A 140,996-nucleotide genomic window follows, 5' to 3' on the forward strand; every position below is an offset into this window, starting at 1 on the left:
AGTTCCCACGGCAGGTGCAAGCGTTTGCTGTAGGCAGAATGGTAGGGAACAACTTGAAGACTGTAAATTGTGGCTCATCGCGTACATGAGTGGATACGTGGAGGATGCTCGAGCTAAGAGTTTTTAATTCCTGGAAAACAATTCCTTGCACAATGTCAAGTGGGAGAGGAAACCACCGGAGAGGTCATAATTAGGTAATAGGACACACATATGCATCAGGCTTCGGGATAAGCCACTGGAGGCATCCAGGGGCGAAGGGGCACCAGGCTGAAGGGCAAGTGGCTATCTGAGACCAAAAAGAGTCTGATTATTTGATGAACTGCACCAGCCTGGAGGCAGAAACACCCCTGGCTAAACCAGCTCAAGGTTAGCAACAAGGTTCAGCAACTCAAGGTTTAGTTAGGAGTGATCCCACCTTGGGCAGGGGGCTAGACTAGATGACGGCATAAGGTCCCTTCCAGCCCTGCTTTCCTGCAAACCCTGGAAGATAGATCTGCCTGCTTTGGAGACTGGCGACATAACCTTCTGTCTTGACACAGCCTCCGTGAAGCACTGCAGAGCATAGCGCATTTATTCACACGTGGGGGGCATCTTGCTTTTAGGTCCAACAGCATCCTCTAGCTTGCCTGCGCTAAGCCACCGCCTGACTGCCCAGGAGGAGGGGAAGCTGCATCAGCGTCCAATGTGTTGGGCGCGCCAGGGAGATGGTCATGTTGTCTGTTCATACTGGGGGACTTCCACGCAGCCAGGATAGGCTTGTGGCCGGGAGGCAGCTGGAAGGGAGGGAAAGTGTGTTGCCATCACATGCGTGGTGGGACTGGAGAAAAGCCTCTTGCAACCAAGTGGGAGAGAAGAGGTAAAAAATGCAGAGGTCCCAAATGGTGACTCCTCATCTGTGGCTAGGGCCAGACCTCTTACCTGCATCTCCCTGCATCCGTTCCCTTAAGCAGCTGCCTGAGCTGGTCCAAAGCAGGGGAACTCACTGCCGGTCTCTGGGAGAGATGGGATAAGCAAAGCACCGGCTCAGACCTGCTCCCCCAGCCCTTTGCTCAGGTGCCGTCTGCTTTGCAAACCCCTCCTCTGGCTCACCCTCCTCCGCTGCATCAGATCCAGGCCCCTCATAAGTCACCTTCGATGCAATCCCAGAAGATATTGCAAAGACACGGCCTGTGGCTGGAGCCAACCTACAGAGCATCCAGCCTGCAGAGCCCCCCAGAAAGCTGGCAGCAGGACGCCTCAATGAATGCCACCACCACTCTGAGCCCGGAGCCGGTGGAGCTGGGAATTTGCTGGCGAGACATTCGGTGGCTGTTGCAGCAATTTGTGCTCCCGTCACCAAATTTCCAGCCATGGGGGCAAAGGACATGGCTCCAACACTCTGTATCCAGCAAGGTGCCAGCCTAGTCCTTCCTTAACACACCCCTGCCAGCACGCCCACCCGTGCAGTCACCTGCCCCTCTCGGGTACCCACGTCCGAGTCCAGCCCCACCGGGATGCTAGCTCAGTCCAGAGGGATGCACCAGGACATCCCCTCACCCACCCCAAACCTTTCGGAGTAATTCATCTCCCTTCTTCTCACCCAAGTCTCCCTGCAAGACCCCCGCCACCAAGCTCCCAAGTAACGAGCCGTCTATAGACTCACAGCTGCAGCCCGGGAGAGCCCTTCTGCGTATTTATCCGGCCCTTGGATCAAGCAGAGCTGTTTCTTCTGTATTGTGGGGGGAAACAGCCTATTTTATCTGGAGGGCGGGGTGTCAGAAGCATGCTCATGGACTTGGGGCTGCTGTGGGGGGACCGGGGCGGGTGACAGTGGAGGGAAGAGGTGTTTCTAGCCCCAACCGTGTGCGGAGCAGCCAGGCTGTCTGGGGCCTCAGCAGCCGGCAGATGTTTCAGGCAGTTCTTGGCAGGAGGGAGCTCCCGGGTGGGTGGACGAGGAACATCTGCGAGGGCACAGAGAGCCCCGCTCGAGGAGGGGCCGCTCGTCTCGCAGGGGTGTGTGTAAAATCCAGCTGCAGCCTCCCAGCCCTCGGCTTGCACGCCTGACCCCCACTACAGAAAGGATGCGGGCGCGTTGGAGAGAGTGCAGCAGAGAGCAATGAAAATGGTTGGGGGGCTGGGGGATGTGACTTCTGAGGACAGACTGAGGGTGCTGGGCTTGTTTAGTCTGGATTAGAGAAGACCAAGGGGGGATTGAATAGCAGCCTTCAGCTCCCCGCAGGGGGGCTGCAAAGAGGACGGAGCTGGGCTGTTCTCGGTGGGGGCAGACGACAGCACAAGGAGCAATGGGCTCAAGCTGCAGCAAGGGAAGTTGAGCGTGGATATTAGGAAAAACTCTCTCATTAGGAGAGGGGTGAAGCATAGGAACAGGATCCCCAGAGAGGTGGTGGAGTCTCTATCCTTGCAGGTCTTTAAGGCCCTGGCTGGGATGATGGAGTTGGGGCTGGTCCTGCTTGGAGCAGGGGGTCGGACTAGATGTGACCTCCGGAGGTCCCTTCCCACCCTCGTTTTCTATGATTTTAAGCACACTGTCCTCTCAAGATGGGTATAGCCCCCACTTCATTTCTCATCCTCGGAGGCATCGCCTCAACCATCTCCTTGATAGAAACAGCATTCAGCCACCAGCAGCACACGGCCTTCCCGGCCAGCAGCATCCGATAACAAATCAGCCCGGCTGGACTCAGCGTCTGTGTCTAGAGAGGGGAGAGACCGGCTCCTTTGAACCTGGGTCTAGCAACCCAACATGGGCAGATTGCCATTTCCCATATGCCGGTCCTAACCCAACGGGCGTCACTCCCGATTTACGGGGGTAGTGGAAGCCCAGTCTACGCTGGAGATTGGCCTCACATAGAGGCACTTGTGTCCCACTCCGGGGGCAACGAGGATGATCAGGGCATGGAAAGGTTTTCCGTGCAAGGAGAGATGAAATGGGGTAGTGAAGTTCCCGGTTTAAGAGTACAGTCCATGCAATCGCAAGTGGTGTGGGGAAAGCAAAGCTGGATTTACTATTTACTCCCTCTCCCCACTGTGGGATTAGGGGACGTGCGATAAGGACATTAAGAAGCCAGCTTAAAACAGATGCAAGGACGTTTTTCTTGGCACAACCTGTGACTGGCTCATTGCCACAGGACGCCGTGGAGGCTGACCATTTCGCTCGGTCTGAAAGGGGACTGGACAAACGCATCGAGGCGACGATCACCCGACACCAACTTTGCAAGGCTGGCCAACGCCAGACTCCCGAAGCAAGTTTTATTCTCCCAGCTCAGCCGAGGCACACGCTTAAGAGGAGGCCAGAGAAAGCATTTCAAGGACGTCCTCAAGGCTGGCTTGAAAACATGCAACACTGATGTCAACTCATGGGGGAAGATCACCTAGGGCTGCCCCAAACGGAGGAAGGGTCTGCCGCGAGGATTTCGGTACTTTGAAACCTCACGATGACAACGGGAGAATGAACAGTGGGAGCGGCAGGAACGGCGGGCCACAGACCGAACCCCGAGCCCAGCGCCGCCCGCCCGGCACAGAAACGTGTGCCCAGGCTGCAACGGAGTCGGTCGATCCTGCATCGGCCTCATCGGGCATCTTTGGACTCGCAGGTGAGACGATCACGGAAGACAATCATCCTCGACTGCAAGGGATTGCCGATGGCCAAGTGCGCGGAGGACAGGTCCGTCAGCGGGTGCGATGTGTTAGGGCTCCCCAGGCCTTGGTGAAAAACACTCTTTTTTTATCTTTCATCATACACTGGGTGGTTTTTTTTTGCAGAGTCCGATGTGGAAGGCAAAGTTGAATCAGTCCAAACGCTCACCGGACAGATCCCTGGCTCCAAGTCGGTCACCAGCGTGCGCCCAAACAGCCGACTTGCTCCGAGGGGACAGGGGAGGAAGATAATCGCCCAGGGCTTGACACAGCCTCCTTGATACACCGCACCCGCCATGGGAGCTACCATATAAATAGCATTGCTACCACCACTTGCATTGCAAAGGCAGGTAGAAGGCGCGACTGAAATCAGAGGCACTTGTGCTAGGTGTTGTACCCATCCCACACCCTTCAGCAGTGCCTCCATCTGCAAGGGGTTGCACTTCGCCTGTGCAAGTCGCTCTTCTGCAGCACCTCCCCGCGCGGGGGCTCGCGCTGCACTAGGGTTGCCTTTGTAGGCCAAGCCAAAGAGCAGCCCTCTTCGCGCAGAATACGTATGTCCACACGACCAGCATGGACATATTTAAAACGCCCTTTCTCATGTTGTACCCTCTCCGAGATCCGAACAGCAGGTTTAAATCTGTCGAGGATGACCCCAATAGCAAAGCGGAGAAATGCAAAGTGCTGCATCTAGGGAGGAAAAATGTCCAGCACACCTACAGCCTAGGAAATGACCTGCTGGGTGGCACGGAAGTGGAAAGGGATCTTGGAGTCCTAGTGGACTCCAAGATGAACATGAGTCGGCAGTGTGACGAAACCATCAGAAAAGCCAATGGCACTTTATCGTGCATCAGCAGATGCATGACAAATAGGTCCAAGGAGGTGATACTTCCCCTCTATCGGGCGCTGGTCAGACCGCAGCTGGAGTACTGCGTGCAATTCTGGGCGCCGCACTTCAAGAAGGATGCGGATAACCTGGAGAGGGTCCAGAGAAGGGCCACTCGTATGGTTAGGGGCCTGCGGGCCAGGCCCTACGAGGAGAGACTAGAGGAACTGGACCTTTTCAGCCTCCGCAAGAGAAGGTTGAGAGGCGACCTGGTGGCTGCCTATAAGTTCGTCAGCGGGGCACAGAAGGGAATTGGTGAGTATTTATTTACCAAGGCCCCCCCGGGGGTTACAAGAAATAATGGCCACAAGCTAGAAGAGAGCAGATTTAGACTGGATATTAGGAGGAACTTCTTCACAGTTCGAGTGGCCAAGGTCTGGAACGGGCTCCCAAGGGAGGTGGTGCTCTCCCCTACCCTGGGGGTCTTCAAGCGAAGGCTGGATGAGTATCTAGCTGGGGTAATGTAGGCCCAGCACTCTTTCCTGCTTATGCAGGGGGTCGGACTCGATGATCTGTTGAGGTCCCTTCCGACCCTAGCATCTATGAATCTATGAATCTATGAAAGCGGCCGCGTCAGGACATCCTTCTTCCATTTGCAATGCCCCCTCGTAGCATCGGGCCTCCACGGGTGGCCCGAGAGGCGATGACCACGCTCAGGTTGCTGTAAGGTCCAGCCGCCTCCTCCCTGAAAGGCCTCTTTGCCTCCCTGAGTCTGTGCTCCCTCCCGGCTGCCCCCTGCATGACTGCCCATCCCGTGCTACCCGCCGGTGAGGCAGCCGCTCACCCAGGCTTTAATTAAGAGCTGGCAGACAGCCGGCATCAATAGGCCTGTCACCCTAACGACGCAAGGACAACTCTGTGCTTTGCGGCTGGCGGGCCTGCGATGAAGAAGCCGCTTAAGCATCTATTGCTGATACCCACGGCCACAGCACGGCTCTCGGTCCCCCTCTGCCGTGTCCCTGCCGTGGTCGCAGCCCGCTCCAGGCTCCGAGTGAGCCCCCTTCTCTGCTAATTAGTGCTCAATCAAAGCAATGCAGAGACACTTCAACTCATTTAGGAGAGGCCAGGTTCCCCCCCACACCCCCCCCTCGCTCCAGCTGCCTGGAAAAGCAAAGTTGACATAAAGCTCAGCAAAATTGATCAATCCCCCGTTCAGATTTGCTACCGTTTTCAAGAGTCAGCTCTAGGCTGTGATTGCAGTCAAGGGGCTTTGGGACTCCCGGGTCCTTTCCAGCACTGTCACGAATGCTCAGCGTAACTTTAAACAGCCGTAGTCTCCGTGCCTCCAGTAGCCCATGCACGGACCCCGGTGCCGAGCAAACTCCCAGGCAGGCTACGGGAGTGAGGCCTGTCTCCAGAGGGTCTCGAGCATCTTTCACCAGAAACGTTTTGCGAGGTGACGTACGCTTCCTTTCTCCTTCCCCCTTCCTTCCCAACAGAAGAGGAAGAAAAACAGCACCCGCTTTTGCATCGTTCCCCGGCTTTTCCTGCCTTTCGGGGTCGTTTCAGGCAGGAGACAAAGCTCGTCGCAGTCAGCGAGCACCGTGAAGAAACCCCGGTGACAAATCCTGGGATGGGCGCTCTCTTCCCGCGTGGAGAAACCCTGCACGGCGCCCAGACTGCGCACGAAGTGGCATCTCCATCGATTCAGCCGCGTGGAAAATGTAGCAGGGAGCGGAGATTAAAACCAATGGATTGAACAGATCCCCCGTGGAAACCGGGACGCACGCAGCAGCCCAGTACAGACCCTGGGCACACACTGCTGCGTTGCAAAACCCATCCCACCCCCCACGAGCAGGCACTAGTATCCCCATCCCAACACTCGCGCCAATGCACACCCACCTGGGACCGTCCAGAGCCAGCGCTTGCCGCCTCCGCTCATCAAACCAGGTTGACCGCGAATGCCAGCCACGACTCAGCCTTCGTGCCCCGGTACTTTCGGTGCCAGCCGTGACGGGCGCTCCCCTGTTCAGGCAGCGCCGGGAAAGGCCACGCAGAAGGGATGAGAGCAAATCCCAGTCGTATCTCCCGGGCTTCTCCCAGGAGAGAGCTGCTGCGGGGGGCGCAGGGGCTCACGCTGGAGGCTGGCGCCAGGCAGAAGCGGAGCACACGGTGATTGCAGCAGAGAGCTCGGCGAGCAGCAGCAGGAGGGCTTGTCCTGGCTGTTCAGAGTCCCGGCGTTTCGGCTCCATCCATGCACTTGCTAATCCAGCCCAGACGTCAGGGGCAGGGGGGTGGGCCTTGCCTGCTCTCAGCGGATGGGCCGAGATGCTCCAGGAGCTGGGCAGATCCGGACGATGCACCCCCCGCGGCGGGGCTCCAGGGCCTGCTTTATGTTACAGAGGAGGTGTTTAGGCAAGAGGCTGGCCCAGCGCACGTGAAACCAGATGATCCGACATGTGTGAGCATTGCACTTACTCCACAACACCATGCTGCTGGGTGCAACCGTTTCCTTTCCGGGGCTTTAATGCACGTTTCCTGGCTCTGACTGCCCACAGATTTATTTAATAACCGCTGGTTTTATACCACCCTCCCCATGAGAAGAGAAGATGCATTACTGGGCCTTTGAAAATAGTGGAAACAAATCAGGGCTCATGACTGAGCCCACGTGGAGCGATCCTGTAGTGCTGAGCTGAGAGGGAAACAACAGAATTTAACCTCCTGGCTGGACCTCAGTCTTTCTTTGGGATGCTGTGACATGGGAATAGTTATTACTAGGCCCTTTGCGAGGCAGGGGTTGTAGCAGCTGTGTATGGGAGGAGGAGGGATGCTCATCTCTGCCAAACGCTGAAACAAGGACTATTTGTTCCCCCCTCCCCATGTGTCATATTGCATCAAGAATAAAAGCGCTGTAATATTGTTCCCACTCTGCCTTTCAGAGAGTGAGTTTAATCACTGCTGCCTCTGCTAGGTTGGAGATCCCTTTATCCACCCAGCTTTCCAGACCCTCTGGTGTCCACAGAACAGTTGCCTGGTATTTTCAAGGCAAAAAATAAAGACATCTGAAGCAACGCCCGTTTTCAGGTGGAGAACTGCTCAGCTGAAAACATCGGCGTAACATCCGCTTGCCCAGGTCACGTGCTCGGGATCCAAGAGCGTCAATCAGGCTGTACCACATTTGAACACGCGTGCAACCGGGTATCAAAACTGCCCAAGCGAACCCTGAAATGTTCATGGGATATCTAGGTGAGGAAACGTGACCCAAAACAAGAGGAACCCCCCACACCAAAAGCCAAACCTTTGCTTGGATGAGAAATGATGTAAACTTTTCCGGCACCGCTTTTAAAACATAGTGGGCGCGTCCACGTGAGAAGCAACCCGTGCGGCGCTGGGCCTGTGCGGTACCGGGGTTGCTGTGCCCTCATTTAGTACTTGCTGAAGCAGTCAATCGCTGCACTTGCTTAAGCGAGTACTAAACGACCGTGCAGTAGCAACCGCGCAGCTGGGCGCACGTGTAGACATGCGCAGTAAGAAGTGGAGCACCTAACAGTAACCTGGACCTTTTTATGCATTTGCTCAGTAAGTGTAAATATTATATGAATGTTTAACCTAAAGAATGCAATTCCCCTCGGAGTAGAGTTATTGCACCAAATTTGACCGGTGAAATTCAATCAGATCCAGACCCTCTGCTGCAGGGTGAATTTTGGTCCTGCTTTTGTGGCAAGCTGAATACATTTTGAACTTGGAGGTCACTCCTGCCACCTCCTGAGTGTAGTTTGAATGAGCTTAGTAAGCAGGACCCCTTGTCCTGGACCAAAGGCCAGTTGAGCTACATGAAGCACCAGCACAAAACACACACAGAGCACAAAACACCCCAGAGGTCTTCAAACAAAGAGCCATTTCCTTTTTCTAGGCCTTCTTTATGCAGTTTCATTGTGTGCCTGTATCTCAAGCTCTCCTCCTCTTCCACCATGCACCAGTTTTCAGGGGAGAGGTTGACAGGCACCAGCTACGGAGCCTGGCCCCTCTAGGGCTGGCTCTAGCAGCTCAAGCTTTCAGCTCAGGACGTCCCAGTTCAATCCCTCCTACTCTGGCTGAGAAGGTGGTTGTCTGCTCATACCTTGACCTTGGCTGCAGCTATGATGGGGGCTGATGCTGGAGCAGCACCCAGCAGACCTCTCCACGCTGACACCCTCGTATCCCCTGATCTAGCCGCGGGTCGCTTGAAACCCAGCCCAGCATGCAAGCCCTTCCCATAAGCAGTTCCTTGCATTTGCCAGCTCCGCGTTTCTAACTGTTAGTCTCGCTCCACACTAACCTGGCTTTGGGAAAGCCTTCGAACTTTCTCCCGCCTAGATAACATTGCGTCCCTCTGCAAAGTCTGTCGCCTCTTCCACTCCCGGCTCTCCCAGACCCACGCTAGGTGCTGTTGCGGGTGGCCGGACATCCTGGCAGCACTGAGCAAAGCCTATTTGGGGGGCAGATAGGCAACACGTTGCACGTAGAAGTTTCCGCATATTTTTCAAGGGGGAACGTAATCCAGGATTTCAAGGGCTTTCCTCTGTAGTAGGATCTGCGCCCTTTGTGTCTGCTCCGCTTTGACCATGTAGTGAATGTGAATTTATCTCACAGTAAAGCGCTGGGACTTGACACCCAGAGAAGGGGTTTTCTCCAGGCTGAAAGGCCCTGAATCCCGCCTGGAAATGAGGCTAGAGAACGAGGCGGGGTTCAGAGGATGTCCCCTGGGTGAGTCCCCTTCTCCAGGCAAGGAGAGGGACATCTGCATCCCTCTTGTATCTGGCTCCTGCAGAGAAAAGAGGGAGAAAGACCCCACGCCAGCCCTCCACACCGAGGAGGGAAAGAAGGAAGAAAGATTTGAACCAGAGGGATCCAAGTTTGGGCCCTTCTGAAGAAGGAGCTAAGGAAAAGGAGATGTACAGCAGTCCAGAAAGAACAGAGCAGGGCCAAGATGAGAAGTACGACGGGATACCAAGAACGAGCTGCGAAGAGGTGTGGGCAGGGTCTAATGCATATTGGTCTCCAGCATGCACCTTGTTGCACTGACAATGTGGAGTCGTTGCATTTCCAGGCGTGGATTGCACCGATGCACCAAGACTTGAGACAGGCACGTGCAGCCGAGGGCTGCGGATCGTTTCCGCGCTGCCCGAGCGTTCGCGCCAAAGCAAGGAAACCGCCCCAATGCTCCACCCCATCTGGGCCAGAGCTCAGTGGAAGACCCTGCCGTGGGCTCCTGAGGGCTGATCTTTCTTTGGTCATCCTAAAGCCCTGGTCGGGGGGTGGAAGGAGCTATACCCAGCACATTACGGCAGTCCTCCCCTTGCACTGAAACACGCAGCATAGGAATTACAGGGACTTCTCCAGGAGCTCAGCCTTGCGCAGAGCTCTGCCAAAGCAGCCCCCCAAGGCCTTCCAACAGCGTCCTCAGGAGAGAAAGATCATGTCTTTACAAGGAGATTTCCCATCAGCAGCGGAAGCAGGACGTCCTCCAGGCCAAACATACTCTTCTTCTACTTATTTCATCTATTTTGGACATGTTGCACCCTTAAAACCTTGGAGGGGGAATGAGCTATGTCACTACCATGACCTTCTAGGGACCTTTTAGGGGCATGGCTTTCTGGGGGCTGGCACACAGACAAGGTGGCCAGAGGGCATCTCCTTCTGTGGCAAGACCCAAGACTTTTGGGTTCGGAGCTGAAGGAGCAAGGCCCCGAGTCTGCATGCACATGCATGTCTGGGTGATTCACACAAGTTGCATCGAAATTTGATGCTCTGCGTGAGAGAGGTCCAGGGATAGGACTGTGGCCGTATCACCGAGAGGACACTGTGGGTACATTTTGTCCCATGCACAAGGATGCCTCAGGCAGCAGCGCAGCCATTCATTAGCAAGTCACAAATGAGGTTATTTTAAATCTGATTTGAAAAGGCTGTGGTTGCCCTGAGAGCTGCTCATCAGAGCCCTGCCTGTGCTCCCAGCAGAGGCCAGTGGGAAGTTGCAAGAAGTGCCAAGGGTCCAAGGGGCAGATGACTACATTAACATCCCTGTTTCTGAGAAGTTCAGCGTTTATTCGGGCAGGCCTCATGGGACAAGGTATTGCTCATGCCAAGGGAGCAAGAGCCTGCTCAGACAGATCGATGGCCCTTCCCAGACTGGGACTTTGAGCTTATCAAGACAAACCCTGTGCCCAGATGCAGGATTTGCTGTTCCTCAGCCAATCTAGGCAGATGCCCATGTAGCCACCTCTTGAAAACTAGCAGTGTTAGTGATTTCACAAGTTTCCCCAGGCAGCCGGTACCGTCGTCCTGGAAGATTTTCTGGGAGGTTGCTCCAGATCTGCCATGCTGTTGCTGCCAACTCTCCCCTCCCAGGGTGTCCTCCGTGGCAGGACGAGCAGCTAATGCGAGGCCTGAATCTAAAGAGCAAAAGCCGACAGGAGCGTGCCACGTGGAAAGCGAGCGGGACATTTGGTCATCCGAGAGGAGTAGGGAGCAAACGCACGTGTGCTCATGCACAGAGCTACCCAGGTGCATCCCCAAGCTGAGCAAGAGATCTGAGGCTTTAGGGGAACGGGCCACGTCCGAGACATACGTGAAGCTCTTTTATGATTTGTAAATAGCGGGCATTGACCTGGGTTTTTTTCCTGACGTTTAGACCACGAACAGACCGATTTGGTTTAACAGTAGGTCGCAAGGAAGTGAATGGCACAACACTGGCAGGGGTGTGGGATAAAGGCCGGACCACCAACCCAGCAGTCTGGCTTTGGCTCCTGGGGAACAAGAGAGGCCAGCTAGACGGAAAGACGTCATTCATGGCAGCTTAGTGGAGCAATCAGATAGCACAGACATCCGCTGGCTGAAGCAGCTCGGGCCATCTAAGACTGCCAGCACGGGATGTCCAGTTGCAGGTACACGTGTAGACTCTTGGTGGCTGTGCTATGCATTGCTCCCACGTATTAAAATAACAGCATTTTGGTTTTAAGGCAGCCTGGACACTATTAACAGGGCCCCAGAGGGTCAGCACCTGGGGTTCACAAAGCACCTCCATCCATTGCAGAACTGCTCCCCAGGGGAGACGGGGGCACAAGGCCTCCCCTCCGAGAGGACACACTCAAGGCGACCAGAAAGGCAGAGGAAGTGACACTCGGCTTGTAAGCACAATGCTGTCAGACCCAGACTATGCATTGGCCTGGCTCCGTCTCTAGAGGCAAGCGATGCATTTTGGGACATGCGATGGACCATTCTGGAGCATCACACCTGGTCTTTGGCTGGGAGCAGTGAGGGACAGGTAAGCCACCCCACCCAGGCCCCCAGGGCAGAAGGCAGCAATAAGCGGAGCATTTCCTTCCCGACAAGTGGTGACTGTCACCCCTCCACTGGAGATCGGACCAGCCTGATTTCAATATGCATCGCCAGGGACCGTGCGCTAGTCCAGACTTTTTGCATATGCAAAAGTATCACCACTGCCATCCCCACAATCACTGCAGATGACTCCATCTTCAAGTTGGTTTCCTCCAGTACCCCTAAACCCGATTCCCTCTGCTTTGCACAAGCTGCTCGTCCTCCCTGCTACGCTTGCCACCACCCCTTCCTTCTCCTCCCATCACTGACTTCATCCCTGGATCTGCCGTTGCTGTCCGTCTCTTTCTTCCAGTTGCAGCGCCCCGCATTGCTGGGAGCCTCTCCAGCTGCAGCATCCAAAGGGATGAACAGGAGCCGCTTGGACCGAGCAGAATTACTAGCTGTTTCATATCCAGCAAAGCTGCTCCTACCAGGAGATTAGCAATCCAGTTAGAAGGTAGCACGTGTCACAGGTCCCTCTTCATCCGGTCTGCAGAGGCTCCCCAGCATCTCCCAACCAGCTGGTTCAAAGCATATCTACTTACACTTTCACTCCAGAGGTGTTCGGCTCAGCCCAGCAACATTGGCTAATAGGTCAACGTGCCTCCAATTGAGCGTGTGCCAAGGGCTTTCCCAGTTTGGGTTTCTTTGCAGGTGTTTTGTGCTGCACCGGCCCATTCAGCACCACGGTGGATCTCCAAGAGCCAACTATGTTGCTGGATGGTGGGGGAAAGGCTCTACTTTAGCAAGAGGAAGGGAATCTCAAGACAAGTTACCTGGCACCAAATCTTTCCCCAGGACATTACAGAGACTATATGAGCCCACGTGCAGCTGTCAGCCGTAGCTTTTGGCTACATTGGCAAGTACCTTTTCTGGTCTAGAAACACCACAGCAGCCACTCCGGTTGGGCCCCCAGCTTTACCACTGAAGCTTTGAAACTAGAGCCAAAGTTTAACTAAAATTAAATTTTGTAATTTTACTAAATTACGCTGGTAGAAGGGCAGTTTTTAGTCCTTTAGTTGTAGTTGTATTGCCCTACAACTAATAAATCAGGGGCTTCTGCTGGTGAGACCACAAGAAGTGCCACCCAGTGGTCTGCCTTGTCACGTCTTCTGTCTCTGGCAGCAGCAGGAGTGGATGCGGTAAAGAGTGAGCATTGCATTGGATATATCTAAAGTTATTCATTACTCTCCTTGCCTTTCACCATGTATTGGGGTAGAGATGCCAGAGGAAGCATCTCCAACCATTCTGTTCAAAAGCCATGAACAGATCTATCACCCGTGAATTTATCCAGGCCCTTTTTTTTGAACCTGGCTATGCTATCCGCCTCCGCTGCCTCCTGTGACAGTGAATTAACTACATGTCACGTAGAAGAAAGTAGATGTGGTATGTTTTAGTGCCTGGCAGATTTCTACCAGCTCGGCTGTGGTGTGGGGTGGACATGATTATAGATTGAGGGGGTTAATAGTAACTCATGTCAGGGAGTCCACAGTTCACCATTTGCTGGGTCAGACCGTAAGTCCATCCGGCTCAGTCTCATCAGACTGTGGCAAAGAGCAGATGCTGAAGGGAGAGTGAACGGGGTCTGCCCAAGGTTTCCCTCCCACCCACCCTTGTTTCTTTTCCATTCATTTTAAACGTACTACCTACTAGTCCCATTTTCTGACCCCTAGTTCTTGCACAGTGAGAAAATGAGACAGCTTCTGTGCAAAGGAGTAATTCTGCTGTGCTGCAGCACCTAATTGCCAGTAGCCAAGCATGGTTTATTGTGCTGATTATCACACAGCTGGATGCTTTCTTCCAGCTTGCTACTAAAAAAAAAAAAATCATCATTGTACTGGAAAGGACTGTGGAAGCTTTGTGTGAGAGGGGCCGTCTAATTCAGCTCTCCCGCTGCAAGCCTGGATGGTACCACACAGGTCAGCTAAGGCCATTGGAAAGCCTCAGTGAAATTAAGGAATGGGTCAAAAGTCTAATTACATTCTTCTGGTCATAGGAACGGGACAGAGGATATTCCCCTGTGCTTTTTAGGGGCCAGGCTTTGTATGCGGGATGGAAATAAAGCTTTTGAGAAGGAAGACCTAGCTTAGGGCTTGTATAGCATCTCTCACAGCAATTATCTCAGCCTCCACGACAAGTCCTTTGGTGCCAATTCCCTTCATATATGAAAAAGGGTGAAACACATCGTGCGCGTGAGCAAAGAATGGGCATTAAACTCGGGCGACGCGAGGTGCTTGCACAGAGCACCTGGCTTTCGGACAAGTTCGGCGTTGAGAGCCCCCCAGGATCAGACCCGTTTGCAGTGGCACAGCAATGTGCTAGCAGCACAAATTAAAATGGGGGCAAATGCCAGCGTGTGCTCAGCATGCCAGGAGCTGGAAGGGTTTGGAGGGAGTCTCGGCTCCAGACCAGAGTGGGACAGCCTGGGTTTCTTCTCTCGAAGCCAGGGGGAAGTTCCTCATATCCCCCTGCAAAAAACTTCCTTTCAATTCTTCCAAAGGAGCCCGGATGGAAGGAGGTTGGCCTGGGTCACTGGGCCAGGAAGAGGTAGGGGAGGAGGGGACCGTGAGGATGCTCCTGAGAGACGACTGCCAGCTGAGGATTTCCTCCCCTTTCCCCTAGGGCAGAGCACCGGCAACTTGGATTTCGTGGTTTGCAGGTGGTTCTCCCTGCCGTGAGAAGCTGCATGCATCCGGCCTGCCCTCGAGACTTTGTCCTCCGGCCTTGGCAGCTGGGCCAAGGTGCATCCTGGCTCCATCCCATGCAGTAGCTCGTTCCTGGGGTGCCCATGGACGTCTCCACCTCTTCTTCCCTGCAGAAAGCACAACAGTGGAGGACCTGTAATCCTGCCGCTTATATGGTCTTCTTCAGCTCCATCGGGGGCCCCCAGCACCCTTGTGTTTCTTTCTCTAAGGCTACAAAGCAGAGGCTGCATTTGTCCTAGATAACCATTTCATCCAGGGTCAAGGCACAGTCACTGAGACACCCACATGCATGAAAAATCCTAGAAAGGTTCTTGGGAGAAGAAGAACTAACAGTTTATCCCGGGACATCGGGGGGTGCACCCGAACAGTCATCCTGGGATGGCTTCATTGAATCAATGGCAGAAGAGCGCAGTGCCTTCAGCTGCTCACCCGAACCCTGCACACGCACGGATCCCAGCATATTTCTATTCTGGGGCAGGCACAGGCACAACTTGTCCAGGAGCCACTGCCATGTCTATTCCTAGCCTAAAGCCCATCTTTGTGCTCCTTTCTAGTGACTGGTTTCCATGCAGAGGGCACCCTATGCAACCGCCCTCTTCCCATTTAACACCTTACCCAAGGAAAGCCCCACCTAGGTTGCCCCCAAGGACAAAGGAGGAGAGCGAAGTCAGAACCAAGTTGCAGAGATGAGCACGCAACTGCACAGCATGACTGTAACCACTGTCCTTCCCCAGCCCATCTTCCCGGGCCCCCTTCTTGGAGGTAAGCCTCACCTATTGCATCGCGCAGAGCCCCTCTGACCTGAGCGGGGCTCTCCCCAGGGCGACCTGAGCAGCTGCGGGTCATGCAGATGCTCATGCCCATGCCCCCTGGCTAGCCCAACAGATGCAGTCAGTCCACACGACTGGGCCGGCTGATCGTAAGCTCCTGCAGGTCCTCATTTTTGGGAGGTACCCAACACTCCCTTGCTTGCTAGGAAATAAATCCCCTATTTAACCCGCAGAGGCACTTCCAGTTCCCAGCTCTGCCTGCACCGGGGTGGTGGCGTGTCATCCAGTAACCCAGCTGCATGTGTGTGTGCACATGCTGGGTGATGCAAAGCAAAAAGATTTATGCCTGCCTGAGTTTCCTGGGGGGGGTCTCATGCCCAAGTCCTGGCCAGGCCAGGCATGATGCACTGCAGTTTTTATTGCAATATATTGTTTCCCAATATGGAAAAACGTAAGTGTGGCATCATTCAAGCCACACAGCACTGTACAACTATCATGCCAACAGCAACCTGTCTGCAGACCACCCGGCATCTCTTCACTCAGCATAAACACTTCACCTATATGAACCCTTGCAAGATTCCCCGCAGGGCAGGGGGCTGGACCCGATGATCTTGCAAGGTCCCTTCCAGCCCTTTACAGTCTATGAATCTTATCCCAATCCCATTAGAGATGCAATGCCCCAAGTTCCCCCTGAGCTGTAAAAGCTGCCATTTGATCTGGTTTATTGCCCTACAGCACACGCTTTATTGCAACACTTTGGCAGATTCTGGCTTACACCAGCACAATTTAAATTCACAGCAAACTCTGTTTCTGTTTAGATGAGAGCGACTTCTTCCTACATCACTACAGCAGCAGGTATTACCTTTTGTGATAGGATCAAGGACCCTTTTGGAAAAAGGCCCTGTCTTTTTCGGCCAAGATGTGCTAATAGCTCAAACTGCCAAAAGCTAGAATAAGCCCATTTAATGTCTCCGGACCCTTTTAGGGAAGAGATTCGCTTCTCAGTTGAGAGACCAAAAACCGCTCTGACTTGCGTACGTGCTCCAGAGCCATAAATAGACAGCGTGCCCAGATGCGGCAGCTTGCATCACAGCTGGGACATGATTTCACGTGCTCAGAGTTTCACCTGGATCGTGCTATTTTGAACGCCGGCACGTAACAAGCAAGCAGACAGCCATGAAAGGAGCAGGAGCAGCCCCCCTGCTCTCCCCTGCTCTTCTGTGCAGCAGATGCATCCTTTCGGCATGTGCTATCAGTCCAGGAGGCTGGAGGGGCAAATCCGTCCACCTGACACAGCAGTTAACGGGGGTGAACAGACCCGTCAACTCAGCTGCCACTCAGGGAAGCAATGATGCCCAATACCACCAAACCTCAGGCACAGCAGCCTCTTGTCTCCTATCATCTCCATTACTAGAAGGCTTGAGGTCCATAGCAAATCATTAGGAGCAATTGGAAGAGCAGAAGTGGCAAGGGGAGCAAAACGCTGGGAAGCACTACAGCAGTGGGTAAGGAGAAGACCATGATGCCCTGTAGCCCCAATGCCTCTGGCATATTTATGTCCAAATCAGCTTAAAAAAAAATACATTGCAATCAGAGAGAGTCCAGACAAGGAGAGGCAAGTGCTTCAGGGCTCTCAGATTACTGCAGACAGGAGCGTCTTAGAAATGAGCAGAGATGGAAAGGATTTTTACTCTTTACCCTGCCTGGCAGCACTAGAGGCAGCCGTCCCAAAATATCAGTAAAACCCTCATTTTAATCAAGGTAACAGGAGGTGCCCGCTGGTGCAGTGGAGCTAGAAGTGTGTGCAGTGTGCTGGGAGGCACCGGCTCTGAGGAACGGGGACCGCTGACAATAGCCACAGTGCCAAGATACGAGTCGCCCCACGTCTGCCGACCTGAAACGGTTCGCTCTTCTTGGAGATTGACTTTTGATGGAAATAAGCTCAAAGATAACGGGCAAGTGTTGCATGGTGGCACAATCTAGTTAAGAAGCCGGTCGTCAGGATCTCAAGCAACCCGCTAGGCTCTTCCCCCATATGCTGCTGCTATGGAAGTAGGGCAAGTGCAAGCTCACACTGAAATGTGTGCACGCAAGAGGCATCTGCTAAACAGGGCTGTGTTTACCTTGAATGCCTTAAAGCAAGAAACCCACAGCAGAAGCCTCCGGTGTCTTTTCTTTTACCTACCCAGCCCTGATGGGATTTTTTTGACGTGAGGAGTGGGAGAATATGGTGAAGAGGGGGCAGATGACAGGACAAGGAGCAATGGGCTCAAGCTGCAGCAAGGGAAGTTGAGGTTGGATATTAGGAAAAACTATCTCACTAGGAGGGTGGTAAAGCACTGGGACAGGTTACCCAGAGAGGTGGTGGGATCTCCATCCTTGGAGGTTTTTAAGACCTGGGTAGACAAAGCCTTGGCTGGGATGATGTAGTTGGGGCTGGTCCTGCTTTGAGCAGGCGGTTGGACTAGATGTGACCCCCTGAGCTCCTTTTCAGCCCTCCTTTTTTATGAATCTAAGAGGTACTGCTAAGATGGTTGGCACCAGCAACATACCCAGGGATGCTGCAAGGAGAAATAGGGACGCAATAGAGCAGCGGTGACTAGGTAACACCCAACTCTCCCGAAGTCCTGCAAGATCTCCCGATGGGAAGCCCTATGCACGAAGCAGGTAGCATCCCCACCTTGCAGGGCAAAGAAGGGACTTGCCTTTGGTCACTCCAAGTGCTAGTGGCAGAGGCAGAGACAGGACCTAGCTTCCCGAGGGCTCGTTGCTCTGTCCGTCGTGCTATACTGCATCCTATCTTGACACCCTAAGTAGGACCAAAAGCAGCCAAGTTACTTTAGGAGATAGAGCGATGATGACTATCCTCCCGGCGAGCCTCAAACTCCCAGCAGACTTTTAAACTGTTCACACTTTAGGGCTGGAGCTGTCTTTCTATGTCTGCTGGTGCAATGCCTGGCACAACAGGACTCTATGCACTATCTTAAGGTGTGAAAGTATCCTGGGTGGGATTTTCAAGAGTACCCAGCATTAGCCTAACCCTGCCCCTAACAGTTGAGAGAAATATTCCCACTGACCTTAGTTGGGCCAATATGGAGATTGCTTCTGAAGGCCTGGATCTGGGGTAGGAGTGCAAGGTCTACCCCTTGAAAAGCTGCAGGAACTGGGGGTTACCATACCCCCAAGGGGCTGAGACACCCTAGATGCAGAATATGCTAAAAACACCACAACTTTCAGGCATGAGCCTGGACGTAGGGGTCTGAAACCAGAGGTAGGTGTTCAGAGATATAAGGTTCACTGGGTTTGTCTGAATCAAGACCAGGTAGGCAGGGAGCAAAACTGTACAGAAAGCCATGAAGCTCTGGCTTGGTTTTGTTTCCAAGTATAACTCACAGGCATGCAAACATCTAAGGCAGGTGCACGCCGTGGTCTTCCGCTCCGGGTTTTTCATAGCAGCTTTTAACATATTTTCCTCCTAAAATTTATTTCATTCTGCCCCGGCCCCCCAGTCTTAAACAAGGCTTAGGTGAGCCTTGAAGCACGGCTTTCACAGCACAGGACACCTGCAGAGAAACCTCATCAGTTCAGAGGAAGAAGCAGAAACATCTTTTTCCAGTCGTTTTCTGGCTTCCCTTTTCTAATCTGTGGACCAGCATGGACGAAGTCCAGGATGCCTCCCAGATGAAAGCGTGGCAGTCTGCAGGTTGGCTCGCAGGGCTTGACCTGGGCCTCTGGCACTAATAGCAGGAACTGCTATAGCCTGGGGTGGAGAGAGAAGGGTTAAGCAAGGGGTAGCAGATTCCAGGTTTGGGGCCCTTCAGTAAAAAATACATGGGGACATCCATACCACAGGCCCCTCTATAGCCTCTGGCTATGCTGCTTTGAGCTGGGAGCCCCCCAGCTGCACATATCTCATCTTATAAAGCGCCAAGTTTTTTCCCCGCTCCAGACCCACCACTAAGCCATTTCCACCCCAGTCAAACCTAAGATGCAAGCAGAGGTCAGAGCCCAGGATGTACTGCCACTAAGACAGCAGTTCCCAATCTTGGGGTCGCAATGATAAAAAATGGGGCTGCACGCTCCTGGGGAGAGAAGGCATGGGGGGGCATGTACCCCCAAATGTGCACACTGTGCAGGGGTGGGAGCGGGTTGACTGCTGCAGGCTCAGGGCTCCCTGCCCTGCTGCCGTCCCACTGGGGCTGCTGTGGCATGGGGTGGGGAGGCTCGGTGCGACTGCCAGGATCCCCAAGCCACCACGGTAAGGTGTCCACTGCCTGGCCGGGACACAAGTCTGCACCACTGCTGATGCTTGCTGGCGGGCAATGGGTGTTTCACCATGGCAGCATGGCCAGCGTGGGGCTCCCGGCAGCAGCACCGAACCTCCCACCCCTCCCACACCGGGTCCTGCCCACTGGGCCACAGAGGTCATAAACAGGGTCATGCTCCAGAACAGTTTGGGAAGCACTGTGCTAAAAGGACTGCGGGTGAATGCAGACACCCCCAACCTACTCTCCTCGGGCTTCAGTTGGGTTGCAGATGCACTGACACAGTACCCTGGTTTGTGCTTGGAAGGTTATAATTTTTCTTTTTTAAATGAGTTTTTAGATTTGAGATCTCTAGGCTTCAAAACTGCGTGGAACAGGCCAGGGGAAACCTGCAAGCCAAGCATCAGCCCTAACTAGCCAAGTCTTCCCCACCTCCTGCAAACGCACAAAGCACCTTCAAGGCTGCGGTGCTTTTTCCTCCCGCATCCCCTCCAAGCCCCAACAGTGCAGTTGGAGAGCAACTGCCAGCTGCTGCTCTAAGGCGAGTGAAAGAGCATGCTCTGCTTTAATGAAAAGCTTGCAAGGCAGACCAAAATAAAAATCCAGTGGTGTTAAATCCTCTCTTCTGCCCACAGCACCCATATCCTCCTTGCTCTGGTGAACGATGCAATGCTGGATGGTTTGTCTCAACAGGCCTTGGCCAGCAGAGCACAGAGCGAAAGCTCCCCAGACTTAGCTCGATGGTCAGACCCACAGCATGACTGTGGAAAACATCGAAGTGTCCAAGGGTTGTAAACAGCCTCTCTTCAGTATCTCTGCAATTGAGGTGGAGCTTACTGAGCAACTTGGAAGTGATAGGATGGTCAAAGGATGCTGAAAATGGATTGAAGTGTTAACCCATTGCTACACAAGGACTAATATCTAGCTGGGTGTAACCACGTGTTAGCCTGTGGTTGGATGGTCCGATGAATAACGCATGTCTAAAGACGTACCTTTCGAGGAGAGCTTTGCATTTGTGGTCCCTGGGGTTTACCCCCCTTCAGCTGGATGCACCAACAGATAGTGAACAGAGGCAACTTGGTTTGTTTGGTTTTACACACCGGTGAACCTGTAGCAGCCGGCGTGGGAGAAGTGGCAACAAGCAGGGTGCTCTCTACTCATGTGTTCATTGCTGTAGTCCACTATGCCAGGAGAACCTACAAGTTTTATTCAATTGAGGTCATTTTGGGGAAGTTTATGCCATGATCTCAGGTGCCTGAAAAAAAAAGCCCCCCCACATATGCCTAGGCTCATCCGTTTGGGTGCAGACAGCTCGGTGCAGCCCTGAACCCACATCCTGGCACAGTGCTCGGCTCTCCCGAGCCAGGAGGGCACCAAGACATTAACACACCACAGCTGCAGCCTCAGGCATGGCCGTGAGTGAGCAGGGCTTATTTCTTCAGCAGCCTCATCCAGCAAGTGCACACACACTGCCTTCAAGATCCTTTTGTGCTTATTGTAAGGAGGGGCTGACATGTGGATCAGGTTCTTCCCCCTCCGTCTGTCCAAGGCTGCTACAGCGCCGGACACCTGCTGCCTGCCCCCCGGGCACATCTGCATCTCAGCCCGGACAAAGACATCCCTCCGTAGGAAGTTCTCTCTCTCATAAGGACATCTTAAGGCTTTAAAGCTTGTTAAGTCCCTTTGGCTACCAGCCCCCCAGAGCCCAGGGGCAGGTCTGAACAACCGGATTTGCAGCTCTGGGTATTTTCATAAGCTACCGACCACCGAATGGCAAACTAGCATTGTGGAGTCGCTAGTTTGCATTACACACAGCTCGGCTCTTCTCGGATTTGGGCAGACATTGGTGCCCTCTAGCGCTGCGTACTCCGCACTATAAGAGAGGTAGCCAGCTGTCGAGTTGGAAGTCACCCAGAAGGCAAGATAGATACCTGCCTTTACAGACAAACTACACATCTATCTTTCTCAAGCTATCTTATTCTGAAGTAAGTCAAAAGGCAGGGTGGATATGCACCTTTATAGATGAACGAAACATGATTTTATATCTATATCTCACACACATGCACACGTACGTGCATATGTAGCCCAAACTTTTGTAAATCCAAGTTCACTTCATGAGATGCTGTGACAGGACAGCAAAGAGCAAAGTGAAGCAGAGCGAGCGTCTACTATACAACAGGTAGGACAGCAGGAAAGAAGAGGGAGTCTACGAGAGGTACGCAAGGAAATAACCTCCAGGAACAAAGGGGTCACAAATGCTAATCCAGGTAACGAGTATTACAGCCGGTTTAACAGTGATTGAGCTGCAAGGGTGATTTTTTTTATTTTTTAAAGGTGTCTTCTGACTCTAAGGATGTGCTGAGATCTGGGACAGATAACATTGTTAATGCTTCACTGCTGAACGTTACAGTGACTGGGGCTGGCATACACCTTCCAACCCCAGTCCAGTGGAGAAAGCCTGAAAGCAAAGAGCCTGGAACTAGTCCCCAGTGCCTTGGAAAGCAAGCTTTGGTTTGAAGGTTGTCGTCAGCTCATTCACTTTGTGTAAGGACACGAACATTAAACACCACAACCATTTTGGAGTCTTCACGTTTTGGAGGGGGTGCACGTTGGTGGCACGCAGAGGGACCTAACAGGGCTCTGCATTTTTTTAACAGATTAAGGATGGAAAGGGCCCAAGTAGTCTGGATCACAGACTGACCATAGTTTCATAGTTTGTAGAGTCGGAAGGGACCTGAGCAGATCATCTAGTCTGACCCCCTGCCATGGCAGGAAACAATACTGGGGTCAAATGACCCCAGCAAGATGTTCATCTAACCTCCTCTTAAACACCCCCAGGGTAGGAGCCTGCACCACTTCTCTTGGAAGCTGGTTCCAGACCCTAGCCGCCCTGACCGTGAAGTCACACCTCCTGATAGCTAGCCTAAACCTACCCTCTGCCAGCTTGTGACCGTTATTCGTGGTCACTCCTGGTGGTGCTCGGCGGAACAGGGATCAATGCCTGCTGGTCCCCCTGACTAGTTTATAACAGGCCACAAGATCCCCCTCAGCCTTCTCTTGTGGAGGCTGAACAGGTTCAGGTCCCACAGCCTGTCCTCATAGGGCCTGCCCTGCTGCCCCCGACCATGCGAGTGGCCTACTCGGGACCCTCTCCATGCTGTCCACATCCCTCCTGAAGTGCGGCGCCCAGAACTGGACGCAGGACTCCAGCTGCGGCCTGACCAGTGCCGCACAGAGGGGGAGGATCACCTCCTTGGACCTGCTCGAGATGCATCTGTGGATGCATGCCAAGGTGTGGCTGGCCTTCCTGACCGCGTCCCCACACTGCCGGGCCATGTTCATCTTGGAGTCAATGATGACCCCCAGATCCCTTTCCGCCTCCGTGCTGACAAGAGGGGAGTTCCCCAACCTGTAGGTGTGGTGCTGGTTGTTCCTCCTGAGGTGCATCACCTTGCACTTGTCTGTGTTGAAACCCATCCTATTCTTGTCCACCCACCCTTGTAACCTGTCGAGGTCTGATTGTAGCCTGTTGCATCCTTCCAGTGTGCCCATGTCCCCCCACATCTTAGTGTCATCAGCAAATTTGAACAGGTGCTTTTTACCCCCTCGTCCAAATTGCTGATGAAGATGTTGAACAGTGCAGGCCCGAGGACCGAGCCCTGCGGGACCCCACTGCCCACATCCTTCCAGGTTGAGAAGGGCCCATCCACCACCACCTTCTGGGTGCGGCCCTCCAGCCAGGTGACGACCCATTTGACTGTGTGGGTGTCTACACCACAGCCCCCCAGTTTCTTAATGAGAACGGGGTGAGAGACAGTGTCGAAAGCCTTCCGGAAGTCCAGGAAGACGATGACCACTGCTACCCCTGCGTCTAACCATCTGGTGATCTGATCGTAGAAGGCCACCAGGTTGGTCTGACAGGACCTGCCACTGATGAACCCGTGCTGGTTGCCCCTAAGCATGCAGTCCCCTGCTGGCCCCTCCTGGATGTATGCCAGCATAATTTTCTCAAACAGCTTGCCTAGGATCGAGGTGAGACTAACCGGCCTATAGTTTCCCAGGTCCTCCTTCCCGGCTTTTTTGAAGATGGGGACCACGTTGGCCCTCTTCCAGTCCTCCGGTACCTCACCAGAGCACCACGAGTGCTCGTAAAGCCGTGCCAGGGGACTGGCAATGACCTCGGCCAGTTCCTTTAGGACTCTAGGGTGGAGATCGTCCGGTCCAGCTGACTTGAATACGTCCAGCCCCTCCAGAAGCTCCCTAACTAAATCCTCGCTAACCCGTGGCCCAGGTGTGCCTGCCCTGGGGCCCGAGGGGGCCCAGCAGGGAGGTGGCTGTTCTGGTCCCTACTTAGGAAGACGGAAGCAAAGAAATCGTTAAACATGTTAGCTTTGCCATCCTGCACCCATTCTAGGACATGAAGGGAGACCAGAAGCTTTCTGAAGATTCAAACACAAGTGAAGTGGTTGGAGAGGGCCCAGTCTCAATTCTGGGAATGAAAGGGGAAACAAAACACCATTCTTCAGACCTGCGTTGGAGCAAAGGTCTCCAAGCAGGAGGCTGGGACACAGGGACTAGGTACTGACCAGGATCGGAGCCCTATTGGAAAAAATGAATTTATTTGTGCCCTCAAGGGGGCATTTTACAGTTTTGCCAGGAATAAAAGGCTATACCGCCTGGAAAGAAACTCTTCAGAGAGGTCCGAATATAGGGACTTGGGAGCCTACCTGCCTCCATCACCATGCGATGCCGTACATCTGCCCGCAGCATTCACGCCTCCACCCCAGAGGCATTAAGGACAGAAGGGGAGAGGAAGATGTCGCTCCCCTGGAACTCCTTTGAGATCACCCAGCGCGAGCCAGGAAGCGGTCGAGTCCGCGGAGGACTGGGAGCAGGGATGGGCGGGGAGCGATGTTTCCGAGCAGCCTGGCACCAGGTCTAGGGTTCCCCAGCCTGAGCTCTGCTGACTTGGTGCAAGGCAGCAGCCCCAGAGACTCAGGGTGGGAAGCAGAGACAGTGAGTCTCATGTACACCTGAAGGAACCGTGATGATGTCCCCTGGGTTGGGGAGAGGAGCAGAGAGAGACAAGGGGAGCCCCAAGGCTAAGCGAGGAGGATCCCAGCTCCGCTCTATCCTTGCTCTGAATCCTTCTCCCAGACTGGCCGGCCTGCCCCCGCGACCTGGTCCCACAGAGCGCTTTGCAGGAGGAAGTGGAAGTGGGACAGGCAGTTTCCCTCAGCAGGTGGCACAAGTAACAGTGGCATGAGACAAGCACACCCACCTTTAGTAGTGGGGTGGGGAGGATGCTGCTGACTGCTATGTACACTACGCGCTCCGATTACACGGGCAGAGACTGGCAGCAGCAGCCGGGCAACCCGGAGAAACTCACGGGACCTTTGGTCGGGAAATAAAGGACAACTGCTCTCAGCTGCCTGCCTGGACCCTTCATACCAACTTAGAAACACACCCAGGAAGTGCCAGGACCCCCTGGCTAACACAAATACAACGTTGGTTTGGACTGGGTGCCGTTTTGTTGCCTTTTAATATTAACATCCTGTTGTTGCTCGGAAGGGGATCAGGATAAAAAGGGAATGTCTCTTTTGGAATAAAAAGCTGTGAAGCATCTGGGGAATGATAGACAATGTTAAAATGTCCAAGCAGACGGAACTCAGGACTTCTTGGGTCCCTGGGCCTTCTTGATTTCCTGTAAGAATACACAGAAGTAGAAAGGTCATTTATTGCTCTCTAAATTATTCCTAAATCCACAGATTTTCAGCCCAGAAAAAGACAGTCAGACCTGCTGAGAAATACGGGCCACTACATTTCACTAGCAACCTTTGTGTCCAGCCTGTCTGGTGCAGCTGAAGAAAAGGCTCCTCTTTTAGAAATACATGCCATCTTGATTTAGATCAGTGATTTGCAATCAGGGTGCCATGGCACCCTGGGGTGCCCTGAAATCCTTTCAAGGGTGCTGTGGGATGCCATGCAATATTAGCACTGCCCGATGTGAAACATGTTTCTCACGACAAACCCAGAGATGTCAAATAGGAATCCACGGTATCAGAAACATTCAGATACGCTGTGGTCTGAGTTCTTTGCAATAGAATGATTATCCTAGCATTTCCCCGAGTTCATAAAACAAGTTTCATAGTAGTTAGGGGTCAGAAGGGACCTGAAGAGATCATCTAATCTAAGTGAAAAGTAAGAGCTGGCTTCCTCCAAGGGCTGCCTTCAGTCTAAAAAAGTTTGTGAGCTGCTGACGTGGGCTTCATGTGATCCTACACATCCTTTGGTAAAACTGCCCACATTACACTCAGTGTTAAAAACGCATGCCTCTGCTCATCTGATGCCGTCTAGCTTCAGCCTTCAGGGCTCAGAGTAAGGACATATGACACATTCACTAGGCTTACTCTGGGGCCATCTCTGTTTGCTGCAAAGGAAAACTGGCATGAACACCCTACCTACCACATTTACTCTGGAGGAAGCACTGTTCTCTGCTGTAGCATCACTTCTGAGGAGGTCAAATATAAATTTACTCTGAAGAAAGTTACTCTGATATAAAGTAGACAGTGGTAATGGGCACATGCAATTCCATTCTGGGGTAGCCCTTTGGTTAAAACTGGCTCCTCTGCCATGTAGTGACCAGACACTGTTATAGCACCTGCTTTGGGCACCCAGTTTGGGAGAACTAGTTGTCCCTGATCTTTACAACAGAGTTAAATTATTATTCTGGAGTAAATATGCCATGAATCTGCACCCTTGCTCCATCTTCATCTTCCAAGTTAGTCTACCATCTAGGCTTCTCACAGTAGCAGCACTACCTGTACTAATGTGTCTCCAGCTCTGCTCATCAGAGAGCCTGGAGTGTGTTAACCTAGACCCTCTGGATTACTAGGGCTGGTTTTAAGGGGTCTGCAAAAAACATTGAGAGCAGATCTCTCTGTGGAGCCCAGAGATCAGTTCACAGCTGAGAGGATGAAACTGCAGCACCCAGAACACTGCTGGGAACAGACGAGCTCGTCTCCAGGAAGCCATTAACATCTGAACAGCTCTAAATAGGTTTAAAAGGATGGGTGTGTATCTATGGCAAGAGGCTAAGCATGGGGGACTCTTGCACTTGCAACCTAGGTGTGACACCGACTCCCCGTTATTCTGGTCAAGTCACTTACCCTTTTACATCTTAGCTCCCCTGCCTGCAAAAGAGCTAGCTGCCCCTCTTATAGGAGCACTGTGAACCCCCCTGCTATTTGTTACAGCTCAGCCAAACATGCCAGCAGCTCAAATACTGAATGCCAGGTGATGTTTTCTGTCCGGTGCAGGGGCCAAGGTTCCCTCTGTTTCTTGGTATTTATACCTTGACTGAACTCGTGAAAGTCGCCGATCACTTCCTGATGGAGATCAGGGCACTTGGCCCCGTGCAAAGCTAGATGACCTGGTCTCTAGCCAAGACACCTCCTGCCGATAATGATCCCAGATCAGGAAGAAAAGCCTCTGCCAATGCACAAGTCAGCAGGGCACTTCAGTCTAACTTTAGGCACCAAAGCCAAAAGTGCATGGAGTTGGGCATGTGCCTCCATATCTCACTCAAGTGGGGACCCTACTGCTACCCACCATTTTGACTGTGCTGGGAAATGATACGTTTTTCTGCCAGCCTTCCCCCCGTCCCCCCCACCAAGTCATTCTCCATTTCCAGCAGCCTGTACAGGCAGAGATGCCCCAGGTGACAGGGGCAATGTGTAGGGGATCCACATGAACCCCCTATGTGGGGCGGTGCACCCCCTGCAAAAAGCCGACAGTCCCGGATTGCCTGTTTGCTGCTGACACTGCTGGCGGCATCTGCAGGAGCTCCCCACTGCCGCTGGTGCAGCCATGCCCCCCCAGCCGCCGTTCATGCCAGGTGACTTACCTCTGCAAGAATCTCCTTCAGTTTCAAGTAGGCTACTTCTAGGTTGTCATTAATAATGATCAAGTTGAAAAGGCCAGGCTCCTTACCTAGGGAGCCCAAACAGAGCACAGCAATTAAGACCTGTGGAAGGGATGGCAGCTCCTTAGACTTCTCTTTTGGGAATTTAAGGCTTGGGGACTTTCAGCATTTTCATTTAGGTGATGCTAAGGGTGCTCTCTGCCAAGTCATTTACTGGGGGAGCATGAAACTTTTCTACTTGGGTCAAGTCTAGTCCTAGGTGCACATCACGATAGGACCTGTATATAACTTAAGCTCATAGGCATTTAGTCAGAAGGCAGAGTAGATATGCAACTTTTATAGACTTACTAAATAATGTATAGGTAATATGCATACGTATATAATATGAAGCAAGAGAGTAAGAGCACATGAGCTTTCAGGAACCCAAGTTCTCTTCATCAGTTGCTGTGAAAGGACAGCATAGAGCAGGACACAGGCATTTAGGCCAGAAAATCATATAGGACCATTTACTTTCCTCCTCATTAGCCGACCAAACCTCTTCCAGAAATTTTGCATGTTCTGGTAGATCTAGTGCCTGGCACTCTGCTTATGCTCTCCACAAGAAAGCAAGACTCCATGCAACATACTAAAGCAACAGGAGTTTGAGCAAAACCCAAGGGAAAGAAAACACAGCACAGACTGTGTCAGAGTGGTGGAGGTAGAACGAGAGACAGGACAGAAGTCCAAGACCACAACACCCCCTGCAGCTGACCTTGTAACAGAGCCAGGACCAAAAGATTAAATCCTTCATGTTTTGAAATAATGCCCAGAGGTGGAAAATAGTGCTAGAAAATCCCAGAGGCGTTGGAGGAGCAGGAAAGCTGTTAGTCTGTTTCTTATTACTAAAAGGCCCTCCTGGAAAACTCCACAGGATCCTCCCGGGCCCTGGGAACACATGGTCAGAACTGGGGCAACATATTTAACGATTTCTTTGCCTCTGTCTTCCTAAGTAGGGACCAGTTCAGCCACCTCCCTGCTGGGCCCCCCTCGGGCCCCGGGAGAGACACGCCTGGGCCAGGGGTTAGCGAGGAGTTAGTTAGGGTACTTCTGGAGAGGCTGGACGTGTTCAAGTCCGCTGGTCCGGACGATCTTCACCCTAGGGTTCTACAGGAACTGGCCGAGGTCATTGCGGGACCCCTGGCGCGGCTCTATGAGCACTCGTGGTGCTCTGGCGAGGTGCCGGAGGACTGGAAGAGGGCCAATGTGGTCCCTATCTTCAAAAAGGGAAAAAAAGAGGACCCGGGAAATTACAGGCCAGTTAGTCTTACCTCAATCCCGGGTAAGCTCTTTGAAAAAATTATCCTGGCACACATCCAGGAGGGCCTTGCGGGGGAATGCATGCTCAGGGGCAACCAACATGGGTTCATCAGTGGCAGGTCTTGTCAGACCAACCTGGTGGCCTTTTACGATCAGGTCACCAAATCATTAGACGCAGGGGTTGCTGTGGATGTGGTCTTTCTGGACTTCCGGAAGGCTTTCGACACTGTCTCTCACCCTGTCCTCATCAAAAAGCTGGGAGACTGTGGTGTCGATGCCCACACGGTCAAATGGGTCGCCAACTGGTTGGAGGGCCGCACCCAGAGGGTGGTAGTGGATGGGTTCTTCTCGACCTGGAAGGACGTGGGCAGTGGGGTCCCCAGGGCTCGGTCCTCGGGCCCGCACTGTTCAACATCTTCATCAGTGACTTGGATGAGGGGGTAGAAAGCACCCTGTTCAAGTTTGCTGATGACACTAAGATGTGGGGGGATGTGGGTGCACTAGAAGGGTGCAATAGGCTACAAGCTGACCTTGACAGGTTGCAACGGTGGGCGGATGAGAATAGGATGGGGTTTAACACTGATAAGTGCAAGGTGTTGCACATGGGGAGGAAGAACCGGCACCACGCTTACAGGTTGGGGAACTCCCCTCTTGCCAGCACGGAGACGGAAAAGGATCTTGGAGTCGTCATTGACTCCACGATGAACATGGGCCGGCAGTGTGGGGAGGCAGTCAAGAAGGCCAACCGTACCCTGTCATGCATCCACAGATGCATCTGGAGCAGGTCCAGGGAGGTGATCCTCTCCCTCTATGCGGCACTGGTCAGGCCGCAGCTGGAGTACTGCGTCCAGTTCTGGGCGCCACACTTCAAGAGGGACGTGGACGATATGGAAAGAGTTCAGAGGAGGGCCACTCGTATGATCAAGGGTCAGCAGGGCAGGCCTTATGAGGAGAGGCTACGGGACCTGAACCTGTTTAGCCTCCACAAGAGAAGGTTAAGGGGGGACTTTGTGGCCTGCTACAAACTGGTCAGGGGGGATCAGCAGGCACTGGGGGAGTCCCTGTTCCCCCGTGCGCTGCCAGGAGTGACCAGGAATAACGGTCACAAGCTGGCGGAGGGTAAGTTTAGATTAGATATTAGGAGGTGCTACTTCACAGTCAGGGCAGCTAGGGCCTGGAACCAGCTTCCAGGGGAAGTGGTGCAGGCTCCTAGCCTGGGGATTTTTAAAAGGAAGTTAGATGAGCACCTTGCCGGGGTCATCTGATCCCGGTGCTCTTTCCTGCCAAGGCAGGGGGTCGGACTAGATGACCTACCTAGGTCCCTTCCGACTCTAGCTACTATGAAACTATGAGGATACTGCAGGCAGTGCAAAGGCAGCAGGGGATGTGAGCTGGGGGACACGTCTCCATGAGGCTCTTGCACTTACTAAGTTCCAAGTCAACACGAGCCGCCTTCAGCCGCTTCTGCAGACTCTCCTCGGTCTCCGTCTGCCTCTCGCGCAGTCTCTTTTCCTAGACCCCAAAGATGACAATTGTCAGGGCGCATCCGAGAACCAGTTTAGCAAGCAGCCCACACCCTTCCTTGTGCCCTGAAAGTCTATTCTGTCACCACCTATGTGGGCTCCCAGTCACTGGTTTCCCACCTGTGTCTACCAGGGTACAAGGAGGGCTCTACAGCTGGTCTAAAGATTGCATGGGGCCCCGATTAAAATAGTGTTTCCAATTAAAATAGTGACATGGAGGGTGTTGGGAGGCCTGTGAGAAATGCTGAGTTAGCCCATTGGTTCCAAAAGCTTGGAAATCACCAGGAATGCCCTGTTCCCTCAGCGCAGGAGGGCTGGACGTGGCTGTGTCTGGAGCCTGGTGACAAGACAAAGTAGATCAAGAGCAATGTATATGGTTGGGGAGCTTGTACGGACCTGGATCAATAAGCCCACACATGGAACAGATGCATTATATCATCTAAACAAATGGTTTAGCAACTTGCTCCAGGCCCCGAAGGAGAATCACTGCCCAGGCTGGGATTCGGTGTCAGGGCTCCCAGCCTTGCACCCCTGGAGCTGTCCACAGCAGCACAGAGGTGACTCTTCAGAGCTGGTGTTATGCCAAGAGCACACAGAGCAGCCTTTCCCTTGCACAGTGCACTTAAGGCAGCAAACAGAAAGAAGAGGGGTGGGTGGGGAGGAATGGGGGAGGCCACAGAGATGCACTGGGTTGGGACTCAGGAGATCTGGGTCACTCCCTTACTTTGACAGAGACTGAGCGACCCTGGATAAGTCACTTTCTGCTTCTTAATTCCCCCTGTGTAAAGTGGCAAGTGGGGAGCAGAGGGAAGGGGAAGGAAGGAAGCAAAAACATTCCCACCCTCACAGAAATACTATAGGGATGACATCATGAGCGATGAGATCACAGAACAGAGATCAATGGGCTGTCTTGCCGCACAATACCAGCCTTGCTAGGACTAATGATGATATGGATGCTGACATCAGTCCCCTCTAGGAACCATCATGACTTTGCAGACAGCTATGAGTGCAAAGCTCTCCTGACCATGCAAAAAAACCAGCCAGGCTATCAGGAGCTCACAGCCCAGAGCCAATACAACTCCAAGCACAAGGACGTAGAGCCCAGGGGGGCAGAGACTTGCAGGAAGACACAGGGATAAGCAGCAGCAGCAGAACATGCGTGCAAAGGCAGAGCCAGGGTACAAGATGCAGGGATGAGAGGGGGAGAGAGCAGGTCTGCACAGACTCCTTAAAGGCTCTGTAGCAAATGGTCAAAACGGGTAAAACAATTCCCCATCCCTTCATTAAATCGATGCATCTATCAGGTCATTTCCTACTGCACCTGGAGAGATACAAGCTGCCTCTTTCCTCGGAAACAGCAAAGTCCGGACACATGAAAGGAAGCCCCAAGACTCACCAAGACTTCCAGGGACGGAGGCTGGATGGAGATGTAGATGGGATTCAGATCCGTCTTCTTGATGTTCTTGACTCCCTGCATGTCAACGTCCAGCACGCAGATCTGGTTCTGGGCCTGCACGGCCTGTACGGCGGCTTTGCTGGGGAAGGAAGGGGAAGGAGCTGGTTACTGTGCAGGGAGCGCTGTGAGTCCACACGGCTCCAGCAGCAGGCCCTTGCCCCTCATGTGGATTGTACTGGACCGCACCACATCCCATACAGTCTTTTGCACGGACAGTTCCCTTGATGCCCAGACTCTCACGTCCCTGTGGGAAGCCAGAGAGCAAACCAACATTGGAAACATGCCTCAGTTGTGTTAACAGCTCCATCTCTCTCCTCCTAGGGAACAGGGGTGGTTCTAACCAGCTGGGGACCCCAAGATCCCACCTCCTTGCACCAAGGGAGCGAGGAGTGGCAGGACCCCCTTTCCCACCACCCATGGCCTAGAGAACACACCGGGAAGCCTACATCAACCTGAGTGGAGAGCCATGGAAATGGCTCTTCATTCTCTCTTCATCCGTGGAAATGGATAAAGCAAGGGCGTTGCTTTTCATTGGGGCAAGCACTGAGCAGCCTGCTCAAGGTCTCTGGTACTGGGGATCAAATGCCAGAGCTGCTGCAAGTCTGGAACAACTACGAGGGCAGTAACACTGGCAAAAGCATAAATGCCTGGAGGAAGAGCTTTTTGAAGGGAATGCAACTATCTTTGCTTCTACTGTCCCTGGAAAAGGAAGGATCTTCCACAGATCTGCTGGTTTGGGACAACACGGTTAAAATGCTCATTAAACCAGCCTCTTCTTGGACTGCCTTGGCCCTTAGGCAGTCCGGGAGAATCGCCCCTGCTTCTCCCTGTGTTTCCACGAGAGCAAAACCAGCACCTTAAAAGGACTCTCATTACCTGACTGCATAGAGGAGAACTGCCCAGAATAATAAAATGACCAGGTCTAAGCTCTTTGGGCTGGGGCTGTTTTTTTTGGTTCTGGATTTGTTCAGTGCCTGGCCTGATGGAGCACCGCTTCATGGCTGGGGATCTTCAGCAGTAATGCTGGAGAAATCCTGAGGCCGGCCGAAGTTGAGTTCAAATTGCCTGAAGGCGGCAGCAGAGGATAAAAGGAGCTGCTGTCAGGCCTCAAAACCATTACAAAGTTGTCTTGTGATGCTCAGTCCCTTACCACCCTCACACTTCCCCAGGGGCACCAGATATCCTCAGGGATGTGACAAACCACGTGCAGAGCAGAGGAAACGATGGCTGTGTCTGCTGGGTTATGTCCCCCCGTTCTCGAGGCCCTGCCTACCCCGGGCACTGGCGAGTGCACTCCCATCCCTGGGCTACTGCTTTTAGTAAATGCCATGGCATGAAGGCAAATGAATGGCCTGCCCATTTGCCCACCCTTCCCTTGTGCCTTCTCCACGCTGGCCCCTGCCCACAGGCTCCCCCGCAAATCTGCTCAGCCACTGCCGCCTCCTCCCAAATTCTTCCTTCAGGCCCTACAAGAGCTAACAGATCCCCACGGGACAGTGATGCCTGCCACTGGCTGGACCATCCCTGTCCCAGAGAGGCAGGTTTATGGAGGGCAGCAATCTCTCCTTCTTCCCCAGCGAGCCTTGTTCCCCAAGATGTGGCCTCCCTGGGACCCTAGGACAGCTGCAATAATAGGGAGTCCAGAGAAGGACCCCGATTCCTCAGAGGCAGGAAAAGCCATGAGCTCCATTACTCCTGTCACTTCAGTGGGAGCCAATCTCCCCTCCACAGTCCTGCCTATGGATGCAATTGCTGTGCCCTCCTTCCCTTCCCACATGTCCTTTCTTTCTTTCAGCTCCTCTTCCCTGGAGCCTTATTCTATTTGTGGGCATTTCCCTTTATCCTGTTTACTTCCCTCACCCAGGTCTCCTCCATCCTCCTCTTTCAGTCCACAGCCACGACTCCTGTCCCTTCTGCCACCCAGATGGCCCATTCCCCATCTGCTCCCAGTCCCTTACCCCCCAGGCCTGAGTGGCATGTCCTCAAAATGTGGTGGGAGAAGAAAACACTAGGCAACAGAGAGCAGCTGATGAGGGCAGCATAACAGCAGCTCGTAAGAAGACAGAGAGGGCTGTGTGCTCCTAGAAGAGGGTGTTGCTCATGGGACAGGAGTGATTTAGGGTGCACGCATCTCACAGATGCAGAATTGTAAGTTATATTGAAAGCAGTACAAGGAAGCACTGCAGCATCTGGCTACAGAGGCCAGAAGAAGCTTTGCCTATGGAAGCCTGATACATGATGCAAAGAAAAGTCCTGGAAAGGAGGTGGGGGGAGGGGGGCAGGCATCCAGGACTCAGGCCCAAGCCACGGGCACTGAGCACATGGGCATGGTGAGCATTGCTTGCTCAGATGGAGAGGAAGGACTTAGCTAGACTTGGGAGACATGGGTTCAATGCCCTGGTCTTTCACAGGCTGCCCACGTGGCCACAGGCAAAGCATGTAGCCTCACTGCCCCCAGCTGTAAAGCGGGTCTAATTTCCTCCCAGCTTGGGGTGTTGTAAGAACTGCATCCAAGAGGGTGAAGTGGCTCCCAACATCCAAGCAGAGCGATGCAAGAGGACAATCCATTCCAGTCCTTGTCCCTATGGCACAGAACTATTTTAAACAGCAGCAAGGAGAGGAAAGCCGAGTTGTGAAACAATTCCTGCTGCAGCAGGCGATGCGAGTCACAGCTTCCACAATCACTGCTGGGATTCCCACAGTAATCCCAGTCTAAAGCCTTCAAACCCCACCTTGTGATTATGACTGTGCACTGTTTAAACACTGCAACCCACCAGCTTGCCACTCTGCAGACTGAGTTCCTCACGGCTCTGAATCACAGCTCTGTTTTCTTACCCCAGATCCACAAATGCTGTTAGTAACCAGAGCCATGGCTCTATCCAGCATGGACTCACGTTGTCCTGAATGCTAAACCTTTAACTGGCTTTTCTCTTCTTCTCCCAGTTACAAGCTCTAAAACCACAAAGCATCCTCAACTCCCATTGATTTCAATGGGAGTGGAGAGTACAGACTCGGTCTCTACAGCTGCACACATACAAAGCAAAAATATTGGTGGTCTGTCTCAAGACATCTTCAGAAGACAAGCACTCAGCATTATTTGGGGGTGGGGGGAAGGTCCCTTTAAGTGACCCACACCTGCTGGGTGTCCAAGAGAGAGATGCATGCAAAATCATTAGTCTGAAAATATCTTGGTCCTAATGATGTCCGAGGATCCGCTGTTCTTCAGAATCACTTGACCCTTTCACAGCTAGAATTACTCTTTCATTCAGGTTTTTATATCTTTTCTGTCATGATAATATGGTGGAGGAAACATAAGGAACTTTAATGACACCAGCAATAAACTGATTTAAAAGAGTGTCAGGTATTTGGTCCCCTGAAATCATGAATCACTTCAGGCATCCAGGTTGTAGCCGTATTGGTCTAGAGGCAAAAGGAACCAAAACTCATGGCAGAGGTGATATCTTTTATTATTTTTTGCAAATATCTAATTGGTTTAATAAAAGATATCACCTCTGCCACGAGTTTTGAATCACTTCAGAAAATTTGGCCTTTTTTTTTTTTTAACGGCTGTATATACATGATGCCATAGCCGTGTTAGAATCAGAGACCTGAGGAAGAACATTTTCATTCGAACACGTGTCTACCTTTATCCCAACTACATCATTGGTCCAATATAATATATCACCCTAAGAAATCCCCATTTTTTCCTTTTGCACATTTTATTGTAAAAACCATTGTTTCAGCTTTTAAAACCCTTTTCAATTTTAATTCCAATGCATTCTACTATTGATAAGGTGTCCTATTCATTCCATTGTCACCATCATTGCCTTCAGATCTGACCATCATTACCACAAGAGTTTTTGTTGAACAACTTCTAATTAACATTGCAGCTGCCTTTGTGGCTTATGGACAAACAGCTTGGAGGCCAAGAGAGATGCTATTTTAGAATCTGCCTAGCTGAGGGTGGCAACCACATGGAGTTTAATGTGAAAACAGTAACTCTCCCAGACTGGAGCACAGAAGCTTGTTTCCACTTGCAACAGAAATCATATAGGTTTATGTCAGCTGGACTGATCACACTTGGGACACAGGCTATCATAGGGCGGGATGGGGATTTCAAGTCCCACTTTGTTTAATTCCAGTGTGGATACTATGAACCACAGGAGTTTCAGTCAGACTTTGGGCCTTGAACCAAATGTCAAGTGCTGCACAGGTCTCCTGAAGACCCTCTCCACTGGGGTAGATGTCACCACCTATGGCTAGTGACAGAATAAAATGAAGCATACCACGCTGCCAAAATAAGAAGCTTCACCTAAGGAGAGCATCTGCCTGGTTTGAAAAGAAGAGCATCATGAACACATAGCCCCAACGCCATTTTCATGGAGAACACAAGAGTGAGTCGACCCCTGAACTACTGGAGATGGTGCAATTGTTACAGACCTTGTTCCATACATATTTCCAGAGAACTCTGCGTGCTCGATAAATTCGCCAGCATTGACATCCTTCAGCATATCTTCTCTGGTGACAAAGTGGTAATCTGGATAAGCGATATTGAAAATACACATCAATTCACAGCCTTTCCTTGACTTGGAAAGATGTTTAAGGCTCAGAGCCAAGTTTACTCAAGTGTTTAATATACACTGAAGCATCCACATGACTATTTGGGAACAGATTTGTAAGGCGAGGCAGTATTAAAAAAACCCAACCAAACAAACAAATCAGACTAAAAGGCCCTTCCCTGAGGGCTGGGAAAGAAGCAGGTTCCCGGTATTTGGTTGCAGCTATAGCGGCTTCTTTTCCAAAGTTGAGAAAGGGGATTTTGCAGTTTTCTAACATCTCTCTCAACTACATAGAAACCAGGCACCTATATCATCTTGTGATCCTTTACATGGTAACTGAAGACCAATTTTCAGACTTGAGTACCTGGAAACCAGGCACCTAAAAAACAAAAAAAATCAGTCAAAAATATTGCCTCACCCCACAAATCTTGCTTCTCTTGTATTCCCTGGATCGTCCTGGCTATACCACCCCCATCGTTCTGGACAACTAAGTGCCGATTTAGGTGCCTGGCTTCTGGGTACTCAAGTCTGAAAACTGGTCTTCAGTTACCATGTAAAGGATTACAAAAGCTGCCCTTTCTTCTCACCATGGTATCTGTTAACACCCTCTGCATCTTTACACTGGGCCAGATAATACCCTTCTGCTGTTTACATTGACATTTCTGCTCTGGTTCTCCAATGACTATCTTGTTACAGTACCACGCTGGCAAGACACTGATAGTAGCTCACTTCCACACTAAACACTTTGCTTTTGCTGGGGAAGCCACCCCTCACCTCTCCAACAAAACACACTCAAAAATCTCCACTTTGGGCTAAAATGTGCTGGCTCATTTTGAAGGGAAAAAAAAACAACACAACACACCTCATGTTTGCATTTCTGAAATATCCAAGAATAAAAGGCACCAGCAAGTCATTTCATGTGCCTTTAGACCCCGGAATAACTAGCATTCAAGCCTCATTTGCTCTGGCAATTGAGATCAGTCTCATGACTCCCTGCAAATCAGTAGCAAAGGAGTCATCTCAGATTTCATTAGGGCTTTATTTACTGCTATTAGTAGCACAGTTCTTGGATTAAGGATGCAGTCCAGAGTTTAACAACCTGTGCGACTGAAGGCCAAGATTTTCAAAACTGGGCATGTCAAGTTAAGCTCTTAAAACCATAAAGAGATTCCTAATGAGAGCAGCCTGGTTCTCAGATGTGCTGAACACACAGGAGCTCCCACTGCAGCTGCACAGGAGCTGCTGAACACTTGGCATGGTTGAAAATATAGGCTGCTGAAGTGTTTTGTTATAGACCAAGGAGCCTGACTTCGGGCACCTGCTTTTGAAAATCCTGGTCCCCACATCATGGTGGCAGCACCCGAGGAAGAAGTGTGGGAGTGCCTGCCTTCTCTTCTAACCCTACCACTCACTTTTTCCAGCATCTGGGATAAACCTGGACTCCGGCTCTACTGCACCTGCTCTATTCTTTCTCACATACTGCTGGGTAATGCTGCTATGTGCTATTGCAGCTGTACTGCGTCACAGCCCAGACCGCCTCACTCACTGAAGGATGAAGGGATCCTTGTGTATCGTATGCAGCTTCAGTGTATCAGTCTCTTTGGGACTGTTCAGCATGAAAGGAGCAATGGAGAAGTGTGGAAGACTGTTTTGAAGCAGATGCTCCTTCTGCCTGACAGTAGGCCAAAAAAACCCACTCTGCCAACTCTAAGGAAACTCATTAGCCTGGCTTCCCAGCAATGGCACATTCAGTGGACTTCTCTTTTCAACTACGAAGATTGCTCAGAGATTTATCCATCCCTTGACTTCAAACAGGTCTGCCCTTCAGCTTCTACCAGCAGAACCTGCTGCCTATCTCCAGCTCTGCAAATTCCACCTCTGCTCCCACAGGAAATGCTGTCTGGACCATACAGCCCACAGGCCAGAGCCCCATCATCTGGATCCTGGTGCTGCCCCAGACTAACCCAGGGTGCAGTACTCAGGATGTGCACTGCCTGCTGGGGCCAGGGCTGGGTCTCAGGCTGAGCTGACCATAGTCCTTGCTCTGCATGAACCATGCTATCCATTGGGGCTGGTGTCCCAGATTGGCAGGTGCTGTATATGCTGGATCAGGCATATGCGGGGAGGTGGGGTTCGTGGGCTCATAGGAGTTTGACACCATTGGCCTACACCACTCAGAGCTGTGGCCCTGCCTCACCTGATGGCATGCACTGCTGCAACATACTGACCTTTGCCATTCACTTCTCCTGGTCGCGGCTGCCGAGTGGTGTCTGCAAACAAAGACAGTCCTTGTAATTTTGCAATTCACCCAACAGTGCAATAATGCCAAAAAAAGCAATTAAAAAAGCCCACCCCCGGAAGCTTAATTCAATCAATCACTGGGCCATTTGATCCCCTATTGATCAAAACTTCTGGAACCATTGTGACTGGTGCGCAGCACAGTATGCTTTGACAGCAGAATCCAGATCCATCCTAGGGTTGTTCCCCATCCCCTGCTCTGAAAATGAGAGTGTATGAACTAGCCAGGAGCACACACAGGTACAGGAGCAGTTGTGCAGGACTGCTGAGATGCTCCAGCTGTTTTCTGTGGCTTTTATTTCAAAAGGGACTGCTTCTCCTACCAGCTGTGCGGAGAACTGGCATCCTCTGAAGTAAAGGCTGCAGCCAACAGCCGAATGCCTCGTCCGTAACTTTGCAGCCTGTCACTAAGCAAGCAGGTTGAGCCCCCCAGATACAAATGATCCAGGTTCTACTGGACTTGTGCCATAACACTTGCCTAAAACAATGGGTAAATATATAAAGGAAGGAGGCCCTGTGGAGAAGGTAGTTCCAAGACTTGCAAGGTCTGGCTTGAATTTTCTGTTGCCGCAAAAACTCCCTGTGTGGCCTAGACAAGTCACTCTAGGACTGTGCAGGTAACAGCACTGCTCTACCTCAGCACTATATTCATTATAAGATCAGGAGGTGCCTGAATGCCCTGGTGACAGAGGCCACATATACTGCCTAAAACAAACTGTCCGAATGAAGTGGGTAACCAGATGGGAGTCCTCCTTTATTGTGATTTATGCTATTTGTCAATGTTTCTGCAAACCCCAAAGAAATCAGCATGCAATGCATCAGCTATTGCATTTCATACTGAGCAATATGAACTTGATCCAAGCAAGGCTGTGTTCACGCTTATACCTTTACAAAGCACCAGTCACCGAGGTACAAGCACTACGTGTGGATTTGCAAAGAAAGGCAGGCAACCCAGGGGGTGAGGAGTAATGCCTATTTCTGGGACATGATAAGATTTGGGTTGGGGTGTTGGATGCACACACACATTACATGTGTATGGACACAGATCTTTGAACGATCTCTGTCTCAGGCACTTTTGTAATGACCTTCAAAGTTACATTTGATAATTCACGGGGTGGGATCCTGGACCCCCGGGAAGGGTGGAGTCTGGACTTCACCCACAGCCCCTCCTGTACCAGCACAAATCAGACATTTCTCTTCCTTATCCATCTGGCAAGGAAGCCTGAAGATATCCCCCAGGGGCTCTATAAAATAAGCTCTCTGGAGAAGCCGGACTTAAATGCCAGAGCAATTGCTCTCAAAGACCCAGTGATACTTCAAAGGGGTGATTCAAGGCAGTGGATAGTGAAGTATGTTTGACAACTGAGTAAGAGAAATCCCAGCCCTGCCATCCCCTGGAAAATGCTAGAGTGGGTTACCTGGGCAAGAAAATTGGACCCCACAGAGCATCATTACTGCTCACCAGATCTTTTAAAAAGTACAAGTGCAGCACATGGCACTGACAATCTGCAAAAGTGACTTTTTTTAAATATCTTTTTAAAGAAAACTGTTTGTGACCCAAAAGCACTCATTTCAACCGGGTTAGTGTGTATTCTAGGCTGCTAAGAGACAAACCTTTAATCTAGATGTAAGACACTTTGCAACTCCCTCTGCAGTGAGCATGCAGGCACGGAAGATCATCTGGATCACACTTGCTTTGCATTCTGGATACAGCCAAGGCAGAGCTTTCTCTGGAATTTCTTTCCCGATGAACGTCTGCAGAGGCCCTTCTAGGGTATTTCCAAGGCCCTCTCATACCTAACTACCTCTCTCCTGTCACACCTCTTAGCATGCATTTGATTACTTGCTCCCTCTCCGTTTCCCACCAATTCCTCCTCCTAGGTTTTTAGATGAATTTTCTCAGTACCACAGAGCTCAAGTTTGGGGTTAATTTTTGAGACTTGCACAAATCTCCCGTGTGCTGCCTGCAGAGGTAGTTCATCAATCAAATCCCTGAACATGGGCATAGGGACAGCAAGGATCTCATGTTAGCACATCTCCCTTAATACACTGCAGTCACTCTGGGGCAAAGCTTGTGTCTCTCTGTACATCCATAATGCATCTAATACATTGCGGATGCAGCAAACATCTTGTCACAAGATCATGCTGTACATGTGCAGGGTTTTTTACAATTTAAATGATTTTAATGTGTTGTGAACTAAACCACATCTGCATGTAATTTAGTCTGCAACGTAGCTATTTGTAATGTTGCGGCCTTTGACAGCTGTCCCCCCTTCCCCCCCAGAGAGGCAGGCTGAAGGCAGAAACAGTGAGAAACCCCAATCCTTTTTTTTTTTTTTTTTTTTGCAGAGCCTGCCCATGTCTCCCACAGTCAGGGGACGAGTTGCCAGTGGGCGCTGGACCTTCCTTCCAGTGTTGGTGCCCCTGGGAGGCCAGCTAGCAGCCCAACCAGGCAGCCCTGGGGGGCAATGCTGCCACGGAGGGAAAGACTGGGGCTCCCCCTCAGCTCAGGGGCTGCCCAGCTCGCTGGCAGCCTGCCCTCCAGCCATGGGAGGCAAGCTCCATGCGGGGGGGGGAGGGCGGGGGTGGAAGGATCAGTCCCCTCACCATAACTGTGATGGAAGCCCCTAAATTGAAACAGTGGGTTTTTAATTATCACAGTTGAAAAACAACCATTTCAATTTAGGGGACTAAACCCCTGCCATGTGTATAATCAGCCGTGTAAAACAAGGTTCATAGGATGATAGGAAAGTAGGGCTGGAGGGGACCTTACAAGGTCATCAAGTTCAGCCCCCTGCTCAAGGCAGCATCATTCCTGGCTAGACCACCCTATCCACGTGTCAGTGTAACCTGGTCTTGAAAGCTTTAAAGGATGCCCATTCCTAGGCTTCTCTAGACAGCCTATTCCAATGCCTGACCACGCTCCTAGTCAGAAAGTTCCTCCTAATCTCCAACCTTAGTTAAATTCACACAAGTTAAGATACTTCCATTAGCCCAAGCCATGAGAGGTAACAGCCAGCATTCAATGTAATTTAGACCCGACTCAATGCCACGCTCCCTCTGAAGTCCCAGCTGTGCAAACGTAATTACTACTGAAAGGGACACTTGTCTTTTATTTTCGAGTTTTCAGGAAGGGAAGCTCCAGGTGTGCATGGATACTTACGGGAGACACTGAAGCCAAAGATATTTTCATAGTCTTTAAGCAGCTTCTTTAGCAAGGTGCTCTTTCCTGCTCCTGACGGGCCACTCAGCACGACGGGCCTTGGTCCCTGCATGGCTGGGGTGGGGAGAAGGCAAGCAGGTGTCTTGGTTAGAACACACAAAAATCAGGGGAAAACCACAGCAAAGTTCCAGCAGATGCCTCCTACTCTGCCTTTGAGAATAAGCTTTAGCAGCCAAAGGTCAGATTCGATGTTGAATGCCATGGCCTCAGAGAGGAGCAGAACAGGAGCTAGTCAGGGAACAGCAATCAAGTCAGACGAGCATATGCTAACTCCCATGCTGTGCAACTGAAACAACTAGTTAGGTGCTGGTGGTGCAAAGGGATGGACCGACAGCCCTGAAAGTGATGCCCTTTCTCCCTGGAGTAGATACAAGATGAAGAGAAGCAGTGCAGCAAGGCTGCCTTCCTGCAATATGCTCCTGTCCCCTTGGTCCTTACCTGGAAGGGTCTTGGATAGGGGTAGGGAGCTCAGTCACCATGGCCCAGGCAGCCATGGTTTCTCTGCCAAGAGAAGTGCCACATGCAGGGCGGGTCTCTGGGAAGTGGATGATTGTCCCCAAGGAAGTGAAATCCAACTCACTTCCTGGACCCAAAAGGAGCAGTGAATGGAAGTGAGTTCCTGTTAAGCATGGACATACAAAAAACTAGAACTCTTGGTTCCAAAATGATACCTTTTATTAGACCAACTGGAAAATGGCAAGAAAATTGTCCTTTTCTGCAAGCTTTTGGGATCAAAGTCCTTTCAGCAGGCTCTGGGAAAAGTGTAGATGGTACAAGATGGTAAAAAGTCCCCAAAGGTAGGAAATAAACTTCATTTTTGCACAGAGGGAGCTGAAGACGGAAGGCTTTCCCTCTGGGTCCATGAGACTGTCTTTGTGAGCTGTGTTGAGTAGCTCCCTGTTGAGCAGGGAGGAATTAAAATTGGCATCTGCATAGCTCAACATCCATCAGGAATGGATCAAGCCATTCAGTCCCTGGAATGGATGCATCTAATAGGAGAAAGAATAAAACCCCACTGAATATTATAAGGGAGGAAGAGCCTTTAGATTTGTAGCTTGGAAATATGTTCTTTTATTCCGAGCTGTGGACTCAAACCATATGTTCTAGTGCAGAGGTGGGCAGCATACTGCAAGTGGCACGGGCAGCCCGTGTGTGTGGCACATGGCACATTACAGATGGGACAAGCAGCCCAGTGGCAGATAGAGCAAGAAGCAGAAAGCAGAGCAGCAGATTGGGAAGGGAAAGGGGACTAGGGTGGCACTTGGGGAGGATGTGGGCTTAATTTGTGCATCCCTGACAAAAGGTTGCCTCCCACTGTCTATGCCAGCCTTCTCTCTTACGCTGCTATGAAGTACTGCACACACCTATTAAATGAAGGCGACACGAAAAACCCCACTAAATTGCATTTCAAGGTCTACAGGAAGTGGAGTTTCTAAAACCCCGTCTTTAAGAGGAGGCTAGATGTACACCTTGCTGGGGTCATTTGACCCCAGTACTCTTTCCTGCCATGGCAGGGGTTGGACTTCATGATCTGCTCAGGTCCCTTCCGACCCTACAAACTATGAAACATCTATCCAAACACCTTGTCCAAAATAAAGCCGTTCCCCATCCCAATCATACAAGGAGTAGAGCAGTAAGGGAAGCCCCTCACACACGACTGGACATAGGCCTTCATCTCTAGGGCTCCAGATCCAGCTTTTTAAACTTTACCGAAAGCATGCAGAAAAGCACATTAACGTGCTACCACCCTCTGGGCCATGTTACGAGGACACAAGTACCACCCTTGGTAGAGAGGGTGGATCCTGGTCTCTCACTAGTGGACGGTCTACAGTAGAGGACCCTACACGCTAGAGGCATTATACTTAAGGCCACAGCATAGCAGAAACAGGAGAACAGGGGTTCTCAACCTTTTCTGACTCGAGGGCCCCTCAGAAAATGCTGGCACTTAGGTTTCACTCATTTTCTGACCATGAAGAAACAATAGAGCAGTTCTTCTGTTGCAAACTCAGAAGGCCCATGGCAGGTCAGAATGCTTTTGATGCTAGATTCCCATTTAAAAGCTCTGGGTTTACCTTGTGGATCATGCAAAAGTGTTTGCACACCTACCCAAACTAATCTTGTGCAGAAAAGGGTTTGGCAGCACCCTGGTTGAGCATCACAGCACTAGAAGTTTGCACGTGGGAGGTCCCAGGTTCAAACTCCAATGAAGTCTGTCCTTTAAAGGAACATCCCACCATCTCCCAATATCCAGCAGGCGTTCTGGTCGCGGGTACATCACCTTCTGCCTTGGCATTCGCAGACAATAGTAATTGAGGATACTGAAAATTAGAAGCCAGGCTTCTTCCAGCATTTGACCCGACTCGCTCTGTGACCTTGAGCCAAACAACCCACCATTTTGGGGGGGGGGGGGATAAAAGAAAGAGGACTATTTACCTTTACACTTCCCTTGGGTAGGAGGAGGGTTACTACTAACCAACTTGCCTGTAATGTGGAAATCCGTGTACTGACACCTCAAAGGCACAACCCTACTGAACCAACTGATTCGGTGGGTCTCTCCTCAGATGGAAGAAGACGGAGAGTACAATTTAAGCCCGCACAGATTTTCCTGAGAAAATACATTTCTACAAGCAGAAAAGCTCCCGGTGCCCCATTTCCTGCCCTATTCATTTTGGAAGGGCTCAGAAGTCAAGCACTAGAAAACCCTTAAGCTTTTTAATGGGGATCTCAGCAATCTCACCTTGACCCTGCAAATCGCTTCTAAAATAGCCTCATATCCAAGGCAGATGCTTGCAGGATTAGCCCCTGCTGTATTCCCGCTGCAGGCGTATAACTCACTTCCGACTCTGCTCAGGTTGACAAGAGCAGGCTGGAGGCTGGCATATTCCCCAGGCTCATCTGCAGAGCACCGCAGCCTGCCCAGGCACTTATGCAGAGGACTCTTGTTGGTTTTGAAATTGGGTGTAAAACATGTCTCATGAGGAGGCTGCTGGGTGTTACCAGATATTTTCTCCCACAAGCACTGAAGCAGCAGCAAACTTGGAAATACAAATGAAGCCTTATTTATTCAGGAAGGACTTTAATTTTTTTTGGGTGGGGTGGGGACAAGGAACACCCCAATTGCAATTCAGGTAGGGACTGGATTATTTTATGCTCATAATGGAGTCACAACAACTGGAAGATAAAGAGTCTTATTAAGTTATCCAATGTATTCCCCGAGGGACAGAGGGGAATTGATCCCAATACAATGAATGCTTTGTCACATCTCGTTTCCCAAGTTTCTTTTGGGATTGGTACCCATGGCTTAATCAGCCTGTAGGATGGTGGTCCAGCGAGTCAGGCTGTGATGTCCCCAACTCTTTAGCCACATGCAAGTATTAGAAGTCCTGCTAATTACTGAAGAGGAGAGAATTTATCCTTCCCCCACCAGCCGAGGGAGCGTAAAAGGGCTGGGCAGAGAAAGAGCCCTGAGTTCTTGTGAAAAATCACTCACCATCTGCTTTCTCAAGTCTCCACTTTTCCTCATCCATAAAGCAGGGACCCTAAATGATGAGTCTTAATTAATGCTCTTGAAATGCTACGGGAAAGAACAAGGCAGCATTAATGGGGAATATAATTTTCTTCCAGGCCAGTACTGGGTATAGAAGGGGGCTCTCTCCAGCACTATGTGATTTTTGTTCCATTACACCCAATATCACCTTTGACGCACATGGCCTTCTTGCTCCTTCTGTGCCTACCAGCCTTTAAAAGTAACACACCAAGCGTGATGGCCAGATGCTGGTGCAGACCTTTGTCCGTCAGCTCAGCATTAACAACTTGCTCTTCCTGGGGCACCTCTGTCCTTACTCCCTCGCGCAGCCCGAGATGAACTCTCCATCTCCCATTTGACGTACCAACTGGGAGTGCTCAGAAGATTCCTGCTTTCCCCTTTCGTTCTTCCTTTCTCCTCTCCTGCATTTATGTCTCTCTCCTCCCAATTTTCCTATCTATTAAGAGAGAGGAACTGAAAGCAATCAATATCTGTGACAGTAACTTCACTCTGCTCAAGAGACCCAGGAAAGAGCAGAGGAAACACCGCTTGCTTAACAGCCCCGGTGAATTAGCAACGCTCCCCTCTTATCGCTGCAAGCCTTACCTCCACCTTTTATGTCTTCCGGTCAAAGGATAAAATCCAGCTCTTGGGAGCAGCAGCCAACGGATCAGACGAGTGAGCAGGCAGAAAGCTGGCTGCATCTGCAAGCATTGTAAACCTTAATTACAGATTCGCCATTTTAAGACAGCCAATGAGCACCTTCTGCTGATCTTTAATCTTCTCCTTTGGTTTTTTCTGATCTCCCTACTCTTCTTATTACTAAACCTTCAGGCACGCAGGAGTCACACCCTGCTTACTGGCAGCATATGCTTTCCACTTCAAAGCACATCCAGGCTTTAAGACATAGATTTCATAGACATCAGGGCTGGAAGGGACCTCGGGAGATCATTGAGTCCAGCCCCCCGCCCAAAGGGCAGGAAGTCAGCTGAGGTCATAGGATCCCAGCAAGATAAGCATCCAATTTACTCTTGAAGGTGTTCAATGTAGGTGCTTGAACCACCTCTGCTGGCAGACTGCTCCAGACCTGGGGGGCTTGGACAGTAAAGAAATTCTTCCTTATGTCCAGCCTGAAATGGTCTTGCAGGAGTTTGTGACCGTTCGACCTCATCATCCCTTGGGGCATTCTGGTGAACAGATGTTCCCCCAGATCCTGGTGGTCACCCCTGATAAACTTATAGGTGGCCACCAGATCACCCCTGAGCCTGCGCTTTTCCAGGCTAAAGAGTCCCGTGGCTCTCAGCCTGTCATCGTAAGATCTGTTTTCCTGACCTCTGATCATGCGCGTGGCTCTCCTCTGGACTCTCTCAAGCTTCTCCACATCCTTTTTGAATTGTGCAGCCCAAAACTGGACGCAGTACTCCAGCTGCGGCCTCACCAAGGCCGAGTACAAGGGGAGAATGACGTCCCAGGATTTGCTCGAGAAGCATCTCTGGATGCACGCCAGCGTTTTGGTCTCTTTTCTAGCCGCAGCATCGCATTGCAGGCTCATGTTCATCTTGTGGTCAATGACGACCCCCAAGTCCCTTTCATCCGTAGTGCTAGCCAGCATAGCACTGCCGAGCCTATAAGGGTGCTGCAGGTTTTTCCTCCCAAGGTGGAGACCCTTGCATTTTTCAGTGTTAAACACCATGAGGTTCTCGTCTGCCCATTTGCTGATCTTGTCCAGGTCAGCCTGGATCACCTGCCTATCTTCTGGCGTGGATGCTTTGCCCCAAAGTTTGGTGTCATCGGCGAACTTGGCCAGTCCACCCCTGACTCCAATGTCCACATCGTTAATGAAGATGTTGAACAGGATGGGTCCCAGGACAGAGCCTTGAGGGACCCCACTGGTCACAGGGCACCATGATGAGTGACTGCCATCAATCACAACCCTCTGGGTCCGACCACGGAGCCAATTTCCCAGCCAGCGGATCGTGGTGGAGCCAAGGCCACAACTGGCCAGTTTGGCCAAGAGGTGATCATGGGATACCAGATCAAAAGCTTTTTTGAAGTCAAGATATATGACATCAATCTCTTCTCCCTTGTCCAGGTGATAGGTCACCTGGTCATAGAAGGAAATGAGATTGGTCAAACAAGACCTACCCGCAACAAACCCGTGCTGGCTATCCCTTAGGATGTTAGCCTGGGCCAGTCCCTCAAGGATGGCCTCCTTAATAAACTTTTCTAAGATCTTCCCCAGGATAGAAGTCAGGCTAATGGGCCTGTAGTTAGCCAGATCCACTCTCCTCCCTTTCTTGAAGATGGGCACCACATTGGCCTTCTTCCAGTCTTCGGGCACTACACCAGAGCGCCAGGAGTTTTCAAAGACCCGTGCCAGGGGCTGGGCTATGACGCTCGCCAGCTCCTTGAGTACCCTGGGGTGCAGGTCGTCAGGGCCGGCTGACTTGAAGGTATCCAGCTTCTCAAGGTGTTCCTTCACGAGGTCAGCATTGATGGAGGGTAGGGGATCCCCATCACCCGGATCTCCCTGTCCCATAGCAGGCATGGGCGTCCCATGGGACTGATGAAAGACTGACGCAAAGTACCTATTTAATGAACATGCAAATGATCAACTCCAATGACCACCTATATGCAAACCTACCCTGCTTTCTGCCTGAACATCACAGACAGCATAGCAATGCTTTTTATTACGACAGAGAAATGGTTTGCTATTCCATACAGAATCACAGAGAAGCAGGGCTGGAAGGGACCTCCAGATATCACCTAGTCCAACCCCCTGCCAGAGGCAGGATCACCCTTATTCAAACTATCTCGTACAAATCCATCATCTAACCCCTTAGTAAAACTACCGTCAACCCTGATACAACACAAGACATAACACCCTACCTTGCTGTAGGTAAAGCGGGGGAATCACAGAAGCCAACATCCTGCTTCTATAAAAGATTGTTAATAAATGCTCAAGAGATCCCAGGTAAAGGGCCATGCACCTGCTACAGAGGAAGGCAAGGACTCCCCATAGCCCAATCTGACCAGGAGGTAAACTCCTTCCTGACCCCAAATATGATGATCAGTCTGACCCTGAGTGGAAAGGTCAAGGCCAAGACCCTCTAGCCAGGATCCTCCAACTTTAAGTCCCAGCAGAAGCACTGACACAGCCCAGTCAAAATCCCTAGTCTTGGCTGCATCCAGCACCTCTGGGGAAGGCTTAAAAACACCCTGACACAAGTAGCAGAAAGGGGAGGAGGGGGCAGTCCAAGCCCAGAAGCCTGGGAAAGGACAGTAGAAGATGTGCATCACCACACCTAGATCATCCCCAGCCAGTGGCTGTCCAACCCTCCTCAAGCACCTTGTGATGGTAAGTCCACAACCTCCTTAGGCATGTATCTATTCCACTGCCTTCCTGTGCTAATGGTGAAGAAATGTTTCCTGCTATCCAGTCCAAACCTACTTCCCTGCAACCTCAAGCCACTGGATATTTAATTCGCCAGGGTGGGGTACAGCAGTGCAATGGACCTGCTCGGTCATCAAGTCCAGTCCCTGTGATCACAAGCGACCATGTAGCATAAGTCCTTCCATAAACCGACTGAGCTGCATCTTAAAAGCAGCGAGATGTTTTGTCCTCCCTGCTCTGATCTGCTGCTTTGCTCTTTGTCCCAGCACCTGGCCACTTTGATGCTGAGAAACTCCCTTTTGGTCTCCAGCCTGAATTAATGAGTGGTCTATTTATACCTATTTGTTCTTGTGCCGCCACTGTCCTTCAGCTTACACAGCTCTGTCCCTCCCTTGACATTTACTGCCCTAAGCTACTGTGGGACAGGGACCATAGATTTTTTTCAGCCTTTGCTTTCCTAGACTGACTGAGTCAAGCTCCTTGAGTCTTCTCTAAAAAAGTTAGCCCCTTCCTTCCCTTAGATGCCCTTCTGTGCACCCATTCAAATTCATATTTTGTGTTCAAAGGTGACTAGGATTACATGCAGTATCTCACCAGGCTCTTGTCCAAGGTACCCATGGAAATACAACCTAGGATCATACATAACTTTTCCACAATCACACTACACTGGTAGGTTCATAGTCTTCCTGTGATTAACTAAGAGGCCTCAGTCATTTCCCATCAAGAAGCTCCAAGGTTAAAGAAAGTATCTTTTAATTCATCCTGAATACCTGACCTTGCCTTCTGCGCTATTGAGTGCCAGCCCTTATCTTCAAAGTCATAGATTCATAGATGCTAGGGTCGGAAGGGACCTCGATAGATCGAGTCCGACCCCCTGCATAAGCAGGAAAGAGTGCTGGGCCTACATTACCCCAGCTAGATACACATCCAACCTTCTCTTGAAGACCCCCAGGGTAGGGGAGAGCACCACCTCCCTTGGGAGCCCGTTCCAGACCTTGGCCACTCGAACTGTGAAGAAGTTCCTCCTAATATCCAATCTAAATCTGCTCTCTTCTAGCTTGTGGCCATTATTTCTTGTAACCCCCGGGGGCGCCTTGGTGAATAAATACTCACCAATTCCCTTCTGTGCCCCCCTGACGAACTTATAGGCAGCCACCAGGTCGCCTCTCAACCTTCTCTTGCGGAGGCTGAAAAGGTCCAGTTTCTCTAGTCTCTCCTCGTAGGGCTTGGCCTGCAGGCCCTTAACCATACGAGTGGCCCTTCTCTGGACCCTCTCCAGGTTATCCGCATCCTTCTTGAAGTGCGGCGCCCAGAATTGCACGCAGTACTCCAGCTGCGGTCTGACCAGCGCCCGATAGAGGGGAAGTATCACCTCCTTGGACCTATTTGTCATGCATCTGCTGATGCACAATAAAGTGCCATTGGCTTTTCTGATGGTTTCATCACACTGCCGACTCATGTTCATCTTGGAGTCCACTAGGACTCCAAGATCCCTTTCCACTTCCGTGCCACCCAGCAGGTCATTTCCTAGGCTGTAGGTGTGCTGGACATTTTTCCTCCCTAGATGCAGCACTTTGCATTTCTCCTTGTTGAACTGCATTCTGTTGTTTTCTGCCCACTTGTCTAACCTGTCCAGGTCTGCTTGCAGCTGCTCCCTGCCCTCCGGCGTGTCCACTTCGCCCCATAGCTTAGTGTCATCTGCAAACTTGGACAGAGTACATTTCACCCCCTCGTCCAAGTCGCTGATGAAGACATTAAAGAGTATCGGTCCAAGCACCGAGCCCTGCGGGACCCCACTGCCCACACCCTTCCAGGTCGAAACCGACCCATCCACCACAACTCTCTGGGTGCGACCCTCCAGCCAATTCTCCACCCGCCGGACTGTGCAGTCATCCAAGTCACAGCCCCTCAACTTGTTCACCAGTATGGGGTGGGATACCGTATCAAAGGCCTTCCTGAAGTCCAAGTACGTGACATCCACCCCTCCTCCTGCGTCGAGGCGTTTTGTGACCTGGTCATAAAAAGAGACTAGATTGGTCAGGCACGATCTACCTGCCACGAACCCGTGCTGGTTTCCCCTCAGCATAATTTGTCCTGCCGGGCTCTCACAAATGTGAGCTTTGATGATTTTCTCAAAGATTTTGCCAAGGATGGAGGTGAGACTGACTGGCCTATAGTTACCCGGGTCCTCCTTCCTCCCCTTCTTGAAAATGGGAACCACATTGGCCCTTTTCCAGTCCTCCGGGACTTGACCCGTGCGCCACGAGCGTTCAAATATTCCCGCCAGTGGCTCTGCAATGATGTCGGCCAGTGCCTTCAGTACCCTCGGATGGAGCTCATCCGGGCCTGCCGACTTAAAGGCATCCAGTTCTTCCAAGTGACCCTGCACCACCTCAGGGTCCACGCATGGAGGTCTGGTGCCTTGCTGCTGCCTCCCTGCACTCCCGGTGAGAGACTTGTCGTGCCTCTCGCTTAGGGACACTGAGGCGAAGAACTCGTTGAGGAGTTCAGCCTTGTCCCCTCTGTCCGTCACCAATTGTTTCTGCCCATTTAGCAGAGGTCCTATTCCTCCCTGGGCCTTCCTTTTACTCCCTATATATCTAAAAAACAATTTCTTATTGTCTTTTACTTGGGTTGCCATCCTCAGCTCCATGGTAGCTTTGGCCTGTCTAACTGCCTCCCTACAAGCACGAGCAGAAGAGGTATATTCCTCTTTGGTGATCTCTCCCTGTTTCCACTTTTTATGTGCTCCCCTTTTGGCCCTTAGTCTGCCCTGGATTTCTCTGGTCAGCCAGGGAAGCCTCCTGGCCCCTTTCCCTCTTTTACCTCGCACGGGGATCGTCTCGCTTTGTGCTCGAAGGATAGCTTCCTTAAGGCACAGCCACCCTTCTTGGGCTCCCATCGTTTCAAAACTACTACTCTGCAGTGCATCCTTCACTAATCGCCTGAGTTTGCTGAAATCAGCTTTCCTAAAGTCCAGCACGTTCACTCTACTGGTTACCTTACCCACTCGACGCCTTATGTTGAATTGTACTTTTAGGTGATCACTGTCCCCCAGATGGCTACCGATCTGTAGGTCCCCTACTATGTCATCCCCCGTTGCCAATACCAGATCCAGTAAGGCATTCCCCCTAGTGGGACCATGTACCTCCTGCGTCAGGTGGAGGTCCTGTACACAGGTTAGAAACCTGCGTGAGCGGTGGGACTTTGCTGTCTGTGTCTCCCAGCAGATGTCCGGGTAGTTTAGGTCCCCCATGACCACCGCCTCTTTAGCTTTTATGGTCTCTGAGAGTTGCCTCAGGAGCCCCAAATCTATTTTTTCCCCTTGATGTGGGGGTCTGTAGCAGACCCCTACCACCAAATCCTTTTCTCCTTGCCCCCCATGTAGCCTAACCCACAGTCCTTCTACTTCCTCATCCTTTGATTCTGTCTTGATGAGGGTTGATGTATATTGCTCCTTAACATAGAGCGCAACCCCTCCCCCCCTTTTCCCCACTCTGTCCTTTCTGTACAATCTATAGCCCTCGATATGTACCGCCCAGTCGTGGGATGGTACATCCAGTTCAGTCATCCAGAACAGTCATCCAGTTCTTCCTATATGAGAAACCAAACCTTTTTCATATGGATAAAAGCTCTGAACCTTTTCTTAATTGCAGCATAGTCTGACTGCTTGTATTGGGCTCATTAACGAAAATATTAAAACAAGATTGATGACAGGTCCTTCAAGAACTCCCCTAGAAACCTCCCTCCTGCCTGATGCTTCCCCTCCTGACACATCCCTTTGCTGGTTCCTTACTCACCTTAATACCTTTTTTTCCTATGCCATATCTTCTCCAGCTTAACTCTTTAATTCCCCAAGTATCTCTTTAATTCCCCATATCAAATGCTTTACTGATGGCAGACAGAGGAGATGGTTTAAATTTCTTTTGTCTGATAAATCAGGTTTTCCCCCTAAAATAAGTTCAAGTTAGTTGGGTATGATCCACCTTTGGTGACCTCATACTACATTTTATCCTATTTTCCACTGACCAACAGGCTATTGATTATTTTTCTCAACATAATCTGTTCCAAACCCTGCCAAATTTCCAAGATCAGACCAACGGGCCTGCAAATGCACAGATCACTTAATTCTCCTTCAATACACCTCCTTTTGTTCATGACCAAAGTAGAAGCATTTCGTATCCCATACCCTCATCCCCATTATCCATCCTGTGCCACTACATTCAACATCATCATCATCTCTACTGAAAACCAGGGCAAACTATTCATTTCAGTTTGGGTGTTACAATAATGGTGTTTGAATCAGAAAATGCACCCCCAATAATGAAACAAACTCCAGCATTGTAACCATTTGAGGACAGGAAAAAAAATCGTTTAGAGTTTATGAGATTTTTTTTTCTCCTAGAAAAAACAATGGTGAAAAAGCCCTTGTTTCAGGGACCCCAAGCTGTTCTGTCCATTTGAAGGTCAGGCTGTGTATTTCAATGTCACACAAAGGTATCACACACACAATGACAACAGATTGAGAGAGGACCTGCTCAGGAACTGTCTGACTTAAAAATATATATATAGAAAAAAAATAAACTGATTCTTTTATTTCAGGGATGTCAAACTTATCTGGGCCCATAGGCCAGATGGGGGTCACTGGGCTGGTCTGCAGGGTGGATCAGGACAGACCCCCTATGCAGTATGTAGGCTGGATCTAGCACTGCAATCCAGGGGGTCAGGCTGGGTGTAGACCACACATGGTACCCACTGGATTGGCAGTGGAATTGCATTGGGTCCAGCCATCGCACATGTGGCGCTCCACCAGACCTGCCCTGTGCGCTGGCTCCAGCACAGCCCAATTCAGACCAGTCCTGGAACCAGTGTGCTGAGCCAGTCCAGCGTGGGTGTCATATGCAGTACATGCCCCAGACCGAGCCCCAGCACGTGGCACCAGGCCCAACTCAATGCATGCAGCTAGGGCTGGTGCATGCCCCATGCAGTGTGCGGGGTTGGTCCAGAGTCCTGTGGACTGAATCATATGGCTCCATGGGCTGAATCCAGCCTGAAAGCCATATATTTGACACCCTGACTTGTTCTAAACCAACACTTTACAGAGGAACATGTACCACTTTCACCAAGGGAACAGCTGGTCAAAAAAAAAAATAAAAAAATAAAATCAGTTAGTGGGGGGAGAAAGACCTCACCCACACTAAAATAGTCAATAGTTTAGTAGGGAGAGATTTATGAGACCAACATCTGCAGGAGATAAGTGTTAGTCTCTTTTGTAGGCCAGTCAATGAATGCAGGAAGAGACTGTGTGAATGGCCCAAGACGACCTGGGGAAATGCAAGAGGACACCCAGAAGTCTTGATTCCCCAGCCGCTTTGCAGATCGCTGAAAGAGCACACCTTCCCAATGGCCACGGTCACGCTGTGTTTTCCAAACTTCACCCCTCTCTTCAGGTGCTGGAACTGCAATAGGGCCAGGCCCACATCCCTACTCACATTGTGAGGCCGTTGTGAAGGATCCTCAGCTGCCCTAGAGGTCACAGTAAGACCGGTTCACGACCAGCACAACTGAAACTCAGTGGTATCCAGCTTCAAAAGGGAAAAATAACCGCGGTCAGATCAAGGAGTCTCTCCTGCCCCATTTTCTTGCTGCAGGCCAATGTAGACTATAAAGAGACCCTGAGCCCATGGGGGGATGAGGTGACATGACTTACAGATAGCAAAGAGCAATTTCCTCCATGAAATTACGCAGCGAAAGCACTCAGCATGGGTGGCTGCTAGTAAATGCTTGTTATATCACCCAGCTGGCAGTAGTTGCTGCTGTGTCTTCATTGACCAAAATAAGGTTTTTACAGTACTATTTTAGGACCTGTTTATGAAAGATGGCCTGGGACCAAGTCCAGTGCTGTGAAAACACAGGCTTTGTTTCATCTCCCACTCAGCCGAGACACAGAACAGCATGAAGGTGGCAGCCCAAGACTCAAGGGGAGGCTGAATCTAAAGCAGGGGAAATCCAAGATCTGTGAGACTGTTGCAAGTATCCTTAATTCGATATTAGTAGTATAGTGGGCTTCTCAGATCCTGCATCTTCTTAACAGCCATCCCCATCAACCTGACCTCTATCACACAGGCTCCTGTGGTTCTTCAGATTTAAAGCTGGTTGATGTATATTAACTCGTGCCTAGGGGTGTGGGTAGAATTGCTCCCAACCATATACGCTCAGCGTTTCTGCCCAGGCTCCTTTTAACAAGTTGAAAGCCAAGCCTGCTTATTTGTAGCCAACCCTTAAGACTCATCTACAGCTTGCTTAGCTCAGCCACTCCTGCTTCACCAGTTACCCCGAGCTCAGGTCCTCTCCCCTTGTACCTGCGGTTAAGGAAAGACAAGTCGCAACTAAAAAGCAAAAGAAGAAATAATTTCACACTTGGGAAGTCTGCAGCATCAAGCATTCGGGTCTCTCCCTCCTGAAACAAGCCGATCCCCTAGAAAATGTACTGCTGCTAACATATACAATTAGCTTCACAAGCTCAGACTCGTGAAATGGCCGACTTTATTCTGCAATGAGACCTACGGCATCACCTTGCTACAAAGTGCCATCTCTCCTGGGCAGTTTATACTGCATTTCTACCAGGGCTTTTATGCCCAAGTAAACTGGATGACCCAGCTTGGCTGGGATCAAAAGTTATTCTGGCTGGGAGATTACTTTATGAGGAGAGATGGACCCGTCCCTGCTCCTATGTCAAAAGCCACAATGCTTTACACTTGAAGGCTGCACAGTGCCTAGCCCAGGGCAGCTCTGAACAGTCACAGTTTCCAATCTGAGTTTTCACAAGGGGGGTTAGACCACCCTAATTATTGTGAATCTGGCATCACTACTTGGCAGGTGCTTGCGTGCATGCATGCACGCACACACTCCCCAACCTCTGACTCCTGACCAAACACACGATTTGACTTTTCTATGAACAACACTGGCCTCAAAAATCAAGAATGTTTTTCTGAAGGGTCTCCCCCAGGCTTTTTGCCAGCTTAATACATTCAATACAAGAACAAAAAGGGCCTCAAAGGAGCCTGCTGGGATTGGAACATCTTGTTTCATGGAAACCAGTTGGGTCAAGTCCCGACGCGCATCGGACTGAGTACTTCTCTGCAACTGGGACTTTTGAAGATGTGTATTTGCTGCACAAATATTTTATACATTAAGCAGCAGCATAAATGTGTGTGCACCTCCTACACAGCCAATGAACATTCCCTGGGCATCCAAGCTGGCTTCTCTTGGTAGGGAACCCTAATGTCTCATTGATTTCAATGGGAAGGTGACAGCACAGGTGGAAAGCCAGAAAACAGGCACAGAAAGAGTTAAATGCAGTAAGAATATGCTGAGAAAGATGAAAGAGTTAAATGCGATAAGCCCCGATTAGCCAGATGGCTTAGAGATGATAAAACTACTTGAGAGGAAGGACAGGAAAGGTTCCCTGGATCAGACACCTTTAACCTCCTTTCCTGTTATTAAGATGTTCTCTATAAATGCTTCACTCCCAGCCTATGAAGACTTCAGATAACCGGCGGGCCAAACTTCAACCTCTGGCTGAGGAAAGGCAGCAAAAGATAGCTCCATGATGCAGGAGGCAGGCTCTCTGCAGGTCTGGCCTTACAAGGGGTTATAGTGTTAAGACACGGTGACTTCTCTTCAGGCAGGAGGAGCAAAACTGACCATTTCTGACCTCAGCTGGGTCAGACCCTGATCTGGTCTCAACAGAAGTTTTCCCAAGATACATTCAGGGATTAATAGATCTTAATACACTCCTGACACCTTCGCACCTCCTATTTCACCATCTCCCACTGTTAACTGGGACGTGATTGTAATGGTTTTTGGCTGCTACACCTCAATCAAGTGGAGAGATGAGCCACTGCCTCAGGTCCCACAAGTGCTTGGAACAGCAGCTTTCAAGAGACATTCAGCATGGGAGGGCAGCCCTACAATTCACAAAATAATGGGCTTCGAGTCCATCCTGGGTTCTCTCAACTTGGCCGTAAGTGTCTGCATGTAATCCAGGAGACACTGCACCCACTCCTAGTTCCTGGACCACTACAATGTTTCATCCGTGCCAAAGACCTCCAGTCATTCGATCTTTCCCAGTGCCTAACGCACAAGATCCTGGATCAGTCCGATCACTGCATCTTCCACCTACTCAACTTGGCTGTGCTGGGATCACTCTGACCACTTACCTGCCAGAGCTGCTTTCTTGTTCCCTTGCATCTGCTGCTCCGTCCGTCTGGCAGCGTAGAGAATTCGCCTCAGATGAGATCAGGCTTTTGGTAAGTTTTTGGCTCCCAGAGCACTGCCCAGTACAAGAGCAGAGCTGTGCAGCGCCTTGGAGAGCTCTCAGCAAAGCGGAAGTGTCAAAAGTGCCATCTCCTTCCAACCACCAGCATGGCTGAAAGGGGATGTGAATGGGGCAGACCCACACAGCTGTCCTGTGACTGGTGCTGGTCTGGCCTAACATAGGATCCTAGGACAGTAGGGCTGGAAGAGACATCTGGAGGTCCTCTGGTCCAGGCCCTGGGTCGAGGCTTCCCCAACTAAACCAGGCCATACTAGTCCTCATGTCACCTATTTAAAACTACACCAAGCAAGCCCATTGCACAATTATGAGACCCCAAAAGTGCCCTAACCTGCCACAGATGAAGCAGAGGGATGAGGGCTCTCAGTCTCCCACTGCTGCAAGGGTTGCTACAAAGCATTCAAGAGATCCTTCTTGCTGAGTATCTTTTGGCAGGTGGCTGGAAAAGTTGGGTAGATAGAAGATGCAGCGGTCAGACTGATCTGGGATCTGGAGCGTGTTAAGCATGGGAAAAGGAAGAGGGTCATGTCCCCTGCTGCAGAGAAAGCCATGCAGTTATTCCCTGTATATACACACAACAGAGAAGAGCAGACCAGCAAGCTAGTGGCAATGGAGACCAGTCCCAGCTCCTCCACTCTCAGGTGACACCATGTTTAAGTCACTGCTGTCACAGCTATACCCCCAACAGGTACCAAGCAGGTGTGGAGAGAAGTGCCCAAGGGCAGTGAAGTGCTTAGGACTTTACAGGGGTCCGTCCATAGGACAGCTTTCTCCTTTAGCGATATGGGAAGGGCAACCTGGCTCTATGCTACAAGCTTGCAGCGTGTTTTAACAACAAGCTGTTTCTCTGCACTTTCATCCACGTGTTCCTAAGGCTCGGGAAAAAAAGCCAGCTGGCAACATGCCACAAGGAAGCTAAGATTTCTGCTATACATCTGCATGGAAAGCATGCAATAAGGAAAGGGCTCATCAACACCGGGCTGAAAAGGAAATTCACCCAGGCACTGCAGTCAGCTGACTGCAGCAAGTTTCTGATGGGATCCTTGGGATCCTCACATTTAGCCACAGGGAAGGACTGAAATTCAGGGGCTGTTTGGCCCCTGGCAAGGCCAGGGCTGGCACGTGTACTCACAGCCATATAAGTAGCTGCAAATGGACAGTCACATGCTGCACTCCCAGCAAGGGACTGAAGTAATTGAGTATTTCCTGCCTCCACTGTTTCTACCCTGCTCTTAATCCAAAGAGGTAGAAAATAATCCCTTCCCCTCAACTCAAATAAGAGAGGCACAGAAGCGCTCGTCAAATCTCCCACTGGCTGCTTTGAACTGACATCACGGGAAGGGTCTTTGGCACATTTCTCCTTCAAAGCAGCTTATTAAAATGTTAATTAATCCTTTGAACACCTCTAGGCTGCAGGCATTCATTATGATTATGATTAAACAGGGGAAAGTGCAGCAGAAAGGAGTGCAGCAGAAAGGAAGCGGCGCTTGGGAAGTGTCAGCTCTGGATGAAGGCTCAGCAACGCAGGCCTTGTCTTGGAAAGCCTTGTCTGAACTAGATGCTTGAGCTGAGCGAACTAAAATTGGTTCAGGAAGCATCTGAGTTCAGCTGATACAGCCTCCCAATGAGCAAACTCAGAGATTCACATGCTGCCAGTGCAGCAGGAGCAGCATTATACTCTAGCCCGGGATGCTCAACCCCTGGCCTGCAGACCAAATCTAGCCCATAAGGCTCCCATGGGTCAGGAAATATGGCAGCAGGGCAGCAGTGGCAATTAACAACAACAACAACAATCCCCTGCCCCCCCCCACACATACACACACACAATACATGGCTGGATCCGGCTTGTGGATGGACCAAGCACCTCCCATCTGGCCCATGGTGGGGCAGGAGGGGAAAGATGGGTACCACTGATTTAGCCTGATCAGTCATCTGCAGGCAGCAAGTCCACTCTGAATTTATTCCTGCTTGCATTAGAACAGATCTTTTTAGAGAGGGAAAAATCATCCAGAACAACCAAAGGGGAACTAACTGCAGGGAGATAGTTCCTATGACTCATTCCACTCACTCGCCAGTCCTCATCATTGACCAAGACGTAGACCACAGGAACCAAGCACTGGTTCCCACTGCATCTGGCTGAAAGCACGCAGTCTCCATATGGGTCCCCACCATCGCCATGCTTTGAGACATATCTACTACCCTGCATCTCACTGATTTCGTGAGTGCCACGCCAGTGCTGCGCTGTTCTAGTTTCTCAGGGCTTGTCTGCCTTACAAACAGCAGAGATGAAGGGAAATGAAGAAGTCTGGGCACAGAAAACATGCAAATCTTTTACAGGTCTGGTTTGGATACCCAGACACTTCATTGTTATATGTGGCCATTCAGGACAAGCATTTAACAGATGATCAACACCCCTACTTCCTCATGTACATAGGCAATCCAGGCAATCCCAACCCCATCCCAGCAATCCCCTCCTTGGCTTTGACCCTCAGCTCCCCCCGTCATTCAATCAGTCTGGTGCCAAGCCAGACATGGGAAAGAAGGGAAAAGTCAAGGGGAAAGCACTGAGAAAACATCTGAATACAGCTCAATGCAACAGAAAAACACCTGGTACATCTTCAAGCAAAGGCCAGTGTAGTCCCCTACCTGCCTTTCTACCTACCACTGCTAGCAGCCCCTCCACTCAAAATGGATGGGGACCTGCAGAGACCGCCCGAGACAAGGGGTCACAGATTCACAGAAGTTTAGGGCTAGAAGAGACCTTGTGAGATCATTGGGCAGGAAAGACTGCCAGGCTCAAATAACCCCAGCATGCTGTGTGTCCATCTACACTGTGACAGCAGAAAGCTCAGCCCTGGTGCTGAGTCAGTAAACCCTGGCCACCCAACTCCACTCAACTTCCAAAATGAAGTAGCATCCTGCTCCAGACCTGGTTTCCAGCGTGAGCAAGAATCTCAGGGCACCCTCAGTATGCTGGGGAGTCCTGGACTCCCCTCACCCCTTTTTCCTGTGCTGGGTGTGTCATTACATTCCTCCTCGCAGATACTCCAATCCCAGAAGTGGTTCATCCTGAACCGGGATTAGTACGAGAGAGAAGCAGATTAGGAAGGGCAGTCTGAAGGGAGTTAAGAAGCAGTGATAATCACACCCAATGCTAATAAGGTGGTCACAGGTCATGGCTTGGTTTCCCTGCTCCCTACGTGCAAGTGGCCACAAGACCCTTAACTCAGAGAAATGGGCAGAAATACGGAAATTTGAATCTGAAGTGTGTGCCTTCATGTGGAGGAGTTTATACATGTGGGAGTGTAGACAGGTTCTGCAGGGCTCTGTGCCTTCTCTGCTGTATGCAGCTGCTCTTGGTAACATTGCCCAATTGATAATACCCCCAAAAACTGGTGTAGAGTTCAGAGGAACTTGCTTCAGCTTCTCTTGTACTTCTCTGGAGTCATCCCGGGTGTAACAAGAGCATTCCCACAGGCCCTTTTCCATAGTGGATGCATGTGGAGCAGGGGTAGCAGCACTGATTGCCTCAGTGCTGCCGAAGAACAGCAAAACTAACACTCAGCCACTGCCCTCCCTGCCCTGCTAAACCAACAGAAGCAGGGAGTGGCTCTGTGGGCTCTCCAAGGCTGGCACCAGCTGGAGGGGCTGAGTCACTACTGAAAGGAAAGAAAAAGTTTTCTGAAGGCTCATTGCAGCGCTGTTACCAGAGGGCAATGGGTCATGATGCAAAGGGCGCTTGCTATGACTGAGAGCCGAGATGGAGGAGGTGGCGGGGTGAGCTGTTCTGTCCCTGCACCGAGCTGCCTGCATGTTTTGGGGATGCACTCAAACTCACCTGCAGAGAGTTTGCACACAGACAACACAAACAGTCACCATTTGCTGTCGCTGGATAAAAACCCAGCAGCCCCAAACATATTGGTCTCTAAACACTGAACTATGCCAAGGGACCCATCTTTGAAGCACATGTTAGGAAAGAGCTTGCCATTCAGATACCTTGCTTGGTAAATAATTAAGCAGCTCCAGCTGTGCTCAGACAAGCACAAATGCAAATGCCATCTAGGGAAGGAGGCTGCTCAGGCGTGCTCTAGAGGGGAGAGAGGCATCCGATAGGAAAGGAGGGCTGGAAGGGACCCTCGGAGACCAGATAGTCCACACTCAAGACAGGATCATCCCTGACTAGAAAAACATGTGGCTGACCTGGTTTACAGGCTGGATCCAATAAGTTCCCCACTGCTTGAATGACAACGAACCCAAGACAGACGGTCTTTGTGCAGGGCTAAACAGAATCAGGTGGTTTCACTTTTAATCAAGAAGGCAAAGAAGAGCCCACGCCAGGTCTGAGCTTACGGAGTAGCATCTCCCCTGCAGCAAGACCCATTGCTGGCTGGAGACTTTTGCCCCTAAACCACCAGAGACATCCCTCCTCGTCCCCAGGGCAAGAGGTACGATGTGCACTAACTGCTGTCTTCCAGATGAGATGCAAAGCAAAGTCCCGATCTTTGGAAATTAAAAGATCCCATGAAGTTCTTTTTGCAGCGCAGAGGCCACGCGGGCACCTCCTCACCACTTCCCTCGCTCACCGCAGCAGCCTCCAATTGCTGCGGGGTTTCCGTTGCGTGCAGCGAACAGCAGCCAGGCTTCCTGCCAGGGGCTGCCCAAAACGGCTGGAGCTGGGGGTGCCGCAGCCTGGGAGCATGGCACTGCCTTTCGCAAGCCAGCGGGCAGCCCCAGAGCAGGGCGCGGCAGCCAGGCCCTGTAACAGATGAAGCGGGGGGGCTGCCACACCCCCGCCAGAGCCTGGTGCAGCCCCGTCCATCCCCCCCTCGTCCCCAACACGCAGCGCGCAGCCGCCTACGGGGGTCCCCGGGGGGGGCAAGGAAAGAGATGGGGGGACACACCGTGAGGACAAAATAAAAGGATCTTGTGACAGATCAGGGGTGGCACCTGCACAAGAGAGCAGGGAACACCAAAGGGGTGGGCGGGAGACCTCAGGACTGGGAGGGGCTGGCCTGGGAGAAGGGGGGGGCACTGGGAGGGGCTGGACTAGACACCCCAGGACTGGGCGAATTGGGAGGGGCTGGCCTGGGGGCACTGGGAAGGACCGGGCTAGAGACCTCAAGACTGGGAGAAGTGGGAGCACTGGGAGAAGTGAGGGCACTAGGAGAGACTGGACTAGAGACCCCAAGACCGGGAGGGCGGGGCCGTCACTCACCCGTGGCCAGAGCGCAGCCCAGCGGCCGCCGCCAGCTCATGGGCGCCACCGGCGCGGAGCCGGGATCCCCGGGGAAGCCCCGCCCCGCGCCGCGTCATCCGGCCCCGACACCCACCTCCTGTTCACGTCATCACCCCGCGACTGCCGCAGAAGCCGCGCGTGCCAGGCGGCGCGGACTGATGACGCCCAGCCCCAGCGTGCCGCCCGCCTCGAGTGCGGCTCGCGCTCCCCCGGCCCAACCGCTGGGCGCGTGGTAGGTGGGGGACGGGGCACTCGGGCCGGACCATTACGGGCGGAGCAGGGGGGGAGGGGGTGGGATGGGGAGGCTGCTGTAGGGGTCAGGCCGGGCTGGAGGACGGGGCTAGGGCGGAAGCAGCAGCATCTCGGACTGTACCATTATGGAGCTGTAAGGTCCAGACCATTATGGAGTTGGAGGGTGGAGCTTCAAGGGCAGAGTGGGGGGGGAGCAGGAACATTCGGACGAGACCATTCTGGAGTGTGTGTGGGGGTGCAGCTTCAAGGGTCATATTGTCCCAGAGGAAGGGGAGCAGGGCTGAACTATTATGGGGTTAGAGGGGAGCAGCCTCAAGGGCTGAACCATTAGGGGAGGAGGGCGGGGCAACTTCGAGGGCCAGACCATCATGGGGGGGTGCAGGAAGCAGTAGGAATACACCATTATGGAGCTGGGGGGGAGCTTCAAGGGTCACACCATCATGAAGGAGGGGGAAGGAACAGTTTGGACCAGACCATTATGGAATGGGGCAGCTTAAAGGGCCAGACCATTATGGAGGAAGGGAGGGAAGCAGCCTCAGGGGCTGTACCATTAGGGCAGGGGGCGCAGGTTGTAGGGCTAGACCACTGGTAATGATGGGCGGGGGTGAGGGCAGGACTAAGGGGGTGGCCCCTCGTGGAGCTGGGCTCTGTGACACAGGGTCCCCCAGGGCAGTTTAGGGCACTTGGGGGCTACGGGAAGTCTCGGCCATGGCTCGCCTCGCCTGCTGCAGTAATGCCCCAGGGGCTTGGCACAGGCAGGCAGGAATCCCATGGCTTGGGGCTTCCCGAACAGGGCCAGCAAAAAGCCACCGTGGTCCTAAGGCCTTGTGTGCAGGAGCCTGTCCTACAGTTGTGACGTGGCAGGTTTGGGGCGAGACCTCTGCCAGCTGCGGAGGAGTTTGCATCTCGCATCCTGGGGTTGGCGCCGTGTAGATCTGAACGGCTGGAAGATGACCACGTGCCAGACACGGGACATGTGCATGAACATGACCCGGCTGTCAAGGCCCGTTTGATGTGCATTGAGGACGTGGGGAAGTGCCCACCAAGTCAACATAAAACCCCTCTTAATATGGCGGGGGGCACTTAAGTGCACATCACAGGATTACTGGGGACATCTTATGAAGAACACTGGGGTGGGAGTGAAGGTCCAAGGTTTCAGACAAGTACCTTGAGCAGAGCACACTGGGCCTGCCCGCTGGCTTCCAATGAGTCCCAAGAAGCCAGTGAACACTGCCCAGTGAAACTCTGCCTGGAGGTACGAGTGGACAAGGGAATGGAAAATGGCTCTGCGGTCCCCAGGGGTCCCCCCAGCCTCCTCCCTAGTCAGGTAGGTGTCCAGCTCAGCTAGGCCCAAGAGGAGGTTTCATAGACCTTAGATTTCATAGGCATTAGGGCTGGAAGGGACCTTGCAAGATCATCTGGTCCAGCCCCCAGGTTGACCAAGAGGTTGTGGGGCCACCGACGGGGAGTGCATAAATAAAAAGGTGCAGGGAGAAGTGCAGCCGGGCCCTCAGCAGAAGGTCCTGGATGACGTGGGAGGGTAGATCCCAGCCCATGAATTGCTCCAGGCTATGCTGCACCCTGTAGTCTCCACTCGGGGGTCTCACTGACATGTGCTCCCTGCTGGTCCCATCATTCCTCCCCTGCAATTGCACCCGTGCTACAGATGTGCTGTTCTGCAACAGGATCATCTCGCACCCCGCAACTGTGAGATGCCAATTGTGGGCTCAGACCCAGAACAGTTTCCTCCTGACAGAGGACAGGAGGCTTCAGTCAGCTGCCTGCATCTCCCTGCTATCCAGAGCTTTGTACCCATCCTTGGCCTAGGAGAGGAGTTGGGAGCTACTCTCAAGGAAGGAGAGCAGGGCTTAAGCTGGGCTCTGACACTGCTGCTGCTTGAATTATGGCAGCAGAGCACCCAGCGTAACTCTTTCTGCAGGAGTTTGCTCCTGCCAGTTACACCAGATAGTCTTGTCTCCATCGTAGAGTCCAGTGTGATTCATGTTTCAGCAGTCGGAAAACTGCTGTCCTTTGGCAAGCAATGGTCCCTAGGTTTGAGACACCTCCCAGATCTGTTTGGGAAGCTTATGCTGCTGAAGCTTAGTAATAAAACCTGATGAAGACTTGGAAAAACTTGCTGGTTGCCAATGAGAAGTGTTGCCACACAATGGCCAGTAGAGATGGCACCTGCTAGTAGCCACGTGCCCGTGCCCTGGTGCTGCATTGCTCTGAGGGGCTGTTGCTGTTATGGGGAGGGTCCTCTGAGCATGCAGTACTATACAGGGTATATTTCCGGGGGAATGTTGCTGCTAAGAGGCGCTGCTCACATCAGGTGTCACTGCCAGTATGCTAGATGCTTGCTTGCACTGTCCTGTCTGGCCTTCTGTACCCTGGGTCTCTGTTTTAGTTGATATTACTCCATTGCTAGCTGAAAAATCAGGGAAGGCAGAGCACAAATTGGCCTGCCCTGAGATGCACGCGTCTGTTTCTGCCATTCTGCAGGGAGAGAGGTGAGTCTGGCCACTCCGAGCAATCCCTTTCTCCAACTTGTCATCTGCAGTGCTTTCTAGAAGGCTAAAGGAAAAGATAGTTCAGAGACGCACGGGGCAGGGGGGAGGTTTCATCCTTTTTTAAGTTTTAAGTGATCTGAGTGAAGACTTAAGGAAATGCCATGTGGCCAGAACCATCTCCTTGGTCATCAGGTTATTGTCAACAAGGAGAGTGCATCCCAAGAGGCAGCGTAGCAATCCCATCACTGCCCTGAGAAGCTTCATGGAGTAGAGTCGAAGAGAGATCTGACTGGGTTTTGCATGCACGTGCCTCATCCGTTTGGGCCCCTTCTCTTCTGCAGTCATTGCCAGGACCAGCATGGCAGCAGTAAGCAGCAGCCTGAGGTAAGCTTTGCACTCGCATCTGGCAGGTTGGCTGATTTGGGGACTCATCTTGCATGATCCCTGAACAGAGATGAGGGCCACCAGCTGCTTGCAGAAGGCATTTGGCATCTCAGATCAAGCCACAAATTGTGCTTGTGTTTATTGTTAGGACAGGGTCCGCTCTCTCAACCCTTGGTCCGTAGGAGCATTCACTTGAGTTGCACGCTGAAACCAAGTCTCTTGTATTAGGAGATAACCTGATTGTCAAGGTGGTTAAGGAAAAAAAACCCCTCAGGACTAGGTTTGTGGTGGAAGCACCATTCCTTGGGACTTCAGGTTTTCTCCCTCTCTAGCATATGACAGACTATTCTTACATGGTGCTTGGGGGCAGGCCCATGAGCTCTTTCTCCTGAAGGAGTGTAGGGAAGATCATTGACCCTGCCCTGTCTGAATTCCTTTAATAGCTTGTTACGGCGAGATCTGATCCAGCGGCTGCTCCCCACGATCTATAGTCTACACACAACCCCCAGCCAGCACAACTCCAACAGGGCTGCTATTGCTAACCTACAGAGACAGATCTACGGCAGGGTCTATCCAGTTCTTGTGGTCAGGCCTGATGGATCGACCATTCACATCCGCTATAAGGAGCCGAGGCGGATTCTGACGGTAAGGCTGAGCCAGAGCTCTTTCTTCTGTAGATCTATTGGAGAAAGATTATGGAGGGGACATTGCTAATCTCTTCTTAATTTCTTAGCCCTAAATCATCCCCATTTTCCAAACACTGAGAGACCTGTGCATCATTATGTGGATGGTGTGATGCAAAAACAGCCTCACTCCTGGGGTTATTCCCAGGCAAACCCCCTCCTTTCTGCTGATTTCAGATTCCTCTGGCCAAAGGGACTTGCTTGAAGGAAGTCTTCTAGGTGGAATATGGAGGTTCTGGGAACCTTTCCCTTCATGCCCGCAAACATCACTGTGTATAAGAACAAAGGATCTGGTAGCCAGGTGCCTCAGCAAAAAATCCACCCCCCACTAATGGTCCTTACTGGGTCATAGAAGTAGGAATCTCCTTTCTTGGCTAGGTGAGGTCTATCTGAGCCAGGCTTGGGGCCCTGGAGTCAGGAGTAAGGGGAAGCTTGTGCTATATCTGATCTATAGATAGACAAAGCTGATGTTCTGTAGAGTAGAGCTTTCTCAATTAATAAATCGACTTAAAATGCAGGTTCTCCAAGTGAAAGAATCCCAAGACTCTTTCAGTATATTTGTTGATATTTTAGCTTATTGCCTTTCACAGTGCAAATCATTTCAGCCCCTACAAGCTACAAAACTTGTTGCCCAAACAGCAACTAATTGGATAGATAGAAGCTTTCACTAATGCAGGGGTGGGCAATTATTTGGGTCCATGGGCCACAGAGAGTTTTGATGAGCTGTCACAGGTTGGGTCATCAGACCCCCCCCCCCCCCCCGCACAACAACTCACCAAAACTTTCTATGTGGGATGGGAGTGAGATGGGCAATCTGCTGGGGGGGCATGTACGGGGTTGGGGGAAGCTGCATGGGTGCTAGGTCCTAGGAGCTGGAAGGGGTGCATGCAGCAGAGCTTGCCCGGATGCTGCAGTCCATAGCTACTACCCTCTGACTCTGCATGGGGCTGAGCCTACACAGGCAGCCCGCACTGTGCTCCTACCCACACCCACCATCCTGGCCTTGGCCAGCAGGCACAGCTTACTGGCAGGGCTTCTTCTGGTGTGGCAGCTCCCTTCACCTCCAGTGGCAACACCTCTCCCTGCTGTATTGTTCCTGGCAGGGGAGGAGCTGCAACCAGGCAGCTCCTGCCCCAGCATGCAGGGCTTTGGCTCCCAGCTGCCTTCCACCAGCTCCACTGCAGTGAGAGCAGAGGGAGGTGACGGCTTCCAGGCAGCGGGAGCAGTCCTCCCGGAAGCTGTGCATTCTGCTTGGGGCCGGCAGCCCAACTGCGTGGCCATCGGGTTTTTTTTGGAGCAAAACCTCTTGATGATGACATCTCGCCTTTTTCCTTTTGGACATGACAGAATCCTTGGAGCTCTGTTCTAGATCGACCTGCTTCTCTTTATTCTAGTGTTGATTTTTTTTTTTTCTACTACTCTCCCCCTTTCCTTCTCAGCTCCCTGTAGACCTCAGCACTCTTCCTGATGCTGAAAGAAGAGCCCGGTTAAGGAGACGTAGTCACAGCAAGCACCAAACCAAGCAGGAGAAACTGCTCGAGTATGACATTAATATGGATCAGTACAAGAAATTCTGGAAGAAAAAATGAGGGCTTGTTTGGAGGATCTGGGAGGAGGTCTGAGGATTTGGGACTGCACTGAAGGAGACTAACACAATCTTCTAGGGTGATGGTTTTTACATGAGTAAAGATCCTTTACCCCGTAACTGCTTGTGGTCCTTTTCTTGTGTGTGTGCATGCGTGTTTGAAAGGTACCACCCTGGAGACTGAAGGTCTCTGTTTATCTGCTGCTTGGCTGGATGGACAATGACAAAAAACCACAATGCATCAAGGAGTGACAGGAAAGTTCATTCTCTTTGAAGCATCCAGTCTTTGGTTTGTCTGCTGAGCTAAACAAGAAAGGTGCCAACTGTACTGGTGGCTTTGTGGGTTGAGGAATCAGTTACCTAGGAGCTGGGCTGAAGCACCCAACTGCGCTCGGAGTCTGTAAAATCTTACTACCCCTGTTTCTGAGACTGACTTTGCTGCCCATGGATAATTAAAAAAGGTGAAAACTCTTAGTCTGCCACTCCCAGCACCAACCATGGCTGAGGGGTAACTTTACCTTGCACTTAGGGGGTACTGGAAGCCATAGGGGTGGTTTGAAATGGGTGTTTAAGATGCAGTTCTCTGTAGGAGGGCAGGATATTCCAGGGCTGCTTGGAGCCTTTTATCTCGGGAGATTTCAAACCCGCGGCAAAACAGGGAAACGGCTTTCCCTACGGCTAAATGTAGCAGCCTCTGGGGGAAACGCCGCGGATCTTTTACAACAACGGGTGGGATCAAAATCGGACAGGAGGCGACAAAGAACAACTTGCTACCGCGTGGAAAGCGCGGGAGGTCGGACGAGCAGAACGCAATGGAACTTGATCCTGCGCTGAGGTCTTTTGAAGACGGAAAAAACCCCACGATCTTAACTGAGCACATGGACCGTTTGAATAGACCTTGAGGAAAATAACGGTGGTCGCTCCTGAGAAACGGTGAGCCCGATCGCGAGGGGGCAGAGGAGGGGGTTAAGCTGGGGCGTGGGAGAATCTACTTTTACAGTTTGTCCCTGACCCTTTCGTGTGTTCCTGCGACCCACTTTCGGGGCACAACCCACGGGCTGAGAAGCGCAGCGCTGCGCTGGTGAGCAGGAGCAGGGGCAGGCTAGGAGCCACAGCTCCCACTAGCAGGCAGGTGAGCCAGGGCAGGCTTCTAGCCCTGCTCAATGCGGGGCAGTGCAAGAGATCCTGGGATACTGGAGGACTTCAACTTGGGCCACCCCTTAAAGGGACAGGAGCTGAAAGTATCCTGCTGGGAGTGGCGTAATTTTAAGCCGCATAAGGAGGCTCCAGGGTGTTACCGTGTGGACGACCCAGGAGCCGCCCACGGTTCCCAGGGAACAAGCCCGTACTCAGTACACGAGCCCAGCTTCTACGTCACAGAGCAGACGAGCACAGTGCGCCTGCTCCCCGCCGCCAGGGAAAGGGTTAAATCCCCCGAGACAACGGCACGTCTGGGCGGCCGCATTCTCGGAAGGGCGGGGGGGGGGGGCGCGCGCGCTCTGTGCCCAGCCAATGGCAGGCGGGCGCCGCGCTCCCTTCCGGGTTGCTCCGTTCCATCCCCCCCACAGGCGGAGCGCGGTGGTCTGTTCCGAGCCAGCCGGAAGTCGCTTGCGGGCGGTTGGAGCACCGGGGGGCGGGGCGGCCCGGGGCCTGCGGTGGCGGCGGCGGCGGCGGGCAGCGCCTTGCGGGTAGGCAGGGCGGCGGGACGAAACGGGCCCCTGTGCCACGTGCGTTTGCTCTCCCCCCCCGGCCCCCGATCATCCCCCTGGGTTGTTTCCCCCTCCCAGCGGGGAGGCAGGGGTGGGAGGAGAGTGGGGTTTGGTCCCTTCCAGCCCTGCCTCTCCCTGCTGCCCTGATCTGGGGGGGCTCCGGGCCTGGTGGGAACGGGGGCTCCCGCGTGCCGGGGTGTGCACGGTGCTGCTGCGTGAAAACACGCGTGACGGGGAGCCAAGCTGGCACTGCGGGGCATGAGCCGGCCGCCCCAGGGGGCGGGGAGGGCTTGCCTTTCTTGCGTGCGCCGGCGGGGAGGGGTAGGCTGCCCCTCCTGAAGCTGGAACCGGGCACGGTGCTCGGAGGACCAGGAGTCGGGTGTGCCGCGTGACCTCCGTCCTGCCACACGCGGCTGCTTGTGTGCGTCTCTGGGCGTGGTGGTGGAAGGCCCGGGGCGTCTCGCCCGCGCAGCGAGTGTGGCTTATCTGGGGCGGCTTTGTTTCTAGGGAAACGAGCTTTTTGCTCCTCGCAGAGGATGCTTAGAGCCTTGTAATCCTCCTGCTTGCCTTCTAGATGCAGAGCATCTGGGCGCCTGGCGGCGATCTCTGATCCGTCCGGCGCTGCTGGCCGTTCCCGCCATGTTCGGCTCCTCCCGCGGAGGTGTGAGGGGGGGACAGGACCAGTTCAACTGGGAGGATGTGAAGACGGATAAGCAGCGGGAGAACTATCTGGGTAAGGGGAGATCCCATGATCACTTACAGCCTCTGGGGCAATCCAGCGCTCTGTCGCAGCCTGACCAGCGGCCCTGGTGGCTGGTGCGTACCCGCGAGACCCGTAAGTCTCGGCCACCCTGGGACCGCTGTTCCGGCTGCGTTTGCAGGCTTCGCTGCCCTGCCGGGGTGTTTTTTTGTGGTGTTCACATTGGCTGCACTTTGCCTCGTCTTGCAAGCACGTGGTGCGTTGAACAGGCCACCGTCTTTGAGGCTTGCGTGGGTCCGTTGCCATCGCCCGGTCTGCCCTACAAAACACAGGCCTGGGAACTCTGCTCCAGGCCTTCCACGCTGAGCCTGGCCATCTGTGGTGGGCTTCAAGGGAGGTCGTCGCTAGGAGCTGCTCTAACAAGACTGTTTGGAGAACGCCCCGTTTCCCTTAGGAAGCAAAGCGGTGTCTGAGCATCGGTGAGCAAAGCAAATCTGGCTTAGGCTGTCAATCATGCTGCGAAAACACTTCGGGGGCTGCAGCAGTACAAAGCTTCCATACCAGTACCGCACAGATGGGCTCTCGCATGTTGCCTGTTCATAAAATGCCACTCTTAGCAGCTTAGTGGCTTGTCCTGTTGCCAACTCAACCCTTTTCTGCCATCTGCGAGAGTGTTTGTGTGTCACGTGGCTGCCACGCTCCACCCTAGATTTGGCTGCTTTTCAGCGCAGCAGCGTATATAGGGTTAGAAAGCCCTTTGTGGATCCTTAGTGGCGAACAGTGCTATATAAATGTAAGCTATTCGGGTATTGTTGGCTTGGGTTTCTATTACGGGGGAGGTTCCTGAGCCATCCCAGTGAGCTGTTACTGAAAAGATAGAGGTTGGGATATATTGGCCGAATAGACTTGCATTTTCAAACAGGTGCCTCTGCAGGATGCTCTGGGCCTGGCTAAGGACAGGAGCTGGGTGGTTCTTGTAGAGCTCTTTGCTCATGTGCCAGAGCACTTCCCATGGGGGTAACAGCATCTACTCTCTTTGCGGAGAAGCTGAGGCAGAGAGATGAAGTGACTTGGCCAGGATCATGTGGCAGGTCAGTGGCAGAGCCAGGAACCGAACCCAGGTCTCTGATCCCAGTGGATTGGTCCCCATGTGACCCGAGTCGTGGATCTGAGTCTGTTCTGCTGCCTGGGCGGGGACGTCTTCACAGGCCGGATGTCCTGGTTCTGCTGACGGCCTCTCTCGTTTTCTGCGGCAGGGAATTCCCTCATGGCTCCAGTGGGAAGGTGGCAGAAGGGGAAGGACCTCACATGGTATGCGAAGGGGAAGAAGGAGGGCGTGCAGATGTCCCGGGAAGAAGAGTTGGCTGCCGTCCGGCTGGCCGAACAGGAGGCCATGATGGCAGCACTGTAAGTTCAGGTGGGATGTATCGCACTGGTGACTTCCACACGCTCAGCGCTGCCTTCTCCAATACGTGTTTCTGGTTGTGAATTGGTTGTCGCAGCCTGGGAAGTCACCTCGGCTTTCCGCCCCACCCTCCTCTGTGGGTGTTTAGTCTGTAGGGAGGGAAGGTGTCAGCCCTCGTTTGCCTTCCTGCTACTCATTGCCACGTCCATCGGGACTTTCTTTTTCTAGCTTTGGCTTATGCAGGAAACCAGAAATGTGCCCAAAGCTGCTATTCAAGTAAAATCTAGTTGAAGAGAGCAGTGGTTTTTGTCCTAAGAGAAAGTAGGCAAATAAGTAAAACGTGTGAATAACCAACATGCGATGAAGCGGAATCTGCTGAGCAGGAGAGGGTTCGATGTGGATGATGCTTAGGGTATGCACTTGTCTGAATGCAGGGATTTGGACTTGAGCTCCCAGGAGGCCGTTCTAGTTCTGTATCCCTAAAATATGATTAACCAAAGAAATGTTTCTGTTTCTGGAGCCTCTTGCACTTGTGGTTCATGGCGTCTCTGGGTCTGCTGACCTGGTAATCTCCTAGAACTGAACTGATGGGGAATATATTCATGTCAGCGCCAGATTGAGTCTCTCTCTCGGGTGATACGGGAGCCTGACATCACCTGTTTTTGTTTTGCTTTTTTGTATGATGATATTGTGGATTTGACTTTTTCTAGAGGCTACAAGAATATGAAGAGACACCCCACCGGCCTGAGCAAAGAGGTAACGTGGGCGTCCATCCCCTGGGAGCTGTGGCACTTGTGGGCTGGGGGGAAGATGGCATTTCATGATAGCATAGTCTATCTGGGCTTTGCGTGCCAGAGTACTGAAATGAATGCTTTAAACAGACTGGCGCTTACAAGGATTCACCTTTGGGGAGTGAGGGTGAGGTTTCGGCCTTTAGTCAGAAACAGGTCTGTAGGAAAGGTTACTTGGTCCTCAATTACATATTGCTCCCTAAAAAATATTTCTGCCCCCTTTAAAAAAGAAAGTGCATCCAAAACCCCAAACCCTTTCTGATTCTCCATCTTGCTTCTCTCCTGGTCCCAGACTGATGGCGTAACCAGTCTCTTCAGGAGCACGGAGGCCTAGCAGAAAAAAGTACTCCTGGAGAAGCATCTCTCCCCTTCATCCACCTTCTTAATTGCAGGTGCAGAGCATGGAGAGAGCTGAGCAGCATCCTGGGGTGCAAGGCATTCTGGGAATTGTAGTTCTCTAGATTAGCAGTGGAGAGCTGCTCTTGGGTGGAGTGGCACTTTCAAATCCTCACCCCCCTGGTTTTTTTAGCACCAAAGCCGCGTCCAGAGAGCAAAAAAATGCTGATTATAGCAGCAAAAACCTGGGGATCTGTCACAGCTGTGGTTTGCATCATGGGAAAGATGGGCTTTAAAGCTGCTTTCAGCCCATGTCACGGCAGTGGAGCTGGAGATGCTGAGACACGATGGGATTCGAGCATGGAAGTGGCGAGCCAGGCAATAGCAGGAGTGAGGTGGCTTTTGCAGCCCAGTACCTAGGGATTAGACAGAGCAAAAATTGAGCTGCATTTGCTGTGGGGAAGCTATTATTTCCAGTCCTGTTTTACGAGTGGGATAACACCTTAATACCCTCCTGATTCTCAACCCAGTGCCCTTTCCACCAGGCAAAAGCCAGCTGCTTCCTCTGTGGTACTTGCTTATCCCACAGGTTTTTTGCAAGGTTTGGTTGATGGGAGTCACGAAATGACATGCAGCCTCTTTGGCCCCTTGGCCCCTTCTCCTTTTCATGCCCTGTCTGGGGTCACACTGGTCTCTCCTGCCGCGGGGAGGTTGGTGCTTCCAGCTTGCCCAATTCATTGTTCGGTCCCGCAGACGTAACGCTCCTTCTCGCCTGTCTTTCTGCAGGACCTGGCCGAGGTCTGTAAGCGCGACGGAGTCGAACAGGAAGATAAGGATGTGGATCGTGTGGTGGGGCTGGGGAGCTCAAGGTAGGGGGCTGTCCTCTCCGAGGAGGAAACTGCAGTGCTTTCCCCTGTTCCTGAAACCGTTCCTGTCTAACACGATCTCCGGCGGCCCTGAATTGGCAGATGTTTTGCTCCTGCAGCTCTCTGCTGCCCAAATCCTCTGCAGGTTTCTCTTCCTGTTGCCCTTCTGTTGTCCTCTACCACCACTATGGTAGCAGACCATGAATCATCCTGTTGTCCCCCAGAACACACATGCCAAATAGAAAGCGATGTGATCTAATAAGTCTAATTAGAACTGACCAATCAGCAGCTTCCCTCTAGGGAAGCAGGTCACATCTTTCTCCAGCAAAGGGAAGAGCATTTTAGTAGCGTATTGTGGAGTCCAAAGCGCTGTGTGTAGGTAGCATTCCTGCAACCACTGCAGACTGTTGTACATCCACAGAGCCCTAGCCTGGCTTGACCGGTAAGGATGGAAATGAAACTCAGTGGCTCTGCTTCACGTAGTACAAGAGGAGTCTAAAGAAATAGAGAGGGCCTGTTTGCCTGGTCATTTTTGGGCGATCTTGCGGGATAGCAATAACGCTGTGCCCCCTTTTTTTTTTTTTTTTTTTGTGGGGTGTCCCATCAAAGGGTTCTAGAGTGATTTATTACCACCGTTGAATCCTTGCAACTCACCCTCTTAAGCAAAGCGATCCCCAAAGGAGACGCAGGGGTGGCAGAGATTAACGGGTTGTGCCGAGATCCTGCAGTAACGCTGTGGCAGGGTTGGGAACAGACCTTGGGGACGCTGGGCTCCCGAGTCTGGGTTGAGGCAAGGACGTTCCTCCGCCGCACTCTGAAAATGTCATTTGCTCAGCTGTGGTTGTGGTGCACGTGTGCCGGAGAACGTCACCTTTAAGTGCCCTCGTGGTGTTGCTCTGATTTCCAGTGGCTGTTCCGGTAGAATGACGCTTTCCAAAGAAGACAAAGAGGCGGCCAAGCTGGGGCTTTCTGTGTTCACGGTGAGTCTCTCCAGACTCTGGGTGATGGCTTACTCCTTGGGGCTGGGAAGCTGGGTGCTTGGGAGAAGTAAGATTCTTGCTTTGTGGTGTCCCGGGCCCCCCCAAGCCAGTGCTTTGCCATCCTATGAGACTGGTTTCCCTTTGCTCATGTTTTGGGAGTGCTTTTGTGTTGGGACTGATCTGTCGCCATGCTGATATTGGCTCTATGTGGGCCCATGTCCCCTTAATGTCTGAGCATGTTGTGATTGCAGCGTAGTTCTGTACCCTGCAGGAGTACTGCAAGAATATAGGATTGCCTCCATTTTACAGACTGGGGGGTTTGAGGCATAGGGAGCTAAGACTGTGTCTGCACTTGCAGCCATCCTTAATCATGTACCTGCCACTGTCCATACTGTGAACCCTTTTCCTTAACTCTTAACAGCAGTTTAACCTGAGCCTGGAAGCTCTGCTGAGATACCGGGTATGAAGCTGACACCCCCTCTCCCGCTCATCTCTTGGCCTGTGCTCTCCCTGCACTGTGGTATGAACTTATGTAGGCCTTGAGCCCAGGAAGTGCATTGCTCCTCTCCTCCACCTCATTGCCCCTTCTCTATTGCCCCTGAGTTAGAGACAAACTGTCTACAGGCTGATTCCTAGAAGGGCACCGCAAGGAAAGCTAGGATGCGTCTTAGTGCTGCGCTCACGAAAGAAGGGCAACCTGTGACACTGGTGTGGCAACAAAGTCTGATATAGATAAGGAGGAGATGCCTCATATGACCTCAGGGGTGACCCTAAATATCAGTGTAGGCTTGGCCTAAGTGACCTGCCTGAGGTCAGGGGGATAGTCTGTGGCAGAGGAGGTGATCCTGTACCCATGATCTTCTGCTGTTCAGCTGGATGCTTCCTGAGAACTGGGTGGTGTATTGGTGGGGAATAATGGAGAAGAACCTGACCTGGTTGTCCTCACCTCCATGAACTTTGGGTTTGGGCCTGATGTATATCACCAGGATGTTCCTATCCTCAGCTTTGACATCCTCTTAACAGTATCGCGGGCTGATTTGTTAGCAGCGTGCTGGTGTGACGCTTTATTTCCTGTTGAAACTCTAGCATCACAAAGTAACCGAGAGTCCAGAGACTTCCAGCGCAAAAAGGAAGCAGGACAAGGAAGAAAAAGCAGAAGAGAAAAGGTAAAAATAGCCTGCTTGCACATTATCTGCAACTGTCTCTTGGGTGGGGAATGGCAAGAGAAGAGCTGGGTAGATCCAGAAGAATTCCTCCCCAGCCTTGTGTGCCCTTGGTTTGAATTCAGAATATGAAAAACTTAGTTCTTCCTTGTATATAAAAGAAAGAGCTACATTTTTCATGTTCCCAAAGCGTAGGCTTTAAGAGCAATGCCCAAAATCATGAGGGCTGGCAATACTGAAATGTCTTGCAAGCCACGTTTCATGTGTTATGGATGTTAGCAGCTGGGATCTGTGTAATCCTGAAACAAATTTTGTTCAGGCAGGACTGTTGATAAAGACAGAGTTAATTTGTGGGGTGGAAGGAAGAAGCGATGCCATGGCTGATGTAGCTGGTCCTAGGTCTGTGTGTCAAGCCTGTGAGCTGATTTGTAGGCCTCTTGTCTGATCCATGCAATACATGTTGGGCATCTCTCCTTGGCTCGACTGTCTTAAATACTTGACCCCTGTTCCTGCAGTATCCAGGCACTTCATGGATGGACTTAACCTTGACCCTACCTCTTGTGAAGCTGGACACTGCTATAATTTGCATCTTAAGCAGATAACGGTTGCTCACAGACATGAGAAGCTTATAAAGCTTCCAACCCAGGTCTACTAATTTGGAGGCAAGTGCATTAACCACTGTGCTGTCCTTCCACTTCAGTATGTCAGTTTTGATGTGAGATCTTGAGAGATGTCTATTCATCAGTGCCACCAAATCCTCATAGAGCCATGGAAACAAAACAGCCTCACTTCCAATGTAGGCTGTGAATTAGCCTATGGATGATCCGTATACTTCTGCGGGGTCAATCGCAGCTCTGCTCTGAATGAAGCCCTTTTTCCTAAAAAAACAAACAAAAACAAAACAAGACAAAAAAACTTTAAATTCATGAGCCTCTGGTCATTGGGAATACCCCGACTTACCTGAGTAAGTGTCTGTTGTGTGACTGACAGCTGCTCAAGTCGGGCCTGTTGGATAAACGCACTGTTTGCTTAACCTCGTACTGCGTTGCTAGTTCCAATGTGTTGGCTGTTGCTCACGTTGAAACGAATATCGTTTCTGCATACCTGAAGTGCATAAGCCACTTGATGGCATAAGAACTTGTCGGTCCCCCCCTTTCTGCTTTGATGTACTTGTTTTCTTGCATAATTAACAACGTTCAGTCAGTTTCCCCAAAATCAAGCCTTCTAATAGCAGCCCTGAGCTGACTAAGTCCTGTCAGCCTTGGTGCTATTAGAGGTATAAAGTGCTCTGAGTAGCAAGACTTAATGAAATGCAGAAAGCTCAAGGTCAGGTGCTGCTGCAGTTAAGGAGCAGGGTAAGTGCATAGCATGTTTTCCCAGGGCCCCGGCTGTGCTCAAAGATGGTGAGTGCTCTTCGTTCCCCTGGAAAAGCAGAGCTGTTTGTCATAGAGGAGTCCTGATCCTGGGAGACTGAATCATAGAAGTGTGGAGGAGCTGGTCTGGAAGAGACCTCCAGAGGCAGGATTGTCCCCACCCAAACCATCCTGTCCAAATCTATAATCTAACCTCTTGGCAAAACTACCATCAACCCTGACACAACCCCTGAGCTTGCCCTAGGGAAAGCAAGGGAAACATGGCAGCCAGTGTCCTACTTCTATAAAAGGCTGTTGATATACTCTCAAGGGATCCCAGATGGAGGGCCATGCACCCTGCTACAGAGGAAGATAAAAAAACCCTACAGTCCATACCAATCTGGCCATGGGATAAAATTCCTTCCTCACTTCAAATATGGCAATTGAAAGTTTTCCCAAGACCTGGACGTGGGCGGCAGGACACTCTGTCACAAGAGATGGGAGTGTCCAGAGCCTCCATGTGTTCAGAGCAAAATGCCAGACCCAGGTCTCCAGCAGCGTTGCCTCTGCACTCCTCTGTCTCTAGCAGCTGTGCAGGATGCTTGAACGGAGATAAGCCCCAGAGATGATATCGAAACTAATTTTGCAGATGGGAGGAAAGAGTGCACATCTCTATTTTGACTGTGCGTGTGTCTGAGGGGATTAGGGGAGGGTTATATGCCAGAGAGAGCTGTAAATATTCCCTCCTGCTTACAGACACTGTAGGAGGGCCTAGGGCAGAGCGGGCCATGTTTCCCTGAAGGATTGCTGGCTCGTCAGTACTTTTGGCAGTGGGCTACTGGGGAGTGTGTTCCTCTGCTCCTCCCTGCTGTTGCTGGTGGCGTGGGGATGTGTTGGGCCTGGGCTGAGACCTACCAACATGCTCCCGTGGGCTGTCAAAAGGCAAGTGGGTCTGAGGTTTCAAAGATGTGTCCATACTACTCATGCCTCTCCCTCTCATTGCATAGGCCTGAGAGCAGCAAGAAATCCAAAAAGGAGAAGAAGAAAAAGAAGAAAAAAAAGCATAAGAAGGAGAAGAAGAAGAAGGAAAAGGAGAAACATCACAAGAAAGAGACTGCCGCCTCTTCTTCTGCCTCCTCTCCAGACCATGAGGAGAGGTACTAATACTGCCACCTTTGCTTCCTGCTTTCTTTTCATCATGGCGGTGTCTAAGGCCCCGGTGACAGGGGCAAGGCTGGGAAGGATCATGTAGCCTGACCTCGCGGGTAGCAAAGGCCAAAGAGCTTCAACTGGGTCCCTCTTGGGTGGGATCCAGTCCTGGGGCAGAAGGTTGTAGTCTGAGGTTTAAGATGTCTCCTGCAGTCCTTGTGCTGGAGGTGCCTTGGTGGTGTGGACTGCAGCATCCCCTTCCCCATCCAGGAGAGGCTGGTGGAGTGTCGTCAAGGGCTGGAAGGCTGTACCAGGGCCTTGTTGCTCTAATGGTTAATCTTCCTGGGGCTGGACTCTTTGCAGGACAGCGGTGTGATCTCATCCTAGCTGCTTCATGGCTGGCCAGCACATGCTGCAGTACCTCGACCTTGTGATACTTGTCCCAGTTCTCCCTGCTTGTATGCACGCCAGGTGCTGGCTGCAGGGCTGGAAGGGAGCTCTCCAGATTTGTCTGTGGAAAATATGTCCTGGGCTGAAAACTGAGGAGAGTGAGGGGTGCTTACCACAAGGCAGCAGTGTTCCTGCAAAGCTGCCTGGTAGTAAAAGGATCCTTCAAGGGAACCATCAAGACTGGATTGCCCAGACGCACTAAGGCCATCTCCCCAGCCTCTCCCACAATCGCTGGGCGTGTATTGTCCGCTCCTGAGGTTTTCTCCAAGTTGCTCTAGGTAAATAGCTTCTGGGCCCCCAGTTGTGGTAAGCAAACCCTTTCCCCAGTCACCACAGCAAGTTTGAATTGGCTCTACCACCATAGCCAAACTCCAGGGAAAATCTCCATCACTTTAGACTTCTTTTTCTCCAAATACTCTCTGTGCATAAATTGTATACGAGATCTTTTAGCCTACTACGCTGCCTCTAAATATCCAGAGGACACGGCATGCCACCCCCATCATTTCTGATGATGCTCTTGGAGTGGGTTTGTAATCTAATGCCATCTTCCCAACTAGCCGACCGATTGCCAAGGCAGGCTGAGGGTCTCATGTCCTGTGGCAGCGGGCAAGGTAATTTCTGGTATCGTGGGGGACCAAACCACCTTGTATTTAGCACTTGAAAGGAGAAGCTGCTGCTTTAAGAGTAGTTAAGCACACCCACTGTTTTCCCCCACCCCCCTGGCAGGTAGAGAAGCCACGTTTGGGATATCTGATATAGTATAGCATAGCCTGTAAGCTTTACGGAGTAGGCATCTTCTGTTCAGTGTTTGCGTGGAGCCCAGCACAGCTTGGCTGGTGCAGCGTAAACAGGAGCTTGATCCTGCTCACACTCTCACACTATTTGCATTACTCCTGGGTTATGCCGTAGTTGATGGCATAAGGAAAGAGCAACACTAGCATAAGTGAGTTTAGGATCCCTGTGAACAGGGCAGGGGTGGGGCTGATGGCTTCTCTAGTGGTCCAGCTAAGTGGATGGTATAGGTACACTGCTCTCAGCTGTTCTGCATTTTTAGCTGCGCTTGCCAGTACTTCTCACACGAGGGCACTGTGAGACCAGAGCTGCCCCTTTCCTCCAGTGAGGGACAGTGTCTGGGCAGTCCCAGAAGCAGAGCTGCCACTCATGCTGACTTCCAGACCTTCCCCACTGCAGTAGCTCTCTCCCGGGAAGGGGATGCAGTTGAGCTGCGTGCTCTCCACAGGCCAACTCAGTCTCCAGGGGATCTCTGTGCAGTGTAGGAAAGCCCTTTGGCGCCAACCTGACTGCAGGGACTGTGCTGGCTGTGCCAACCGAGTGATCAGCAGAATCCTGCTGAGTCGCACCAATCCCCTGGTTGAGCTGCGCCCCGCATAGCTGAGAGAGGGGGAACCATATAGAGTCAGGGGCAGTGCAGCCCATGCTTCCCTGGCAGATCTGACTCTAGCTTGTGGTTCGGATGCTTACAGTAACCCTACGTGGTGATGGCAGCAAATGACTCATGGTATACTTCTGCCAAAACCTGGCAGTCCCCTGAATGGGAGGTCTGTGGGGAGCAGCAGCTGTTAGCACATGGCATCTGGGGTGACTTTCTTATGCCAGTGATGCAATGTGCAAATCGGCAAGGTTGCCCCTCCAGGCCTGCCTGTTATTCAGAAGCCCGCGGTGAATGGACATCTGATTAATACAGCTGTCTTGCTCTCGCTTCTGTCTGGGAGCCTGACACTGGAATGCCATTAACCCCGTCCGCAGCATTAACAACACAGCAGGAGGGAGCGGTGGTGGGGAAAAATATCCCTCGCCCCCCAAGCACTCTTTTTCCCTGGTCAAAGCCTATTCTGTTAAAGGTGTAAATCCAAGGTGAACGTGGGAGTACCATGTTGATCTCAGTGTTGCTCCTTGCCAGAGTCTGGCCTCTGGGTGCATCCCGGAGCAGGCTTAGTGGGTGGCACCTGGCCTTAGCCCTAGGGCAGGACAGTGCATTCCCAGGGGGGTGTTTTCTGGGGCTCTGTTCCCCACGGAAGAGAAGATGGGACAGGGCAGGACTGTTCCCTTGGCTACGTGCCCTCCATGCTAAGAAGCCTCATGGCATTGCATTCTTGCAGAGCGTTTGGGGGCGAGCCCCCCCCGCTCCGTGTCCATCCGTCTCTTGTTCTGTGGGGCCTGCTCCATGGGGGCCATGGGGTTAGCAGCATGACGATGTGCCCCGTCCTGTCTGTTACAGGAAGAGGAGGAAAACCCCTTCCCCCAAGGACCATTCATCATCCTCCCAGCGGGCTGGAGCTGGCCGCCGTGACAGTCATTCATCACCCAAAGCAGAGACACAGAGATGGCCCAGCAGGCGACGGCATGACACAGACTCCTCCAGCAGCCCCCCTCGCCGCCCAGCTCACAGGAGGGGCAGCAGTGACAGCCCCGGTCGCCATTCACCCCCAGCGAGGAAGAGGAGTGGAAGCAGAACCCCTCCCGCACGCGGCGCCAAGCGGCGGCACGACACCGATTCAGACGACTGATTCGGGGCATGCAGGGGCGGGGGTCCAACGCTGCGGTCGCCTTGTTTCACAGGGATCTTGTCTGGATAACAGCGATGAGGCCAGACCTCCAGCTGATGCAAGCCAGTGCAGCTCGGACCTTGCTGTGTGACCCCAGGCCTCTGAGTGGCTCTCGAGCTTCCCCAGCTGAGGGTCTGGCCCAGGGATTTTTAATGCCCGTCTCTGTTATCAGTTTGCACCTTTTGGATGGTGCCAGCAGCTGTTAAAGTACAGATGCTTTCGGTAGGTCTGCCCTGATGCGCTCTGCGGGCTGGGGTTTGCAGGGAGGGAATCGTTCTGCATTGTAGGCACTTACCCTAGCAATAATTCTCCTTTGCGGCTGGGACGGTGCCCACACTGGAAGGATGGTGCTGGTAACACCTCTAAGATAGACTAGCTCTTGGGCTAAGATAGATGAGCTCTTGGCCAAGGATGCTGCCCTGCTCTGGTCTTTGGCTCTCTGACTCTCCTGAGAGATCCCAGCCATGCTGGGATCTTCACCCAAGGGTGACAGGATCACAGTCTTGGTTTCGGAATATCTGTTTCTTATAGCCAAAAAAAGGGCTTGTTGGGAAGAGTCTTACTTCCTGTAGGAAGTGTTTGTAGCTTGCCACATGGGCAAGGCCAGTGGACTGAGAAGGCAGCGTTTTTTGGTCCATCTGAGCATCCAAGACCCCAGTGGGCTGCAGCTGGAACAGCATGAGCTTTTACACCAAAGGAGTCATTGCGCATGGGACCCCTAGGAATGCACAGCACGAAGTTTATAGATGTGGTTTTTAATCTACCACTGTGCACTGTGTATTTAAATCCCTCAAATGGCTTCTAATGAAGAATTTAGGAGGGAGTTGGGGGGAATGCAGGAGCTTTTGAGACTCCAAAGTAATGCCCCTTAAATATAAGGGAACTTTCACCTTTGTTGGATGAACAGCATCCCTCTTCCCTCGGGTTCCTGGATATGAGTTGGGGTCAGGATGCGTCTCCAGAACTGTGCTCCAGTTCGTGGCTGGTGTCACTTGCATGGGTCTGTTGACTTCCAGGAAGCCATGCCCACATCACATAGAGGAGAGCATTTTCTGCTGAATCCATGCCAGGGCAGAAGTTCCCAGCTGTAGGCTGAGCTAGCTGGGGCTGTAACAATATACCTGTGGCCCTAGATAAGTTATCTGTGTACTGCCTCTGTGGGCACACATGCTATGCCACTCCTGCTAACAGTTAGATGGTCAAGACGTCAAACTTGGCTGTGTTGGGAAACTATGGAAGGGTTTGAATGGAGCTGGAAATCTCCAGCCCATTTGCATCGCAAGGCTGACGGTGCCGAGGTGTCTCTGTTATGAGCCTGGACAGAGACCAAGTACCGAGCCTCTCTAGGACTGAAGGCCCACTCTGAACAGTTGTGCTGGTGGGACAGGAAATGTGCAGGTGTGGGGTAGTTAAGAGAAGGAGGGAACACAGTCCATTTCCATGGCATGCTCTCTGTTTTGCTCGGATGGAGCAGATGCAACTGCAGTGCAGAGAACTATCCCGGGTCTAGTCTCATGCCTCGCTGTTGCAGAAACGGGTTTTCCAGCACAGGGTCTGAGCATCTGAGCTGCTGTTTCCCTCCTAGCAAATGGTTGCAGATCTGTTTTCGTGCTGGCTGCAAAGGGGAATGTGGATCCCTGCTCACAGCTGTGTGTCGTGCATCAAAGGGCTGGGAATCCAAGGGTTGGTGGGTTTAATAACCGGGATTGGATGGTGGTGGGAAGAACCAGCCAAGATGCTTTGTGCTGGACTTGTACCATTGGCCCTTTCCTTGACACACAATTACAGCCAGGTCAGCAGAGCTGGTGGGAAGGCAGCTCGTTCCTCCATCCAGTCTGAATGTGTAGGGCACCTGACCCTTTCCTTACAGTAGGCAGCCCCTTAACCTGAGGGGATGTGTAGCCTAGAGGAGACTGGCCCAAGGCCACACAGCAGGTCAGTGGCAGAGGCTGGATTACAATCAAGACGTGGCTAGACCCGCATCTGGTGCCCTAGGCCTGGGATTGTGCTGCCTCCACTGTGTGGAAGCATGGCCTGGATGAGCACGGATGTGGTTCCCTAATGAAAAGGCCCCTGTCCTTTTGTTTTTTCTTGCAACCTGAATTACTCTTGGGGCCGCTGCAAAGTAGCCAGAAGTGCCAGCAGGAAGGAGGTGGCAGCATGCAGGATGCCTGGTAGGTAGGTGTCTGCTTCTCTCCAGCTCTCATCACATTGCCCCGTTACTACCCTAAGCAAGGAGGCGAGTCCCCACGGCCTGCATGTTACTTGAGCTTTTGCATTGCCGGAAGAGGTCGCTGCTTGAGGTACCTTGGCAGGGCATTGTTTTGGGAACGGTAAGAGCTTGTGCAGCCACTGCCCATGTTCTCTTTGTCTGGTTATTTTCTGTCATTCATGCCAAATTCACCTTGTCTAGGGTGTGGCATTCAGACGTGCCTGCCACTGCTGTCTGGAGGTGGACCGGGGAGACGTGTTCCCGCCCTGATCTAGCCAGCAGGGAAGTGCCGCAGGATGAAACCCTGGGGCCGGAACACTAGGCAGAGATGGAGCGCGTAGCTCTGTTTTTTCAGGCTTTATGGTAGGATGAATTACGACTGGAGAAGGAAGCCGAGCTGACACCTAGCCTTCGAAGCAAGCCAGTGATTCAGCTGCACAGGCACCAGGGCAGGTGCCTCTCGGGCTTTGCTTATCATTATATGTAGGTTATGCCAACCGTCTGGCTCTTGTTTTGCACAACTTGATTTAGATAACTGGCCCAAAATTCCCCCAGGAGCCTGCTGCTGTTTCAAACATCCTGTCCATGCGGTGTTTAAATTTCGCATTTTTTTTTTTCTTCCCTACAGCGAGCTCAGTGCTAAGGAAAGGGTGCAGCAGTGACAGCTCCTTCGGCTCATGCACCAGACAGACATGTAGAGAGTAGCAGTAGTCTGGAGACCACTGTAGGAGGAAGAAAGCTTGTTCAATTCATTGTGAGGCTTCTTGGAGCTGGTCAAGGTACAGGACCTGTAAGTGATAATGGAGCTGTTTGGGTTGTTTTTTGTTTTTGGTTTTTTTCTTCTCCATAGCTTTTAAAGGCCACAATGAACATGCAACCTGACCTTCTATGCAACATGGGCCTGAGACCCACACCTAGCAATTCGGGGTGTCGGGGATGTGGATTCCTGTCCACTTTAGTGTCATGTCGCACTGCAGAGCCTTGTTAAAAGTGACAGTTACAGCTACAGCCAGACTTCTGCAAAGCGAGTACCAGCTTTGCCTGTCTGCCAAGGGCTGTGTGCTTGTCTACAACCCGAAAGTGCAAAGACATACCTACAGCCTGGATAAGGGTACTGGACTTATTTAAATGGCAAGCTGGGCTGAAGGCCAGATCCAGTAAACTTGGTGGCACATCTAGGCACCTGTCCACCTCTGCTTGGAAGCCAGAGTCCCCAAAATAAGCCTGCAGGAGCCAGGGAGATGCCTCAAGCCGGCATTCGTAGCATGCAGCTGCCTGTAGAAACTGCTGAAAGTAGGGGTGAGTCTTAAATTACCACCCATTATGTGCATTTACTGCAAGGAGATGGCTCAATCCTTGGGGAGGCTGCGGGCCTGAGTTCTCTACTGGTGCTTGGCACCTGCATGCTCAGTAAGCAGAGCTCCCCGTCTTGTTTTTGAAGGATGGCCAGTGCTGCTGCAGTCCTTGCCACCTCTGCCACTTGGGGAGTAGCCAACTGCTTGCACCCAGGATAGGGAAGGCTTGGGCTTAATGCCTTCTTCCTCTGCCTGGGGCAGTCCACACCCAGGCCTCCTATTTCTTAGGAAAGTCCTAACCACCAGATCAAGAACTGTTCTAAGTGGGACTGATTTTCCTGCTAGAGCCAGCCTGCTGGGCAGGACAGAGTGCAAGATGTAGGGGGCCAGAGAAGGCACAGGAGGGAGCCTGGCTCTAGCCTAGACTAGAGGCTTGCACACTCAGCTGGGATGTAAAGGGGGTCTAGATTACAGTCCCTGTTCCCATAAAACCGTAGAAAATGAGGATTGAAAGGGACCTCATCATCTAGTGTAACCCCCTGCTCAAAGCAGGACCATCCCCAACTACCTCACCCCAGCCAAGGTTTTCTCTTAAAAACCTCCAAGGGTGGAGAGTCCACCACCTCTCTGGGTAACCTGCTCCAGTGTTTTACTATCCTGCTAGTGAGAGTTTTTCCTGCTATCTAACCTAAACTTCCCTTGCTGCAGCTTGAGCCCATTGCTCCTTGTCCTGTCATCTGCCCCCACTGAGACCAGTCCAGCTCCATCCTCTTTGCACCCCCCCGCTAGTCAATCCCCTCTCAGTCTTCTGCAGACTAAATATGCCCAGTTCCTCATCCTTTCCTCATCGTGACTGTATACATTTGTGCTCCCATCTTCCCGGCTTATTGGGGCAATGGGGTTTTTAGCATCAGGACTGTCTCTTGTGCATGCACATAACGGAGCTCTGCTCGAGTGGGGACCTTGGGGTAGTGTCCTCCCACACAATGGTGCGAGCAGGGAGCCAAGAGGCCTGTTCTGTTTGCTCGCCTGACTCCTCAAGCCATTTCATAACCCCTTAGCTGAAACCCTGAGCTGAGCAAGGCTTTCACTCCTTATGAAACGGTGAGCAACCAGGAACCTCGTCCGTAGCTGTGCGGGGGGCTGGCTGCTGCACCAGGTTGTTCGGTCCGAAGTGCAGGCTGAGGCAGCTAGATTTGAACTGCGTGGGGAAGAAGGAGCTAGTCTGATTTCCAAGCAAGCCCATGGAGAAAAGGTGCAAGCTGGTAGGATGAATAGGTGTACTGGAGGTGTTTTATTTCTTAATTTGGAGTCCGCTCTCCCTTTCAGTCAGTGGGCTGAAGGGCTGGGACCCTCGAGGCTGGCAGTGGGGTGCTGAGAGAAGAGGAGGAGGAGGATCGGTCCTGCTTAGGCTTTGCGGACGTGGTGGTGAATTTGGGCTGAAAGTTGGGAGAGAGCTCCTGGAGGGAAGTGCTAGGGCAGATGCAAAGCATCTGGAGGATCGTTTTAGGGACGCTTGACACAAGACCAGCCCAAGGACTCGAGTAGGTGGGTCACAGCACAACGCAAAGCTAGATTAAGGCATGCCATGTCACCCACTGCGCCCGAGCGACGGTGCGGCGTTGCCCCCAGTTGTCCCAGGGTCTCAGCTCTCTCACAGGGGCAGGGTCTGCGGGGAAAGGGGGCTGCTTTTTTTCCCCCGAGTGTTTCCCAGCCCGGGCGAGGAACAACACCACCCCCTGACAGGTGGTGCCGGCCCCGTCACCTCTCCTCAATGTGGGTTATTGCTCATCAATGAGCACCGCCTGGCTCCCCTCCACCCCTCCCCAGCGCTCCCACCGGCTGCCTGAGATCCCAGGGCTGAGCCGACTCGTGGGATAAATATGGTCCCCAACCCGGCCTGCTATTGTCTGCCCCCAATTCATCCTTGGCGTCAAGGCTTGATTTTTATGGTTGTCGTGCACGCCAGCCAGCGGGCCGCTGCTTTCAGAATGGCAGAAGGTCAATTAAAAGAAGGCAACGAGAGCCATCTCCCCTCTGGGGGAGGCCTTTGAGCGCTGGACCTTTTTTGTGAATTGGTCCCATTGTCAGCTGGAAACGAGAGGGGCTGAGAAGGGACGGAGCTAATGGAGGGGGAGGAAAGCCTCCCTCTCCCCCTGCCCCGACCCATGCCCCCAGAGCCCAGCTTGAGCATTTTTCTCTGATTAATAGGTCTCCTCCCAGCAGGGAAGGTAGCTTGGGTGGGAAACAGGCGGCCGGCAAAGGCGGGGGCAGCATGATGCTCCAGTGCCGGGCATGGCAGGGCTGAGGGGAGCTTCGCTATGAGGACATGGTGCAAAGGAGATAGCAGGATGTTGCTGCCACCGCGAAGGGTTTGTGTCCCTGCCTGTGCTTGGTGCCAGGAGACATGTTTAGTTTGCTGAATCGGGAGCACTTGAGGAGGGGAAGGGGGTGGGAAGCAGCCTGGGGTGGCACCACGGACCCCTCCTGGCTTTGCCCCCTTGCAAGGGCCTGCTGTGTGGTCAGTGGTGTCAGACTTGCAGCCCCAGAGACTGGAGCCCTCTGGGTCTCAGCGTGCTGGGGGCTGCTCCCCTGGCCCCTGAACCTTGCAGGGACTGAGCGGTCAGCCTCTGGGGAGACCAGGACAGCTGGCAGGTGAGCCCGGCTCATTTTAGTCTGTGCAGCCATCTCTATGGCAGGCGCAAAGCACGCCGCAACATAGGGTGCAAACATTTGCATCCAAGCACAGTGCAGGGGGTTATTAATGGTCCCTTCTACCTGGTGGGTGTTTCAGGTCTCTTCCCAATGCACAGACCTGGAGTTAGCTCCCCTGAAAAAACAAAGGGCTGCCTCTACTGAGGGTTGGCCTTTCTGGTAGCAGGGATGAAGGAGTGCGAGCCCCATGCTTGGGAAGTCGCAGCCAGGTGTGTGGGAGGAAGTGCCGACTGCCATCGCAGCAGTCGGGAGTGCAGGCGGAAGGCTTTTAGGGCTACCTGAGGCTCAAGGCCTTCCCCGTTCAGGGCTATGAATCATCTGAGCCCTTGGGAAATGGGGGAGACCAGGCTTAGGGAGAATGCCTATATCGATCTAGACTCGTGGTAGAGGTGACCTCTTTTATTACAAACAGTTTGCAAAAAAAAAAATTTTTGCAAAATCTAGTTGGTCTAATAAAAGAGATCACCTCCACCACGAGTCCTGGTGGCTTTTATCTCTAGACCAATGCAGCTACAACCAGGATGCCTATCTCTAGCTATGCTCAATACCTATAGCTAGCTATGCTTGCACTCAAGGGATATCTACCTAACACCTTTAAAAAGAGAACTTGAACACAAATGCATCCACTGGCTGGACCCTAAGAGCCAACGGCCAAATATTGATATTGGGTCTATGGCACGTTGTAATTTATCCATCTCCTGAATTCTTCCCACACAAGGAAGTTGAGATTTGACTCTTTTGGTGGCCTTGATCTCCCCTGGCAATCGGTTTCTCCTTGTCTGCTCATTGTGTGTCTGCTACCTCTGAGCATTTTTCTTGGCCCCTTTCCTCTGCCGTATTCACGAGGCCCTGCCTGGCTTCCTGTGACCAGAGACCTGATGGAGAATGTCTTACGTTGGAAAGGCTTGTCTAACTTTATCCTAATGACATCACCTTGTTGATCCAATAAAAGACATCTCCAAATAAAACCTTGCCTCTCACTTGTATCTGATGCCTGCAGGTGGTGCTGCTGCGCCTTTCGTGTCTCTTCCACGATGAGCCCCTTTTCCTGCAAGCAAGGTGGAGGGCACGGTGGGCTGGCTGGTGCCTGCCTGTTGGGATGGAGGGGAACTGGGAAAGCTTTCCTACCACCAGCTCAGTCCCATGCAGGCTGCAGACGCTGCTGGGAGCGATATCCCTGCATGGCAGAGCTCGAGGTCTTGGGTAATAGAGAAGGGATCATTAAATCATCTTCTGTGTCTGAGTGCTGGCGAAACCCAGGTCTGGGGGCTTCATACCCTTGTATGGAGCCCAGTAACTTGTGTCTGGCTAAAACAAGCCTTCCAGAAAAGTGTTCAGCCTTCATCTGAAGATGCCAGGAGATGGAGAAGCTATCCTCCCGTCCTGTGGTCCAGAGTTAATCCCCCTCGCTGTTAAACGGTGGCTCCCCTGCTTTCCCCGTGGCAGGTTAGGATGTTAAGTCTCGTGATCATGTCAGGGTTGACTGTGTAGTTTTGCTAATATGTTAGACAGTGGATTTATCTAGGATGGCTTGGATAGGGATGATCCTGCCGCAGGAAGGGGGTGGAATAAGCGACCCCTGAAGATCCCTTCCGGCTGGACTTCTCTGTCATCCTGTGAAACGCATGCGCCTTCGTTCCAGTTTGAACGAGCTTGGCTTTAACAACCAGCGATGGAGACCGTAGAGGCACCTTTTCTTCTAGGCAGGTGGTTTTGTGACATGGTCCTGGGAGGCCTGATCTGTGCCGTAACTTATTCTGCATTCGACAGGCACCAGAACCCCTGGGAAAATCTTTCACGGGGACGTGCAAGGACTTCTTAGCGAGGTGAAAGCTGTCCCCTTGGTGTAAATCAGTGGAGAACCACTGGAGCCAATGCGGCCAGCCAAAATGGTGCTAGCTTACATCAGCCATGGATCTGGCCTGGAGCATCTTCCATGGGGTGCTCCCAGCTCGTTTGGAGACAAAGGGCATCTGCAAACAGAGGCTGTAATGAGACATCAGCTGTGCACAACCAGTCGGATGTCAGAGAAGCAATTAAGCAATCAAGTGCTCTGTTAATTATGCAAATCTCTCTAGGAAAGGAACAAGCTTCTCTAGGAAAGCACTTGCCAGGGCCTGGGAGCCGTAGGCGGAGGTAGAAATATTCTCTGCCCCTACCAGTTACCTCTGACGTGGCTTTCCAAGCGCTTGTGTCTGGACAGTGGTGAGCAGCCCTGTCCTCAGACTTGACATCGGATACACGGGCTGGCCAAGAAGCACTTTCCAGCAGTGGTGCCAAAAGGCTATTTCCCTAAAGCAGCTGTAGATCTCAAGGAGCTTTAAAAAGGAGGTCACAGGATCGAAGAAAAACCGGTCTGACAGAGTCCTCAGGAGGCCATCTAGTCCAACCCCCTGCTCAAGGCAGGATCATCCCTGAATAAACCGTCCCAGGCAGGTCTGTCTAACCTGCTCTTAAACACCTGCAACACTAGCGCTTCTCCCACCTCTCCCGGTATCTTTAGCAGCACTTGGCTCAGAGACAGCAAATTCTTCGTAAAGGCCATCTAAATTCCCCTTGCTGCAATTTCCGTCTTGTCCCCTTACAGCTATGGAGGATAGTATATCACCATCCTCTCCATAACCACCCTTCGGATATTGGAAGACTCTAGGCTATTCTTGCTTCAGTCTTCTCTTCCCCATGCCACTTCCCTCATTCCCATTTTACAGATGGGGAAACTGAGCCATCGATAGGCTGTGGAGAGGTATGACAGTGGGACTGGGGTGAATCAGGCCTGTTACCGTAAGCATGAAGTTTGTAAGCAAGAAAAGGCACACGGCTCTCCAGCTTCTCCCCAGAGAGGGTCTGGCACATCGCATTGACCCGGTCAGCCCCTGCAAAAAGACCTGCCTCTGTTGCCCATGCTTCTCCGGGGCCCAGGGGACACCCGCGGCGAAGGATCTGGATTAATAGCCCCTCACTTTGCTGCTCAGCTGCCTCTAGAAAGCAGCCGTAATTCCCTCCAAGGGACACAGCGCCATGTCCCCATCCCTTGGAGACGGGCCTGCTAAGACCTGCCACACCGTCTCATGCATCCCGGGGGTGCTCTGTGTCACGTCCCCTCCGAGGGGACCCAAAGGGTTGAACCCCAAGGGTGAGCCTGGGGGGTTCAGTGGAGCCGTTCAATACTAGCTCATTTAGTAACAGTCACGATGGTGGCATTTTAGGCTGCAGTGCTTCCCTTCGGTCACTTGATTTTCTCTCTCCTTAGGAACGTGGAGGGAAATTTGGGCTGGTGGGATGGCTAGATGGCCCCCCCCAGCATCTGATGGCCTTCCTCTTCCTTGTGCATGTTCAATGCACAAGGTTGCCATCCTCTGTGACGTGGTAGCCTGAGATAGCAGGGGCCTGGCATGACCTCTCTAGCCAGGGTGCCTCAAGAGATCACCGGGCACCCTCGCTTCCTACTAGCCTAGCTCGGTCAGCAAGGAGACGTGGAAATATTTCATGCCATCTTGGTGAATCCCCTGGTGTGGGCGGACAGAGGAGGAGCTTTGTCACAACTCGTGTCATTCAGAGGGGGGCAGTTATGGTGGCAGAGCCCCTTCTCTGGACCCATCCTGCATCTTCCCAGCACTGTCGTGATGGCACAGCTGCAACGATGCTGGCTCCGCGAGGCAGGCAAGCCCTGGGAGGAGGTGACGTGCTCCATATCTCAGCTTACTTTCTCCCTCGCCAGCCTGTCTGTCCGTCTATCTATCGTGTCTTGCAAACCCCTGACCCCACTGCGCCAATCTAGCTCGTGCTGCGGCCCCAGAGCAGTGGCTCAGCCCACGGCCCTATTCCTCCCTCCTTTGGCTCAATGCACCCCTGTGGAAACCATTGGCAGAATATGCAGGGGCAGTTCAGGACCCTTGGGTCTCATCCTGTTCTTGCTCAGCGTGAGGTTTGCATGAGGACGTGCCACTGCAGTAGCAAGCGATGGGGAGGTGTTTCTCTGGGGAGGCCGAGAGGTGATGGAGGCAGCTGGTTAATTCAGAAAACCCCGTATCATTTTCACTCCCTGTTGAAATGGGTGAGATGGATTTATTGGGAGGAATCAAGCCGTTCTCGCTGCAGCGATTGCCACCTCTCTCTGGGGGCTGAGGCCAGGCTGATTGCAGCTCCCATGAAATGAGCGGTCCAGGTGGGGCATTACCTTTTACAAGGAGGGGCAATTTTTAGAGCTGCCGATTGCTTTATGATGGCTACTTGAAGAGCTGTAAATGTGCAGGGTGTTTTTTTGCAGCTTGAGCCCCTTCGTCTGGGCCGGGGGTTACGTTTTTCATCTCAATTTCATGCTGCAAGCGATCAAGGAAACGAGAGAGGACAACCCGCCCCTTGAAGCTGAAGTAACAGCTGAATGACAGAGGAATTGCAGTCCCCTGTGTAATAAAGTGCAGGGCCGTGAGTGTCCTCTCACATACGTGCGAACTGGGGCTTAACTAAGGGAAATGCAGCTTTATGATCCATCGGGAATCAGGGCTGGGCCATAAGCAAAGCCCCGAAAGGCTGGGCCAGGAGCTGTTGGAAAGGGAAACAGCCGTTGTGAAATGTCGGTGCAGTAAAACATCGCTTTGAAACCTGCCAGCTGTGGCCGTGCTGGCTTCTTTGCTTTCCAGCTCCAGCCCAAAGACCTCTGAGCCCTTGTATATCCCTGTGCAAGCCAGTGCAAAACACCATCATTCACTGGTGCAAGGCCTTGGAGAATCAGGCTCAGTGTGCAAGGGGGTCCAGGAACTAAGTTTTCCAGTGGCCCAGCTTGGCCCAGTCCTGGGCTTTGGCTGGTGCAAGCTCAGCATGGGGCAGAGGTGGATGTCCACCTCCCCTGTCCCTTGGGGGCTGCTGGAAGCCATCCTGGGTGCTCATGGGACGTTTGCATTAATGGCACTATGCAGATACATCCCCCCATGCAGATCCATCCGTACAAGGCACACCTTGCCCGGGACGATGTAGCTCCCTCTGACCCAATGCCAGCAGCCTCGCAGAGCCAGCGGGACAAACCTCCTTCGCCTGGTGTCTGCAATGCGTGTAGGGCTCGCCGGTCAGCTTAGAAACCAAGCCAGGACCCGAAGGCCTGCAAGGCGACTTCCCTGGGTGGCCGCTCTGGACCTGGGTGAATTCAAGCTTGGACCAATGTCCAAGGAGGGGAAGCAAGCAGGGTTATACCCAAGCTCTGCCGGGTAGGACGCCTGCCTTGCAAGCTGTCCTTGGGGCTGGGGAAAAGGGGGCAGCTGAAGTGCATCAGGGGAGCGGGGGCTGAGCAGGGCTCAGTAAAACAGCTCTCCCCATTACTCATGATTATGATTATCATTTATGGGTGTGGCAGAGGCCTGGGGCAAAGTGAAATCCCCCTTTGATCTTTGAAAGGGCCCTTGATTTTTCCCATTTCTGAGTCAGGCTTTGCTCAGCTGACCACAACCGCTCAGGAAGCCCCCTAAGGAGCAGACCGCCCTTCCCTCCCTCCCCTAAATCCTCTTCTGGACAATACAGCCTTTAATTACTGCTGCTGAGACAGGTCCGAGCAGGAGTGTGGGTCTCAGTCAGGAGGTGAGAGGAAGTGGAGATGACTTCATTAGGCCTCAATATCTCTGTTAATGGTATAAATCACGCGCAGGTATGCTACGCGGCTCAGAGGTCAGGAAAGCATCCTGACAGGCTCTTGCCGAGACAACGGCCCTTCCAGCATTGACTCGCCGACGGCTTGACCCTTGCACGCACACGGTGCACGAGATCCGTGCCGCAGGGTGGAAGCAAGGGTTGGTCAGAGGAGAGTGACCCTGGGGAGCCCTTCCCATCCAGTTGTGTCCTTCTGGTGAGACCCAAATCTCTAGCAGGAAAATGGAGGTTTCTCAGGGAAATTTTCTGCTGGGACAGCATTGAAAGGACCCTTGTCTGGAGGGATCTCGTCACTGTCTCCTCCTGTCCCCAGGCCGGGAAGTGGAGGGCTGGAGCTTCGGTCTCAGCAGCCGGCCAGGGAGGTGATGATGATAATTGCAAGACCTTGCCTTGAGGCTCTGCCATAGTCAGGTTTATAGGTTATTCAACCTCGCACCATCCCTCCCTCTGATAAATCCCCCACGGCCCTACCCATTCCCCCTTGAAACCCACATGAGCTCATACAAAATCCAGTGGCGGCGAGCGCCACCGGCAGACACCTACCCCGTTTCTTGTGCATCCCCCCATCTGGATGCCTTATCCACCCAGGGGGCACACTAAGCCAGAGGCACTTGCTGACGTGCCCACAGTAACACTACTGGATGCAGTCCACCTAAACGCCTCATGATCGTAACAAAACCAAATCCCAGGCTTTTACTATTACACCCTGCCGCGGTGGGGCTGGGTTGTGATTCTTGCCAGGAAAGGCCATATGCGCTGGGTTCATCGCGGTGTATCCTCATGGGCTCTAGGTCGGGTCGCAGCTAGCACATCATTTCATTCATCTCCAGGGATGCGCACACTTAGCAGATCACCTCTGTGTCCAGCCTGACACTCGCACTGGCTGCTCCGTCTCTGGGCTGTGGCCCTCTAACAACAGCGAAGGGCCAACCCAGCCCTCCTTCAGCACGTGAGCCTTTTAGAAGAAGAGCTATTTCTAGGCTTGGAAGCAGGAAGCCACAGTTATAAAATAAACTACGGGTGTTCGGTGCAGCCAGGATGTGCGTCGCACCCACAAGGTAAGAGGCGAGTCCTTGTGACTCGTATGTAGCAGCGCTGGGCAATATTGCTCCTCCAGACAACAAAGCTACGTTCAGAGAGGGCATCCGCATGACCGGCGACCCAGACTTCCCTATCCGTAGAGATTTAAAGAGCCTCTCAGCTCACCGCTTGATCTCCCCGAAACTTTTGTGGACATGTGTACAAGCCCTTGTAGGACACGACCGTGTAAGTGTGGAACGAAACGACCATTTGGGATAAACTTCTAATTGCCAGCCCCTGGCAATAAAGCCTCCTAGTTTTGACCGTCTGCAGGAAGCTCTAAATCAAATCCGAACCGGGCACGGCCGCTGCGGTCACTCGATGGAGGATTAGGACTTCTGCAGGATATGACTGGAGCAACCCTGATCCAAGTGCGTGCGAACCATGTAACAACACCCTGCCCTCGATGCAAATTTGATGGTGACGTTGCAGAGACGCGTGCCCTTGCCTCAAGAGCGTTAGACTGGTTAACTAACCTTAAACTGGACTTACAATTGTTGCTTCAAGTCAGCCATGCAAGAGAAGCAGCAGCCTGGCTGGGTGGTAGCCTCGGCTGGAAGAACAGGACCAATGCTGTTCACCCCTAAAGGCTTCAAGGAGGTCTGCCCCGTTCGCAGACCCCCGTGCTGGCCTTTTTGCACAAGGGGCTGGATTTCCCCCCTTGGCGCACAAAGTCAGGGGATGATGTATGGCCCCGGGTCATCCCTTTTGGCTGAAAAACGGCCTCTTTTGATAAAGAGAAAAAGGAAACGGAGATAATTATTAGCTGTCGAGAACGAGGGAGAAATGCTGAAACAATCGTCTGGCTGACAGGAAAAGGGGGAGTCAGGGCGCTGAAGACAAACGGCCCTTGGCTTTGAGGGAGCCTGCTTCCAAAACGCCGACCCCGAGAAAGAAAGGGGCTGGGGGCCGGCACAGGCTTGCCTCGTGCTGGGGATGATAAGGGGGAAACGGCTGCGGGGAGCAGGATCAGACCCACGGGGAGCCCTGTAGTAGCTGTGAGGTACCTTGCAGGATTAGACCCCCGTTGCAGGGCTCGGTCCGATCCCTCTGGAGTCCGTGGCTCTTGGCTTCGGTATGAGCCCCCAAACATCCCGTGTGGGCGATGGGGTTGGGCACTCGCAGTCTTGGTGATCACGGGTCTCAGCACCTGCCTCATCCTCCTGCCAAGAAAGCATCCCCCCTCCCCACGCACCAGTAACCATTTTCCTGCTCTGCCTTGAAAAGCAGGTTTCTCAAATTCAAAGCCCCTTGTGACAGCCCCGGTCCTTCCCGAGCCCCCGGCCCTGCCCGTCCTCCTGAGCGTTACAACTTGCTCACTCGTTGCAGCGATTTGTCCATCTCCCCCTGGTCTTTACACAAGAGAAGACTGTGTGTAGTAGCCGCCCGCTTCCCACGCGCCCGTGCTCACGCTCGCCGAGCCTCACTGACTGCACTGCCTGAGTCTCGAACCCAGAACACAGTGGGTACGTCTACATGAGACGCTTACTGCGCATCAGCCTCATAACACTGCGCAGTAGTGTGCCACAGCACAAACCGTGCTCCTAGCCTATCGCGCAGTGTTGTGAGGCTAAGGCGCAGGCCGCGTCACTAAAGAACCGTGCTTCATTAAGCGTGTACTAAACGTGTAGTAACTAAGGCGCATTAATGAATGTGTAGATGCACCCAGTGAGCATCACTATATGACGGGTGAACTATTTACACTATCGCTCCCATATGCCGCAGAGACTTCTGCTTCTCTTGGGCGAGGAAGAGGAACTCGTGCTGCGTTTCCGTGCTAGGATTTGACTCCAGGTCGACTCTTTCCCCATTCTTACGGCAAAGCTCTCATCTGCCAGGAGGGGGAGCGCTTGCCCTGCATCAGGCAGACCCCTTTAGCTGTCTCCCTTGCACCCTTCTCCCCTGACACCGGCCTCGGCCCCCAACCAAAGGGCTGTTGCCTGGAGCAGTCTGTTGACATGAGTATTATATATACACACTCGCAGGGGCCTGTTCCTGCCTGGGGCAAGTGGAGTTTGAGCTGATTTTTTGGGGGGGGGGCTGCATTTGTCCCCATGGATTTGAATAACTACCAATGCTTTTTGCTTTAACCAGGACCATGAGTACAATTCTGCCCGGCTCCTCTGAGCAATGGGTTTCAAGTGATTTTACACCTACAGGTCTCAGAGCTATTTGCAAAGGGAGGTAGCACCCCCAGAACAGAGTCATAGGGCTGGAAGGCACCTCTGGGTCTTTTAGTCCAACATTTGATGGCAAGGTGTGCCATTCCCAACCCATCCCAGACAGGTGCCTGTCCAGTCTCTCCCAGGAAACCTCCAGGGGAGGGGATCACTTTGCTTCCCTGGGCAGGCTGTCCTGCTGCTCCGACAGGTAGGAAGATTTTCCTGGGCTCAGATCCAGACTTTGCTGCCCTCTTGCCATGTGCCCTGCCCTCAGCGGCAGGACAGAAGAGACTTGGAGCAAATAAGTGGCATGACCATGGTCCCCCAGCTAGTACATGGCAGAGACAGGAGCATAACCCTGGCCTCTTTCATCTTCTAAATCTCTTAAAAATGCCCGGTGTCATGGTAGCAGCTGAACACCATATCAGAGCTCCACAAACAGCTCAGCAGGGGTTCCTAAAACCCTTCTTTCTCCATCTTTTAATAGGAATTTAATCAGACTGCTATAGCTACCCTTAGCCCTTATCACACATGTCACTGCTCCTTCAACAATGCAATGTAGTGATACTATAAGCTCTTGGGGGCAGGGGCTTTCTGTGCTATGCATGTACATACCTCCTAGCACCGTAGAGACTCATCTACGATAACATAGTTTCATAGTTTCTAGGGTCTGAAAGGACTTGAACAGATCATCAAGTCCGACCCCCTGTTCTGGGCAGGAACGAGTGCTGGGATCGTAAAACCCCAGCCAGATGTTCATCCATAGATGAATAACAATCATTTGAAGGGGATGCTTTGCTGCCAATTGGGGCTGTATGTCGTGTTCTGTTTTAATGATCGTTGCCATGTTTTAAATGCTTTAATTTTTTCTTTTTTCATTAAAAAAAAATAGTGTTTTCCCTTCTCTTGCTGAGCAAATCCTGGCTGGGAAATCTCCAAATTTTGCACCCGGTCAGTTGGGGAGAATACAGGCCTTTCATATCCCTGGAGGTCCTGAGCTGGCCTGCCCATGTGAGATCAACTGCGTCTATCCAGTGGTGGATGCTCGTACCCTGGCACAGCGCCTGTGCCATGGAGGTAGCAGTGTTGAACAGCATGTGTATTCAGAGGTCCAGGGGGTGACCTGGGCCTGGGTAGCCAAGCCAAAATAAAGCTTCTTGTCAGGGATGCAGGACAACACTTAGACACCTGTTTAATCACGAGCCTCTTCGCCGGACGTCCTCGGCTGAGCAGGGTAACGCCTGGGGGCTTCACCCGTTCCAGGCCCCTATTCAGCCAAATTGCATTTGCAATCCAGAGCTGCGCGAGGGGAGTTAGCAGAAATCTGCCCTGAAGCCGGTTTCACCGGTCATAGCAGGGTCACTCGAGCGTACAAATGCTCTTCGCAGGCACTGAGCCATTGCAGCCTCACGCGGCTGTGCCAGGGGTGCGGCTGGCAAAGAAGCATAGCTAAGATCCACCTTGATCCACCCCCATAGCCACTGCCAGCTGGTGCAGGAACCTGGCTCAGACCCGGGCAAGCTCCGGGGAGCACGTAAGGGGCTAAAAGCTGCCATCCCATCCTCCCCCCTGCCCTGGGGCAGCACACAGCCCTCCTTGCTCATGCACAGCCTCATGCTGCGGTCCCCTGTCCAATGCGCCCACCCCTCTGCCCTGCTCAAAGGGCCGCGACCGCCCCCCAGGACTTGCAAACAGTTCATCGAAGTGAACGGACGGTGTACAAGTGCTCTGTTTGGTTTAAGCTTTCATGCAAAACAGGCAGGTTGCTTTATTTTGGTGAGCAGGGGAGATCCCTGACTTGAAACTCCCCAGGGGGTTCGAAAGCCTCATGCCCTGGCTGAGTTCAGGGGTGGGGACCGTTCAGGAGCTACTGAGTTTGGGATGCGGCCCCTGAATCAGGACTTCCTAAACTTTAAATGCCGGGGGCTGCAAGTGAGAGAGGAATAGAGGGAAAAACCCTGGTCAGACCCAGCTCGCTCTCCCTTTCAGCATCCTCTCTCTGCTGCCGCGTGATACGGGAGACTGGGCCAGACGGACCCACGGTCTGACCTGGCAAGTGGCCGTTCGTTTGCTCTGATGAGTGGCAAGCCAAATCAGCAACGCTCTCTCCAAAGGTGTAATTAGTCAGGCTTGCCCCCACCCAAGCTGCCTGTTGCTGCCCCAGGCCTCCCTGCTCTGTGCTGAGGGCTGCTGTCTCCACCTCGCCCTGGCCACTGATTCCCGTGGCGGTGGGAGAAACAGCAGCTTCAGTAAGGGAAAGACAGAGAGCGAGAGCAGGGAGGGCTGGGGCAGCAGCACGCATCACGCTACCGGCCGCTGCTCCCCCCGTCGGCCGACGTCCTGACGTGTGTGGGTCCACGGGCTGGATGAAATCGTCTCCAGCTCGTGGGCTGTCGGTTCCTGACGCCAGGTTTAGTTCATGACATGAGGGAGAAGCCGAAACCAGCTCTAGATGGACCTTGCGACAGATCCCTCTGGTTGGACTGGCCAGGCTGGAGGGACTGGATAAAACACCCAGACTGCATCCATAGCAGGAAGGAGCGCGATGGGGGATGCGAAGGTCCAGAGGGAACAGGACCCGGCTCTGGGCCCGCGGGTGACTGGCCCTGCTGGAGTCAGCGGGACCATCCAAGGAGCAGTCTCAAGCCTCAAGCTGTCGGCACATCCGCTCAGCTGCAAGCGCCGGCGTTGAGTGCTCAGTGACTGGCAGGGCATTTGGGCCCTAGGGGTTAAGCTCTGCTCAGTTGCCCCTGGCACAAAGGCAGGGGAAGAGCTGCCCGAGGCTGCTTTTGGGATCCCAGGGCTGGGATGGATCACAGGAGGGGGGGTCGCACTAGGCATCGTCCCTTGAGGCTCCACTTGACTCAGCTGTCCAGTGCCTTTGGCTGACCCCGGCTCAGCACAGCAGCTCAGGTCCGTGGGTCTGCGCTGTTCACGTAGCAGGGATGCTCTCCCCGGTCGAGCCAGGGGGCAGGCGCATAGAGACAGCCCTGCCCATCAGCATGTAGTCAGGCTGCCCCCTACCCATACGCCATACGCCTCTCCCACTGAAGCACTGGTGCGGGGTAGGGCATTAGGGGCCTGACCCCTTTGGGAGTGACTAGTCATGACCTTGCCCCCCCCCCACCTTCATGCTTTCTGAGCCTCTTAGCCCCAGCAACTTCTGACCCTTGTGAGGCCTATCAGTGGGTCTCAAAGCAAATTGCCAAGGAAGCCAATTATCATTGCCCCCATTTCACTGAGGGGGAAACTGAGGCACATTACCATGTCTCAGCTCACCCAGCAGCAGAGCTAGGTAGAGAACACAGGACTCATGGCTCAGAGATCTATCCACTGGACCATCCTTCCCCAGGGAGAAACTTCTTCCCATGGGGCACGTGGCTTTACCCGTTCTTCCTTGTAGCTGCAGTCGGAAAGAAATGCCCCCCTCCACCCTGGTACCACGATACTGGCTGCGTCTGTCAGCTCAGATGGAGTGGAGGTCCTGGCAACGTACGTCAGCACTGATCCATCGCTCTAGCTTTTATGCTGGGGGTCTTAATCCATAGGTTGATGCCACAGACCGTTCTTCGGCCTCCTTTTTCGCTTCTGCTGCAATGAGGAATTGCATGTGCTAGTCCTTTGTGGCGTCCTGCGCTGAACGCTAATGCAATCCTCACGTGCAGCGTTTGCTCCCCGAGACAGAGCCATGTTGGTAGGAGGGGGTCTACATGGAGAAGTTTTGAGTCTCCACGTGCTGATGGGAGTTTCAGAGGAGGTTGTCCCGCCAGGACTTTCAGCTCATAGGGGTTTGGATGGCTGGCAGTGCTGGGAGGATGAGACCCACATGGTGCCCCCGAGAGCCACACCTGCCGCTCAGCCCTGCTCCACCCACAGCCTGCCCCAGTGTCGCTGTCTGAGCCCGTGCCGATGACCCAGCTTGAGACCGTGCCTGTGCATGGGGCTGGCATACAACCAGCATCCTTCTCAGGGTCCTTTGCCTCATGGCACTGGTGGAGCAGGAGGGACTGAGCGAGGAGGGCTCGCAGCAGCAGCCACGTGCCCTTGCCACCCTCGCCTGTCCAGCTGGCTTGGACGGCAGGCTCCGCAGAGCGGGGACAGCCTCTGGCTTGCTCTGAGTTTGTAGAGCCCCTAGCATGAAGTGGGGGCACAGGCTTATGGGAGGTGTCCAGGCCTGGCTGTTTCTTAGCCCTGAACCCTCAGCAGAAAGGTGCTGAGTCTGCATGAGGATTACACAGAGTTGGCCCCTAATGCCCTTCCTTTCCTGGCACCCCCAGGGGTGGCTTTGGCCACAACGGGCTAGTTCTGCATTTGTCCTGCAAGGAGCTGGCAAGGGTCTGGGCTCATTGAATGGCATCTGCCTGCTGCTTGCCCACGTTGCAGCCCACGCTCCCTGCCTCGATGCAGCCACAGGAGGCTCCTTCTGCTTTTTGCCTAGTGCCAAAATAGCTCTTTTCACCCTCTCAGCTTACAGCTGTACATCCCCTCCCTGCCCTGCCTGGTTTATCACAGCCTCTGCAGTCTCCAGCTCCCTCCCCACAAGCCTCACCTTTGTGAGACCAAGCGCCACTGCCACCATAGGCTTGGTGGCAGCAGTGGGATGAGCCTCAGCTCACGTCCCACCTTGGGCTCAGCTCCTTTGCTGTACACTGCCACACGTCTCCTGGCTCTGCCAGGTCCTTTCCCCCGTGGGTCCCCAACACCCGGGGTCCCCTTACAGCTTCTTGGGTTTTACGAGGTCTATTAAAGCCGTGATTAAATTGATAGTTTAAGAATCAAGCTCCAGGGCAGAGCCTCCCCCTACGAGGCAGGCAGTAAGGACAGCAGCAGTATCTCTGTTTTCACACCCCACCCCAATTTGGACATGAGCCAGGGCCACTATAGCCCAGGGAAGCTGCTGGGTGCATGGTCCGATAGGGGTGAAATTTGTCCTTATTGCTTCCCTCTCGCAGCAGCAGCAGTAGCCTCGTCTCCCTGCTACTCCCTATGCCAGCATGAAGGGGGATCCCAGGGCTGGTGCCTGGGGTGAAGGTTTGAAGTCGGGTTTTGGGGGAACCCTGGGTAAAGGGGCTGAACCAGGAGGGACAGGGATGGGAGCCAGGGCTGGCAGGATGGGATGGATGGAACAAATGACGGAAATCAAAGCCACCTTCCCAGCCCGGGGCTGTTTGTGGCCCACCAGTTAGGATGCTGCTGTCACCTCTGGGGAGTGCTGGCCCTTGCCCCTCCTGGCTGGTGGCACAACGCACGTGTCGCCCTGCAGCCCCTGCCCACACCTGCCCTGCAAGCTGGCCGGGAGGACTGGCGGGCAGCGGTCAGGCTGGAGCAATTACAAGCCCAGGGCACAGCACTGTCACTCATCCTCCTCTGCACTGTGGGCAACTGTCCAACCCCTCCAGGCCACAAGGATCCAGGGTGGCTGGGAGGAGCAGGGCCATCCACTGATCTCTCTGGGGCTCAAGGAGACACCATCAGCCTTTGCCTTGGCATTTGCACCCATAGGCGGCAGAGACCTTTGCACCCAGACAAGCAGGCAGAGCAGTGAAAACCACTGGTGCATACACTGGCCTTGACGGGCCATAGCTGTCCAAGCTGGAGAAAGGGTGAGTGAGCTCAGATAACAAGGGGAAACTTATTTTCCTCCTTCCAACATGGGAGGAGAGGATGAATACTGCACTGCTGGTGCCAGTAGAGATGAAGGGAGCAGAGTGCTGTGTCCCTCATGGTGGGGTTTGCAAGCCCCTTAGTGCCCAAAGAGCCAGCCCTGGGCCACTCCTGCTGCCCCCTCCTTCCCCACCTCTCTCATCCAGGCTCACAGCACTTAGAGCATGATGTTCTCTAGACTTGCCTTATCTTCTCTCTGTGCCCTCGGTGCCACTGATCACAAGGGACAACCTTTCCTCGCCCCTGCAGCATTCCCCTGGTCCCAGCTGCAAGTCCCTCCTTCCAACACAAGACATGCACGCAGTCACGCGTCATGCCAGGAACAGCACTGCAGGGCTCCTAGCGCAACCAGTATCCCTGTTACAGATGGAAGTGGGGCACTGAGTCATGACTGGCCTCCCACTCCATCTGGGTGGGCGAGATGAGCTCAGAGCAGATCCTGTGCCATGGGAGAGAGCAGCTGTAGCGATTCCAGTAGCATTGCACCGATTTGCACCAGTGCAAGAGCTGGCTTGTGAAGTTCAGCTCTCCACCAAAAGCAGCCAGGAGCAGGTGCTCTCCTGGCTGTGACCCCAAGCTGGGCTTGCAATTCGGGCAGCAACGAGGAGAATATTTCACTTTGCAATAATTCAATTTGCCTAGAACAACAACCCCCTACCACCTCTCTATTGCTAGTCATCTCGTGATGGAAGCGAGCCGATTCACACAGGGCTGACTGGGAGGACGTCCCAGACAGACAGATCTTGGAAAAGCAGTGCTTTGTTTGGAAGCCAGGCTAACCAAAAACTTCTGCCCCTGCTATGCAGCAGCTGCCAGCCTGGAGGCCCCAGGAGAAAGCAGATGCAACAAGTAATCCACGTTGCGTCCGAGGGAGGGAGCAGTCAGCTGAACTGGGCTTTCACAACCTTACGGTTAAATGTGGAAGGCCTTGCAAGGATCAAGAACCCATTGTACTAGGCACAAGACAAGCGCTGCTAAGAGACATCCCCTGTGCTTGGAGCGCTTGTCATCTAGCGAGACGGGGAAGGAGCACAATTCCCCGTGCTGCAGATGGGGACCTGCACCTCAAAAATAGCTCCCATCTGCGAAAGCAAATGACACCATTGAAACCATTTAGTAATGGCCAAAGTCAGGGCCATGCTTCCTTACCATAGAATCACAGAAGTCGGGTCGGAAGGGGCCTTGTAGATCTTCAAGTCCAAACCCCCGCCTGGGCAGTAGAAAAAACCGGGCTCAAATGATCCCAGCCAGGTAGGCATCAAGCCTCCTCTTAAAGACCGCCAGGGTAGGAGCCAGCACCACTTCCCTAGGAAGTCGGTTCCAGATCCTAGCCACCCGGACTGTGAAGTCGTTCTTGCGGATGTCTAATCTAAACCTCCTCTCCAACAACTTGCGGCCGTTATTCCTTGTTATGCCAGGGGGCGCGAGGGGAAATAGCGTCTCCCCCAAACCCTTCTGGTCCCCCCTAGTGAGTTTATAGGCAGTCACCAGGTCCCCGCTCAGCCTTCTCTTGTGGAGGCTGAACAGGTTCAGGTCCCGCAGTCTCATTGTAGGGTCTGCCCTGTTGTCCCTGGATCAAGCGAGTGGCCTCCTCTGGACCCTCTCAGTGTTGTCCACATCTCTCCTGAAGTGCAGCGCCCAGAACTGGATGCAGTACTCCAGCTGCGGCCTGACCAGTGCCGCATAGAGGGGGAGGATCAACTCCCTGGCCCTGCTCGAGATGCATCTGTGGATGCACGACAAGGTGCGGTTAGCCCTGCTGCCCATGACCTCGCATTGTCAGTCATCTTGGAGTCAGTAATGACTCCAAGATCCCTTTCTGCCTCCGTGCTCTCAAGAAGGGAGTTTCCCATCTTATAAGTGTGCTGCTGGTTACTACTGCCCACGTGCAGCACCCTGCACTTGTCAGTCTTGAAACACATCCTGTTTTTGCTAGCCCACCCCTGTAACCTATCCAGGTCTTGCTGCAGTCTTTCCCTCCTTACTAGCGTGCTCACCTCACCCCAAATTTTGGTATCATCAGTGAATTTAAACAGGTTGCTTTTCACCCCGTCATTCAAATCACTGATAAAGAGATTGAACAGCGCAGGCCCAAGGACCGAGCCCTGGGGGACTCCGCTGTGCACTTCCCCCCAGGTCAAATATGACCCGTCCACCACCGCCCTCTGAGTGTGACCCTTGAGCCAATCTGCAATCCATCTGACTGTGTAGGCATCAGTGCCACAGTCACCCAATTTCTTAATGAGGATGGGGTGGGAGACGGTGTCAAGGGCCTTGCTGAAGTCCAGAAAGACTACATCCACGGCGACACCTGCATCCAAGGTTTTTGTGACCCAATCATAAAAGGCAATCAGGTTGGTCTGACATGACCTGCCCCTAGTGAAACTGTGCTGGTTGCCCTTGAGCATCATCTCTGAGGCCACCCATCGCAGATGTACTCCATGATGATCTTCTCAAAGTTTCCCTAGGACTGAGGTAAGACTGACAGGCCTATAGTTGCCCGGGTCCTTCCTCCTCCCTTTTTTAAAGATGGGGACCACATTAGCCATCTTCCAATCATCTGGCACCTGGCCCAAGGACCATGAGCGCTCGTAAAGCCGTGCCAAGGGCCCTGCAATAACCCCCGCTAGCTCCTTCCTGCCCAACTTGGGGCCAGCACCAAGACATTCTTTACTCCTGAATAGCAAGTGCCTAGTTGGCACGGGCAGAGGGGGGCACAGAAAGGGGCTGTAAGCTAACAAAGCTCAAGTCACCCCATGGAAACAGTGGAGCGGCTCTACTGTGGACGCAGCTTGGTCTCTCTGAGATTGCTCTGCTGATGGTTTGCCATGAGGAGGGAAGTCCATTACACATCAAGGTCCCAACCAACTGGGGCAAGATGGTTTCATTATCGCCAGGGATCCTAATTTTCTTACAGGGGAGAAAGCATAAAATCTCCATCTAAAAAACATCAATAGCCTGTGAAAAACGTGGTGCCATTCTGCAGTAAGCAGTGCCATTTCTGCCGTGATTTTTGTCTGTCAATCGGTGCCGTGCCACCCACACTGCTGATTGGCTGCAAGGCAAAAACCACGGCAAGAGAGGGCTGCTTGCTGCGGGATGCTGAAGTGCTTTTGGTAGGTTGTGGAAAAAAACCCCCACGCAGATTCCACATTTTTCTGCCATGGATGGCAAGCTAGGACCCCATCACACATGTACAGTGGAGATGGTTTAAAGCAGAGTTGAGGGATGAGTGGGAAACGGGCAGCCACAAGTGAACTACTCCCCCCCCTAGAGCTTTCTCTACCAATGTCTTCCCATGCTCTTTAATCTAGTGTCTAGGCTCCTGCTTCCTCCAATCTTCCCAGTCCAAACCCACTCTCCTCACATCCCTCCATGAGGGCAGCTGAGCCATCCCTTCCCTCTGATTTACAATCCCCTCTTCCAGTAGCAGAGACCTCCAAAGCTCTTTAAGCTTCTCAAGCTCACAGCCCCCCTCCTTGCCTCTCAGCTGCAGCAAAAACAGGGAGTAGGGCAGACAGGCCAGCAGCCGCCTCTGTGGAGCTCCTCTGACTCAACCCCTCGGAGGCCTATTTCCTGCTACGCGTCTGAGACTAACATGCTGCAAGATTCCTTACCCGGGTGGAGCCCGTCTGCGCTGGCTCCCAGCCAGGCTGTACTGTAGTCACAGGGACAGCGCAGCAGCCACATCATGTACTCAATAGGTAGGGCATTTTTAACAGAATTAAAGCTGGAGGCAGGGCTGATGACAAACCGCCCCAGGAGACCTGCCTGGAAAGAGGAAAGATTTTGTACTTTAGTTAACAATGAGTAATGCTGCTGGCTTGCAGAGTCCAGATAACAAGACGTTTGGATTTCGCCATATTTGAAGGCAAAGAACATGTTGGGCCTGACCTCCCAGGCAAGTTATTCCTTAGGCACGGACGTGACCTTTCACACTGCACAGGAGGTGATGCAAAACAACTGGACACTAGCACAAGTTTCGTGAAACATTTTATTCAACAAGTATTCTCATTATGATTCCGCCAAGGTGATCAAATAAACAGCAAGGCGTAAAAAACATGAAATAGTTAAGAGATTTTATTCTAATAGCTTTAATTACAGTGCTTGTTTTTCGAAATGAAAACTGAAAACAAGTATACAAAACAGTTGATTACTAACTGTGTATTGAAAGCAATAAAGGTTTCCACAACACTAAACAAACCAGTTCTGATAGTTCCTCAAGTTAAAGTTTTCAACAGCTCCAGCTTCTTCAGTGTTTATCAAAATACAAAAGAAAAGTAAAGAGGTCTTTTTTCTGATGGCAAATCTGAACCTTGCAGTAATGAGGGATGCCAAGGGTTTTCACACATATACAGATATGGGATTGTTCCAAAATGAGATTGAATACTTCTAGAATGGAATGACTCCAAACTCTCATGCTTTTTTCTAGACACTATACATAGATGTTTGGTGTTTTTTTCATGGCATTTTACTTAAGTACAGTACTTTCTGTCTATAGAGCTTAGGACTAGTAGGCTGTGCTTTCTGTGGAAAGGTTTGCCTTCTGGAGTGGTTTACACACGAGAAAAGTACAAAACACTTTGGATGATAGAATCTAACAGGCTAAAAATGTGACTCTTCCAGAAATTATTCATGTCTGATGGAAGTCGCATCAACCTTACCTGAAACCAAAGTACATTAGCGTTTTAAGTAACGTGAAATTTGTTTGCAAACCATTTTGGACCAGCTCAGACAAACCTTTTAACAAGTTTCCATGTACGAATAAATATGAATGCAAACATTATGAACTCTAGAAAGATCCAGAGACGTAGCAGTTGCACATGGATCTGTATTTTACCCAGCTGAAGCTTGGATGGTATCATCACCGCTTCAACATTCACAAGAATTAAAATAACTGGTATTCAAGATCGAACTGCAGAAGCTGTGTTAAACATGCTCATGCACTTAAGTGTTTTTACTTTTCTTTGACTACTTAAAAAATACAGATTTCAGGTTAAAAACCAACCATCAAAATGGATCTCACAGATTTCACAACCCAAGAGATAGTACTCAGCTCTACTGCATGCTGACCACTGGCAACCCATGTTAATCCACTGCACTCCCTTCCCAGTACTAAACAGTGAGTTGATTCTTTACAATAAAAAAGCTGAGTAATATTGCATAGGAGTACCAGAAACTGCCTCACTGGAAACAAAAACTATTTACATTAAATAAGAAACCTAACTGTTTTCAGGCTTGTATTTGCCACATTTACAGCATGGTGCAATATATACTGTGACAAAAGAAATGAAAACAGCTTCCGGCACTCAATACCACAAAGTAGCACAGTTTGCCACATTAGAGTAAAGCGAAGGGCGAATAGGAGGAAATAAGAGGGAGGGTGGAAAAAGAGGGAAGAGGAAGGTTTATGGTTTCATTTCTGGTTTCGGAGCTGATTGGACAACCAGTCCAGTCCTTCATAGAGACCATCTCCACTAGTGGCGCAGGTTGCCTGGATATACCAGTTCCTGTGACGAAGAGAATGCAGTCCAAGTTTGTCTGTGATTTCTGCTGCATTCATCGCGTTAGGCAGGTCCTGAGAGGAGACAAAGACAACATTTTCCATGTTGAAGAGCCATTTCTGCCTTTCAGTTTAAGCAGTCCCACATCAAGGTATAAAACAAAGCATAACCCAACTCATGTATCAAATATGGCTTTTCTTCATGAAACACCTTGGACAGTTGGTATGATGCCCAGCCACTTTTCAGACCCAAGCTGGCAAGTTTTTGTTTCAAATTTATAAAAAGCCAAAGTGGGAGCTGCCATTAGAAGACTATTGTTTAAGAATGGGTGAGCTGAAGAGGCAGAACTCATTTGATTAAACAGAAAAGTAAGGATGCTTTAAACGCAACTGCTGCCACCTAAAGAACTGTGCAACTCTGGAAGTCTCTGCTCGTATTCAGACTAAGACTGCACTGCATCTCCAGCATGGGCTAAGGTGATTCTAAGAGCTTTCTGTTTGATCCTTTAGTTTTAAAAGCCTTTGCTTTGTGGAAAAGGCAATCCTTATAAATTAGGAAAGTGGGCTGCCATGAGACTAACCAGAGTGACTTACATGTGCAAAATGTTTCTCTCAACGAGATCATAAATGAAACAGTTAAAAGTGGACACTTAAGCTTATGAAGTTTCAGGTTAACACTGAGACTGGTGTAGGACAGTTTATATATTCAGGGGCTATTGTTTCAGGCTGCCTAATTCTCAAGGACGCTCCAGGATGGCAGTTTCCATTCAGGAAGTTTTCTTTGCAACTGAATTCCTAGGAACTTTTGGGGGGTTTTCGCAAAAGCATGAAGTGCAGCTCACTCCAAATCGCGTGTATGCAGCCAACAAGCTTAAGTGTCAGGGGGATTTTACTCCTTCTATCCATTAGGAGGCAGGCGCAATTAGCTGCATACATGTATCTTTGCAGTGTAGTTGCACTGGTTTTACTGACTAAATCTGGGTAGCCAAACACTTTACTGGCAACAATGAATTAGATGGAAAACCCAATTTGAAAGCTTCAAATTTAGAAGCTTTTTTGGAGATACACTGATACATTGGTCCAATATCATATCGGCACTAATATAAAGAAAATGTTACGTTTTGGAAATTGGCCCAATGAGGCCGATAATTTGTCTGATAAATGCCCATGTGCACACGCAGCTGCAGTGCAGCACGTAGGCAGTGAGGAGCACAGCCTGGCAGTGTGGAGAGCTGCCTGCAGCTGGTAAGTCTAGTGTGGTGAAAGCGGCTGGGGGAGGGGCATGAGGGGCAGATGAAGGCCCCACAGTAAGAGAGGGTGTGGGGCTGGGGACATGGCTTGTCTAGGGGACACAGGAAAGGAGTGGGGGTTCCTGTCATTCCTCTGGGAGGGCATGGGGGGGTGCATGGGCCCCTGGATCTGCCTGTTCAGGAAGAGTCCAGCACCATCCTGGCCCCAGCCCATTGCACCCCCATGCCCTTCTGGACAAGTGGTGGGAGCTGCAGCGGAAGCCATCAGATGAGCCATGTGAACCCTCCACCCCTTCCCGGGCTGCAGCTGTGTGCAGCAGCAGGAGCCACCCCCAACTCTGTCTCATGCCTGCCCCGGCTCCAGCCTGCAGTTGTAGCCCACCTCACGCAGATCTGGGGGGGCACATGCCCCCCCCCCCCCCGCTTGCAGCTGTCTTGCACCTTCCCTCCCCTGTTGGGTAGCACATGCTCCAGCCCCACTTCCTCCCTCACTGCAGGTACCTCGATCTGCCCTCCCACCACACCCCTTCCCTCCCACCACACCAGACTTACCAGCTGGATGCAGCCCTTCAAGCTGAAAAGCCATGCATCACAAATTGGATCAGTATCAGCCGATATTGCCTCCTTAAAAATCGGCTATCAATATTGGCCCCAAAAATCTATCGGTGCACCCCTAATATTTTTAGAACATCCTGAGAGTGAGCCTGAATATTTCTGTACTTATAAGGATTAACATCTAAGTTTGCCATCAATGGAAGGGTTAGTGAAACTTTTCAGGATACTTTATACTGTGGCACCATCACACAGACAGTCAATCTCCTGTTTGCAAGAGGGAAGCTCAAAGTAGGTACAGTACCTGAAACAGCTATCAAACTAAAATTGGTGGCAGTCTTCACTAGCAAGCCATTGATACAAATTCAGGCTTACAGACACATTTCAGACTAGGACCACATACAAGTTTGCCGAAGCCAGGGTCAATTTGGTGTGTTGCTGAACACTTGTTTATCATGTTAGCAGTTATGAAATGGTTCAAAGGCTCACATCTTGCTACATACCAACCATTTTGGAAAACTATTTTGCAACCTGCAACTCAAAGGCTCCTCTTTAAGATCACTTGCTAAGCCATACCTGTTTGTTAGCAAACACTAATAAGACAGCATCTCTAAGCTCATCTTCTGCCAACATTCTCATAAGCTCTTCTCTGGCCTCATTCACTCGTTCTCTGTCGTTACTGTCAACCACAAAAATCAAACCTATAAACAAGCAAACAATAGTTAAAACAAAAAAGGTGCATAACTTCTCCTTTGTAAAAGCTATCCCTGGTCTGAAATGCAAAACCAACACTGCAGAATTATTATTATTATTTTTTAAAGGCTAAACAGATTAAAGCAAATAACTTATTGACATGCACAGGGTAACAGGCACCTCAGTCTACTGAAATCCCTTGTTTGAGAGATGCAAGAATCCCAAATAATACAAACTATGCACGTGTTTTTCCCAATTTGGTATAAGAATAGGACCCCCCTCTCAAGTTGTGCCATCCTGTTTCCCTGTAGTTTAATTCTGAAAGCCAACAAACGCTCACCCTCCATCTTTTAAACCTACCCACCCCTCCAAAAATCCTGTAATCAGAGAGACATTTAAGAATGGTACACCACTATCTTTGGACTTACCCTCAAGTCCTTAGGTCATAGCCTTAAATTCACTATACAGCAGATCATAAGCACTTAAAAGCAAGACAATTTTCCTGTATTCTCCAACTGCTCTGTTTAAAAGCAAGCTTTCAATACTTCTTGAAGAAAAACGCTGACCTCTGGTTTTCAAAGTTGGATAGGGAAGCTTACTGTCACGTGTTTTAAAGAAATGGGTCCCAATTTACATCTGCACTAATCTAATTTGGGAATTGAATCAAAACACATTGAAGTTTAATATGTATCCTATAACCAATTCCTTGAAAAAGGACAGTTTTATGGAATACTTTGACTTCTGTTATTAGGCAATAAGCAATTTAAGAGCAAGTTTAACAAGCATACAAAGAGTTCTTTTGTGGCCAGTGATTTAACCCTTACAACTTACCTTGCGTGTTCTGGAAGTAATGGCGCCAGAGTGGTCTGATCTTATCCTGACCACCTACATCCCACACTGTGAAGCTAATGTTCTTGTATTCTACTGTTTCTACATTGAAACCTAAAATAAAAATGGTAAGAAAAGAGTTGATCAATTTAGGGCCTGGATTTTCCAATTCGTGCTCAAGAGCAAAATTACAAAACACTTATGTTGAGTACCCATGACAGCACGGTGCTTATATATATTTTTTTAACATGAAATTAAAGCCCTGGAAGTGGGCAATACTAGACTGAAACATGCTACACTACTTTGCAGATGCTACTCCCAAACCAGAAGTAGTATACCTGTATGTGTATGGCATTGCACCCAGGCTAATTAGTGCTGCCTCCCAGCAGAGCTAATATCCTTCCATAGGGAGACACCAAGGGATCTACACTTCTTCCCGTTTGGGAGCTAGCGGACAGGAAGGGGCATGCCAGATCAGCAGTACAAATATGCCTTTTTACCCCTTAAAAAAGGGAACACAAGCCAGTGAGCTTTATAAGCCTGCCTAACTGGGACTGCAGCAGTAGAAGTTATAAAAGGAACTAACAGCCCTTTACAGCTATCCATTCCATAAACCAGCGAGTAAGGTCTTTAAATACGTTCTCACAGTACCTGCCCTCTCCCCAGCATGCAACATTTTCCCCATCTGTGCTCTCACAAGCAGTCCGCACCAGGGCAGTCCTAACAGGAGCTAGCTAGACTGCTTCTGAAGGCTGTCAGAGGCTGCTCCATGCCTTCGCTGGTGGGAGGGAATGGAGGAAGAAGCAGTCATTCATTCTCCTCCTACACCTACAGAGGAGACTGCTGCCTGCACATTCCCAACTCAGAGCCAATCCTGGGTGCAGTACTCCAAGTTACAGATAGTCAAGCCTGAACTTATCTAGTCAGTGCCCTCTCAGGAAGCAAACAAGGTTTTAACAAGCTGTTTAAAGAGCTTACCTATAGTGGGAATAGTAGTTACTATTTCGCCAAGTTTTAGTTTGTACAAAATGGTAGTCTTTCCTGCAGCATCCAGACCAACCATAAGAATACGCATTTCTTTTTTGCCAAAAAGGCCTTTGAAGAGGTTAGCAAAAATATTTCCCATGCTTGCGATATGTTCTCACTGGCCAATGAAATCTACAGGAAAAAAATGCAGGACAGAGTTATTACACACATCACTTGATAACCCTCTGCACTATTAAAACAAGCCATCTAAAACCAGGGGTTCAATACAAATTCTAACAAAAGCTGCCAGGAGTTCACTGGCTTAAGATGTGCTAGATCCAGATTAATTCTTTTGCCTCGGGATGGAAAATTCAAAGACTACCAGAGGAGTTGAACGGTAGTGCTAATTGCAATATAGCTACAAAGGACTGTGCAAACTTTTGCTAATATATTTTTTATACATGGTCTCAGCAAGACACTTGGTGCCAGCGCCCTTTCTGAAAGAAACAATTTTATGTGAAAGCTAAGTTCAGTGTAAGAGTGCATTAACTTGTGCATATAAGCTACCAACACTAATTAAACAATTAACTACAATGAGAATCTGCCCCCTGGTTCCTCCCTCCCTAACTGAGGCCTCTCTGCTAGTCAGTGATGAGAAATGGGGCAGCACAAAGGGCAGCTGGCAAGCAAGATGGCAGCTGCCCCCTTGTCCCTCCTGCCTCACGGACCCCTCCGCAAATCAGCGCTGAGTGGTGGGGTGGCAGCACAAAGGGCAGACAGCAGGCAAGATGACAGCCGTCCCCTTATCCTTTGCCCACGGGCCTCTTTGCCAATCAGTGCCGAGGGGCAGAGCCGCCATGAAAAACCTCATCTTGCCATGATTTAGGTAGGTCCCTACATGTCTTCTTCCTCATCTATAACTTGATCAACAGGAAAATAATTAGTCACATGAAGAATATTTAAGTAGAAGGAAGGTCTGCTAAGTATTAAACCGGCATCTTTAAGGCATTCTTCTGAAAAATAAACCAACTGGTTTAGTGAAGCTTTGCAAGTTATGATTCACCTTTGGTTGAAATTAACTATGCAACTCTATTAGGCAGAGGACAATGAGGAAGTCCTGGCACTGTGCTAGGGATGGACCTGAAATAGAGTAGCTCTCTCCGCCAATAAGCACTGCAGTTGGGATGTCACTGGAAGGGAAAAAACAGGGGCTGATTTCCACCCCCACCCCTATACCCCCATAATCTGAATAAACTAGTGTTCTCCAACTGTTAAAGTACAAACTGGATTGCTATATTATAGGGCTGGGAACCTGCCACTACTTAGAAGCACCAGAATGGAAAGGGATCTTGGGCCACTTAGTCCTGCCTGCCCCATGTCTTCAGGCAGCCATTCATCAAAAGAGTTGGGGGGGGGGGTGGAAATCAACCAAACAAAACCAAACCGCTCACCCAAACCTCAAATACACCACCATGTGCCACAGGGGAGACAAGGGCACTGCTAATGCCCTGGCAACAATAATTTTTTCTATCTAATGCATTGCCATACGCTACCTTTCTACCGAAAAGAAGCAGTTTAAGGTGTTAAGGCCGTTTAAGAAGCAGCTTGATGTTTTGTGATGAAACGGACACAATTCACACCTTTGCTACTGTTGTTTGAAAAATGGCATCTCAACTCTGCATCTATTTATACAGAGAAAACTATCGCTTCAACTGAAAGAGATGAGAAACTTAAAGTACAGATTTTACAGCAGCATAAAGGAGAGCAGGATTATGTGGAGGCCGAACATGCAATATTCAGAGGATTTGTTTCCTTTAAACCAAATTATGTCTTCATATAAATTTACTTATCCCACTGAACTGGAATCATAGGAAAATATAATTCCCATATGTGATAGGCAAGAGGCCATTCTAATGGGATGCCAAGCACTCCATTTATTAAAGTTTTGATTTAGGTCGCATCAAAAAAAATTATGCTAAAACATGCTTAATATATTTTTCCCCCAAAATTACTCAGCAATGTAGTGCAGATCAGAACATAGCTTGTGATGTTTCATTAGGTACATTAACAACAGTATGAAGTTTGATTTTACTATGCAATACACTGAAGGATCTAGGAACTCAAATTCAAGAACTTAAAAAACTTCTCCGACATTTTTAAACTTCACTTTAATGATACAATCACTGCAGCACTGTACTATGCAAGTCAATGCTTCTATATTTCAGGGTATATGTCAGCATATCTAAATGTATAGACAAGAAGTACTTGATAATATTAGCTGTATTAGAACACTAGCTAAAGGTCTCTTCTCTGAGTGTAAACTTGGGGACTCTCACACCATGCTTTTAATATAATACATTTCCATAATAAGCCTTTTTTTCCATTTAGGAAACTAGCTGGGGTTTTATGAATTAATAATTGGGTACAGTTTGCTCACCTGAAGGAGTTTAAATTCAGCCCAAGTTAGCAGCAAACAGCAGTTGGTATTGGACAGGCATTTAGTTATGTAGGTAAAATGTATACGGCTACTCAGTCTGTGGTCTAGTAACCATATTCTTTTACATCCCAGCCCCTTAGTCACAAAATCCTTGCTGGCCACAAAACTAAATTAATGGCTCTCTCTCCTTCATGGGTGTAGGCATAAGTCTTGGATTGGCTGCTTGCACTGTCAGTGTCTTCACTACAGTCATTTCATGAATCAAGGAATTCAGTCCATGTTTGTCAGGCTGGAAATATTTTACCAGCACACGGATCACTTAAAGACACATGGTATAATTTTGAAAACATTAAGTTAGCATAAGTTAGCATTACTTGCAGTTTATTTACAGATTTAAAGATACAAAATTGTATTGGCTTAATTCTGTGTCCAGAGTCCTATAAAGCCCCAATACTGAACTATTTCAGAGAACTCTTTTCAAGTTCAGCGTATGTACAAGGTAGAAAGATATAAACAGCCACAGTACGACTCATTTGCAGTGAGGCTTCTCCTTCCTTCTAGAGGCCTTATTTCTCTGAATCACTGTCTTTCAAACTAGTGTCTCATTCAGTTCACAGCAGCCACTCTGTCTGAGCAAAGAGGAGCAAGTGATGCAAATACTGCTAATCCAGAGCACAAGTGCAGCGTCAACCCTCACAAGTGGGACTGGACTTGAACTTCTTATATAACCTTTCTGACCTTTGAAGAGTGTGTTCAAGTAATACTGCTATTAAGCTACTTTGCAAGCCTGGCAAATATTAAGACAATCATTTATTCTGTTACTTTCTCTAAGTTTAAAGGCACATAAATTAGGTTGTGTGTTCTACCTTGACAGCAGCCATTTCGATATTTGATAGATTCAGTTAACATACAGCCTACACTCTACGTTTGCAACATCCTCCCACAGCTTGGAAGAGCTGCACAATCTGTGCTGGGTTTACAGTAAGTTACTCTGTTCATACTTGCTAATTCCACTGCTACTTCCCCAAAACATCATGGAGACTGAAAGAGCCTTGAATTTTTTTAGTGGCAGATCTGCTGCTGATAGCTTAAGCTTATATCCTCCCTCTGAACCAACTACTGTCTTCAGTAGTTTTAAAGCAGCTATCTTTCTATTTGCATAAAAACTGAACTCTGTTGTTCCCACTAAAGATCTGCCTTTCTAACAAGAGCATTGTTGGAGAAGCTTCTCTGTATTTGGTGGTAAACTATCTTTTACCAAATTCAAAGGTGCTCAACCTCTGGCCTATGTTATCCAGCCTGCAGGGCTCCTTAAAGGGTCTGAACATTTGACCATGGGGGTACAGAGTAACTTCAACTGCCAAATTTCTGGACTTGTGGCTGGACAGTGTGGCCCTGTGCATTAGATAAAGCCCAAGCCAAGGCTGCATGAGGTCCCAGGTGGACACCCATCCTGGGACTCGGCCCACAGGGCCATTATTGAGCACTGCTAACTAAATTAGTTACCCCTTTCATGGCACAAAAATACCTTCTGATCCACACTGAACCCTGGTTAAGAGTCAGGCTTTGAAAAATTCCTGGAGACCCAGTAGACAGTAATAGGAATTAGGCAAAAATAAGATACACCCCTAGCATGCTTAAGAGACATGCTCTTGTGAGAAACGAAGCTGCAAAACTATTAAAAGCCCTTCTTGGACCCTGCCTGCAAGCTTCCACCTTCAATGAGAAACTAAAGGATTCCAGGTATCTTGACTTTTACCACTGCGGTTGTTGGAAGCAGGGTAGCCTCCTACCTCTCCTCCAACCTGACTGACTGTTGTCACCTTCCACTAATTTGTTTCAATCAGTACATCTGCATTATTACATCACAGTCTCTCATCTTTAAGACATACCCTCCGTTTCTCCATGTGCCTGTAGACCTAATCCTGACTGGGACATCCTTCGCTACTATAAGTCAGTGGGGGCCAACCTTTTCAGCAGGCATGCCACAAATTATCCCTACATTCTTCCTAAGTGCCACTTTCATCCTAATCCCCCTCCCTTGCCCAACCTGTCGCTGAGCTTAAATCTGCAGTATGCCACACACAGAGGCTCCTTGTGCTGCCTGCAGCACACACAACGCAGCCTGGCCACCCCTGTTTTGGGTTCTTTCCAGTTTCTTCTCTAGCATATCTACAAAGGCTGCCACCCTGACTAAAGGATAACTTCTAAGTACGCTATTCTGTTTCTGGAAGGCCCCCAAGAAGGAATGAAGATCTTACCTAGGACTAATAAGAAACTGAGGCATGGGAGGTGTCTCTGGGGCTGCGAGCCAGGGCCCGATTTCAAGCTATATGTTAGGCTGCAAACAGCTCCTATGCACTGGATTGGGCCAGCATGTAGTGCCATGTCAACCAGCTGGGGTGCTCCCCAGGGGTCCAGTGACACGGCAGCACTGGAGCAGTGGCAGTGTTAACTGCGGTGGCTCCCAGACCCATGGCAATTACAGCTGCCACCACTCACTACCACCGGGGGTCTCCAAAACCCTGGGGATTCATATTTCTCTCATATAATGCACCCCTGTATTCCCCCAGTGGGTGTTAGGAGGAAGTGTGCATATATATGCAACTAACTACTGTAATTACCAGCATTTTCCCACCCCAAAGCTGTTTATCCCTTGCCTATCATGGACCTTTTTAAAGTCTTATTCTCTTGCCCCTTTCAGCTGTTCACTCCTACCTACCTTTTTTCACTGGCACACATTAGGAGCGTTTTGTCATTATTACTAATTTAGGTTTTTGATAAACTCAGACAAAACTAGTTTCACAGGATAACTCCCAATACAAAGATAGCACTATCACAAATAACTTATTTGTGGCTTTCTACAAGTATTATTTTAACTGTGGCTTAACATGCTTTGTCAATGCCTACATTTACGCTCAAACTATATAAACTGACACTGGGGCTTAATATAAGCCCTCAGGCATTAATTCTGCTGAAATTGAAAAAACAGATTTTTCTTCTTTCTCTCTCTCGTTAGGGGCCCTCTAGGTCAGGGCTGTTGGGGCAGACTGCACTGCTGCTACCTGTGCACTGTAAATTCAGCGCACACAACTATTATTTTGGATCTTCCATATGCTCTGAATGACACCAGCATACAACTGACTCCTCTCATTCCAATTTCTTGGTCTTCGCTACTCAGAGCGGTGTGAAGTACACGCTGATCTTGTATTCTGGCTCCACCTCCTTACGATCTGCACAGTGACAGAAACCTGTTAGTCAGGTTCAGCTAACATTATTTGTTGCTGTTTACCAGTCACATTCAGACTTATTTCTGGATAAGACTCTGCAGTCTGTAACAAAAAACCACTGATCTCAAAGCAGCTAGATTTCTAGCAAATAATATATTTAGATAAAACCATTAGACCACAGATGCTGTGTCTAAAAATCTCAGAAATTTGCCCAGGTGGCACTGCATCAATAATAAAGTTAATCTTTAAAAGGGCTGGCCCACATTACTCAAGTTCTGCTGGTAAAACTATGAGAAGATCCATGGCTCAAAGATTCTTTGCGGTAGCAAAACACCCCCTTCTCCAAGGGGAGAAAGCTTCCGCCCTGGCTGGGCTCCTGGTAGAAAGCACGTTTCTACTGGGTGAAGCAGTTCACCTCTAGTGGCTGGGCCTTCCCAGGCTGCGCTCTGTGCCCTGCTGGCATCATTGATGACATGGAGATGTGACTTTATTTGGCAGAGCTGCCAGAAGTTGTGCAGAAACGTATGCTCTCTGGTGTCCTCCCCACGGCAGCCGTTTGCCAATGTAAGTCCCCCTGGGTAGACATGGCTGAAGTCTCCTTTAACCGGGCAAGACAAAGTAAAAAGGAGGAATGCAACTAAAATTTACATTTATATTCAGGCTGCTGTAATGTCTCACTCAATGTTTATATGCTTTTTAAATTTGGTTAGCATTAGTTTTACTGTGTTTTTTGACACTGTTTTATTTGCATGCTTTTGATCTCGGATACGTTCCTCATAAGCTGTTAGCCATACCTTGGTGAACAAAGTATTGTTTAAATTTAACAGGTGTACTTAAAGTTTACTCAGGCATACATTGAACCAACAGTTTAATCATCTCTGAAAACTTGAATACAGTCTTACTTGAACGTTGTGGTGAACCTTTTGGCCAAAAAGAGATGACTTTGCTTTCTGATCAACCAAGTACAAATGGCATAAAGGCACCATTTCTTCCCATTTTTTAAAACTTTACCCCAGTCCTTTGCAAGTTATTGTAGAAGACTTTAAGCAGGAGATGAAGTTAGATGGTGACAAATCCACGTAATCTTCCAACAAACTCTCCTGCTTTACACCGGTGCTTAAGTAGAATGCCCATAACAGTTCCCACAGGAATTACACTAGAATGTCACATATTAACTGTTTTAAAGTGTTGTCAGAAGCAATACAGGCCAGAAGTGCAAACATCTTGCTCACAAACTGTCCTCCACTACTGATAATGTCTAAACAGGAAAGTCATTGATAACAATTAAAACTGCAAAAATAAATAAATAAATAATTTTTTAAAAAGTGTTTTAACTCCCTCTCAGAGTACAAGCATGCCATCTGTTAAGGAGTGACAGCAGTTGTAGAGTGGATTTCTGAAGGCTTGATAAATTGCCATGCCAGCACTAACAGTTTTAGTTGCTTTTTTCCCCTGTAGTTATTTGTGGGGTGGGGAGGAAGGGAAGGCAAGAGAAGGAAAGGCTCATCTGATGGAGAGCATCAGCAACACATACACATTCTTGTACTGTGAAATGCTAGTTATAACAAAGTGAGTTTAATACAATAATAACTGAACAACACTGAAGTCAGAGCATCAATTTAAAATAAACACTATTGGTAAGACACAGAATATTCTTAAGCCTGTGATTTCTCCATCCAACCTGCCTACTTCGGCTTTCATTCAGAGAGATAATTAACATGCAAATTAAATAAACTCACTCTAATTGTTTTGCCACCTACTTAAATTCTCAGTGGGCAAAGTCAGATGCATCTGGGGAAAAAACACCACAAAACAAACAAAGCCGGGTTCACAAATATCAGAAGCACTTGCCCCTCAGGTAAAACAAAGGCTTAAATGGACTTCATAAATTAAGTCCACTTGATCTCAAGAGTTAAAAGTAACTTGGTAGTTCTAACTAATTGCACGAAGTAGTAAATGATCAGATTTTGGTTAGTTAAAAGGAACATCACGATGTTGGATTCTTGCCTTTTACTATATGGGACTCTGGGTCATCCTAAACATAATTTCCTTTAAAAAGTATCATTCCTTTCTGCTGTGCAACCCCCCCTCCCCCCCCCCTAAAGTCATTCAAAAAGCAAAACTAGCCATCTATACACACAGGAAGAGTTACCAAATATACTGAGTAAGCAAAGTTAGATATTTTTAAAAATCCAGTTTCCTTTAGCTCTAGTTCTGTTTGGTGTTGTTTGTAAGAATGGTAGACCAAACGGGTAGACTAGAGTACCCATAAAGTTGGCAGCATACTTTGAACTTTAAAAGTTTAGATGTTTGATCACATAGATTCACAGATGCTAGGGTTGGAAGGGACCTCAACAGATCATCGCGTCCAACCCCCTAGTTTTTAACAGGGTGTCTTAGAACTTTAAGGGCTACTGCAGTTTAGATGCACAGTATTTCACACTTGAACAGATACAACTAGACAAAGCTATATTCTTTTGTACATGAAACTATGTTTGGCAGATTAAAGTATTCCGTTGCAGCAAATTTTAAAAATAGTTCTTGATTACAGTACTGTCACATATGTAACTGCACTGGCATAATACATGACTATTCAAGAGCAGTTTTTTACAACTATTTTTAGAAGCTGGCCTTTCACATTTGAAGCAATGGATGAAAGATGGTTAAATATAAAGTGTACTTGCCTAAAAATTAGATAATTCTTTAAGTCTGGGGGATGCAAAAAATCCCCAAAATACTTCTATTTAAAACAAAGCCTATTATTTCAGCTTTATTTTATCTGCAATAGACTAAAGTTGGTTTGGGGGTTTTTTTACATTCAAAAGTTATACCACTTTTTTTTCCAATTCCAAGTATGTGCAATCAGGAATCTAGACACATTCTGTTAATCTAAAATGAAGTCATGCAGGTGCCAAGTCAAACCATATCATTTCATATTCTCAACCTACTATGTAAAGGCTAGCTCAGCACTTTCCCCTCCTCCCTCAACCCAAGGACTTCTCAGAAATACTCAAGTCCCCCCTACATTTCTTGGACATAATTTGAACAGATCTGTGATGGTCCTTGAACTACTTACTGCTGATTTTACATGACACTGTAACTAGAGCTACAACTTTCTACTTTCTAGTAGAGATGGGGAAAGTGGACAGAAAGGCCATAAAATAAACTTACAAAAAGTTATAACCTCTTGGTTGCATATTACTCAAGCTCTTCAGAGACTAATGTAAGGAAAAGTAGAGTACTGACATTCCTGAATTGTTTAAAATATGAAGGCACTTTTTGAAAGAACCAACTGTAACGCTGTCAGTAAAGGAACTTCTTTGCTTTGCAATTTATCCTCAGAGTCCCTATTTGCCCTTGCTTGAAACGACAGTCTCTCATGGTACTCTGAGCTATCAAGATGTAGTCTGTGATGTGCAATGAAGACTGATCTAGATAGGTTTTCAGCTTCTTCAGATGTTAGAAACAGTCCAATCAGATGGAAAAACTAGAAAAGCAGATAGTAAGCACTACTCTCCAAATAAGCTGAATGAAAACATGCATGGTGCAAGGTAATGATGTCACTGAAGAGTCGCACCTAAGATTTTACAATAAAAAAAGATTAAGAACACGAAGCTGTTCTCAAACTCATTTCCAGATTAATATAAAAAACAAATAAATGTAACCGGTACATACGCTGAAGAGAGCTTGGCATTAGTATGGACCAAAATCAAATCATCCTTTGGCAGATCTTACTTCCAACTTGGGTAGCAGCAGTTTCATGGCTTCTGAACTGGAATGATTTACCTCACAAGGTGCACAGGTTCCCCTGAACTCCGCTATACCTCTCCTACATATTTGGTGCATCCATCTCCTGCTTAAGCCTGCAAGATCTTCATGGCAGGGACCACTGTGCTAGGTATCGAACAAGTATAACGGGATGAACACATGCATAAGTATGTTACTATCCCAGTGATCAACCTTTTGTCCCCACGGACCAGACGAGTGGCCCTGGTCCAGACTGAGCCCTGTGTCCCAGGCCCAGATCCTGGGGTCCAGTGCCACCCCCACTCTGACCCATGTACTTGGACTAGACCCTGGGGGCTGAGGCACTGCTGCCTCCTGCTGAGAGCTGGGCTCCAGGGGCCTGCCCCTCACTGTCCCCATGCCAGGACTGAGCCCTGGAGCCCGGTACCACCCCTGTCTGCTGAGATTAGATTTCTAATTTGGTGTACAGAGCCCAGGGCTCCCCAGGGGCCCGGAGATTTGGCAGTCATGGAGCAGTGCCACTGCTCCCCCGCTGCCTGATTTCCAGAACTGTGGTGAGCCTAGAAGAAGGTTTCAGACTGGATACAAGGAAAAACTTCTTCACAGTTCATGTGACCAGACTCCAGAATAGACTCCCAGGGGCAGTGGTGCAGGCACCTATCCTGAAGATCTTCAGAAGGAGACTGGAGATACACCTTGGTGGGGCTATTTGACCCCAGCAGGCTTTCTTGCCCAAAACAGGGGGCTGGACCCAATGATGTCACAAGGTCCCTTTCAGCCCTAAACATCTATGAATCTGTGAGCCCCATTGGCCTGATAACACCATGTCACAGGCTGGATCTGTGCTGTGGAAGACTGGCAAGCCAAAGAATTAAATCATTCCTATGTTTTGGGGCAAGAAAACCAAGAAAACCTCTGCAAATTTTATTAGAAGACCCTACATCTAACCGGGTTCTTATTTCCACCTTCATTTTAAGACAACAAGCAATGATAATATCCCGTTTTAAGAGTAAAATCCCGAGCCACACAATTTTACCAAATGATTTTTAACTACCAGCCTTTAGTAGTTCATTAACTCACCTTTGAACTGTTGGCAGCCTAGTTTTTTTTGTCAACTGATAAGTTTAGGGGGGAAAGAAAGCATCAGGAAAATTAGGAGGGTGTGCATACATATGCGCATGGTGTAATGTAATAGAACTAACAGCACTGGGGGGAAGCAGAGTTTCCTCTGTGTGTCGGACACTCGCCATTGCCCAAAAGATGAAGACTGATTTAAAACAGTAGTTCTCATTCTTTTGGGATTTAAGGCACCCCTCAGAAAATGCCAGCTCTTCATTTTCACTTATTTTCTGACTACAGAAAACAATAGTAATTCTTCTGTTGTAAAGACCTCAGAAAGACCACAACAGGTCAGAATACTTGCAACACTACTTGAAGTCTCTGGGATGAATCTGTGAATTGCATCTGCACACTCAACAGTGCTAACATTGCATGATACCCCATAGCACCCTGGCTGAGAATCACCCATTTAAAGGCTGGCAATCAATACCTCTCTCAGGCATTTTGATTATAGCTTAAGTTGCCATTCAACAGGTGCAGCCGATGTCAAAAACACTGCAGTTGGCCCAACAATAAAATGGGTTCACTTCCACTCAAGCAGAATTCATGCCTTGACTTACAATAACAAACTACTGGCATGCTTGAAAACTGCAGTACTTGCTCCTCATACCGTTCATGATACAAGTTCAAACAAAGTGTTTGAGTCAATTTGCAAACAAATATGAGAATAAATACATTAGGTGAACAGAAAATAAGCGAAAGCAAGTGGTGGCTGACATGTCACCAAATTCAAGAGCCAAAACACCAGCAGCTTTTGTTCAGATAAAGGTTGGCATATGAATGAGAACTATATTAGAGTTGAGAAATCAGCAGAAGTAATGCCTTATTCCCTCACTATTTTTACCTATTAGAAGCAAGAAATAAAATTAGATACTTGCACGTGGCAAGAAAAAAACTGCTGAATAATGCAAAAACACAGCTGTTGTAGTAGAAAGTTGGTCCTGAATGTCTTTGCTCATCAGTTAAGGAAGAGTGTGATGGTTGCAGACATTGGTAGCTGTAACACTACCTTTACAGGTTTTAAACTGTAACAAGGCCTTCAACAGATTTTGAAAAGTAGATATTCTCTCTCCATTGATGGACTTGTAAATATGGTGACCATATTTACCAGAAATAAAGAATGTAGATATCAGTCTACACTTTATAAAATGCATCATTAAGAGAGGAATAAATATCTCTTTACCCTGAAAAGGTTATAGCTCAATAATGCTTTCATTCCACACTGGACACGTTTGAGAAGTTAAGAGATTGTTTCCTCCTATGTACCATCTTTCCTAACTTCAACCTACCAGCTGATTTCTTTCCTTCTTCCGCCATGCAGTTAAAGCACAGGGGGGGTATTTAAGCTCCCATCTGCACCCACAACACAATTGCCTACAGCAAGTATTTACACCAGAAGCAGCAAGACACAATAAAGATTTAGCTTGTGTGTCCGTCCTACCTCCTCAACACACACCTTCACCAGACTAGTTCTGAAGCCCTCCAAAAGCCCTTTAATTTTGTTAGGAGAGGCAGCAAACGTGCCCGGCCTAAGCAAACAAGGCATGATCCATTAAGCAGGCTGCAAATTGAAGACACGTGTTGAGACTCAAAAAACTGAGCAGAAACAAGCTAGGTGACTGATTTTAAACACAAATCTACACCACACCTAGTCCTGCAGCACCTAGTGCTCCTGAACAGGGAGAAATCACACTTGAGCTGTCCCTAGGCCAGAGCAGGCGCGACAGAAAACTCAGTGAGTACACAATCAAGGTTGCCGACTCCCTGGGCAGGAGCCAGGTACGTTTCTGGTGCTTGTCCCACCAGGTGCAATTGCTGCAACCACGAGGGAAGTACCCAGGCGGGCTCCCAGGCTGGAGAAACGCATGGCACCGGACAGTCCTCAAATAAACCCCTCAGTTGAGAGAGTACCGGCTACGTCCAAACCTCCACCCCGAAATGAACCGGGGAAACAAAAAAAAAGCTGGGGGAAATAGGAAGCAGAGGTCAGGAAACTCTCAGGATCCGTAGACTATTAAATGTGACCTTGGGTGGCTGCTTCCCTGTCCACCCCTCAGTCTTCCCGTCTGTGAAACGGGGATAACAACGGGAGGCCCCCGGGGGGGGATGGCAGGGAGCGCAGCGGGGTGCCTTTGGGCCGTAACCCATGTCTTTGTGGGGGGAGGAGAGGGTTGCACAAGAAGTTGCACAAGCGGGTGCAGGGGCGGGGGGGCCTTTCCCTGGCAGCAGGGCTAGGCACTGTAGAGACTGCAGGGCCCTGCCCCACCCACCACAGCTCCCTCCAAGAGGGGGAAGGAAGCGCCGCTTCCCCCTTCCCCGGGGGGGAGGGGGCACAGCCCATTACCCGCAGCGCCCCTCCCCCCACCCCGGGCCTGCACCCGCACAGGCCGCCCCCGCCCGCGGCCCCCGGGGCAGGAGGAGGAGGGGAAGGTGGAGGAGGGAGGACACGGCGCAGCTCACCCGGCGGCGGCGGCGGCGGGTCGGAGGTGGCTCGGGGCCGGTCCTGCGCGTCTCGGCCGCTCTCCGTCCGGGCTCACAAGATGGCGGCTCGCCGCGGCCACGTCAGTGCCAGGCCCGCGCGGGGCACGACGGGAACAGGGGCGGGGCCGCCTCGGCAACGGCCACGGGGCGGTGTTAGGGGCGGGGCCTGACACTGCTCCTCTACAGAACGCGCCCCGCGCCGAGTGGTGACGTCAGCGCGCCTTGTCGTGTGATCCGCCCCCTCGCATCGTGTGGTAGTATGTACACGCTGCATCATGTGTGCCGGTCTCACACCATGTGGTGACATGTACACACGTGCCTTCCCCCGCGCCGGGTGCTGTGCGCACGTCGTGTCATGTACCCACCTCACGCCACGTGGTGATAAGCACATGTCATGTGTACCTGCCTTGTGCTGGGTGGTGACGTGCACCTTGCCTTGCTGTGTGTACCTACCTCACACCGTGTGTCGACATGCAGACACATTGCCACCTGTACCTATGATGCACGCCTGCTCCAGAGTACCTCCCTTGTCATGTGTACCTGCCTCAGACCATGTGGTGGTGTGTACATGCCTGGTTGTGTGTACCTGCCTCACACCATGTGTTGACATGCAAACACCTTGCCTATGATATACACCTGTACCTATGATACAGGCTTTCTCCAGAATACCTGCCTCTCACCTTGCAGTGACATGCACACACCTTGTCACATGCACCTGCCTCAACATGTGGTGACGTGCACATGCCTTGTTGTGTGTACTGGCTTCATACCATACGCTGACATGCATCTGCTTTGCAACATACTTATGATATGCACGCCTTCTCCAGTGTATCTTTCTCACACTGTGTGGTGATATGCACCTCCCCAGTAACATGTTCCCATGACACACGCATGCTTTGCTATGTATACCTGTCTTGCATTGCATGGGGACACACACACATCTTGCAACATGTACCCAAGACACACGCCTTATCGTATGTGCCACTCTTACACTGGTGACACACACATTTTGCAACATGTACCAGTCTCTCACGGCCTGGTGACACACATCTGCCTTTTGATATGTGTGCCCTCACTTTCTTGGGAGCACATGCATTTCTTGTGACAGGGATCACCCTTGCATCTCATGGTAGCATGCACATGTCTCGTCATGTACTCATTTTATGAAAGGCACACGCACGCACACACCTTGCAACATGTACCTCTTGTACTGACATGCATATATCCTGTGACGCGTACTGAACTTTTGCTTACATATGCCTTGGAGCATGTGCCCACGTCACACTTCATGAGAACATGCTTATGCCTTGTGATGTATACCTAACTTGCACCTCATACTGACATCTGCCTGCCTTTGGGCATGATCCTGCCTTACACTGCACAGTGACATGTTTTTCTCCTGATGATGGCATGTTCACATCTTAAGGGCAGCCTAACACCTTGTGCTGGCAATACACACACATTGTGACATGTAGTTAATTCACAACTTGTGACACATGCTTTGAAACATGAACCCATCTTGCAACCCAGGACGACACGCGCAAGCCTTGCAGTGACCTGATCCCACCTCGCACCATGCAGAGAGACAGATGTGCTTTATGCCTTGGAATGACATGCATAAGCATAGGTGTGTGCTAAGAGTGTCATCATGTTTCCCAGTGGCAGGACATTGGCGGCACCCACATTTTATAGTCGTTCGGGCCTGGTGCTTTGTGGCTGTGATATGTTTGAAGGGCTGGACTGGGGACAGGACTCGATGGCCCAAGAAATCATTTCCAGTCCTATGCATGCCCATCTCATCCCTTCTGAAGACATTTATATGACTTTGCCTCCCACTTTGTGCAGATACGGATGTGTTTGGTACCTTTGGGAAGTCAGGTGTATGCCTTGTAACATACCCCTTTCACCCTTTCTTACAATGAATGTGTGCCTGCCTTCTGGTGACACAAACATGGCTCACCACGTGGTGACACCCTGACTCTTTGTGATAGACTGAGCATGCCTCATGGTGCCTGGTGCATGCCTTGAGATGATGTGGATGAACTTCCTGCCTTGGGGCGACAAAGATGTGAGTCACAGCTTGGTGTGACACACACATGCCTTGTGAAAGTCTCCACTCAGTGATGATATGCACATACATGAACCTGCCTCGCACTCCATAATACCATGAATGTGTTTTAGGCTTTGGGGAAAAGTGCACACACTGTGATTTGTGTCCCTCTCACAACCCATGGAAACATGCACGCGCCTTCTGGTGACACAGACTCACCGTTTGTGACACAAGCTCTCAGTCTTCCCGATGCAAAGAATGAGCTGTCAAAACCAATGGAAATAATGAGGGTGAGTTAGTATAGACGCTGCAGTGACAGAAGAGGGTGAAAGGCAAGGACAGCACCTTTAAGGACCAGAACAACCAGTGTGACTTATCCACCCAGTCATCACACGGGGGTCAGAGGAAAGTGGAATTAGGATGCCAGGCAGTAAGTGCAGAGGAGCAGGAGGAGGAGAGGACCGGTTGTTGAGCTGCATGGAGGACCAGGGTCCCAAGCAACGGAGAAAGCAGGGGAAAGGGACATAAACACTTGCCTAATACAACTTTTTTGAATAAACATTTTCTACAGTTGTTATAGCAACGTTACATGATTGCGAATGGGAGCAGAAAATGCCCATGTAATCAGGGAGAGGAAGGGAGCATGTCGCCAAGATAAGCTGTCTAGGAAACAACTGTGTACAAATTTAAGAAGGCCTGACTTAATCGGCTTTTCCTGTAGTTGTTACCAGCGTCGGGTTACACATGAACACCTCAAGAAAGGCAAAAGACCAGCAGTCAGGACATTTGGGCTCTGATCCTACCATGTGTGTGAGTGAACTCGGTGCAAAGTTACTTCGCTTTTCTGCGCATCAGTTTCCTCATCTGGAGATTGCTTCTCTCCCCCAGAGGTGGTACAGTCATCTGCCCTGGAGATCTTTAAAAAGTGACTTGACGTTCACTGTCTGACCCCAGTGGCCTTTCCTGCCCAAGTGCAGGGGGGCTAGACCTCATGATCCCTTGAGGCCCCTAACATCTATGAATCTATGAAAGTGATCTGAAAGTGCTTGGAGGACCTCAGACAGAAGGTGTTGGACACATGGAAGGCAGTACTGCTGGTCCCAAATATTACAACAGGAGTCAGGTTTAAAGAGATCATGAAATCGGTCTAAAAATAGTAATTAAAATAATAATAATAACAACCTTGGGTTTATTTGTATTTGCTTTCAAGGTTTGGTACCTTTAAGATATGTCTGGGTCACATTTCCATGCTGTTCTCTGCAAGCATGAGGCCTAGAAACTTATTTTTTTAAAAGGAAAGCAGAGATTTGAAGCGTTCACACACAACTTCTGAACTGGGGCTTTAAGGGAACAGGGATTGTGGTGAGATCTGGCAACAACTGACAAATAATTATTGAAGAGAAAACAACCAGCAAGTCAAATTTCACTGTCGCTGGTGGTGAATGAATGCAAAAAGTGTGCAAGTCACATAAACAGGGGGAATTGAAGTCTTACTTTTAAGAACATAACACCTTCAGGACACATTTGGATGCTTATCTTGCTGAGATCCTATGATCCTTGCTGCCTTCCTGCCCCTGGGGCAGGGCGCTGGACCTGATGATCCTCTGGGGTCCCTTCCAGCCCTGATGTCTATGAAATCTATGAAATCATTGAACCGAGAAAAAGATTCTTGGAAAGGATTGTTTTAACTTTGTCACTGCTGCTTCACACGGTAATCAAAGAAACACACCAGTTGTTTGGCGTGTTCTGTGTTTTAGGAGCAAGTCTCTGTATACTAGGATTTCCCAGCATCAACAAGGGATGTGGCAGTAGGCCTGTAGGCATGGGAAGGGCAGGGGCTGCAAATGGGGCAGTGGGAGAAGATGAATCGTGGCATGGTTCTTCTGGCTGCACCACATCTCATGCTACAAACCGCTCTTGCAGCTACAATAATTTGGTAGCTGGCTTCCTGAAAAGCCTCCCGCAGCCTCTTGGGACTCACTGGGTATCCCTTATACAGCCAGTGGCATGTGTATGTAGAGGATTGCAAGTTCAGGCTGGCTCACACTTCTCTTCTGTGGTCTGCTTCCTATATCTCAAAGCCACAGGAACAGAAGCGTCTCAGGCCTTGCCGCCACAAACACAACAACAAAAAAAGAACAACAAAACCAAGAAGGAACATGCGGGAAAATTATGAAAGAGAAGAAAAACACACGTTGAGAAGGATTAAAAAAGAATGAAAAAGAAAGGTGAGAAAACTGACAGGGGAAAAAAAGGAGTGATAGCAGCAGCTGTTGTGCTGAGACATGGTGAGAGGGGACTTCAGCAAGATGGGAAAAGGATCCATCTGCTAATCCCACACAGGAAAAAGAGATGGGTGTAAATAAATGTGTAGTTAATTGATAATATTATTGTTTTGTTTATGGTAATACATGCAATGTAGCAAGTACTTTCCAAACCATTGAAGAAAGGCTTGTCCCTGCCCTGGGGAATTCACTGTCTAAAGAGGAAAGATAAAGTGGAAGTATTATTATTATTTTTTTATACAAGGCAAGTAGATAGGTAGTGTGGCAGTGAGAGAATAGAATAGCACACTAAGTGTTGCGAACAGACGGTTTCACAGTCACACATCCGGGGATGAGAGACAGTGTGAAACTATGGGGTTTTTAGATGTCCGTCTCTTTTTATTCTGCAGCCTTTGCTCAAATTCCTGTATATGATTGGGCACTGGCATTCCTGAATAACAAATTCATCTTTGAAAGATAGCTGTCTGTCATCTCGAAGGTTCCCCTGTATTTGGACAAATCACACTTGACAATTACACGCGTCCTGCATGTTACTAAAAATACCAAATGTCTAAACATTACTCCAATTGAAAAAAAGCAGCTGCATTAGGCCCAGGGCCCTGAGCATCTGGAATCAGAGCAAGGGGTTAAAGAGCCAAATTCAGCTCTGATGTAAGCAGAAATAACACCTACTGAGATCATGTTTCACTTTTGAGGGACTTTTCCAGTGAGACATTTATTTGAACCTAAAATGCAAAGTGAAACTGCAGAGAGCAGCTAACACGGAGGGAAATGAAACAGAAGACTGGTGCATTTTCTCATTTATGTGGAATCCCCACCCATTTTCCCCTGGGAGTATAAAAAGGCACTGCTTTGTGACACCCAGGGCGAGCCACTTACGGTTTCTGCCATGTGGCTTAATCTTCTCAGATCAGAGAAACGTTTGATCACAGTAAGCAGAGAGCATCTGTGGAAACCTTAAAATATATATATATAAAATATAAATAACGTATATAAACAGAGCTTGGTGAGATGCCATTTCAACAGTGCTGTTTTATTTACGCTCTGTATGGCTTCCCATAAAGCTTTTGATTATAGCAATGAAAAAATGCTCCCGCAGGTGACACCTGCTGGTGGAAACTTTCCCTGAGCTGCTGCCTGCATTTTTGCGGGAGGACTTGGAAGAGCAAAATAAGGCGGTGGAAGGAACTCCTTAATTAACTGGTTACTTATTATGAGCAGCATGGGGTGCCACCCCTCTTGACTCAGCCTGACGGCAAAAGCGTTAGCAGTTTAGCAGAATTACAATATTACCTGGAGATCCATCTCTCATGGTGCAAGGGCCATGCAGCACTCTGGCAGAGCTGGGAATAGAAATGAGCTCTCTAGACTTCCAGATCTAGCACTCTATTTACCGGGCTGAGCTGTCTCCTCTCAGTATAAACAGCTCCGCATCACTCTCTGCAAAAAGCCAAAGTTGGGCTCTGGGGAAACTGTTGGTATTGGTGATATAGTCTCTGCTGGGACTGCTAGCAATGGGACCAATTACTGGTAACGGTGGTAGTTTTTGTTAAGTGGGAGCTTTGCTGGAAACCGATTGATTTAATCATTTTATTCCCTACCTCGAGGGGTAAACTCATGTTGTGCTGCCCATCTGTGTGAAGCCAGCTCTGAAAGATATGAAACCCCCTCTCAAACCAAGCTGCTGTTAACTCTTAAACCTAAAGAAAACACTGAATAATAAAAATGTTAGTGATTTCACTCCAGAACCTTTGAGCAGAAATACCCAGTTAAGGAGTTCACCCCACTATCCTCAATTATCTGTAATTATGACTTTAGCCCCCATGTCCCTGCTCAGTTGGCAGCATGTCCAGCTTTCCCGCTGGCAACATCTACGAAGCAGTTATGTATCAGCATTGGGAACATCTATGACACATGGGAAACTGAACACTTGAGGGCAGCATAAAAATGGATTGTAAAATAAAAAGTACGTAGCTACTAGTTCTTTTCATATTGGATGAATTCATTAACCTCCATTTTAATTTAACTGGAGCTGTTGCAGCAGAGCACCAGAGAATCCAGAGGCATTAGTGTGACATTTGGGTTCAGCTTGTCACAAAGTACCCAGGACCTTGTGTGATGTTTAGCACAAATACTGTCCTGTGTAGTCATCAGTCAATGATTCCTCCCTCTGTTCTGGCAAAGTATAAATCCTAAATCCTCTTTCACTTTTCACACCTAAGTGGTAGTTATGCAGCAGTGTAACTGCAGTTTGGGCACTGATGCAACACTTGGGATTCAGCTCTGAGAGCACAAGTGTTTGCACCTCCACTGAACATACTCAGTAAGGCTGCACTCTGGCTTAGGTAGAGTTGAACCTTATAGACTAACGAAAGTAGTTATGTATGATTTGATCAGCTATTAGATGAAGTGCCAAAAAGTCCTGCTATAGCACATGAGCTATACAGACGCTGGGGAGTTGGGTCTGATGCCTCTTCCAGTAAAGTGCTTTATTTTTCCCCATGCCTGTCAGCACCCATAAGGTCAGATAAGTCCCCAGATAATAGCCATACAAAAACCCATGACTAGTGGGTATTACATAATGGAGAAAACACCCTACAGCTTGGCCCAATAGTCTAGTGGTTAGGGCATATCCCCAAGACAGCTTGTCCCCTCTCAATCAGATGGGTTTTGAATCTGCTTTGTAGCATGGTGTTCTAACCACCAAGTGACAGGATAGACGTTAACTAACACCTTTTCTATCCATCCCCTTGAAGCCGAGCTTCTCTGAGCCAGGAGAGGGAGATATGTAGAAGAGGGGAGGAGATATGGGAGATAAGCAGAGGAGATGCAGATATGGAAAGAAGAGGCCAAGCCAATGGCTCTGCATGGTTCAGTAAGGTGACTGATGCCTTGGATGGGAGACAGCCTGTACCTGGGCTCCAAATAGGGTAGAAACTGGCCCACTGTTTTCCATTTATTAGGTGCAAAAATGTTAAATGTAAGCTGCAGTAGACTGGCTTTAAGAGGAGGGCTGGGAAGGCTTCTGCATAATGCCTAACCTTTGCCCTAAGAAAACCTAGAACTTTTGGTTCCAAAATGATACCTTTTATTAGACCAACTGGGAAATCGCAAGCAAATTGTGTAACCTTTGCCCTTTCAGTTAGAGCACTGTGCTGGGAAGGACGAGATGCAGGTTCAGCCCATGGTCTGGCTGAGGGAACCCTGGAGTCCAGATTGCCCACCCTCTGGACGAGTCCCCAAACCCTCCCCCATCACCGTTTTGCTGTCAGCTGCTATACGCACAGGTCGATTTTATTCCACCACAGGGACAAATAGAATCTGAAACTCTGTGTAAGTGCCAAAAATTGTGGTTACACAAGTCGCACAGTTGCATACATGCCACTTAGGCACAGAAAGTAAACTAGGATTCCAGCTAAGATCACTAAGAAAGTCAGTACCCAGGTAGAAGTAGATGACAAGTGTTCTCAACTCCTAGGCTTTTGTGTGGTCCACCCAAACTCAGTACTGCACAAGAGACCACCAACCCTAGCAGGTTGATAGGTTGTGTGCATGAAAAAGCCTATGCAGAGTTGGCCTCTTGTCAGTATGATTTCATAGATTTCATAGACATCAGGGCTGGAAGGGACCTCGGGAGATCATCGAGTCCAGCCCACTGCCCAAAGGGCAGGAAGTCAGCTGGGGTCACAGGATCCCAGCAAGATAGGCATCCAATTTACTCTTGAAGGTGTTCAATGTAGGTGCTTGAACCACCTCCGCTGGCAGGCTGTTCCGGACCTTGGGGGCTCGGACAGGAAAGAAATTCTTCCTTATGTCCAGCCCGAAACGGTCTTGCAGGAGTTTGTGACCGTTTGACCTCGTCATCCCTTGGGGTGCTCCAGTGAACAAACGTTCCCCCAGATCCTGGTGGTCACCCCTGATGAACTTATAGGTGGCCATCAGACCACCCCTGAGCCTGCGCTTTTCCAGGCTAAAGAGTCCCATGGCTCTCAGCCTGTCATCGTAAGATCTGTTTTCCTGACCTCTGATCATGCGCGTGGCTCTCCTCTGGACTCTCTCAAGCTTCTCCACATCCTTTTTGAATTGTGGAGCCCAAAACTGGACGCAGTACTCCAGCTGCGGCCTCACCAAGGCCGAGTACAAGGGGAGAATGATGTCCCAGGATTTGCTCGAGAAGCATCTATGGATGCAAGCCAGCATTTTGGTTGCTTTACTAGCCGCAGCATCGCATTGCAGGCTCATGTTCATCTTGTGGTCAATGATGACCCCCAAGTCTCTTTCTTCTGTAGTGCTAGCCAGCGTAGCACTGCCGAGCCTATAAGGATGCTGCAGGTTTTTCCTCCCAAGGTGGAGAACCTTGCATTTTTTGGTGTTAAACACCATGAGGTTCTCGTCTGCCCATTTGCTGAGCTTGTCCAGGTCAGCCTGGATCACCCGCCTATCTTCTGGCGTGGATGCTTTGCCCCAAAGTTTGGTGTCATCGGCGAACTTGGCCAGTCCACTCCTGACTCCAATGTCCACATCATTAGTGAAGATGTTGAACAGGATGGGTCCCAGGACAGAGCCTTGAGGGACCCCACTGGTCACAGGGCACCACGATGAGTGACTGCCATCAATCACAACCCTCTGGGTCCGACCACGGAGCCAATTTCCCAGCCAGCGGATCGTGGTGGAGCCAAGGCCACAACTGGCCAGTCTGGCCAAGAGGTGATCATGGGATACCAGATCAAAAGCTTTTTTGAAGTCAAGATATATGACATCAATCTCTTCTCCCTTGTCCAGATGATAGGTCACCTGGTCATAGAAGGAAATGAGATTGGTCAAACAAGACCTACCCGCAACAAACCCGTGCTGGCTATCCCTTAGGATGTTAGCCTGGGCCAGTCCATCAAGGATGGCCTCCTTAATAAACTTTTCTAAGATCTTCCCCAGGATAGAAGTCAGGCTAATGGGCCTCTAGTTAACCGGATCCACTCTCCTCCCTTTCTTGAAGATCGGCACCACATTGGCCTTCTTCCAGTCTTCGGGCACTACACCGGAGCGCCAGGAGTTTTCAAAGACTCGTGCCAGGGGCCTGGGCTATGACGCTCGCCAGCTCCTTGAGTACCCTGGGGTGCAGACTGTCAGGGCCGGCTGACTTGAAGGTCTCCAGCTTCTCAAGGTGTTCCTTCACGAGCATTGATGGAGGGTAGGGGATCCCCCTCACCCAGATTTCCCTGTCCCATAGCAGGCATGGGCATCCCATGTGACTGATGAAAGACTGACGCAAAGTACCTATTTAATAGGTTGGCTTTTTCCTGGGCGTCAGTTGTCAGTTGCCCCATCTGGTTCAGCAGGGGTCCAACGTTGCCCTTGCTTTTCCTCCGGCTCCCCACATATCTGAAAAAGGACTTTTTGTTGTCCTTGATGCCTGAAGCTAGTTGGAGTTCAGTTGCAGCCTTGGCTTTCCTGGTTTGCTCCCTGCAGGACTGGACCAGCGCGGAGTAATCTTCCTTGGAGGTGAATCCCGTCCTCCATCCTTTGTAGGCTTTCCTTTTTAGCCACAGTAGGTCCGCTAGGTCTCTGGAGAGCCAGGGGGGCTGCTGTGCCTTCTTGCTGCCTTTCCTCCATGTTGGAATAGATTTAGCTTGTGCACTGAGGATCGCTTCCTTGAGAAGCAACCACTCTTCTTGAACTCCCCTCTCCCTGGGGTCACGGTCCCTGAGGGCCTGACCGACAAGCCTCTTGAGCTTGTCAAAGTCGGCTTTTCTGAAGTCAAGGACTTCTGTGTTGCTGACTGACTTGCCAGCTTTACGGCGGATGGTGAAGGTGATCAGCTCGTGGTCGCTGTCACCCAGCTTCCCATCGATCACTAGGTCGCCGATTAGGTCGTCCCCCATAGCCAGTACCAGGTCGAGCAGCGCTTTGCCTCTCGTTGGCCCATAGACTTCTTGAGTCAGGTAAAGGTCATCCACGCACGGGAGAAAGCTTTGCGCCTGCTCAGATTTTGCTGAGTGATCTTCCCACGAGATGTCCGGGTAATTGAAGTCCCCCATGACAACCAAGGTCCTGGAGCAAACGGCCTCAGTCAGTTCCCGGGCGAACTCCTGGTCAAGCTCAGGACTTTGAGTGGGAGGTCTGTAGTATACTCCCACCGTTGTGTCCCCTGTGCCGAATTCCCCACGAATTTTTACCCAGAGGGTCTCTAGCTGTCCATGCCGGTCGCCAACATCAGCTTGCAGGGACATGTAGCTTTCCTTCACATAGAGAGCTACACCCCCGCCCCTTTTGTCAACACGGTCCCTCCTGTACAGGGTATAGCCCTCTATCCCCGTGGTCCAGTCATGGGTGGAGCCCCACCAGGTCTCCGTTATCCCAGTGACATCATATTTCTTTGCACTGAGCAGGAGGACGAGCTCGTCCTGCCTGTTGCCCAGGCTCCTGGCATTAGTGTACAGGCAGGCAAGTGTGCTCTTGGGGGCTCTTGCCTTGCCCACAGATTGTGCCCGGGCTGGGGCTGGGGTGGGCTCCCTTAAGTGCCTTGGTCTGCTGGCTTTGCAAGGGTTGCTCAGCGGGCCAGCAGTGGCAGTAGTCCCCCCATCCTCCAGCGGGCTTAGTTTAAAGCCCGGTGGAGCAGGTCAGCCAGCCTGGCTGAGAAGAGCCTGAGATGAGTCATGGACAACTCCTGATATGATGCAAGCTGAGAGTTTTTACCAGCGACTCGTGAAACAAACAGCGACTGTTCCTGCAGATGGAACGGCAGAATGACTAGCTTTGGCTTCTTAATGCTGAAGTGTTGCAGTCGAGTACCTCAGAATTAAAACGAATGACTTAACAGGAACATCAGGCCCATGTAACAAAACCTACCATGATTTCAGCAAACCTTTCTCAAGAACTTCCCCAATTGCACTGGAGGGAGCAAGAGTTTTCCAGCCCTTTAGGAGTGGCAGGTGACAAACTTCCATGCCAAACTGAACTCTTTTGGATTGCCTGCTGCCAAATTCATGCCCACAAGAAACTATTTTCTGGGGTTTTAAAAAATTATGCCAGTGTGGAAAAGCCCTTGAATGAGAAACACTTCTTACTTTAAACCAGCCCTGCAAAATAAACTATTTCTGGCTGGGTTCTCTATTGTTTCATGGTCCTCAAAGTGACTGATGTGGTACATAGAGTCAGCAAAGTAGCTGGATGCTCCTCACAGGGGATTGCCCTGGAGCCGGAGAGCTAGTGGCTAAACACGGTAGTTAACTCCCATGCCGCTCTTTGCAGCCACTGGAGCACAGAGGTAGGGCCTGAGTACAGAGCACTCTGGCTAATCTCTGAGGGTGGACAGCCCCTTGAAGGCCATGGACGCTGGGTGTGCTTTACAGCAGCCACCAGGACCTAAATCATGAGGCTGGAACCAGCCCCTGCTGTACCTAGCAGATACTGGCTGCTGTTGAAGATCTGGGTTGTTTTTTCATTATTTTTACAGTCTAATTTGGTAGGTGTGAAAACGCTTGCTTGGCAGCTCTTCCGAATGCAGAATCCTCTACCCCGAAGCAAGTGCTGTGCGGTTGCCACCACCCAACACAATGTGCTAGGCTGGTTTCTAGGACCATGAAGTTAACTTTGTTTTCATGCCCCTTCGACTGTAGGTCTCTGTGCTGGGGTTGGCAGCAGAGATGTTAATTAGTGCTAGCGCTGTCAGTACACACCTAATTCAATTCATAGGTTACTGAACAACCATCACCTGGTAGCATGTCTCAGTCACTAGCCATTTGGGCTGCGTTTGAACCAGCTGTCTACAACTGGAGAGGTACACACATGTAGTGCCCGTGGCTGGAGAGAGCTAGTCCTTTACCAAACGGTTAACATTATGGGGTTAAACAATTTAGTGTAATAAGATGTCAGAAAAAGCATGTGTGCTTTGAAGAGTGCATACACTTTTTCTCTGGGAAGAAATCACTCGGTATTAGTTGAAAGTATAATCTGTGTGGATTTTGTATTTATGGGATTGATGCCTGAGCACATCATTTATCTTCTTACTTCTGAGTTGATAAGTAATACATTCTAATATGAGATGTGCCTTCAAACGCTTAATCCTGTTTAACATTAAGGGTAGGAATTCTTTTGTCCAGCGTCTGATTATGCATGTTCTTTGTGCTGGCAGCGCTTCTCACAGAAAGTCTTAGATGCCTGTTTAATGTCACCAATGATTTAATGCAGGGCTGTGGAGATTCATGCCCAGTGTCCTTGGTGCTGAATGCAACTGCATGGCACTATTCTGGACCGTCCTGAGCTCTTTGTGCGCTCGGGGATGCTTGGGCTGTTTCTGTCCTCTGCCTGTCCAGAAGCAGTGCGGGTGGGTCAGGCTGCGTTTCTCCCTTGAGCTGGTCATACATTTTGGAAATGGACTGAACCGCATTTCCTTTAGGGATAAGGAAAACTCTCTTCCTATCTCCTGGCAGGGGTTATTGTCTGTTCTTTTCATCAGCACTGAATCAGTTAATTTCATTTGTGTACCATTTCGTTTCATTTCTTTTGTCTGCCTGAATCCAGGCGTTTGGTACCTATATCCCATCAGGTTTTTTACATGCTTAATGTTAGGCACATGCTTCATTGTCTGGCTGAATTACAGCCAAAAGGAAAACAAAAAGCCTGGTCTTGGCTCCTAAATTTCATCAATCTGTTAGTAAGAAACAAGGGGAAAAAGTATTATTCAGAAATCTTAGAGAAGGGAAGGTGGGAAGAACAACACTAAGATGACTTAGATACTTTTGTAGCTGAAAAAAAAAAGAAAAGAAATAGCCAGGCAACATTTTCTGCTTAGCCACCAGCTGTAACTCTACTGGCTTTAAAGACCCACTGAACTTGAATAGCTAGCATCTCTCTTGCATCAAGAAATGTCTTTGCATTATGGTCCCTGATTCACAAGCCGTCCTTCCCGTGATATAAGGCAGCTTTAATTCATAACAGCTGGCTCTGGCCCCAGTGGAGAACTGGCATAGCAGAGCAGGATGGCATTTAACCCTCTGTGCCACACACAAGAGTTGCCTGGCATAAAAGCCACTGGCCATGTTGTTTTACATCTGTCCCCCATCCCCATGGGAATTCTCTGGCCAGATAACAACCCCCCTGCAACATGCTGGCGCGTCTCAGGGGAAGGAACTGGGGGTTGAGTATCCGCCTCCAACTCAGTAAAACTGCTGCTTATAAACCAGTGTAATTAAGAGCAGAATTTCAAGCCCTGTGAGTTCAGATGAACTGTAAGCAGGTTCTCTGTTTTAGTTACGGTGGATCCACGGGCCCCGCAGAGGACATATGACATGCACACAATGATGCTTGAGTCTTAATTTCCTATGGGCAACATATGTTATGGCGGATTGGGAGGTACTGCATCTGCTTCCTCAGCAGGGCTGTTTGAGACGAGATATCTGCTTAACTGCACCTGCTGTGAAAGGGCTAATATTAGAATAGAATCTGCCATCTTCCTTCCCGGTGAAGGCTCTTACTCTGCAAGTTGTCTAATGGAAATCAGTTGCACCACTGATTTCATATGGTAAATCCTATGTTCCCGTGTTTATTTGAACTGACTAAATTAACCTGACTTTAATACTGCCTTGGCAGAAATCGTCAGGGGTGTAGGTGTACATTGTCTCTTGTCCTTTCTTTCTTTTTCTTTCATTTTCTTTCTTTCTTTGCAAGCAGTGTGCATCCTTTGATGTACTGTTGCTGGATTTTCACTAGTTTTGTGATGTACAGCTTTCCTTTTCTCTAGCTTGGGGGTGGTTGTATTTAGCTGATAAAGTATATAGAACATCTTGATAAAACCAGCGGCATAGATGTGTTACTTAGTATTGTCACATGTGAGACCTCTGGATTGATGCCTCTCTTGGAGGTCTACTAGAAAAGTGCCTATTGATAGCAGCCTTGAAGATCCTTCAAGTACCCTTTGGCATCTGTGGAATATGGCCTCCATTAAGGGCTAGATTGATTTTTAAGTAAGTCAGACAAATTACTGGTGACATGAACAAGATTCTGCTTTGCCCTTTGAGTCCACAGGACTCTAAACATTAATTTAGGAATTCAGCATTAGACCTGAAAATGATGTTTAGGGACGTGCTTGATTCGTAAAATAAGTGCTGGGCCAGCTCATCATGCCTTAGACACTCGAGTGTTAGTTGACAAAAGGTGAGTACAGCCTGCTACCTGAGACTGCTCCCCAGTGCTGTTTAAATATAGAGGCATTAACACTGCCTCCAATTAAAGCTGCTAGCAGTCAGGAACTAATGGTGTTAGCAGAAACACATTTCTGAAAAATAGCTGTGGTATATTCGCAAACTACTGTCATTATTTTTTAAATGACTGACTGTCCCAATTAAGTGTATTTGGAGCCAAATGTCTCCCGACCCAGTTCCACTGGTGACAGTGGGGGATAAATGACTGCTATAAAACCACACAACTTACAGCAGCCCTGAAACTGCTCTATGTGGTGCTGTGATCCTGGTAGGTGGCTGCTATCACCCAGATCTGAGGAGTTACAAAAGGATCTTGAAGGTACCTTTGTAGCCACATACTCCTCTCTGAAATCAGATGTACAGGACCCAAGAGTCACAGAATACGAGCCTCAAAGGTCATCAACGTCTGTACCTTGAGGAGGCCTCCATTCTCCCAAACGCTTCCAAGTCTTGGGCCTAATCTTTAATTGCAGTGTAATCATGGTTGCACCTAATCAGGACTTTCAACATTTCAGCGCTATTCCCAGTTAAACCACTTCCAGGTGTTTGAAGGAAGCCCCAATCACAGTGGAGCCAGGGGGGATACTCATAGTAGGTACTTGTAGATCAGGTCCTGTATTAAAACTACTGTCCTGTTTTTCTATGATTTTTAAAAATCCCATAGTACCTTTTTTTATGAAAGGATTGCTGTTCTAGTGTCTTGGCTAATTTTTAATTTGGGAAAATTCCACACTGCCCATAAAGTCCTCCAATTTAGTTTTCTACTTACTGTGAGATAGCAGTGACACATGAGACAGTTACAGTAGATTCAGATGAACTGTGGTAAATCCCCCCTTTAAAATGTAGACTAGTTCATCTGTCTATCACCTAGACCACATCATTAGACAGCTGGGGTTGAGTTTGAACTTCAGTTGAGGCTTTAAGGGAGAGTCTCATTTCAACTAGCTTAGTATAAAGAAAGATGTACTGTCAGCTTCTCACCGATTACAATTATATTTTACAGTGAAACTTTGACATGAGGATTTCAAAGAATGCCGTGGGCATGCCTAAGAGGTATGGTAGCTTACCGTTATAATACCTATTTTACAGCTTGGTAACATGAGGCACAGAGAGGTATGGTAACTTAGGCAAAGTCAGACAGGATATCAGTGGGGAATTCTGCAGAGGAACGCCATATTCCCTTTCATTGAAAATTAGACATTGATTGGATATCTGTGAACTATGTGTTGCAATTGTACAGTAAAAGGAAGGCAGAAAGGTGTATTGCCTTGCTATATTATACTGCTTATTTCTAGGCCATTTTGAATTATCTTAACAGAACTGATGTATTGCATGTGTGTGTATATATGCATGTATATATGTGTGTGTGTGAACAAACATGAGAAGGAAACCTTTTATTGGGTTTATCTTCAATTCCCTGAATTCCTATGTTACTGGGAGTTAAGACTGGGACAAAATACAGGGGAAAATAATCTCAAATAATGTCCCCAAAGAGCAGAAATGGTCATTGTTAAAGTAGAAGTTGTATCCTTTTATTTGCAATTGTATTCCATTATTTCCCACACCTTGGATTATACAAAGCTGAAATACCATTAAAACAAATGACAGTGTCCAGTGGAGGCTCATATGAACTCTTACAATAATGATCTTATATATATGCGGGTATAGGCTGTAGGGTGTT

At 50.5% G+C, this 140,996-nt stretch overlaps 4 protein-coding genes across 12 annotated transcripts; 2 read left to right on the forward strand and 2 right to left on the reverse strand.

Annotated features, from left to right (window-relative positions):
• Positions 1–24,168: 24,168 nt before the first annotated feature.
• Positions 24,169–62,840, reverse strand: GUK1 (guanylate kinase 1). 2 transcript variants are annotated; one of them, XM_090047916.1, is made up of 8 exons: positions 62,702–62,840; positions 41,775–41,888; positions 38,542–38,583; positions 36,195–36,291; positions 31,695–31,833; positions 30,203–30,287; positions 27,462–27,547; positions 24,169–25,259 (listed from the first exon to the last, which is right to left on the reverse strand). In XM_090047916.1, the coding sequence occupies exons 1-8, from the start codon at positions 62,832–62,834 to the stop codon at positions 25,224–25,226; spliced, it is 732 nt and encodes a 243-aa protein (XP_089904042.1). In that variant the 5' UTR covers positions 62,835–62,840; the 3' UTR covers positions 24,169–25,223. The 2 variants fall into 2 exon arrangements, with proteins under 2 accessions (XP_089904042.1, XP_089904043.1); XM_090047917.1 differs by lacking the exon at positions 62,702–62,840 and adding an exon at positions 62,308–62,434 and having other exon boundaries at positions 24,171–25,259.
• On the forward strand, positions 62,423–67,862 carry MRPL55 (mitochondrial ribosomal protein L55). Of its 2 annotated transcripts, XM_090047919.1 has the most exons (4): positions 62,423–62,560; positions 65,283–65,474; positions 65,918–66,119; positions 67,597–67,862. In XM_090047919.1, the coding sequence occupies exons 2-4, from the start codon at positions 65,449–65,451 to the stop codon at positions 67,744–67,746; spliced, it is 378 nt and encodes a 125-aa protein (XP_089904045.1). In that variant the 5' UTR covers positions 62,423–62,560; positions 65,283–65,448; the 3' UTR covers positions 67,747–67,862. The 2 variants fall into 2 exon arrangements, with proteins under 2 accessions (XP_089904045.1, XP_089904044.1); XM_090047918.1 differs by lacking the exon at positions 65,283–65,474 and having other exon boundaries at positions 62,424–62,560.
• A 1,432-nt stretch (positions 67,863–69,294) lies between these two features.
• On the forward strand, positions 69,295–88,400 carry C5H1orf35 (chromosome 5 C1orf35 homolog). Of its 7 annotated transcripts, XR_016442403.1 has the most exons (11): positions 69,295–69,430; positions 70,026–70,184; positions 71,408–71,558; positions 72,267–72,312; positions 73,470–73,552; positions 74,457–74,529; positions 75,616–75,695; positions 78,052–78,201; positions 80,883–81,432; positions 83,340–83,388; positions 84,051–88,400. XR_016442403.1 is itself a non-coding variant. In XM_090047920.1 (9 exons), the coding sequence occupies exons 2-9, from the start codon at positions 70,091–70,093 to the stop codon at positions 81,169–81,171; spliced, it is 966 nt and encodes a 321-aa protein (XP_089904046.1). In that variant the 5' UTR covers positions 69,295–69,430; positions 70,026–70,090; the 3' UTR covers positions 81,172–88,400. The 7 variants fall into 7 exon arrangements, 3 of the variants coding, with proteins under 3 accessions (XP_089904046.1, XP_089904047.1, XP_089904049.1); XR_016442401.1 differs by having other exon boundaries at positions 80,883–83,388; XR_016442402.1 differs by having other exon boundaries at positions 83,340–88,400.
• A 17,640-nt stretch (positions 88,401–106,040) lies between these two features.
• Positions 106,041–124,910, reverse strand: ARF1 (ARF GTPase 1). The gene is made up of 5 exons (XM_090047924.1): positions 124,761–124,910; positions 111,780–111,959; positions 110,805–110,915; positions 109,857–109,981; positions 106,041–107,553 (listed from the first exon to the last, which is right to left on the reverse strand). The coding sequence occupies exons 2-5, from the start codon at positions 111,925–111,927 to the stop codon at positions 107,392–107,394; spliced, it is 546 nt and encodes a 181-aa protein (XP_089904050.1). The 5' UTR covers positions 111,928–111,959; positions 124,761–124,910; the 3' UTR covers positions 106,041–107,391.
• Between the last annotated feature and the right edge of the window lie 16,086 nt (positions 124,911–140,996).

This window comes from Crocodylus siamensis, chromosome 5, assembly GCF_052110815.1.
Source record: "Crocodylus siamensis isolate JL-2025a chromosome 5, ASM5211081v1, whole genome shotgun sequence".
NCBI lineage: Eukaryota > Metazoa > Chordata > Crocodylia > Crocodylidae > Crocodylus > Crocodylus siamensis.

What these genes read in the sequence shown, in the direction of transcription:
- C5H1orf35 (XM_090047920.1), top strand. Translation starts at nt 70,091, where the DNA reads ATGTTCGGCTCCTCCCGCGGAGGTGTGAGGGGGGGACAGGACCAGTTC. An exon ending in GAGGCCATGATGGCAGCACT is followed by an intron (nt 71,559 to 72,266) that starts GTAAGTTCAGGT and finishes GACTTTTTCTAG; the next exon opens with AGGCTACAAGAATATGAAGA. An exon ending in TGGGGCTTTCTGTGTTCACG is followed by an intron (nt 74,530 to 75,615) that starts GTGAGTCTCTCC and finishes TTGAAACTCTAG; the next exon opens with CATCACAAAGTAACCGAGAG.
- ARF1 (XM_090047924.1), bottom strand. Translation starts at nt 111,927, where the DNA reads ATGGGAAATATTTTTGCTAACCTCTTCAAAGGCCTTTTTGGCAAAAAA. An exon ending in TTACTTCCAGAACACGCAAG is followed by an intron (nt 109,982 to 110,804) that starts GTAAGTTGTAAG and finishes GCTTGTTTATAG; the next exon opens with GTTTGATTTTTGTGGTTGAC. An exon ending in TAGTGTTTGCTAACAAACAG is followed by an intron (nt 107,554 to 109,856) that starts GTATGGCTTAGC and finishes GTCTCCTCTCAG; the next exon opens with GACCTGCCTAACGCGATGAA.
- GUK1 (XM_090047916.1), bottom strand. Translation starts at nt 62,834, where the DNA reads ATGACCCTTGAAGCTGCACCCCCACACACACTCCAGAATGGTCTCGTC. An exon ending in CTTTGGCTTCAGTGTCTCCC is followed by an intron (nt 38,584 to 41,774) that starts GTAAGTATCCAT and finishes CTTTGTTTGCAG; the next exon opens with ACACCACTCGGCAGCCGCGA. An exon ending in CTCCGTCCCTGGAAGTCTTG is followed by an intron (nt 30,288 to 31,694) that starts GTGAGTCTTGGG and finishes TTTGGGGTCTAG; the next exon opens with GAAAAGAGACTGCGCGAGAG.
- MRPL55 (XM_090047918.1), top strand. Translation starts at nt 62,487, where the DNA reads ATGACGCCCAGCCCCAGCGTGCCGCCCGCCTCGAGTGCGGCTCGCGCT. An exon ending in GCCCAACCGCTGGGCGCGTG is followed by an intron (nt 62,561 to 65,917) that starts GTAGGTGGGGGA and finishes TTCCTTTAATAG; the next exon opens with CTTGTTACGGCGAGATCTGA. An exon ending in AGCCGAGGCGGATTCTGACG is followed by an intron (nt 66,120 to 67,596) that starts GTAAGGCTGAGC and finishes TTTCCTTCTCAG; the next exon opens with CTCCCTGTAGACCTCAGCAC.